The sequence below is a fragment of the Ascidiella aspersa genome, chromosome 3 (assembly GCF_963924565.1).
Source record: "Ascidiella aspersa chromosome 3, kaAscAspe10.2, whole genome shotgun sequence".
In the NCBI taxonomy this organism is placed as follows: domain Eukaryota; kingdom Metazoa; phylum Chordata; class Ascidiacea; order Phlebobranchia; family Ascidiidae; genus Ascidiella; species Ascidiella aspersa.
In genome coordinates, this window is record NC_139449.1 from 11,873,946 (window position 1) to 11,996,900 (window position 122,955).

Sequence of the window (122,955 nt, forward strand, 5' to 3'; positions counted from 1 at the left end):
ACTCACACATCACTCAAATTTCATTCACGTTTCACTCACGTTTTACTCACATTTCACTGATTTTACTTTTCACGCATTTCTCTGACACTTCACTCACATTTCACTTCCATTTCATTCACATTCCACTAACATTTCACTCAACATTTTACTAAATTTTCGCTAACATTTCACTCACGTTTCACTCACATTTCACTCACACTTCACTCACATTTCACTGGTATTTCACTAACATTTCACTAACATTTCACTCACACTTCACTCACATTTCTCTGATTTCAAATTTTTCGTATTTCACTCATATTTCACTCAAAATCAGCTAACATTTTACTCACATTTCAATCATATTTCACTCACGTTTCACTCACATTTCACTGATTTCATATTTTACGCATTTCACTCACACTTCACTCATATTTAACTACCATTTCACTCACATTTCACACACGTTTTACTCACATTTCACTCATATTTCACTGATTTTAAATTTCAAGTTTTCAATCATATTCAACTAATATTTCACTCACATTTCACTCAAGGTTCACTCACATTTCACTGATTTTAAATTTCACTCACACTTCGCTCACATTTCACGCGCATTTCACTCATATTCAACTAATATTTCACTCACATTTCACTGATTTTAAATTTCACTCACACTTCGCTCAAATTCCACGCACATTTCACTCAACATTTCACTCACATTTCACTCACATTTCACTTACATTTCACTTACACTTCACTTATCATTTCACTCACATTTCTCTCACGTTTCACTCACATTTCACTGAATTTAATTTTCACTTACATTTCACTCATATTCAACTAATATTTCACTCACATTTCACTCAAGGTTCACTCACATTTCACTGATTTTAAATTTCACTCACACTTCGCTCACATTTCACGCGCATTTCACTCATATTCAACTAATATTTCACTCACATTTCACTGATTTTAAATTTCACTCACACTTCGCTCAAATTCCACGCACATTTCACTCAACATTTCACTCACATTTCACTCACATTTCACTTACATTTCACTTACACTTCACTTATCATTTCACTCTACATTTCACTCACGTTTCACTCACATTTCACCAATACGACATTTCACTCACACTTCACTCACATTACACTGGCATATCACTAATATTTCACTCACATTCCACTAACATTTCACTCACACTTCACTCATATTTCAGTAACATTACACTCGCTATTCACTCACATTTCAGCGATTTCAAACTTTACACTCACTTCACTCATATTCAACTAACATTTCACTCACATTTCAATCACATTTCACTCATATTTCATTTATTTCAAATTTTACGCATTTCACTCACACTTCACTCATATGCAAATGCCATTTCACTCACATTTCACTCACAATTCACTCACATTTCACTGATTTCCAATTTCACGCATCTCACTCATATTCAACTAGCATTTCATTCACATTTCACTCACGTTTCACTCGCATTTCACTGATTTTAAATTTAACTCAAACTTCTCTCACATTTTACTTACATTTCACTCACATTCCACTAACATTTCAACCACATTCAATCACACTTCATTTATCATTTCACTCAACATTTCACTCACTATTCACTCACATTTCACCGATTTCACATTTCACCGATTTCACACACATTTCACTGATTTCAAATTTAACGCATTTCACTCATATTCAACTAATACTTCCCTCACATTTCGCTCAAGGTTCACTCACATTTCACTTACATTTTACTTACACTTCACTTATCATTTCACTTACATTTCACTTACACCCCACTTGTTATTTCACTCAACATTTCACTCACGTTTCACTCACATTTCACCGATATAACATTTCACTCACACTTCACTCACATTCAACTACCATTTCACTCACATTTTACTCATGTTTCACTCACATTTCAAATTTCACTCACACTTCGCTCACATTTCACTCACATTTCACTAAACAATTCACTCACATTTCACTTACTTTTCACTTACATTTCACTTACACTTCACTTGTTATTTCACTCAACATTTCACTCACGTTTCACTCACATTTCACCGATATCACATTTCACTCACACTTCACTCATATTCAACTACCATTTCACTCACATTTCACTCATGTTTCACTCACATTTCACTGATTTCAAATTTTACGCATTTCACTCACACTTCACTCATATTCTACTACCATTTCACTCACATTTCACTCACGTTTCACTCACATTTCACTGATTTTAAATTTCACTCACACTTCACTCACATTTCACTTACATTTTGCTCATATTCAACTACCATTCCACTCACATTTTACTCACATTTCACTCACGTTTCACTCACATTTCACTGAAAATCAGCTAACATTTCAATCACATTTCAATCACATTTCACTGATTTTAATTTTACGCATTTCACTCACACTTCACTCATATTAAACTGCCATTTCACTCACATTCCACTAACACTTCACTCACATTCCACTAACACTTCACTCACATTTCACTAATTTCAAATTTCACGCCTTTCACTCACACTTCACTCACATTTCACTGTCATTTCACTAACATTTCACTCACATTCCACTAACATTTCACTCACAGTTCACTCATATTCAACTACCATTTCACTCACATTTCACTCGCATTTTACTCACATTTCACTTACATTTCACTTACACTTCACTTATCATTTCACTCAACATTTCACTCACGTTTCACTCACATTTCACCGATGTCACATTTCACTCACACTTCACTCATATTCAACTACCATTTCACTCACACTTCACTCACATTACACTGGCATATCACTATTATTTCACTCACATTCCACTAACATTTCACTCACACTTCACTCATATTTCACTAACATTACACTCGCTATTCACTCACATTTCACCGGTTTCAAATTTCACTCACACTTCACTCATATTCAACTAACTTTTCACTCACATTCCAATCACATTTCACTCACATTTCATTTATTTCAAATTTTACTCATTTCACTCACACTTCACTCATATACAAATGCCATTTCACTCACAATTCGCTCACATTTCACTGATTTCCAATTTCACGTATCTCACTCATATTCAACTAGCATTTCATTCACATTTCACTCACATTTCACTCGCATTTCACTGATTTTAAATTTAACTCAAACTTCTCTCACATTTTACTTACATTTCACTCACATACCACTAACATTTCAATCACATTCAATCACACTTCATTTATCATTTCACTCAACATTTCACTCACTATTCACTCACATTTCACCGATTTCACATTTCACGCATTTCACACACATTTCACTGATTTCAAATTTAACGCATTTCACTCATATTCAACTAATACTTCACTCACATTTCGCTCAAGGTTCACTCACATTTCACTCACATTTCACTTACATTTCACTTACACTTCACTTATCATTTCACTCAATATTTCACTCACGTTTCACTCACATTTCACCGATTTCACTCACACTTCACTCATGTTCAATTACCATTTCACTCACGTTTCACTCATGTTTCACTCACATTCCACTGATTTTAAATTTCACGCATTTCACTCACATTTCACTCATGTTTCACTCACATTTCACTGATTTCAAATTTTACGCATTTCACTTACACTTTACTCATATTCAACTACCATTTCACTCACGTTTCACTCACATTTCACTCACATTTCACTGATTTCAAATTTCACGCATTTCACTCATATTCAACTAATATTTCACTCACATTTCACTCAAGGTTCACTCGCATTTCACTGATTTCAAATTTCACTCAAACTTCGCTCACATTTCACTCACATTTCACTGAACATTTCACTCACATTTCACTCACATTTCACTTACATTTCACTTACACTTCACTTGTTATTTCACTCAACATTTCACTCACGTTTCACTCACATTTCACTGATATCACATTTCACTCACACTTCACTCATATTCAACTACCATTTCACTCACATTTCTCTCATGTTTCACTCACATTTCACTGATTTCAAATTTTACGCATTTCACTCACACTTCACTCATATTCTACTACCATTTCACTCACATTTCACTCACGTTTCACTCACATTTCACTGATTTTAAATTTCACTCACACTTCACTCACATTTCACTTACATTTTGCTCATATTCAACTACCATTCCACTCACATTTTCTCACATTTCACTCACGTTTCACTCACATTTCACTGAAAATCAGCTAACATTTCAATCACATTTCAATCACATTTCAATTACATTTCACTGATTTTAATTTTACGCATTTCACTCACACTTCACTCATATTCAACTGCCATTTCACTCACATTCCACTAACACTTCACTCACATTTCACTAATTTCAAATTTCACGCCTTTCACTCACACTTCACTCACATTTCACTGTCATTTCACTAACATTTCACTCACATTCCACTAACATTTCACTCACACTTCACTCATATTCAACTACCATTTCACTCACATTTCACTCGCATTTTACTCACATTTCACCTACATTTCACTTACACTTCACTTATCATTTCACTCAACATTTCACTCACGTTTCACTCACATTTCACCGATGTCACATTTCACTCACACTTCACTCATATTTCACTAACATTACACTCGCTATTCACTCACATTTCATCTATTTCAAATTTCACTCACACTTCACTCATATTCAACAAATATTTCACTCACATTTCACTCAAGGTTCACTCACATTTCATTTATTTCAAATTTTACGCATTTCACTCACACTTCACTCATATGCAAATGCCATTTCACTCACATTTCACTCACAATTCACTCACATTTCACTGATTTCCAATTTCACGCATCTCACTCATATTCAACTAGCATTTCAGTCACATTTCACTCACGTTTCACTCGCATTTCACTGATTTTAAATTTAACTCAAACTTCTCTCACATTTTACTTACATTTCACTCACATTCCACTAACATTTCAATCATATTCAATCACACTTCATTTATCCTTTCACTCAACATTTCACTCACTATTGACTCACATTTCACCGATTTCACATTTCACGCATTTCACACACATTTCACTGATTTCAAATTTAACGCATTTCACTCATATTCAACTAATACTTCACTCACATTTCGCTCAAGGTTCACTCACATTTCACTCACATTTCACTTACATTTCACTTACACTTCACTTATCATTTCACTCAATATTTCACTCACGTTTCACTCACATTTCACCGATTTCACTCACACTTCACTCATGTTCAACTACCATTTCACTCACATTCCATTGATTTTAAATTTCACGCATTTCAATCACATTTCACTCATGTTTCACTCACATTTCACTGATTTCAAATTTTACGCATTTCACTTACACTTTACTCACATTTCACTGTCATTTCACTAACATTTCTCTCACATTCCACAACCCTTTCACTCACATTTCACTCACGTTTCACTCACATTCCACTCACATTTCACTGATTTCAAATTTCACGCATTTCACTCATATTCAACTAATATTTCACTCAAGGTTCACTCACATTTCACTGATTTCAAATTTCACTCACACTTCGCTCACATTTCACTCACATTTCACTCAACATTTCACTCACATTTCACTCACATTTCACTTAGATTTCACTTACACTTCACTTGTTATTTCACTCAACATTTCACTCACGTTTCACTCACATTTCATTCATATTCAACTACCATTTCACTCACATTTCACTCATGTTTCACTCACATTTCACTGATTTCAAATTTTACGCATTTCACTCACACTTCACTCATATTCTACTACCATTTCACTCACTTTTCACTCACGTTTCACTCACATTTCACTGATTTTAAATTTCACTCACACTTCACTCACATTTCATTTACATTTTGCTCATATTCAACTACTATTTCACTCACATTTTACTCACATTTCACTCACGTTTCACTCACATTTCACTGAAAATCAGCTAACATTTCAATCACATTTCAATCACATTTCACTGATTTTAATTTTACGCATTTCACTCACACTTCACTCATATTTAACTGCCATTTCACTCACATTCCACTAACACTTCACTCACATTTCACTAATTTCAAATTTCTCGCCTTTCACTCACACTTCACTCACATTTCACTGTCATTTCACTAACATTTCACTCACATTCCACCAACATTTCACTCACACTTCACTCATATTCAACTACCATTTCACTCACATTTCACTCGCATTTTACTCACATTTCACTTACATTTCACTTGAACTTCACTTATCATTTCACTCAACATTTCACTCACGTTTCACTCACATTTCACCGATGTCACATTTCACTCACACTTCACTCATATTCAACTACCATTTCACTCACACTTCACTCACATTACACTGGCATATCACTAATATTTCACTCACATTCCACTAACATTTCACTCACACTTCACTCATATTTCACTAACATTACACTCGCTATTCACTCACATTTCATCGATTTCAAATTTCACTGACACTTCACTCATATTCAACAAATATTTCACTCACATTTCACTCAAGGTTCACTCACATTTCACTGATTTTAAATTTCACTCACACTTCGCTCACATTTCACTCACATTTCACTCAACATTTCACTCACATTACACTCACATTTCACTTACATTTCACTTACACTTCACTTGTTATTTCACTCAACATTTCACTCACGTTTCAATCACATTTCACCGATATCACATTTCACTCACACTTCACTCATATTCAACTACCATTTCACTCACACTTCACTCACATTACACTGGCATATCACTAATATTTCACTCACATTCCACTAACATTTCACTCACACTTCACTCATATTTCACTAACATTACACTCGCTATTCACTCGCATTTCACCGATTTCAAATTTCACTCACACTTCACTCATATTCAACTAACATTTCACTCACACTTCACTCATATTTCACTAACATTACACTCGCTATTCACTCGCATTTCATCGATTTCAAATTTCACTGACACTTCACTCAAATTCAACAAATATTTCACTCACATTTCACTCAAGGTTCACTCGCATTTCACCGATTTCAAATTTCACTCACACTTCACTCACATTCCACTAACATTTCACTCACACTTCACTCATATTTCACTAACATTACACTCCCTATTCACTCGCATTTCATCGATTTCAAATTTCACTGACACTTCACTCATATTCAACAAATATTTCACTCACATTTCACTCAAGGTTCACTCAGATTTCACCGATTTCAAATTTCACTCACACTTCACTCACATTTCACTCACATTTCACTCAACATTTCACTCACATTTCACTCATATTTCACTTACATTTCACTTACACTTCACTTATCATTTCACTCAACATTTCACTCACGTTTCACTCACATTTCACCGATGTCACATTTCACTCACACTTCACTCATATTCAACTACCATTTCACTCACACTTCACTCACATTACACTGGCATATCACTAATATTTCACTCACATTCCACTAACATTTCACTCACACTTCACTCATATTTCACTAACATTACACTCGCTATTCACTCGCATTTCACCGATTTCAAATTTCACTCACACTTCACTCATATTCAACTAACATTTCACTCACATTTCAATCACATTTCATTTCACATTTCATTTATTTCAAATTTTACGCATTTCACTCACACTTCACTCATATACAAATGCCATTTCACTCACATTTTACTCACAATTCACTCACATTTCACTGATGTCAAATTTCACGCATCTCACTCATATTCAACTAGCATTTCACTCACATTTCACTCACGTTTCACTCGCATTTCACTGATTTTAAATTTCACTCACACTTCGCTCACATTTCACTCACATTTCACTCAACATTTCACTCACATTTCACTCACATTTCACTTACATTTCACTCACACTTCACTCATAATCAACTAACATTTCACTCACACTTCACTCATATTTCACTAACATTACACTCGCTATTCACTCGCATTTCATCGATTTCAAATTTCACTGGCACTTCACTCAAATTCAACAAATATTTCACTCACATTTCACTCAAGGTTCACTCGCATTTCACCGATTTCAAATTTCACTCACACTTCACTCACATTCCACTAACATTTCACTCACACTTCACTCATATTTCACTAACATTACACTCCCTATTCACTCGCATTTCATCGATTTCAAATTTCACTGACACTTCACTCATATTCAACAAATATTTCACTCACATTTCACTCAAGGTTCACTCAGATTTCACCGATTTCAAATTTCACTCACACTTCACTCACATTTCACTCACATTTCACTCAACATTTCACTCACATTTCACTCACATTTCACTTACATTTCACTTACACTTCACTTATCATTTCACTCAACATTTCACTCACGTTTCACTCACGTTTCACTCACATTTCACCGATGTCACATTTCACTCACACTTCACTCATATTCAACTACCATTTCACTCACACTTCACTCACATTACACTGGCATATCACTAATATTTCACTCACATTCCACTAACATTTCACTCACACTTCACTCATATTTCACTAACATTACACTCGCTATTCACTCGCATTTCACCGATTTCAAATTTCACTCACACTTCACTCATATTCAACTAACATTTCACTCACATTTCAATCACATTTCATTCACATTTCATTTATTTCAAATTTTACGCATTTCACTCACACTTCACTCATATACAAATGCCATTTCACTCACATTTTACTCACAATTCACTCACATTTCACTGATTTCAAATTTCACGCATCTCACTCATATTCAACTAGCATTTCACTCACATTTCACTCACGTTTCACTCGCATTTCACTGATTTTAAATTTCACTCACACTTCGCTCACATTTCACTCACATTTCACTCAACATTTCACTCACATTTCACTCACATTTCACTTACATTTCACTTACACTTCACTTATCATTTCACTCAACATTTCACTCACGTTTCACTCACATTTCACCGATGTCACATTTCACTCACACTTCACTCATATTCAACTACCATTTCACTCACACTTCACTCACATTACACTGGCATATCACTAATATTTCACTCACATTCCACTAACATTTCACTCACACTTCACTCATATTTCACTAACATTACACTCGCTATTCACTCACATTTCACTCACATTTCAATCACATTTCATTTATTTCAAATTTTACGCATTTCACTCACACTTCACTCATATACAAATGCCATTTCACTCACATTTCACTCACAATTCACTCACATTTCACTGATTTCAAATTTCACGCATCTCACTCATATTCAACTAGCATTTCACTCACATTTCACTCACGTTTCACTCGCATTTCACTGATTTTAAATTTAACTCAAACTTCTCTCACATTTTACTTACATTCACTCACATTCCACAAACATTTCAATCACATTTCAATCACACTTCACTTATCATTTCTCTCAACATTTCACTCACTATTTACTCACATTTCACGGATTTCACATTTCACGCATTTCACACACATTTCACTGCTTTCAAATTTTACGCATTTCACTCACACTTCACTCATATTCAACTAACATTTCACTCACATTTTACTCACGTGTCACTCACATATCACTGATTTTAAATTTCACTCAAAGTTCACTCACATTTTACTTACATTTAACTCACATTCCAATAACATTTCAATCACACTTCACCTATCATTTCACTCAACATTTCACTCACGTTTCACTCACATTTCACTGATTTCAAATTTTACGCATTTCACTCACATTTCAGTCATATTTAACTACAATTTCACTCACATTTCAGTCACAATTCACTCATATTTCATTCCCTTTTCACCCACATTTCACTGATTTTAAGTTTTAAGTATTTCACTCACACTTCACTCACATTTCACTCACATTTTACTGACATTTCACTCACACTTCACTCGACATTTCACTCGCATTTCACTGATTTCATATTTCATGCATTTCACTCTCACTTTACTCACATTTCATTCACATTTCTCTCACGTTTCTATCACATTTCACTAATTTTAATTTTCACCCATTTCACTCACACTTCACTCACATTTCACTTACATTTCACTCATATTCACTAATATTTCACTACATTTCACTCAAGGTTCACTCACATTTCACTGATATTAAATTTCACTCACACTTCGCTCACATTTCACGCGCATTTCACTCATATTCAACTAATATTTCACTCAAGGTTTACTCACATTTCACTGATTTTAATTTTCACTCACACTTCGCTCAAATTCCACGCATATTTCACTCAACATTTCACTCACATTTCACTTACACTTCACTTATCATTTCACTCTACATTTCACTCACGTTTCACTCACATTTCACCGTTACGACATTTCACTCACACTTCACTCGTATTCAACTACCATTTCACTCACATTTCTCTCACGTTTCACTCACATACCACTGATTTCAAATTTTACGCATTTCACTCAAAATCAGCTAATATTTCACTCACATTTCAATTTCATTGCACTCACGTTTCACTCACATTTCACTGATTTCAAATTTTACGCATTTCACTCACACTTCACTCATATTCAACTACCATTTCACTCACATTTCACTCACGTTTCACTCACATTTCACTGATTTTAAATTTCACTCTCACTTCACTCACATTTCACTCAACATTTTACTCATATTCAACTACCATTTCACGCACATTTTACTCACATTTCACTCACGTTTCACTCACATTTCAATGAAAATCAGCTAACATTTCACTCACATTTCACTGATTTCAATTTTACGCATTTCACTCACACTTCACTCATATTCAACTGCCATTTCACTCACATTCCGCTAACACTTCACTCACATTTCATTAATTTCAAATTTCACGCCTTTCACTCACACTTCACTCACATTTCAAAGTCATTTCATTAATATTTCTCTCACATTCCACTAGCATTTCACTCACACTTCACTCATATTCAATTACCATTTCACTCACATTTCACTCGCATTTTACTCACATTTCACTTACATTTCACTTACACTTCACTTATCATTTCACTCAACATTTCACTCACGTTTCACTCACATTTCACCGATGTCACATTTCACTCACACTTCACTCATATTCAACTACCATTTCACTCACACTTCACTCACATTACACTGGCATATCACTAATATTTCACTCACATTCCACTAACATTTCACTCCCACTTCACTCATATTTCACTAACATTACACTCGCTATTCACTCACATTTCACCGATTTAAAATTTCACTCACACTTCACTCATATTCAACTAACATTTCACTTACATTTCAATCACATTTCACTCACATTTCATTTATTTCAAATTTTACGCATTTCACTCACACTTCAGTCATATTCAACTGCCATTTCACTCACATTCCACTAACACTTCGCTCACTTTTCTCTCACATTTCACTGATTTCAAATTTTACGCATTTCACTCACACTTCACTCACACTTTACTCACATTTCACCCACATTTTACTGACATTTCACTCACACTTCACTCAACATTTCATTCACATTTCACTGATTTCAAATTTCATGCATTTCACTCACACTTCACACACATTTCAGTCACATTTCACTCACGTTTCAGTCACACTTCGCTGATTTTAATTTTCACGCATTTCGCTCTCACTTCACTCACATTTCACTCACATTTTATTCTCGTTTTACTCACATCTCACTCACATTTCACTCACGTTTCACTCACATTTCACTAACATTTCACTCACATTCCACTAACATTTCACTCACACTTCACTTAACATTTCACTCAACATTTCACTCACATTTCACTAACATTTAACTCACGTTTCACTCACATTTCACTCACACTTCACTCACATTTCACTGGTATTTCACTAACATTTCACTCACATACCACTAACATTTAACTCACGATTCACTCACATTTCACATTTCACGCATTTCACTCACACTTCGCTCATATTCAACTACCATTTTTGTCATGGAGTGTTCATGCGGTTCTATAGCGAGAGTTTGCCCGCGGCCCATGAGCCGCGTGCTCTAGTCACGTGTTTTGTAATCATTGCTTGTATTGTACGTTAATTGTATCACAATGTAAATTATTCGACTACTCGTCTATAAAGGCTGCTGACCTTCTTATGTTATCCCCCATTTGAATTAAACCAGTTACTTACTTGGACTCTGTTTACTATTCTTGCAAGGCAAACAAAGGTTAGAAACACAACAGAGTTTTGGCGACGAGGATATTGGATTCAAGGTCTTCTGAACGAGATATCTACGCAGTTGACTATTCAAACTACTTTTGTTTGCGCAATGGAAGAAATACTGAAACTCATGCAAGCACAACTACAACAGCAAGCAGAACGCCAGGATGAACAATCCAGACGTCACGAAGAACAAATGCATGTAATCATGGCTCTGGTTGAAATGGCTGGGTTACCGCAAGCAGCTACGTCATCCGCAGCAGTACCGAGTTTCAATCCATTTGACTTCTTCAGCACGTTTATCAATGCACACGCGGTCCCAAGCGAACGAAAGGCTCAGGTTTTCTTAACAAACCAAACTCCTACAACTTACAAGCTGTTATCTAACTTGGCACTTCAGGCCAGCCCGTCCAAAAGTGTTAATGATCTATCTATTGGCGACATTGAGTTTTATGATAACCCAGTTTGACCCAAAGCGATTCGTCATTCGGGAAAGGTTCAAGTTTTGGAGCAATATGCAACGGAAGCCTGGTGAGACTGTTCAAGAATTGGCTGCACGCATTCGTCTTGAGGCAGCCACTTGCGACTTTTCGGCAATCAGAGACCCGTTGGACAAGGCACTTCGCACGCGCTTGATTTGCTCGATCTGCAACGAGGCTGTTCTCAAGGCACTTTTCAAAATTAAGGCTGATGAGCTCAGTTTTGCGCGAGCCATCGAAGTTTCCATTCAAACGGAGGATGCTGCTAAAGTTGCGAAGGAAACTGTATATGGAAACCGAGGCTCTGTTCAAAACGTACGCGAACAGCGAAGCCAAGTCCGTCTCCGTATACTAAAGTTTCAAAGGCGCCGCAAGTTATGCTTCGAGGGACAGCAAAGCCACGACGAACATGTGTTGCCATCGCTGTGGCAAGTCTGGACATTTTGCTTCCACATGTCGTCACCGAAGTTCAACTTGCAAGTTTTGCAGACGTATCGGTCATTTGGAAGTAGCTTGTCGAAAGAAACTGGCATCAACAAAACCTTTAAGCGTGGTTCATACGGTGAAGCCTATTTCAAGCATTGGGAGGTCCACTCTGAAGCTGGACGTAAATATTTACGTTTTAGACAAGATTTGTTGCTTAGAGCTTGATACTGCTACTACCGGGAACTTCTTATCTGTTGATACATGGAAGCGAATTGGCAGTCGGACGCTGGAGACGCCTACTTATCGTTTCAATTCGGCGACAGAACATTCAATGCCACTAATCGGTATTTTTCAAGCAGAAGCAGCATATGACGAAACCAAGTGTACGCTTGAGTTCCACGTATCTAAGATACCGAACCTTGATTTACTTGGGAGAAATGCTATTCAGTCGCTAAAAATATCAGTGGACAAATTGATATTTACCGATGTTGTTCCCGTACGTGCTTTATCTGTTGATACTCAACCTGATATTCAGTTACAAACAGATTGCCGGAAACTTTGCAGTCAATCTCCGGACCTGTTTAAAGAAGAGTTAGGTTGTCTAAAGGACTTTGAATTAGAGGTGCAATTCAAATCCGCGACGAAGCCTATGTTTTGTAAAGCTTGCTCAGTTCCGTTTGCTCTTCAGCAAGATGTGGGACAAGCATAGGATGTTGGCATCACTAAAGGAATCTGGACTCCAACGAAGTTCAACGACTGGGGTACGCCTGTGGTACCCATACGCAAAACTCCGCTTCCAGGGAAATCCAAATGTCGATTGCGCGTGTGTGGTGACTATTTGGTGACGGTAAACCCGCAACTGGCCACGCACCGCCACCCTTTGCCGCTTCCAGAAGATTTGCTACGCAAGTTACAAGGTGGATATGGATTCACGAAAATCGACTTGGCTGATACGTACAATCAGATACGTCTCGGACCAGAAAGCCGAAAAAGGTTGGCTCTTAGCACGCATCGTGGAGTTGTTCTGCAAAATGTTTTACCTTTCGGTATACACTCCGCTCCAGGGTATTTTCAGGAAATAATGGATGACCTTACAAAAGACCTTCCAGGAGTTGCTGTCTACTTGGATGATCTTTTAATCAGTGGTTCGTGTGCAGAGGAACATCTTCGAAATCTTCGTCAAGTTTTCCAACGGTTGCATGACAAAGGACTTCGCTGCCGATTGGAGAAATGTGTGTTTGCGCAACCCAAAGTGGAATACTTGGGGCATACACTGTTTGAAAGTGGAATTGCAAAAGGTTCCAAGCTTTATGCTGTATTGAATATGTCACCTCCGAAGGATGCAACAACCTTACGTTCATTCTTGGGGTCCGTAAAATTTTATCGAAAGTTTCTGCCGACCAATTTTGCCGAAGTGGCAGAACCTTTATATCAACTTACCCGGTCTAACATTTCGTGGAAATGGGGAGCGGTTCAACAAAAATCTTTCGATCAGTTAAAAGCATGGCTTTCGGAAGATAATGTTTTAACTCACTTCAATTCATCGCTTCCGATCGGAATTGCATGTGATGCTTCAAGTGTTGGAATTGGCGCCGTTTTATTTCACCGTTATCCTGGCTGAACTGAAATGCCTATTTCTAATGCTTCAAAGACGCTTTCAACCAGTCAGCGCAACTATAGTCAAATACAAAAGGAAGCACTTTCTATTATTTTCACGCTGAAGAAGTTTTACCAGTACTTGTTCGGGAGGAAATTTATCCTTGTCACCGACCACAAACCGTTACTGGCACTATTCGGGCCAAGCAAGCCTACTCCGGCACTTGCAGAAAATCGACTCGCATGATGGGCACTTTTTCTCACTCAATTTAAATATGACATTGAGTATGGAAAGACGTCAGAACACGGCAATGCTGACGCACTTAGTCGTTTACCTGGAGGGAAAGATGAGGAGTTCGACGGAGAGGAGAGTGTAGATGACGTGGACACAGTCGGCTCCATCACTACATTAAGCTTACAAGTGAAGCCCGACGATAGCGCCACCCTCCAGAAGGAAACCAAAGTGGATTCTGTCTTATCGCGTGTTGTGCGATTTACAAGGGAAGGCTGGCCACCTAAATGCAATCGAAGTGCTGATGATGAAGCGGAGTAGTTTGGGAAAATATCCGATTCTTTAAGTTCTTGCCATGGATGTTTGCTCTATGGATCGGGAATTGTAATTCCGCTCAGCTTTCGACCCCAAGTCTTGCAGCTATTGCACCAGGAACACTTCGGTGTTCAGCGCATGAAGCAATTGGCACGAACCGCCGTATACTGGCCAAATATTGATGCAGACATATTGTCATTGTGCCAGCGTTGTACTACTTGTGCACAGCATCAGAACGCACCAACCAAAGCAGTCATTCATCCGTGGATGATGCCAGAGAAACCGTGGAGCAGAATTCACATTGATTATGCAGTGAATTTTATGGGCTACAATTGCCTGGTGGTAATCGACGCATACTCTAAGCATCCGTGCATTCACCGAACGCAATCCATTTCATCCAAAACTACTATGGAATTTCTAGAACAGGATTTTGCGCATTTCGGGTACCCGCACACTATTGTCTCGGATAATGCTCAAGCATTTCTTTCGGCAGAATTTCAAGAGTTCTGCAAACAAAGGGGAATTACACATTTAACAGGTGCTCCTTATCACCCTGCTACAAACGGTGCTGCCGAGAGGCTTGTGCAGATTTTCAAGAAGGCTCTCCGTAAGTCATCGAAGTCTCCCAACGAAGCGCTATTGGAGTTCTTAATCCAGAACCGGCGTACACCTGACAGCAACGGTTTCTCTCCGAGTGAGTTGTTAAACGGACGTCAAATTCTTGATCGGATCGACACCTTGTTTCCCACGCCAGCTCACGTAAAGCAACGCGAGCAGATGAAATGTGCATCGAAAGACTTTCCTCGAAGGGAAATCATTCACAAACTACGACACTCGTTTAAAGTTGGCGATCCCTGTTAAGCGTTATACTTTGGTCCAAAGCGCGACAAAGATGGACGTTGGGTCCCAGCTATTATAACAAAACGACATGGCAGTCGAAGTGTAAATGTCAAGGTGATTCCCCGTGGTCCGATATGGAGGCGCCATATCGACCAACTTCAATTTCGCTACACCAGCGACGAGGACGCTGATCCAGGAGAAAATAACTTTCCGGCTTCTCGACCCTCGACGAATTCTACGCGGCCAACCTTGGTTCTGCCAAATCCCAATTTGGCCACAGCCAATCAAGATGAGTACGGACCTCACAATCCACGACGCTCGAAACGCCAACGTAAGCCTCGACAGCTATATGCTGTTAAAGAGGCGTTTCGTTCAAAGGGGCGATGTCATGTAGTGTTCATGCGGTTCTATAGCGAGAGGTTGCCCGCGGCCCATGAGCCGCGTGCTCTAGTCACGTGTTTTGTAATCATTGCTTGTGTTGTACGTTAATTGTATCGCAATGTAAATAACGCGACTACTCGCCTATAAATGCTCGTGCCCTTCTTGTGTTATCCCCATTCGAATTAAACCAGTTACTTACTTGGACTCTGTTTACTATTCTTGCAAGGCAAATAAAGGTTAGAAACACAACAACACTCACATTTCACTCACAATTCACTCACATTTCACTGAATTCACATTTCACGCATTTCACTCATATTCAACTAACATTTCACTCACATTTCATTCACGTTTCACTCACATTTCACTGATTTCAAATTTCACTCATATTCAACTAACATTTCACTCACGTTTCACCCACATTACACTGATTTTAAATTTCACTCACACTTCACTCACATTTCACTTGAATTTCACTCACATTTCACTCACATTTTACTCACGTTTTACTCATATATCACTCACATTCCACTAACATTTCACTCACAGTTCACTCATATTCAACTAACATTTCACTCACATTTCAATCACATTTCACTCACATTTCACTGATTTCAAATTTTACGCCTTTCACTCACACCTCACTCACACTTCACTCACATTTCACTCATATTTCATTGACGTTTCACTCACATTTCACTGATTTTAGTTTTTACGCATTTCACTCACAATTCACTTACATTTCGCTCATATTCAACTAATATTTCACTCACATTTCACTGATTTTAAATTTCACCCACACTTCACTCACATTTCACTCAACATTTCACTCACATTGCACTGACATTTCACTCACATTTTACTCACGTTTCACTCATATATCACTCACATTCCACTAACATTTCACTCACATTTCAATCACATTTCACTCAAGTTTCACATTTGACGCATTTCACTCACAATTCACTCATATTAAACTAACATTTCGCTCACATTTCACATTTGACGCATTTCACTCACACTTCACTCATATTCAACTACCATTTCGCTCACATTTCACATTTGACGCATTTCACTCACACTTCACTCATATTCAACTACCATTTCACTCACATTCCACTAACATTTCAGTCACATTTCAATCACGTTTCACATTTGACGCATTTCACTCATACTTCACTCATATTAAACTAACATTTCACTCACATTTCACATTGGACGCATTTCACTCACACTTCACTCATATTCAACTACCATTTCACTCACATTTCACTAACAATTCACTCACATTTCACTGATTTCAAATTTCACGCATTTCACTCATATTCAACAAACATTTCACTGATTTTAAATTTCAATTACACTTCACTCACATTTCACTTACATTTCGCTCACATTCCACTAACATTTCACTCACACTTCACTCATATTCAACTAACATTTCACTAAGATTTCATTCACATTTCACTGATTTCAAATTTTACGCATTTCACTCAAACTTCACTCATATATTTCATGCATTTCACTCATATTCAACTAATATTTCACTCATAGTTCACTCACATTTCACTGATTTTAAATTTCACTCACACTTCGCTCACATTTCACTCACATTTAACTCAACATTTCACTCACGTTTCACTCAACTCACATTTCACTCATATTCAACTAATATTTCATTCACATTTCACTCACATTTCACTTACATTTCACTCACACTTCAATTATCATTTCACTCAACATTTCACTCACATTTCACTCACACTTCACTCATATTCAACTATCATTTCACTCACATTTCACTCACATTCCACTGATTTCAAATTTCACTGATTTCAAATTTCACGCATTTCACTCATATTCAACTACCCTTTTACTCACATTTCACTCACATTTCACTCACATTTCACTCACGTTTCGCTCACATTACACTGATTTCGAATTTCACGCATTTCATCATATTCAACTAATATTTCACTCAAGTTTCACTCACATTCAACTGATTTCAAATTTTACGCATTTCACTCACACTTTACTCATATTCAACTACCATTTCAATCGCATTTCACTCACATTTCACTAACATTTCACTAACCTTTCGCTCACATTTCACGCATTTCACTCACACTTCACTCATATTCAACTACCATTTCACTCACATTTCACTCACGTTTCACTCACATTCCACTGATTTTAAATTTCACTCACACTTCACTCATATTTCACTCACATTTCACTCAATATTTCACTCACATTCCACTAACATTTCACTCACACTTCACTTAACATTTCACTCAACATTTCACTCACATTTCACTAACATTTCACTCACGTTTCACTGATTTCAAACTTCACGCATTTCACTCACATTTAACTCAAATTCAACTAATATTTCACTCACGTTTCACTCACAAGTCACTGATTTCAATTTTTACGCATTTCACTCACACTTCACTCATATTCAAGTAATATTTCACTCACATTTCACTGATTTTAAATTTCACCCACACTTCACTTCACTCACATTTCACTTACATTACACTCGCATTCCACTGACATTTCACTCACACTTTACTCATATTTCACTGATTTCAAATTTTACGCATTTCACTCACACTTCACTCATATTCAACTGCCATTTCATTCACATTCCACTAACACTTCACTCACTTTTCACTCACATTTCACTGATTTCAAATTTTACGCATTTCACTCATACTTCACTCAACATTTCATTCACATTTCACTGATTTCAAATTTCATGCATTTCACTCACACTTCACACACATTTCACTTACATTTCACTCACGTTTCACTCACAATTCACTGATTTAATTTTCACGCATTTTGCTCTCACTTCACTCACATTTCACTTACATTTCACTCACATTTCACTCACATCTCACTCATATTTCACTCACGTTTCACTCACATTTCACTAACATTTCACTCACATCTCACTCATATTTCACTAACATTTCACTCACATCTCACTCACGTTTCATTCACATTTCACTAACATTTCACTCACACTTCACTTAACATTTCACTCAACATTTCACTCACATTTCACTAACATTTCACTAACATTTAACTCACGTTTCACTCACATTTCACTCACATTTTACTCTCGTTTCACTCACATCTCACTCACATTTCACTCACGTTTCACTCACATTTCACTAACATTTCACTCACATTCGACTAACATTTCACTCACACTTCACTTAACATTTCACTCAACATTTCACTCACATTTCACTAACATTTCAGTAGCATTTAACTCACGTTTCACTCACATTTCACTCACACTTCACTCACATTTCACTGGTATTTCACTCACATACCACTAACATTTCACTCACGATTCACTCACATTTCACATTTCACGCATTTCACTCATATTCAACTACCATTTCTGTCATGGAGTGTTCTTGCGGATCTATAGCGAGAGGTTGCCCGCGGCCCATGAGCCGCGTGCTCTATAGTCACGTGTTTTGTAATCATTGCTTGTGTTGTGCGTTAATTGTATCGCAATGTAAATTATTCGACTACTTGTCTATAAATGCTCGTGTCCTTCTTGTGTTATCCCCATTCGAATTAAACCAGTTACTTACTTGGACTCTGTTTACTATTCTTGCAAGGCAAACAAAAGTTAGAAACACAACAGAGTTTTGGCGACGAGGATATTGGATTCTAGAACGAGGTATCTACGCAGTTGACTATTCAAACTACTTTTGTTTGCGCAATGGAAGAAATACTGAAACTCATGCAAGCACAACTACAACAGCAAGCAGAACGCCAGGATGAACAATCCAGACGTCACGAAGAACAAATGCATGTAATCATGGCTCTGGTTGAAAAGGCTGGGTTACCGCAAGCAGCTACGTCATCCGCAGCAGTACCGAGTTTCAATCCATTTGACTTCTTCAGCACGTTTATCAATGCACACGCGGTCCCAAGCGAACGAAAGGCTCAGGTTTTCTTAACAAACCAAACTCCTACAACTTACAAGCTGTTATCTAACTTGGCACTTCAGGCCAGCCCGTCCAAAAGTGTTAATGATCTATCTATTGGCGACATTGAGTTTTATGATAACCCAGTTTGACCCAAAGCGATTCGTCATTCGGGAAAGGTTCAAGTTTTGGAGCAATATGCAACGGAAGCCTGGTGAGACTGTTCAAGAATTGGCTGCACGCATTCGTCTTGAGGCAGCCACTTGCGACTTTTCGGCAATCAGAGACCCGTTGGACAAGGCACTTCGCACGCGCTGATTTGTTCGATCGGCAACGAGGCTGTTCTCAAGGCACTTTTCAAAATTAAGGCTGATGAGCTCAGTTTTGCGCGAGCCATCGAAGTTTCCATTCAAACGGAGGATGCTGCTAAAGTTGCGAAGGAAACTGTATATGGAAACCGAGGCTCTGTTCAAAACGTACGCGAACAGCGAAGCCAAGTCCGTCTCCGTATACTAAAGTTTCAAAGGCGCCGCAAGTTATGCTTCGAGGGACAGTAAAGCCACGACGAACATGTGTTGCCATCGCTGTGGCAAGTCTGGACATTTTGCTTCCACATGTCGTCACCGAAGTTCAACTTGCAAGTTTTGCAGACGTATCGGTCATTTGGAAGTAGCTTGTCGAAAGAAACTGGCATCAACAAAACCTTTAAGCGTGGTTCATACGGTGAAGCCTATTTCAAGCATTGGGAGGTCCACTCTGAAGCTGGACGTAAATATTTACGTTTTAGACAAGATTTGTTGCTTAGAGCTTGATACTGCTACTACCGGGAACTTCTTATCTGTTGATACATGGAAGCGAATTGGCAGTCGGACGCTGGAGACGCCTACTTATCGTTTCAATTCGGCGACAGAACATTCAGTGCCACTAATCGGTATTTTTCAAGCAGAAGCAGCATATGACGAAACCAAGTGTACGCTAGAGTTCCACGTATCTAAGATACCGAACCTTGATTTACTTGGGAGAAATGCTATTCAGTCGCTAAAAATATCAGTGGACAAATTGATATTTACCGATGTTGTTCCCGTACGTGCTTTATCTGTTGATACTCAACCTGATATTCAGTTACAAACAGATTGCCGGAAACTTTGCAGTCAATCTCCGGACCTGTTTAAAGAAGAGTTAGGTTGTCTAAAGGACTTTGAATTAGAGGTGCAATTCAAATCCGCGACGAAGCCTATGTTTTGTAAAGCTTGCTCAGTTCCGTTTGCTCTTCAGCAAGATGTGGGACAAGCATAGGATGTTGGCATCACTAAAGGAATCTGGACTCCAACGAAGTTCAACGACTGGGGTACGCCTGTGGTACCCATACGCAAAACTCCGCTTCCAGGGAAATCCAAATGTCGATTGCGCGTGTGTGGTGACTATTCGGTGACGGTAAACCCGCAACTGGCCACGCACCGCCACCCTTTGCCGCTTCCAGAAGATTTGCTACGCAAGTTACAAGGTGGATATGGATTCACGAAAATCGACTTGGCTGATACGTACAATCAGATACGTCTCGGACCAGAAAGCCGAAAAAGGTTGGCTCTTAGCACGCATCGTGGAGTTGTTCTGCAAAATGTTTTACCTTTCGGTATACACTCCGCTCCAGGGTATTTTCAGGAAATAATGGATGACCTTACAAAAGACCTTCCAGGAGTTGCTGTCTACTTGGATGATCTTTTAATCAGTGGTTCGTGTGCAGAGGAACATCTTCGAAATCTTCGTCAAGTTTTCCAACGGTTGCATGACAAAGGACTTCGCTGCCGATTGGAGAAATGTGTGTTTGCGCAACCCAAAGTGGAATACTTGGGGCATACACTGTTTGAAAGTGGAATTGCAAAAGGTTCCAAGCTTTATGCTGTATTGAATATGTCACCTCCGAAGGATGCAACAACCTTACGTTCATTCTTGGGGTCCGTAAAATTTTATCGAAAGTTTCTGCCGACCAATTTTGCCGAAGTGGCAGAACCTTTATATCAACTTACCCGGTCTAACATTTCGTAGAAATGGGGAGCGGTTCAACAAAAATCTTTCGATCAGTTAAAAGCATGGCTTTCGGAAGATAATGTTTTAACTCACTTCAATTCATCGCTTCCGATCGGAATTGCATGTGATGCTTCAAGTGTTGGAATTGGCGCCGTTTTATTTCACCGTTATCCTGACGGAACTGAAAGGCCTATTTCTAATACTTCAAAGACGCTTTCAACTAGTCAGCGCAACTATAGTCAAATAGAAAAGGAAGCATTTTCCATTAAATTCGCGCAGAAGAAATTTTACCAGTACTTTTTCGGGAGGAAATTTTTTCTTGTCAACGACCACAAACTGTTACTGGCACTATTCGGGCCCAGCAAGCCAACTCCGCCACTTGCGGCAAATCGACTCGCAAGATGGGCACTTTTTCTCAGTCAATTTAACTATGACATTGAGTATGGAAAATTTTTACGCCTTTCACTCACACCTCACTCACACTTCACTCACATTTCACTCATATTTCACTCACATTTCACTCACGTTTCGCTCACATTACACTGATTTCGAATTTCACGCATTTCATCATATTCAACTAATATTTCACTCAAGTTTCACTCACATTCAACTGATTTCAAATTTTACAAATTTCACTCACACTTTACTCATATTCAACTACCATTTCAATCGCATTTCACTCACATTTCACTAACATTTCACTAACCTTTCGCTCACATTTCACGCATTTCACTCACACTTCACTCATATTCAACTACCATTTCACTCACATTTCACTCACGTTTCACTCACATTCCACTGATTTTAAATTTCACTCACACTTCACTCATATTTCACTCACATTTCACTCAATATTTCACTCACATTCCACTAACATTTCACTCACACTTCACTTAACATTTCACTCAACATTTTACTCACATTTCACTAACATTTCACTCACGTTTCACTGATTTCAAACTTCACGCATTTCACTCACATTTAACTCAAATTCAACTAATATTTCACTCACGTTTCACTCACAAGTCACTGATTTCAATTTTTACGCATTTCACTCACACTTCACTCATATTCAAGTAATATTTCACTCACATTTCACTGATTTTAAATTTCACCCACACTTCACTTCACTCACATTTCACTTACATTACACTCGCATTCCACTGACATTTCACTCACACTTTACTCATATTTCACTGATTTCAAATTTTACGCATTTCACTCACACTTCACTCATATTCAACTGCCATTTCATTCACATTCCACTAACACTTCACTCACTTTTCACTCACATTTCACTGATTTCAAATTTTACGCATTTCACTCATACTTCACTCAACATTTCATTCACATTTCACTGATTTCAAATTTCATGCATTTCACTCACACTTCACACACATTTCACTTACATTTCACTCACGTTTCACTCACAATTCACTGATTTAATTTTCACGCATTTTGCTCTCACTTCACTCACATTTCACTTACATTTCACTCACATTTCACTCACATCTCACTCATATTTCACTCACGTTTCACTCACATTTCACTAACATTTCACTCACATCTCACTCATATTTCACTAACATTTCACTCACATCTCACTCACGTTTCATTCACATTTCACTAACATTTCACTCACACTTCACTTAACATTTCACTCAACATTTCACTCACATTTCACTAACATTTCACTAACATTTAACTCACGTTTCACTCACATTTCACTCACATTTTACTCTCGTTTCACTCACATCTCACTCACATTTCACTCACGTTTCACTCACATTTCACTAACATTTCACTCACATTCGACTAACATTTCACTCACACTTCACTTAACATTTCACTCAACATTTCACTCACATTTCACTAACATTTCAGTAGCATTTAACTCACGTTTCACTCACATTTCACTCACACTTCACTCACATTTCACTGGTATTTCACTCACATACCACTAACATTTCACTCACGATTCACTCACATTTCACATTTCACGCATTTCACTCATATTCAACTACCATTTCTGTCATGGAGTGTTCTTGCGGATCTATAGCGAGAGGTTGCCCGCGGCCCATGAGCCGCGTGCTCTATAGTCACGTGTTTTGTAATCATTGCTTGTGTTGTGCGTTAATTGTATCGCAATGTAAATTATTCGACTACTTGTCTATAAATGCTCGTGTCCTTCTTGTGTTATCCCCATTCGAATTAAACCAGTTACTTACTTGGACTCTGTTTACTATTCTTGCAAGGCAAACAAAAGTTAGAAACACAACAGAGTTTTGGCGACGAGGATATTGGATTCTAGAACGAGGTATCTACGCAGTTGACTATTCAAACTACTTTTGTTTGCGCAATGGAAGAAATACTGAAACTCATGCAAGCACAACTACAACAGCAAGCAGAACGCCAGGATGAACAATCCAGACGTCACGAAGAACAAATGCATGTAATCATGGCTCTGGTTGAAAAGGCTGGGTTACCGCAAGCAGCTACGTCATCCGCAGCAGTACCGAGTTTCAATCCATTTGACTTCTTCAGCACGTTTATCAATGCACACGCGGTCCCAAGCGAACGAAAGGCTCAGGTTTTCTTAACAAACCAAACTCCTACAACTTACAAGCTGTTATCTAACTTGGCACTTCAGGCCAGCCCGTCCAAAAGTGTTAATGATCTATCTATTGGCGACATTGAGTTTTATGATAACCCAGTTTGACCCAAAGCGATTCGTCATTCGGGAAAGGTTCAAGTTTTGGAGCAATATGCAACGGAAGCCTGGTGAGACTGTTCAAGAATTGGCTGCACGCATTCGTCTTGAGGCAGCCACTTGCGACTTTTCGGCAATCAGAGACCCGTTGGACAAGGCACTTCGCACGCGCTGATTTGTTCGATCGGCAACGAGGCTGTTCTCAAGGCACTTTTCAAAATTAAGGCTGATGAGCTCAGTTTTGCGCGAGCCATCGAAGTTTCCATTCAAACGGAGGATGCTGCTAAAGTTGCGAAGGAAACTGTATATGGAAACCGAGGCTCTGTTCAAAACGTACGCGAACAGCGAAGCCAAGTCCGTCTCCGTATACTAAAGTTTCAAAGGCGCCGCAAGTTATGCTTCGAGGGACAGTAAAGCCACGACGAACATGTGTTGCCATCGCTGTGGCAAGTCTGGACATTTTGCTTCCACATGTCGTCACCGAAGTTCAACTTGCAAGTTTTGCAGACGTATCGGTCATTTGGAAGTAGCTTGTCGAAAGAAACTGGCATCAACAAAACCTTTAAGCGTGGTTCATACGGTGAAGCCTATTTCAAGCATTGGGAGGTCCACTCTGAAGCTGGACGTAAATATTTACGTTTTAGACAAGATTTGTTGCTTAGAGCTTGATACTGCTACTACCGGGAACTTCTTATCTGTTGATACATGGAAGCGAATTGGCAGTCGGACGCTGGAGACGCCTACTTATCGTTTCAATTCGGCGACAGAACATTCAGTGCCACTAATCGGTATTTTTCAAGCAGAAGCAGCATATGACGAAACCAAGTGTACGCTAGAGTTCCACGTATCTAAGATACCGAACCTTGATTTACTTGGGAGAAATGCTATTCAGTCGCTAAAAATATCAGTGGACAAATTGATATTTACCGATGTTGTTCCCGTACGTGCTTTATCTGTTGATACTCAACCTGATATTCAGTTACAAACAGATTGCCGGAAACTTTGCAGTCAATCTCCGGACCTGTTTAAAGAAGAGTTAGGTTGTCTAAAGGACTTTGAATTAGAGGTGCAATTCAAATCCGCGACGAAGCCTATGTTTTGTAAAGCTTGCTCAGTTCCGTTTGCTCTTCAGCAAGATGTGGGACAAGCATAGGATGTTGGCATCACTAAAGGAATCTGGACTCCAACGAAGTTCAACGACTGGGGTACGCCTGTGGTACCCATACGCAAAACTCCGCTTCCAGGGAAATCCAAATGTCGATTGCGCGTGTGTGGTGACTATTCGGTGACGGTAAACCCGCAACTGGCCACGCACCGCCACCCTTTGCCTCTTCCAGAAGATTTGCTACGCAAGTTACAAGGTGGATATGGATTCACGAAAATCGACTTGGCTGATACGTACAATCAGATACGTCTCGGACCAGAAAGCCGAAAAAGGTTGGCTCTTAGCACGCATCGTGGAGTTGTTCTGCAAAATGTTTTACCTTTCGGTATACACTCCGCTCCAGGGTATTTTCAGGAAATAATGGATGACCTTACAAAAGACCTTCCAGGAGTTGCTGTCTACTTGGATGATCTTTTAATCAGTGGTTCGTGTGCAGAGGAACATCTTCGAAATCTTCGTCAAGTTTTCCAACGGTTGCATGACAAAGGACTTCGCTGCCGATTGGAGAAATGTGTGTTTGCGCAACCCAAAGTGGAATACTTGGGGCATACACTGTTTGAAAGTGGAATTGCAAAAGGTTCCAAGCTTTATGCTGTATTGAATATGTCACCTCCGAAGGATGCAACAACCTTACGTTCATTCTTGGGGTCCGTAAAATTTTATCGAAAGTTTCTGCCGACCAATTTTGCCGAAGTGGCAGAACCTTTATATCAACTTACCCGGTCTAACATTTCGTAGAAATGGGGAGCGGTTCAACAAAAATCTTTCGATCAGTTAAAAGCATGGCTTTCGGAAGATAATGTTTTAACTCACTTCAATTCATCGCTTCCGATCGGAATTGCATGTGATGCTTCAAGTGTTGGAATTGGCGCCGTTTTATTTCACCGTTATCCTGACGGAACTGAAAGGCCTATTTCTAATACTTCAAAGACGCTTTCAACTAGTCAGCGCAACTATAGTCAAATAGAAAAGGAAGCATTTTCCATTAAATTCGCGCAGAAGAAATTTTACCAGTACTTTTTCGGGAGGAAATTTTTTCTTGTCAACGACCACAAACTGTTACTGGCACTATTCGGGCCCAGCAAGCCAACTCCGCCACTTGCGGCAAATCGACTCGCAAGATGGGCACTTTTTCTCAGTCAATTTAACTATGACATTGAGTATGGAAAATTTTTACGCCTTTCACTCACACCTCACTCACACTTCACTCACATTTCACTCATATTTCACTCATATTTCATTGACGTTTCACTCACATTTCACTGATTTTAGTTTTTACGCATTTCACTTACATTTCACTCACATTTCGCTCATATTCAACAAATATTTCACTCAAGTTCCACTCACATTTCACTGATTTTAAATTTCACTCACACTTCACTCACATTTCACTCAACTCACATTTCACTCACATTCCACTTACATTTTACTCACGTTTCACTCATATATCACTCACATTCCACTAACATTTCACTCACATTTCAATCACATTTCACTCACGTTTCACTCACATTTCACTGATTTCACACTTCACTCACACTTCACTCACTTTTTACTCAACATTTCTCTCACGTTTCACTCAACTCACATTTTAGTCATATTCCACTAACATTTCACTTAACATTTCACTAACATTTCACTCACACTTAACTAACGTTTCACTCACGTTTCACTCGCATTTCACTCACATTTCATTCACATTTCACTGATTTAAAATTTTACTCATTTCACTCACACTCCACTCATATTCAACTACCATTTCACTCACATTTCAATCACATTTTACTGATTTCAAATTTTACGCATTTCACTCACACTTCACTCATATTCAACTAATATTTCACTCACATTGCACCCACATTTCACTCACATTTCAATGACATTTCACTCACATTTCACTGATTTAAAATTTTACTCTTTTCACTCACACTTCACTCGTATTCAACTACCATTTCACTCACATTTCAATCACATTTCACTGATTTCAAATTTTACGCATTTCACTCACACTTCACTCATGTTCAACTAACATTTCACTCACATTTCACTCACATTTCACTCACGTTTCACTCACATTTTACTCACTTTTTACTCAACATTTCTCTCACGTTTCACTCAACTCACATTTTAATCATATTCCACTAACATTTCACTCAACATTTCACTAACATTTCACTCACACTTAACTAACATTTCACTCACATTTCACCGATTTCACATTTCACGCATTTCACTCACACTTCACTCATATTCAACTAACATTTCACTCACATTTCACTTACATTTCTCTCACATTTCAATCACATTTCACTCACATTTCACTGAATTAAAATTTTACTCATTTCACTCACACTTCACTCATATTCAACTAACATTTCACTCACATTTCACGCATTTCACTGACACTTCACTCATATTAAACTAACATTTCACTCACATTTCAATCACATTTCGTTGATTCAAATTTTACGCATTTCACTCACACTTCACTCATGTTCAACTACCATTTCACTCACGTTTCACTCACATTTCACTGATTTTAAATTTCACTCACACTTCACTCACATTTCACTCACTTTTTGCTCAACATTTCACTCACGTTTCACTCAACTCACATTTTAGTCATATTCCACTAACATTTCACTCAACATTTCAATCACGTTTCACTCGCATTTCACCGATTTCACATTTCACGCATTTCACTCACACTTCACTAATATTCAACTAACATTTCACTCATATTTCACTCACATTTCACTCCCATTTCAATCACATTTCACTCACATTTCACTGATTTCAAATTTTACGCATTTCACTTACACTTCACTCATATTCAACTACCATTTCACTCACATTTCACTGATTTCAAATTTCACGCATTTCACTCGTATTCAACTAATAGTTCACTCACATTTCACTCAAGTTTAACTCACATTTCACTCATTTTAAATTTCACTCACACTTCACTCACATTTCACTCAACATTTCACTGACGTTTCAATCAACTCACATTTTAGTCACATTTCACTCAACATTTCAGTCACATTCCACTAACATTTCACTCACACTTCAGTCACATTTCCCTCACATTTCAGTCACATTTTACTCACGTTTCACCGCATTTCACTCACATTTCCTTCACGTTTCACTCACATTTCACTAACGTTTCACTCTCATTCCACTAACATTTCACTCACCCTTCACTCAACATTTCACTCAACATTTCACTCACGTTTCACTCACATTTCATTCACGTTTCACTAACATTTCACTCATATTCAACTAACATTTCACTCTCATTTCACCGATTTCACATTTCACGCATTTCACTCACACTTCACTCATATTCAACTAACATTTCACTCACATTTCACTTACATTTCTCTCACATTTCAATCACATTTCACTCACATTTCACTGAATTAAAATTTTACTCATTTCACTCACACTTCACTCATATTCAACTAACATTTCACTCACATTTCACGCATTTCACTGACACTTCACTCATATTAAACTAACATTTCACTCACATTTCAATCACATTTCGTTGATTCAAATTTTACGCATTTCACTCACACTTCACTCATGTTCAACTACCATTTCACTCACGTTTCACTCACATTTCACTGATTTTAAATTTCACTCACACTTCACTCACATTTCACTCACTTTTTGCTCAACATTTCACTCACGTTTCACTCAACTCACATTTTAGTCATATTCCACTAACATTTCACTCAACATTTCAATCACGTTTCACTCGCATTTCACCGATTTCACATTTCACGCATTTCACTCACACTTCACTAATATTCAACTAACATTTCACTCATATTTCACTCACATTTCACTCCCATTTCAATCACATTTCACTCACATTTCACTGATTTCAAATTTTACGCATTTCACTTACACTTCACTCATATTCAACTACCATTTCACTCACATTTCACTGATTTCAAATTTCACGCATTTCACTCGTATTCAACTAATAGTTCACTCACATTTCACTCAAGTTTAACTCACATTTCACTCATTTTAAATTTCACTCACACTTCACTCACATTTCACTCAACATTTCACTGACGTTTCAATCAACTCACATTTTAGTCACATTTCACTCAACATTTCAGTCACATTCCACTAACATTTCACTCACACTTCAGTCACATTTCCCTCACATTTCAGTCACATTTTACTCACGTTTCACCGCATTTCACTCACATTTCCTTCACGTTTCACTCACATTTCACTAACGTTTCACTCTCATTCCACTAACATTTCACTCACCCTTCACTCAACATTTCACTCAACATTTCACTCACGTTTCACTCACATTTCATTCACGTTTCACTAACATTTCACTCATATTCAACTAACATTTCACTCTCATTTCACTCACATTTCACTCACGTTTTACTCGTATTTCACCGATTTCACATTTTACGCATTTCACTCACACTTCACTCATGTTCAACTGCCATTTCACTCACATTTCACTCACATTTCACTCACGTTTCACTCGCATTTCACCGATTTCACATTTCACGCATTTCACTCACACTTCACTCATATTCAACTAACATTTCACTCATATTTCACTCACATTTCACTCACATTTCACTGAATTAAAATTTTACTCATTTCACTCACACTTCACTCATATTCAACTAACATTTCACTCACATTTCACGCATTTCACTCACACTTCACTCATGTTCAACTACCATTTCACTCACGTTTCACTCACATTTCACTGATTTTAAATTTCACTCACACTTCACTCACATTTCACTCACTTTTTACTCAACATTTCACTCACGTTTCACTCAACTCACATTTTAGTCATATTCCACTAACATTTCACTCAACATTTCACTCACGTTTCACTCGCATTTCACCGATTTCACATTTCACGCATTTCACTCACACTTCACTAATATTCAACTAACATTTCACTCATATTTCACTCACATTTCACTCCCATTTCAATCACATTTCACTCACATTTCACTGATTTCAAATTTTACGCATTTCACTTACACTTCACTCATATTCAACTACCATTTCACTCACATTTCACTGATTTCAAATTTCACGCATTTCACTCGTATTCAACTAATAGTTCACTCACATTTCACTCAAGTTTAACTCACATTTCACTCATTTTAAATTTCACTCACACTTCACTCACATTTCACTCAACATTTCACTGACGTTTCAATCAACTCACATTTTAGTCACATTTCACTCAACATTTCAGTCACATTCCACTAACATTTCACTCACACTTCAGTCACATTTCCCTCACATTTCAGTCACATTTTACTCACGTTTCACCGCATTTCACTCACATTTCCTTCACGTTTCACTCACATTTCACTAACGTTTCACTCTCATTCCACTAACATTTCACTCACCCTTCACTCAACATTTCACTCAACATTTCACTCACGTTTCACTAACATTTCACTCACGTTTCACTAACATTTCACTCATATTCAACTAACATTTCACTCACATTTCACTCACATTTCACTCACGTTTTACTCGCATTTCACCGATTTCACATTTTACGCATTTCACTCACACTTCACTCATGTTCAACTGCCATTTCACTCACATTTCACTCACATTTCACTCACGTTTCACTCGCATTTCACCGATTTCACATTTCACGCATTTCACTCACTCTTCACTCATATTCAACTAACATTTCACTCATATTTCACTCACATTTCAATCACATTTCACTGATTTAAAATTTTACTCATTTCACTCACACTTCACTCATATTCAACTACCATTTCAATCACATTTCATGATTTCAAATTTTACGCATTTCACTCATACTTCACTCATATTCAACTAACATTTCAATCACATTTCACTCACGTTTCACTCACATTTCACTGATTTCAAATTTTGCGCATTTCACTCACACTTCACTCATATTCAACTACCATTTCACTCACATTTCACTGATGTCAAATTTCACGCATTTCACTCACATTTCACTCATATTCAACTAATAGTTCACTCACATTTCACTCAAGTTTCACTCACATTTCACTGATTTTAAATTTCACTCACACTTCACTCACATTTCACTCAACATTTCACTCACGTTTCAATCAACTCACATTTTAGTCACATTCCACTAACATTTCACTCAAGATTTCACTCACATTCCACTAACATTTCACTCACACTTCACTCACATTTCCCTCACATTTCAGTCACATTTTACTCACGTTTCACTCACATTTCACTCACATTTCACTAACGTTTCACTTTCATTCCACTAATATTTCACTCACCCTTCACTCAACATTTCACTCACGTTTCACTAACATTTCACTAATATTTCACTCACGTTTCACTCACATTTCACTTGCTCTTCACTCATATTCAACTAACATTTCACTCACATTTCAATCACACTTCACTTAACATTTCCCTAACGTCAACGAGGAAAACGTGCTTGAAGCGAAGAAAATGAAGATGTAAACGATCGTTTGCAATGCAAACCAGAACGCCCTTTTAAAGACTATCGACAGCAAGCGAAACGTTTTAGACACCTGTCAGATATCACAAATCCTTTCTTTTGCTCACCAAACAACTGCAGTGCCAATTGGAAGAAGAATCAATTTCAGTAAAATATCTGATGTTGGTCCATCCTTCCCGAACCTGTCATGCTCTTCCTTGGTTTCCAGTGTTCTGCGAGGTCAATATGGTCGGCGTTGTCTAAAAAACTTGTGCACGTAAGCTGCTGCATAAAATGCTGTAATATTTTAATATTTTCATTTTTATATTTTAGGTATGCTTGTTCCAAAGGTTTGATTTTAAGAGAAGTTTTCATTTAACTTTTCGGTATTGGTTTGTCTTAATATGTGCGCACATATTGAATCGAACCCCGGTGTCCCGCGTGACAGGCGGGGATACTGACCACTATAATAACGAAAGATGTAAAAGGCGAGAATACCTATATTTTCTACAGTTATTGCGCGTTATTAATGATAGAAGAAAGAAAGTTAAATTCTTACATCTTAAACGTCACATTTTGAAGTTGATTTATCATATTAACTCTATGTATATTTTTGTTAAAAATTATTAATGAATATTTGTATTTCCTAATCAACCCCAGTTTACTCAATAGGGGATTTCGCGTTGTTTTGCACAATGTGCGCAAAAATGTGTACAAGAAAATGTGCGCAAAAATAAAATGTACATTTTAAAATACTTTTAAAACTGTGCGCATATTTTGGAATACTTTTAAAAATGTGCGTACATTTTTACGTAGGAGTTGTTGGGAGTTGGAGTTGTGCCATTACCATTTTTAAATGTGCGCACATTGTGAAAAAAGTGCGATCATTTTTGAAGGCATTTTAAATTTGCGCACATTTTCGCATAAGCCTACACATTTTTGCGCACATAGTGCAAAAAAACTTCGCATCTCTGTCTCTGTTTACTGCATGTCAGATGATAGAATTATCCAACATAAAACGTAAAACTATACTGACAAAAAAATTAAATCACATTTAAAAATCAGTGATTTGTCTGTCTTTCAAAAAAACACGTAACACATGTTTATTTATTAAATTAGTTTTTCGCCGATTCTTCCCGTCGCTTTTTTTGTGTTGTCTAGTTGAAATCCATTTTTATTTCATTCTTATTGGTGTTTTTATTTGCTTGTTATGCTTTTGCTGCATTTATATTGCAAAACTGCTTATACGGTTATCTCCAAGTCCCAGTCAAGTCATTCGTTAAATAACTTAATCCCAAGTCAAGTCTTTTTGAATAAATAACGAGTCATGTTCTAGTTCAAATCATGAGTTGACCAAGTCAAATCTCAGTCAAGTTATACTTAGAACAAGTCAATTTCAAATCAATAAAACGGAAAACTAATAAAACCGGTCAACTCTTCCGATAATGAGCATTAACTCAAGTAAAAAAAACACAACATATAACAAGCAATTTGTTTTCAAAAATTAATATAAATAAAGTTTATAAAAAAAAGTGCTTAGGCTAATGAAAAACTTAATTTCAACCGTCATTTCCAAATATTTCAAAAGACTTTAGTCAAGTCAAGTCATTTTGCCCAAAAGACCTAAGTAAAGTCATTTGAAAACAGTGACTTCAGTGCACTTTAGCCAATCATTGACTTAAGTCATTACAGCACTGGTTATCTCTTATAAACGGATGTATGAATCGGTTTAAGAACTTTTGTTTTAGTAAATGGCAACGTAAACTGATATCGTACATCACATTTAATTTCAAACCACCTAGAACGCAGTCTGCTAAACTAAGGTTCTTCAGATTAAAAACTTTTAAACCTATAAGTCACGGCGATAATATTTGTTTTAGTTAGATTACGTCACTACAGTCCCAGTCAAGTACTAGTGACGCAAGTACATCAAACTTCATCTCACAGGATTGCCATCACATTTAATATTTAACTTCTGAAAATAGTGAACACGTTTCTTTCGAACCAAAATTTGCAAAGCAAACGCAAAACAAATTCACAATTTATATTACATTTAATAATCGTCTTAAATAACCCAATTTTATTAAGGTCTGGAATTGAACCATCTAAAAAAGTCTAAACATAAGTTAAAAAAGATAAATGACTTGAGTCTAAGTCAAGTCATTTATCTAACTAATTGATTTCAGACAAGCCAAGTCATTGACTAAAGGACTGCAACACTCGTAGGCCTACTATTTTCGAACGCGGCTGTAATTCCTTGTCGTTCTATTTAGTAGGCCACTAGAACGTTTTAACGTTATTCTATAATAAAGAGCCTTAGGCTAACCAACAGTGAACCCAAAAAATTCCAACAAAATTTTCCAGTGAGTTTGCTTGGTTGAGCAAAGACATTTGGTATCGGATGGCGACACCTTTCGTCCATGATATCGGGTATGAGAATACAATATCGTGTATCAGACATTCTTAAATAGTTCAAACTTAAATTATAAAAAATTGAATTACTAAACCTGGTAAATACCCATGTAATACTAAAAAATAAATCCTATACAACTTCAACAAATATTAAATAACAGGCCTATTAATAAAAAAAGTATACTTTGGAGCATAATGGTTGGAGTAAGACGTACGTTATACTTGTTAATATACGCCTAATTTCTTTAGATTGATATATCGTAAAATACCTTTCCAATCAACTTCAACAACTCTTGAACAACAGGCCTTTTTAAAAAAAAAGATTAAACTATTAATAAGGCCTACGCCGAATTGTTTAGATTAATATATCCTCAACCATATCTCCATACAATCTTCAACAAATGTTCAATATTAGGTCTAGCCTACTGTTAAAAAACTAATAAATACAGTCTATGCATAATTTATTTAGATTAATATATCGTAAACAATACCTCCTGCCAAAGTATTGCTATAAATGTATACCATCAGGGGCTTTAAACCATAGGCATGGTTTGGTACTACCCGATGGCATGTCGTGGTTATAAACGCAATGTCTTGATTTAGAAAACGTCTCATGTAGTACAACCTACTCCTTGGGTGTGTGAGGAATATGTTAATACATCATGACGATATAGAATAGATGTACTATCACTCAAAATAGCTTTTGTTTGAAGTTCTACGTATGTTTCGCAATGGTAACAAAATAGACCACGCTTGTATATTCCAATTCCATCACACATATTTCTTGGCATTAGTCTCACGAGTGAATCAATAGATAGCGCGAAAGCACACAACATAAAGACGATTTGATAACAGAACTCACGCAATACAACGATAACAATATAACGACAAAATGGTTGCATCAGATTTCGCACAGTACGTTAAGCTAAATTCCGCTTACAGACACTTGAACAAAAATAATAGTCGTACAACATGAAAACTGCTCGTTCGTCGCAACTTGAACATGGAAAATTCAAATTAAAAAAAAACGTCCTGATTTTTATAAAATGAAAGTACATGGCGTGTTCGTGATGAACTTTGGCAGTGGCACTTGGTAAGCTTATCAAAATACAGAACCGTCGCCGTACGGCGTTAAACTTTGTCGGTCGTCGTTTGGATTGATAGGTCTGTAACCTTGACTACGGCTGTTCTTTGGTTTTCGCGACCTGCGAAAATAATTATCACTTAAACAGCTGACGGTTTGCAAGACGAAACTTTTTTGCCGGTTGCACACTTCTTACCATTTGCAAAGACGACAAACTTCCCCCCTCCCTTTTCCATGTCGGCCTGACTAAAATATTTCGTGTTCAACAAGCCAAATGACACATCACTAATGACACATTACCAATGTATTCAATGTATGGCAAAATATTACCACCATAAACCAGTATTTAGCATGGACTACCGTCTAAATCTAAATTATGGGGGTTGAAAACGAATTTTTAGTACATATACAACTGCAAAATTCTACTAAGGTCTTGGAACCTAACCGTTTGGGGTATTTTTTTTTTGAATTGGCATTGATGATGCCGATTTGATCTTTAGTGTAATATATTTCTGTTTTACTGTGTATCGCTCCATTTAAAGAATAGGTTAAATCTACCAATTAGGGTAATTATAGGACACGGTTAATCTACCAATAAAATACATTTGACTTTGAAACAATAAAAAATAAAGTTTGTTTATAAGTTCAGTTACATTATGATGTATCGGTTCAACGTTTCGAAAAGTAGATTAGTTAACAACTTACCGACACACGTAAATGATGATGGCAAGCCAGGTTATTATAAGGATGCTCATTACAACAACCAATATGACACCTAGGTAGTGGTTTCGCATGTAATCTACAAACAAAAGCGAAGTTAGATATATTTTTACCCGGAATTTTTTGGAACTCGGGCATGTTACCACGTATTAAACCTACCGGGATTTTAACATAAAACCAATAAAAATACAAAATATCATAACCACCAGGATTTTAACATAAAACCAATAAAAATCGAAAATAAAAAAATATCATAATCACAGTCTGAATCGCAACGCAGTTCACAAAAAAACTGCTATTTATGAATATTTACCGTAAACTCCAGAGCCTACGTCGCCCGTTTTGTGCGATTCATTGAAATCCTTTGGTGCCAGGTTTGATGTCAACTTTATTAACTCGGTAAAAGGACAGGTCAAAGCGCACCCGATAAGGCTGATTGGAATCGGCTTCGCTGTGGAATTTCTAAATAGTATACAGTGTAAACAAGTAACTAAGGAATCCGTTTTTAGACGAGTGTATACATGAGCAAAGAACTTTCACCACAAGTAATCAACTTTTTCCGTTATGACAACATCGGATTTCAGGGCAATTTTAAGGGACCCTACTTGTAGAATGCTTTCACATAATAGGAATCCAAATTTTCTGCAGGGCCGTCGTCTTTGTACAGCTCCATTATGACGCATGCTGCAAAGGGCGGACTGAGCCAATTAAAAGCTTTAAGGGTGACGAGCAAAGAGCTGACTGTAGTGTCATGCTGCAGGCAAAAGTAAAAGTGGCTTGCAAACGTTTTTTAAATTTACTCAAAAAATTTTGCAAACTTACTGCTGAGTAGCCGATAAAGTCAAACGTTGTTCTGTTTGCTATTTTGTCTTTCATGTTTTTAATTATCTTTAAGACTAGCGGACCTGCAAAATAGTTAAAGGCATAATTTTTCAAGGATTCACACAATAAACGCAAATTAGTACAAGATTGACCTGCAGTATAAGGAGCCAATTCGACCCGGTTTTGAAAATCAATGCCGCCATATCTGATGCCCATATCTAGACCAGCGAATTGTTGCAATTTGAACAAAACGTCTGCATTAGCCCAGTTTGGAAGCTTCAAACCTTTGGCTTTCTGCAAAACAAACGGGAAGCATAATACAACTGCATTTTTAGAGTATGGTGTAGGCAGCACACTAAAATACCTAAAATGTTGTGTGGCTTACTATAAAGTACAAGTCAATGGATAACAGACACATGAGCAAAATCAAAGACAGCCTACAGCAGAACGAACGTTTTTATAATTCAACGAAAAAATTGCGAATTACAATTCCTTCTCATTGACGTTTTACGGCCCTCCCAAAATATTTAAGCCGGAAAAGTGCACTTTTTAACTATAGCTGATCAGAGAACATTGCGAGGGTTTAATAGCATTATAGGAAAATGAAAACAGTTCAAGGGTTTTAAGAGTGTGGATAGTCTCCCTTTACGCTTTGGCAGTTATGTTGAAGCTACTATTGTTTGTTTTGAGCGCGCAAATCGCCTGGAAGTATAGAAATTGTTAAAAAAATATTTCAAAATATGTCTATAAGGGATTAAACGTAACGTAGATTTAATAAAATAAAATGTTAAGCATAGTTCATAAAGTTACAACTAGATTACTAACTAATTGCATAAGATCAAAATGCCTAACGCATATCATCAAAAGGCCTAACAAAATGTGTAGGTAATTTTAGCAACTCCTACTAAAGTGCACCACGAAAAAACCCACCGGGTCTTTGTCAAAACCTCCGGCGACTCTGCGGCACACCTGACATGAACACACCGGTTGCGAAGCACTGGAGTGGATAAGCAACATTTACGCAAGTATGCCCTAAGCCAGGGTTGGGCAAACTGAGGCTCGCGAGCCACATGCGACTCTCCGGCATGTTTTTTGTGGCTCTTCTAGTTGAATCGTAAAATTTCAAAAAAAATGTAAAGGTTACCAAGAGTACCGTTTATAAACGTTTTCTTGTTTTTCTTTTCTTTATTTAGGCCAGCATTTCGTTTATGGTGTAACACTAGACATACAATCCGAAGATTTAGTTAACAAAAGACTGAGATTAATAAATATTGTGCGTGTTATTTTGCTATTGTCGTTATTTTTGTGTTGATTATTACCGTTTTGTTATATTACAATTCTGTTATTATTGCGGCTGGCCTTGCATTATTTACCGTGTTTGTATTGAAACAATTTTGTGGCTCTATGGTGCTTGTATTTTCTGCAAATGGCTCTTCCATTGAATATATTTTCCCACCCCTGCCCTAAGTACTATTTTATTTCTGTTTTCTTTATATCTTGACTTGTTGTTAATCAAGTGTCAAGATCAACTTGAGAGTTTTCGTCTGAAAGGTTTTGTTTTATAACTTTTTACCTAATCCATATTGCTTTTACTTGTTTTGACTTTCATTAATTTTATTATTTCATTTAGAACTTTGCTGTTTAATTTATTGTACTTACAGAAACTGATGATGTCAGGCAATATATATATTATGGGATTATTTACAAAAGTCTAATCCCGTATTTCACTCGGGTATTTGAACGTTTTATTTTTTACATAATGGTTAGCGGAGCAGTGATCGACAAGCAAAAACCTGCTGCAAATGGTTACGCATTACATAACGATACACCCTATATACATATATACTGTATACTTTTTAAGTAATGAATTTTGTCAAAGGGATAACTAATCAGTAATAAAATATATAAGTTAATTCACTGACCTCACATGCCAATGGATCTTGTACGTTCCAGCTAGTGTAAATAGTCATGTTTTCTTTTGATCCTGTCCAGGTTTTAAGTTTACTGAGAAAATCCTGGTTTAAAAATTAACACATTTTTTTGGAAGAATTTGTAACACCAAAATGATTTTGGTTTAACCACAGACAGTTATTTGTCTTTTTATTAACTATAAAACTAATTAGTAAATATTTTTTACAATTTGTAGAACATTATAAGTTAAATTTAAGCACGCATATTTCAAAATTAAATAGTAATTTTTTAATAATATATAAAAATAACAGTTTACTTGATTGTCTTTATCTAGTTGGGCATAAGCTTTAGAGGTTAAAATCTTATCCACAATCCTTTTGTATTCATTGCTTCTGGTGCCAGACAATGCAAGAAGCTGTAGATTGACAAAACTGAATCAATTGGAACATGCAAAATATCCTAAATGCTGTTACTAAGTATTGTACTTTTTAAAGTAATTTGGTTGTTTTAATATATTGAACTGCTATGATTGGACTTGGCATAGCCTTGACACAAAAGTTTATGTTTATGCTTAACAACGACTTGATTACTATTTAAAAATCTGCAACCCCTTCATTTTTGCCGGTTAAATTACTTTAGATGCATTTGAAACTTTGTAGCAAATCATTTACCTCATCATATTTTTCTGGCACTGTATGAACAGGCAGAGGCTGCCAATTCGTTGCTGATCCGTTCCACATTTTATAACCATTAGGGGGAAACAGGCCCGCCATGTTGCATTCAGCACTCATTAATGTTCGGTCCACATCGGTGCTACGAACATACACCTAAAAGTAGTTGTTACTATATGTTAGATCCTGTGTTGTCTTTGTCTAAACTGGTCACATTATTTAAGCTGACATGGTTAAGTATAAAGTAATTACAGTTTGCCTTTTTTTATTATGTTTAATCTCTTATAAAAAATAGCCAATATAGCGTGTCGAATGTATTGACAAATCTTAATTTTATATTTGTAATTATCAAGAGAGCCGGTAGTTTTATAAAGAAAAAATATTATTTTATGATCAAGCTGCTAAGAGATACAGCATGTCAAGATGTTGAAGTACGAGAAAAAAATGTAATGATTAACAAAATTGTAAGCCCTTCAAAACATTTTTTTCAGACTGTTGACTTCCAAAGGTCAACCAAGAAACAGCTGTATCAATTTTTAACAAAGTACCAGCATTACACAATTAGCATGAACATCCTTAGCTAAAAAGGATGCTGTCTTCTTTACTTTTTATTAATGCCCTACATCCTGTATTAGGAAATGAATATTTTAAAGGCTATATAGACATCTGGAATGGGAAATGGGATCAACTAAGCAATTTTTCTTCAATAGTAGTTTTTACAATAAATAAGTGAAGTGCAGTTAAACAATATAAAACTGTAAACTTTTTGACAATAGTCACCAAGCATTCAATACAAAGTCAGAACTTTGTTCTCTTATACGTTTTTATATATATATATAGACTGAACCTGTTTTCGAGAATACATGGTATCAAGCAGAATTTCTCCATAATTCCTTCTGAAATACTGCCCCAAGTTGTAATGTTGCCTCATCCCAACCTTTATGAAAATACATTGGGTAAAACGCTAACATTACAAGCTTTTGCAACACGGACCTACCAAACATAAACTATGTATGAAAACACGCAGAAATATAAATGAAAGTTCTCTTGGTTGAAAACAACAGAGAGGCATGCTGACATTTTTAGTGTCATTTTATTAAGTAAGTGCTGATTGGTAGACATTCACCTGACAGACAAATGCAAATTTTAATTCAATATTAACCCTGTAATATGTCATTAGTTATGTTGTGATAACATTATTAACAATGCTGATTCACAGAAATTGATAAATATATGCTATGTCTCACAAATTACCAAAAAGCAAAAGTACCTGTGTTAACTGGCCTGGCCCATCCGGCCAAATGTTTTGGTTGTTGTATGGATCTGATGGAAAGCTATGTAGTGATGATCGTGCACCATGTCTCCAAAGCTAAAATAAAATGAATCAGTAATCTATTAGTACTATTATACATTGTACAAGGCAATTCTAAATGTGGAGGTGATAATATTCAATATGAAAGTCTAAACAACATTTAACCAATTGTAGTTATAAGAATAGATCTGACATGGCTCTTCTTAATTGACAAATACATTGTCATAATATTAACTTTTATTTTACTAAAGAAAGATTAAACCGACTGGGCAACATCTGACATAAAATCTAGCCAGGAACACTGGAATCTTGGATCACACGAAACAACTTCAAAATACAACTAACTTATTAAACTAAGGGAATTTTAACTTCATACAAGTTATTTTATTATTAGCATATGCTAATTTTGTAATGTTCACTTGAATTACGAAAATTACATCAGAATGGTATGCTGTACTATTATCCTATATTATCTGTTATCGGTTTGGAATAAAATTTTATGGTAGGGACATGCATATTATATACTTACCGCATTCACAAACACTAGTTGCATACAACTACATTCCGTCAGTATAGTGACAAACACAATAAGAAAAACATAAAAACTCATTATCCTAAAAATATATATTGTACAAAATCTGAAAACAAAATAAATACAGTTTTAAAAAAGAAATTGTAGCAATGAGTTTTCCAAATTTAAGGGGGGGCAGTGAAAGGTATTTAAAATGTAAGAGTGCAAAAACAAACACACAAAAAACTATTTATAATTCAGTTCGTGTCCAATCAAAACTTTGAAAACCTTTCTCAAATTCAAGTGCCAACTTCATCTGTTCATTAAACCGAAGTTCATGCGGTTTTCTCCATAAACCAGGTTCTGCATCAAGCATGCCACCCAAAATTTCACGACCAAAGTAAGAAGGAAATCTATCTTCATCTTCAATAACGTGAGCAAAACCCCCATCAAGTCCAAAATCCACTGCAAAGTAGGGTAGTCCAGTTGGCAATTTGCTTCGAACACTTGAGCCGCGCGTATCTACAAGCTTCTTGTTCTGAGACCATTCACTCTCGCATTCCTGGATTGCCTTTTTGAAATAAATAGGTGCCATGTCACCCAGTTCCTTTGGAAGAGGTACACATTCAACACTAAAGTGAAAAGACTTCCGCAGGTAAATACATGTTTGCAGGAACACGCAATCGTCGCCGCGTTTTATGAACATGTTGCGCAGCGCTTGCATAAACTTTCTTATTTCCGCCCAAATATCCTCATCCAAAGCAGTTCCAGTTGAACAGTGGTGCATTGGTACAATCATGCAATGACCAGGCTGCAAAGGTCTATGTGAAGGTAGCCTTAAGTAAGCCACTCTACCAATTGAAATAATAAGATGCTTTGGATTCTCAGAATTGCCAAAGCATAGTCTACATTTCTCCAGGCGTCTCTGGAGCTTTTGGTGGTTGCTGATGGCCTTTTTCTCCTGTCTTGATTCTTCTTGTGTGACTGAATTGCCACGACCAGCCTGTGATTCAAACATATCGTCCAGCGTGAAATTCTCACCATCAGCTCCACGAAACATCTTTGAACTGAGACGGCTGAGGGAAGCAGATTGATCCTCGGCTGCTCCACTTTTCTCACGCTCCACCAAATCCCGCAGAGAATATCTGTCATCATCAGCAAAGTACCTTTCACGCTCACCATCTGCATTGTGAACCTTGACAAGCTTTTTCTTTAGTTTCTTAGTGGAATCAAGGGGATTTTTAGTCTTTTTTATTGGCCAGGACTGGCCAGTATTTGTGGTTCTGGTCAGGACAACAGTTTCATCTTCGGAGGCAGATGTAGAGGAGTTTCTTTCAGAGTTGGCTTTATTCGCTAAACTTTCTTCAGCAATTTTATGTTGCTCCTGTTCCATCTTTCTGGAAGTTTCTAATTTCCGTTTAAGCTTATCAGCCAGTTCTGTTCTGCCCATTAATTCAGCTTTAATAATTTTGGCACTGATTGTGTTTTTTTCTTGTTCTGTTAAGACAGCCATTTTTGATGGCTCAACTAAAGTGGTTTGGTCAGTAACAAGTTCTTTCTCCACTTTATTTGTGGGCAAATTTGATGAGGTTGTTTTACTTTGCTCTAATTCCACTGTTTTAACAGCCTCCTTATTTTTTATTATTTTGTGAGAGTCATTTGTATTTGTTGGTGCGTGTTTTTTTCTCCAGCCAGACTCCTCCTTGTTCCTTTTATGCTGATAAGCATTTCTTGATCTTACATTATCTTCATCGTCTTCATTAGGTTTTTTAAATCTTCTTGATATGGTTTTGTCATTCCGATTGCATTTACTTTCAGGAAATCTGCTTTTATTTTTGGATGTTTTACCTTCAGCCTTGTCCAGCATATCCTCAAACTTTTGCCAGGAACCATATCTTTCCGCAGCAATAACTTCAATATTTTTGCCTGTTTCTTTGCTTTGTTCCTCCATTCGTTTCAGGGATCTTCTAAGCCAAGAAGCGTCCATTGACATAGAAGGGCTCTGCGATTCAGTAGGTAGGCCAGTTCCCCCGGATTTCCAAAATGGGTTAAGTTCTTTTTCACTTTGACCCAACTGTTCAATTGTGGATGGTCTTTTAGCTGAATTCATCTTTTCCTTTTGTTTATTTCGCCCCTCTTTAATTTCGGTAGCTGATACAGTTTTAATGCCGCTAAGAAAATCCTCCTGCATCCAGACATGTGAATCTGGCAGAGCATCTTTTTTTACATAAGAGGACTTTGGCTTCGCCTCCACCCAATTACACTCATCATCAGAGTTTTCACTGCTACTGCTACTCGATGAATATTCCTTCTTTTTGCGCTTTTGTTTTTTTGTTTTCTTGTTTTTATGTTTGGAACTGCGTTTGCTTGACTCACTGTCAAGTCTTTTGTTTAGTGATGGAAGCATCCATTTATCTTGTCCAGTGTCCTTTTTGTACTGTTTGAACTTTTCCTTTTCTTCATACCTTGCTCTTTCCACTTGCAGAACCTCATCCTGTTGTCTTTTTTTAAAAGCCCTTGACTTGTTAAGTTCAGTTGTACTTACAAAGCTAGCCATATTTCACCTAAAACAAATTCTTTATCAATTACATAGCACAGCAACAGCAAAAGCACACATTTAACGCAAGACATTTGATGAATTAAATCCAACATTAATTAACATATATCTCTAAACAATTGCTTAAGCAACATTAGGGATGTGCCACAATTTCAAAATTTGGTTAATATGTGGTCACTAAGCCAATGTATCACATAGATACATAAAAAAACTAATTACCTCAAACAGTCAATAATAATTATGCACTGCAGCAACACAGTCAAAATGTCAGCATAGATGAACAATATTGAAGTTATGTTTTTCATTTAAAGTATGAAAGGGACAATGGCTTTTCTCGACCTTGGATATTTTCCAAATTCTCTTTTGTAATTTCGGTGTTTTGCCAAAGCCCAAATAGCCATTTGTCCAAAACCAACTGTGGCAAATAAAAACCCAACCAGTGTTTGGGTCATAATTGAAAAGGCAATCCAAGAACCAACTTCATAGGTGTAATTAGGACACGAGACAAAGTTAAAAAGTAAGGTAAATGGGTTAGTATTGGGAATGGGTACTTTTCTTTCTGTGGTGCCACTTGCTCTAAGAGAGCGAAATGCCAAATGAATAGAAAGGTTGCCTAATTCACAAAAAATAAACATAAACAGACCGGCATAAATTTGAGCATCACCATAAGTTGCTGGAGTATACAATGGGTGATTCACATAATAAGCTGCCCAGGCAGCAAATGTCCAGTAGTAGGAACAATTTCTAAACAAATTTTTCAAGGGCATAGTACCATGAGAAAACCTATGCACAAATTTTGTTTCTAGGTCACGCTTGATGTAATGAAAGCTGTGACAAATAGCAGCAATGTATACTACATTATGGGGACTTGTAGTAAAAGCATATTTTGATCCATATATGAAAGGCAAACGAAAATAAAAGAGCAAGTAGACAAATAGAGGGCCTGTGTATTCACAATAAAATACAGTTGACCAGCCAACTTGAGGACCAAGATCCTTGAAGTAGAGAACACCTTCTGAACCAAGATTGAGTTCTCCTAGGGTTGTTGTATTGGAAATCAACTTTCCCCTCGGTTCAATGCGAAATGCCTGCCTGTCCTTGTAGTACTGAGAAAATTTTTGTTGAAACATTTCTTTTAGGCCGGCAATGGTTGTACTTGGAGAAATGCGCTCCATTGTACACAGTTTTTTCTTTCTGCCATCGAGAATTTGAAGCTCCATGTTTAATTTACTGTATTTAACTGAGAACAGTTCTATTGAGCTGAGGACAAATCATCAAAAATATAATATTGAAAGAGGTTACGGTAGTATAATTGGACAAAACCTGCAATGGGCGCTGGTCTAGAAACCTACCACATTTTTGTTTGGTCCTTTATATTGACAATGGCAACATTTTGGTTGGGGTGCGAGTTAGTTTTTGCGTTCGGTTGGGTCAAGTATTATTATTGCAGTTATTCTCCCCTATTAATTTCGGGCAATTTCCTTTTTGATAACTCGTTTCGTTACTTCAAAAAAAGTACCAAAACTCTAGACCAGCGCCTGTACTTTAGAAGTACGGCAAAAACAGTGGTATTCTCGACATGAGCTTATTTAGCGCTAGTCCTACCACAACCCAAACACTAACTATCACCATGACACAAATATTGTGCGTTAATTTCATACCTGTGGTAGGATTCTAGATCAGCGACGTTTATTTACTTTTTTAGCCTTTAGGTAGTACATACATGCGTTCATAATATGAACTTCATATCAATCTTATTTTACAAATAAATAAAATGCTGTAAAAACCATAGTTGCCATTTTTTTCTCACAGCAATCATCTAGATTTACCAAAAAAATAATTTAAAAACATCTAGATTTTTATGGAGAAATCTAAAAAAATAATCTAAAGAGATTTTTGAAAATATTTAATACTTTTGGACAAAAAATCAACATTAAAAGCTTAATCAACGCCTGAGGCGTTGGCTTAATGCCGTATAAAGTTGCATAAAGGGACTTGCTTGATGCTTTAGATTTAAGATTTCTGCTTTATGAAACATTTTACTGAACATGACGAGTTACTGAAATTTCGATTTTATATCTCATTATTTTTTTTTCAATTTGCAAAAAACAACTTTTGAAATTACTGAAATATTTATCGTCAATAGCGAATCTGTCACTAATTTAGATTATACAATATTTATTTAAAATAATCTAAATCAACATCTAACATCTAGATCGGTCATGTTCAAATGGCGGATCGCGATCCGGTTCCGGATCTTTTTAGCGTTTTATGCGGATCTTCTAATGTAGTCTTAAAGAACAACTTTCTACAGTGTTTTTAAGGGAATACCAATTGTCAGTATTAATGAATTTTGTAAAAAATCAAGCATAGAACGAGGCTCCCAAATGCTAATCTTTGTAAGCGTTTAAGGATATCAGTCAGCGACAGAAAGCCCCAATTTGATGCTTTTGTAAGACCAAAACTCTAAAACAGGGGTTGGCAACCTACGACCCGCGGGCCGGAGAGGAGGGGTCGTGACTTTTTATTGACACCCTGTCAGTGTCACCAAATCAATGACACCTGGCACCGATTTGATGACACCCTCTCACCAATTCCGTGACACCTGTCACCGATTCCGTGACACCTGTCACCGACTCCGTGACACCCTGTCACCAAATCACTGACACCCTGTCACCGATTCCGTGACACCCTGTCACGTATTTGGTGACACCCTGTCACCGATTAGGTGACACCCTGTCACGAATTTGGTGACACCCTGTCACCGATTCGTGACACCCTGTCATGGATTTGGTGACACCCTGTCACCGATGCGTGATACCCTGTCATGGATGTGCCTGTCACTCATTTTTTTTAATCTGGAAAAGGTTTGCTATGGTCAAAGCGCACTTTTATTAGGTTAAAAACATTTTTAATTGTGGATTTCCATAACTGATAAATTATACTGTTCAAATTAATACTTTTTGATTGTACAAGATTTTCAGCCCGATAATAGGTACCTAGCCTTCTTCTAAACCAGCGGCTGGAAACTTAACAACATAACTCATAAATTGTATAATTTTTTTTCCATTAACTGCATTAAAATCCTATTAAATGTATACCCGGTAGTGATAAGCGTTACAGACTAATTTTTGTTTGATTTATAAAAAAAGTAATTATTAAAAGCACTCTGTATGTTATTTGAATTGCCTGTTATGATATGGTTAAGTTTATTAGTAATTTGGAACACTTTAATTTTAAGCAGTTGTTATTTGTACCAAAATGATTGCTGCTTGTCACACATTACTGCCCCTAAATACACAGGACATTAGACATGCCTTAAAAGTTTTATCAAACAGTGTTTATAACTGTTTTGCAAAATGACAATAATTCACTCGCAGAACACACCAAAAAAAACTATTCTTCCTGGATTCTTTCAGTTGACATTCAACACATCGTTTTATTATATTTTATTACAAAGCAAGGGATGCCAAAAAAGGTTGACAGTCGCACAACGAAATAAATACGGACTAGTTTTGGCCACACATTGAGTTTTTTACTGCTACACACACGTAATTTTCACATCATACAACAAAAACCAAACAAACATACTACCATAGGAAATTAAGCAGCATACATACACTGGGTAAAATTGCTAAAAAAATACTTGTTAACATGTTGTGTGATTTTTAAAGTGCATGAAACAGGAATCCTCAATTATTTTAACACTGTTAATTAAAATATAAGTGAGTAAGGCTGAATCCCCCACCGGTTAGACAAAAACGCTTTGAAGCAGACTGATCGAGACTAATGAGATGGAACGCTATTTCTTTTTTTATCGCGTTACCACCGACCAGATTTGCAGCAGACAGACACGACTAAACGCATTTTTAGCGAGATAGTGCGTGCACTACTTTTTGCCGTGACTAAAGATACTCTTTGATAGAAACCACCATTTTTTTACGGGTTTTGGTAGGTTTTATGTTCGGAATGTTATTTTAAAAGGTTTAGCAAGTATTTTTGTGAAAATATATTCCTGGAACGCCTGAAAAGCCTTTTAATTCGAATCTTTCTTTTCTATGTCTGATTTTACCAGCTTGACTAGTTTAAAAAAACAATTTTTATGACATCCTTGTGTAATTTTGAAACTTATCTTCATGTTTCAATAAAGTACAAAAAGTGTATGAAAATAACCCTATTTATACCTTTTTTCACAAATAGGGTGTACCCGCACTTGTGTTGCCGTATGAACGGCTTGTTAAGTTTCCAAATACATATTTCTGCCGAAACTTCCATTTAATTTGCCTCCGCCATGATCATGACTGAATTATATCGCCTAGCTTTGTCGAGTTTAAGTTTCGCGCGCTTTGTCGGTGGGGATTAGACAGAGTCACTTTCATACACGACGCGACAAGTCAACAGTCAGACATGTTTCGTCGCGTCGTGTCTGAATATTGAATATGTCTTCATACTGATGCAAATATTTCACAAACAATATTATACTAAATGAAGGACTTGTTCAACTTTTACTGTAACCAAATATGTTTTAGGGCGTGTACTGTGTAAAACAGACAAAGTTTACCAATTAGCCATACTGCTGCTTTTGTCAATATGATTTAATTGCTTATTCACCTTTTGTATGTTGGCATACCTTATAAAAATAAACTAGAAAACTATTAGGTTGGTTGTGTTAATTAACTGAGGGGCAAAATGGGCCAACACTGCGCTGCATATAGATAATAAACTTAAAACAGTATTTAATTTTACAGATTGCCAACGATATCAGCTTTTAATTGACGAGGGTTTCATCGACTTCTTCCTTGGCAAGATTCTTTAAAGCCTTCAAGTTTTATAGATTCCTCCATTTCACATAATGCATCAGTTTTAAGCCATTTTTTTCATGTTGTTACACACTGCTAGAATACAAAACTTCAAATTTATAAAATAAATAGAGCCTTTCCTTTTTTGAGTAATTCTGCTATGCCAGGCTTCCAGTAACTGCAATTAACATTTAATACCTGTATTTAGTTTTTTTGGAATGTTGTTTAAAATGTGTATTACAAACAGAAAAAAATAAAACAAAAAACGTCTGTTTGTTTGGCCGCTTGGTTTTATAATTGTGCTTTCTTTATTTGCTGAAAATACAGGGGTATTGTTAGGTTTTAGTTTGTGCTCGACAACAAATTTCAAAGAGTAGTGTACTACAGGAAATTATACATACAGTTGGAAAGTTATAAGCCTTTACACTTCAGGAAAACTATCAGAAAACAAACATATTTTTACCCATAGGTCATAGCAGTATAAATTTGGCAAATTTTTCAGATTTGGGGAAGTCGGTGACAGGGTGTCACGAATCGGTGACAGGGTGTCACGGAATCAGTGACAGGGTGTCACGGAATCAATGACAGGGTGTCACAGAATCGGTGACAAGGTGTCACGGAATCGGTGACAGGGTGTCACCAAATCGATGACACCTGTCACTAAATCGGTGACAGGGTGTCACGAAATTGGTGACAGGTGTCATGGATTTGGTGACACAGACAGGGTGTCAAAAAAAAGTCACGACCCCTGTTGGGGCCGGATGCGCCCCGCCAATGTAATTCATTGACAAACTAGATACGAGTCTTTTTCAAATACTTTTTGACTATTTTAACTACGTAAGTGCGAAAACTTTTCCCACTTCGCGCGAATCATCTTTCTAGGTCCGACTTGTTTACGTTTTGATGCGGTCTTTTGAACTAGATCAGCGCTTCGTTATCGTTAATGGAAAACTTATTCAAAAACATTGGAAATATATTTTTTAACATTTTGTATTTTCGGCAATGTAGTAAAAACTTGCAAGAAATTTAAAAGAAATGCCGGTGCGCCCTCACTTAGAAAGGTTAACAAACACTAAATATTAAAGTTATCGCGTTTACATAAATAAAGCACCATAAAAATTAAAGCGTGTCCAATATGTTTACTATTCGTATTTGGTGGATCATCATGTTGTCAGGTTTGGCTGTGATGGATCATGGCAGAAATCATTTGAACACCCCTGATCTAGATTGTATAATCCTACATCTAGATTCAAACCAAAACATCTAAATCTAGATTGTATAATCCTACATCTAGATTCAAACCAAAACATCTAAATCTAGATTAAAATAATCTAGAATGGCAACTATCACCCGTCCATCCACGGGACTGCTTGAAGGCCGAAGAAGTGAAATTATAAGACGGCTTGAAGCGACCTAAACGAGTCGGATCGGGTGCAACTATGGTATAAACGTTTTGCTAACCACTCAACCGTGACTGACTTTGCCTGAACAAAGAGTTTTTATTCCATGAGTTGAAACTGTGACGTCATTTCGCATATATCCTGTTTTATTTTACTTCGGCCTGGTCACGGTTGAATGCACGACAATAAAACACAAGGTCATCTTGGTGGCTATAGTGACCCAATCAATTTTTTTCACGTGATCTTGTTTCCACTCAACTGTGACGTTACTTTCATATCAAATTTAATAAACTCCCAGTTGGGGAATCGGTATATTCGCTATTCCAGTCACGCAATATTTTCCCTAAAAATTTTTATCGACGCTATGTCTACATAAACGCGCCACAAGCTGGTATTTTAAAACAACATAGCATCGAGAAAGCTTACATTTATGTAATAATTTTAGTATACTTAAAATAAATACAACTTTTTCAGTAGACTAATCCCCACTAAACCTCTGTACGTTAACGATTTTTATCAAAACAGTGTGGTTGACAAATCCTACTTTTTTTATTCAGATACACGCACGTTAAAGCTAGTCCAAGAGGATAGGTTCTACTCCGGACTTGAACATGCCATTTTGAGGTCCTAAGCATTTTAAACTTTGGTGCGTTAAACACATAAACCTCATGTTATCTTAAATTGAATAAGTAAGCTTTACTACTCATACCTTTACAACTAATTGAGAGACAAGTATGATTAATTTCCATGATTTTTTGTTTTGAAAATAGTTTCATACCTACAAATATTAATGAAGGTTAACATTAATTCTTATCAAAGAAAATATTTTTAAACCACTATCGAGGTCTGAAAATTCGGCGATGACAATTTATGTAGTGACCCCTTTCCCTGGTGCACAAAGCAATACTTTTTGGTGAACCAAGCCTCGGGTCTACTCTACCTTAACTTAAAGAAGATCAGCAGCCAATCAATAGCTTGGTAATTTATTAACACAAAGATTCTAAATTTACAAACGATTGTATAAACAACACGAATGCAACAGTAACATGTTTTTTTCAAAAAAACATTAGTACATTACTGCGGGTGTTATGGAAGTGTAAATCAGCCACCTCAAAAACAAACCAAATTAGTACACAAAAGTGGTTTTAAAATGTCAACAGGTAACTTAAAAAAACGTAAACAGCAAATTAAAACCAAACAAACTAATGTAAATCCAACAGATATGTACACCTTTTCAAAAATTAATCCAGCTGCAACAGCATATCGCGTCATTAGCTTTTCACAATATGCATTGAAAGATAAAAGTATTTTTTATTGTTTTATTGGCATAAACGTCAGATATAAATTTGCACAGCAACCATGAAAGTTAACTTTTTGTTGATATTTGCAAAGTATCATCATGCAGTTTATGCTCCACATTACAGTGTCATTGCTGATCATACCACTTTAAAGTTGTTCAAAATTGAACAGCATTCAAAAAATATTTAGAAGCAGGTTCCCCCAAGCTCTGTTTAAACACCATGGCACTAATCATGCAACAAATTACGATTTAAAACCAAAATAACATGCATAATTAACTCAAATAACATGCATAACTAAAACCCTATGTAGACAAGAGCAAACTAACATAATGCAAATCAATAAACAAATCATGCAAAGTATTTCAATGCTCCTCAAAACTTCATATACCCAGGTAAATAAAGATATTTATTTAATTTGCATATCTTAAACTTAAAAATTGAAAATATATTTGAATTTGTTAAGATAGAGGTAGATTAAAACTATTTAATTGCCCAAAAAACGTTTTTTTTTAAAAGTGCTCTTGAAAATAAACAAAAAACATTTTTTTTTATTAAACAGAAGTAAAAGTTTTGGCCCTTAAGAGCCGGTTTGTAGTTTTGGCTCTAAAAAGAGCCGTTTTGTAGTTTTGGCTCTAAAAAGAGCCGTTTCGTAGTTTTGGCTCTAAAAAGAGCCGTTTATAAAGCCCATTGTGAAAATTTGCAAAGTCGATGTGTGACCCTTTTCAGTTGAAAGCTGATGACTGGTAGTGTATTTCTAATGAAAAAATACAAAAAGGTGCTACTTCAAAAAAATATCACTTTGAAAAAAGGAAATTAGCTAGTTTGTGAAAGACAAAAACTATATATCACACCATTGCCTAAAGCCACAGGCACTTAGAGACCTATAATAAAAAGTGTAAAAAAATAAAATCCTATCCCGTTATATCTTATATGCAAAGAGTATCAAGTTATCAACCTGTTACATGTGTATTTTATAAAATTAAAACAACTTACATGCATGACTAAATATATCCAAGTTCAAAACATATAGCTGAGTATACTATATTTCAAGTGCACAAAATGATCCATGTTGACAGCAATAGCACGATTTCATCAAAATGAATCACCTTTTTTCAACAACTCATTTCTAAGTAAAATAAATGCAATATGTAAGTACAGTTTTAAACACTGTATAATATACAATTAATTACTTACATGGTTATTAAACCTTCACTTCAAATATATAGCTGAGTAGACTATATTTATTTAAAGTGCACAGAGAATGACCTATTTTGACTGTGAGAGCATAACTTCAATCCAAATAAATTACTCTTTTTCAACGACTCATTCATACCTGAAATAAATTGCAGTGACTAACAAATTACCCTGATTTACATCACATATACAATAATAAAACTTACATGCAGATGCGTTTCACATCTTTCCATTGTAGAACATTTAGATATTAGTTCTGTGGAACTTCCAAAAATATATTTCATTTTGAAATTTCAATTCTACAACTTCCGATTGTGAAAATCCTAATTGTAGAACTTCCAATTGCAGAGTTCCAAATGTAGAAATTCCAGTTGTATAACTTCTGATTGCAAAACTTCTGATTATCAAAACTTTGGTCCAAAGAACTTTTGATTGTAGAAATTCTGATTCCCAAACTTCTGACTGTAGAACTTCTGGTTATATATACTTCGGATGATAGAACTTCCAACAGAGTTGTTGAATAAGAGGCATCAAAATTGAACACACTTTTTATGTAGATAGACATTTATTTTCGATACAACACAGTTGTAAAATTTAAAAAAGTAAGCAACCAGCAAATAAATAAATTAACTTTTGTAAACAAAATTACACCTCAATTTATAGATGAACATAATAAAACAAGACATATTGCAAACAAAAGTATAATAACAAAAATATACACAAAACAATTATTTATTATATTGTAGAATGTTGAACTTGTGAATATAGAGCTTTCAGCTGTACAACATCCGGTTGTTTACCATCTGACTGAATAGTTGTCGAGGGGTATTAAATTCCACACATATTTTGGTAGTTTGGATTTTATTTTCGATACGACACAGTTGTATATTTTCAAATAACAACAAGCAAATAAATATAAGATGCAATACATAGAAAGTGTACACACTACAACATTTCAAATCAACAAAAAGTATTACAATAAAAAAAAAACAAGTATTATTCCACAGAATACAGAGCTTCCAGTTGCAGATCTGATGTAGAACTTTAGATTGTAGAACTTGTACAACTTTGGATTGTAGAACTTTAGATTGTAGAACTTTTAAGCTTTGGATTGTAGAACTTTAGATTGTAGAACTTTGGATTGTACAACTTTAGATTGTAGAACTTTGGATTTAAGAACAAAAATAAGGAGCATTCGTTTGTAGTGAAGATGGTCTGTATTTTAAGAAAAGGGTTGATTTGATGGAGCAAGGCTGATTTGCTGAAAGAGCAATTGATTTGTAAAAAAATGATTGAAAAGAGGTTGATTGGTGTAGCAAGGCTGATTTGCTGACGAAGAGCTGAAAGAGCAATTGATTTGTAAAAAAATGATTGAAAAGAGGTTGATTGGTGTAGCAAGGCTGATTTGCTGACGAAGAGCTGAAAGAGCAATTGATTTGTCAAAAAATGATTGAAAAGAGGTCGATTGGTGTAGCAAGGCTGATTTGCTGACGAAGAGCTGAAAGAGCAATTGATTTGTCAAAAAGTGATTGAAAAGAGGTTGATTGGTGTAGCAAGGCTGATTTGCTGACGAAGAGCTGAAAGAACAATTGATTTGCAAAAGAATGATTGAAAAGAGGTTGATTGGTGTAGCAAGGCTGATTTGCTGACGAAGAGCTGAAAGAGCAATTGATTTGTAAAAAAGTGATTGAAAAGAGGTTGATTGGTGTAGCAAGGCTGATTTGCTGACGAAGAGCTGAAAGAACAATTGATTTGCAAAAGAATGATTGAAAAGAGGTTGATTGGTGTAGCAAGGCTGATTTGCTGACGAAGAGCTGAAAGAGCAATTGATTTGTAAAAAAATGATTGAAAAGAGGTTGATTGGTGTAGCAAGGCTGATTTGCTGACGAAGAGCTGAAAGAGCAATTGATTTGTAAAAAAGTGATTGAAAAGAGGTTGATTGGTGTAGCAAGGCTGATTTGCTGACGGAGAGCTGAAAGAACAATTGATTTGCAAAAGAATGATTGAAAAGAGGTTGATTGGTGTAGCAAGGCTGATTTGCTGACGAAGAGCTGAAAGAGCAATTGATTTGTAAAAAAATGATTGAAAAGAGGTTGATTGGTGTAGCAAGGCTGATTTGCTGACGAAGAGCTGAAAGAACAATAGATTTGTAAAAAAATGATTGAAAAGAGGTTGATTGGTGTAGCAAGGCTGATTTGCTGACGAAGAGCTGAAAGAACAACTGATTTGCAAAAGAATGATTGGAGATTGATTAATAGATTGATTAGTGGAACAAGGCTGATTTGCGGACAAAGAGCTGAAAGAACAACTGATTTGTAAAAAAATGAATAAAAAGACATGCTGATTTGCAGACGAAGAGCTGAAAAAACAATTGTTTTGTAAAAAGATGATTGAAGATTGATTGGTGAAGCAAGGCTAATTTGCTAACGAAGAGCAGAAAGAACAAATAGATTTGTAAAAAAATTTGTGAAAAGAGAAGCTGATTTGCAGACAAAGAGTAAAGGTTGTGAAATCAAAAGATATTTAAAAACTGGGCTTAACAGGTGACATTGATTGAAATTATTTCACCTGTTATCCCACCACTTGTGCTACATTAGGACATACAAAGAAGTTTTCACTTGCTGCTTGTTCCAATGTCATCCCAGTACAGTCAGTATGGAACCATTGAGGACATCGTGTACACTTGACCCAATCCACTTTTTCAGTGTTGCTGCACAGTTTGCAGTTGTTAGGCTTCAGTTTGCCTTTTAGACATGCTCCAGCAACTACATTGTATACTTGCTGACGAAATGCATGTACCGTACCAGACTGCACTAGACTCTTATTGGTGGAAAGCCAGCTTGCATACATGCATACATAAACTCCACAGCTCTCAGTGTCTGGCTGCAGGGTACGAGGGCTGCTTTCCACAGAAGTAAGACAAAAGCCAAACTTCTGAGTCATAAGGTCATTGACAAATGCCATGGCATTTTTCACAAATATGCTTGTCTGGATGCAAGTCATCTGTGCTGGGTCAAGGTACAATAAACTTCGCTTTTCAATATTAACAACAAGTAATAACCAATGGCGACCACTGGGATTCCATGGAATAAATATCCACTTTTTGTCAGAAAGTGATATTTCTGACCATAATCTTTGGATTGACCCCTTCTGCTGTAAAACTAGAGCGACCATCGAAGACACATATAAGGTGTTGCTGTGCTGTTGACTCAGTTTCCACATAAATCCATTAACAATTTCATCATACAGCCAACCAGTCCGAAAACTTTTATCATGAGATTGAAGAACAAGCTTTTCCCCTTTGCTTAAATGTGGCTCAATGGATTTAAGCTGTAACAAAGATAGAGAGTGTGGACCATTCATTAAAACAGTTTGATCAATGCGACAATAGTGTTTCATAATCTCAAAATGTGGTGTAATTCTTTTCCCAAGATTTTTTTTTTTTCGGATGAACCACCTCATTCGGGGAAAGTTTTGAATATAAATTTTCAGAAGGTGTTTTTTTCGTGACACAAGAAGCGTTTTCCTGAACTGACACTGAAGGGAATAATGTTGTGACAGAACATAGATTTTTCATTAAATTTGCATGAGCCCCAGATCTGGATACATATGGATTCAGTTTAGAATGTTTTCTGGGTAGCTCATCGTTATGAGGAACTGTTAAGGGGTTCCTTCTTTTCACCTTTAGGGATTTTCTTTTAGGAACAGAGATTTCAGATTTTCGCGAATCAACTGTGGGACCTTTTTGTGGAAGTTTTTGTTTTAATAATCTGTCTTCTGTTTTGGTCACTCTTAGTCCAGCTTCATATTTGCAAGCCTTTGTTAGTTCTTCTATTGCTGCATCGAGATATGTTTCCACTTGAGCTAAAGTTTTTTGTGAACTAACATCATATGCTAAAGATTTGATTTGAAAGGCTTTATCTGCAATTCTTTTGACATTTTCAACATTTGGCAAATCATTTTTAGGTAAAGTGGAATCTTTTACAGAAGTTTCTTCATGCTTGCTTGTCTTGTCATCTATTATGTCTTTGCCGTTTAAGGGGTTATCAATTTTCACTTGATAGGATGTGAAAGTTTGTTTTTCAATATCATCAAAACTATTTAAAGGAGCATCAATAGTGTTAACGATTTCCTCGTCTAACGTTAGGTATACGGACTCCGAATACCACTTTGGCAAAGTATACCAGGAAACATCATCAAAATAATTAAAAATTGCAAACATGTGTTTACATGGTAAAAAATGTTTCCGAAAATCACAGCATGTACACTTTGGGAATTCATTTTGGGAACCAAACTTTACAGAATATACTTCATCAGTAGATGTACTACCCACAGAAAATAAATTATCGATTTTTGCAATTTTACTGAGTGGCACACTGGTTGATTCAGCAAGCCGTTTCATGCAACATTTTACTATTTGTTTAGGCCGATTTTGCAAAAAGGTTGGAACATTGTCGTTGTACTTTCTGTAAGCACTTGAAGATCGTAGATTAGTTTCCACATATCTAGAACAGTAAAAAAGACTTACCATATATATTCGCTATTTTAACTTACATAAAACTTGAATCATTTACCTTTGTTTGGCTTGTGGTAAAAAATCTTTGTGCAAAACAGTTACTAAGCCTGACAGTGATTTGTCGGTACGGAATCGAATGTGGCATTCTTTTAAAATTCTGTTTTGCCTTTCCACACCATTATTAGTTCGTATGAGAACTTTCAAATTGTCAGCTCGATAAAGCCATACCCATCGCTAACAAAAAAACATTGCAATATATTGTTACAACTTGCTTTGTATATTTTATTTTTACTACTAACCTCTTTCTGCCTCAGCCATTCATTGTCAAAATACTTCTGAAGCTTTGTATTTTTCTTCCATACATTGTTCGCTCTAAAATTTTCAATAGACCTAACATAGGCAGCCTCGCTTTCGGAATTGGCTACATCTCTAGCAAGGCCTAGCACTATGTCTCTGTTATCTCCAACATTGTTATCAGCTCTTTTAACCCATCGCTCCCACGCCTGCTCTCGATGAAAGTCACAAATCAAAACCCGGCAGTCTGGATAAGCAAAAATTTTTAAATACTTTACCTTAAATTAGATGCACATTTTTATTAAGACTAGATGACTAATTGTAAAAATATTATTAGCCTGGACCAATCAACTGTAACAAACTGTTAAAACTACCTGTAAAAACATTTTCAATGGCATTAATTTCAGCATCACACTTGTCTGTCATAAAGAAGGATGGTTTCCATTGTGGACACCATTTTTTGATAACGCCTAGTGCTTCTTCTATGTCAGACTGTCTCTCATTTTGTAGGATAAAGCTGCCAACCACCTGGTATCCAACATTAGTTTTTACACAGAGAAAAAACAATGGCAAAGCATATCTAGATGTTTTGTATGTTGCATCTAAAAGACATATATTTTGTCCATAACGCAGAAGAAGTCTTCTTTGCCAAGCCATTTGATGCACAAATAACAACATTTGTTGACCAGAAATTACCGGAACAGTTTCGTCATTAACTAATTCTGGTTTTGTAGAAGTGCTGGCAATGTAAGGGCGAAATAAAAAATTATCTTGTGGATCAGCTTCTTGCTTCCATTCGTTCACTAACATTTCTACATTAGACTGGTCTATTTTTGAAAGTTTTCTCTTTTTAAAAGCACTGTAATAGCTACTGCGTATATCTTGTATTGTTGGAAAAAATCTCCTGTTTGATTTAGGTGGAGTTTCTTTGCCTTTGAAAATATTGTTTTGTACAAATAAAATTAGACCTCTCCGTATTTCTTGAATATTGCATATTCCCTCATCTACCATCTGGCTTATTTTCAAAATGATTCTTTTATCAACTGTTTGAAGGAATCCAGCTGCCTGAATATGTTCAATATAAAAAAACTTTTTTAACTTGAAATACACTGGACTCGTCAGAAATTAGTGCAGTTCTAAGCAAATAGGTCCACGGCAATTAGTGCATGAAAAGCATCAAAAACCTCAAGGTCTAAAAGTCAAGACTTTTCAGCCATTGGATGCCCTAATTGTCACACACCTTTTTGTTTAGAACTGCACTAAAGTCGGACTGGTCGGGTGTTACATAACTCTAAATAACCCACATTTACTTGTGAACTTTATTTTAGCGTCCAGGATGTAAAACATTTTAACATATAGGAACAAGAGTAAACATGTTGTTGTTACTTCTATATTTTAATTAGAGTAAAGGTAAAGAAAAATGACCAAGCATAAAAGGCCAAGAAGCTCACCAAAGGCTAAGAAGCTCTTGTGGTCTACATTATTTTCATAGCCAACAAATGATATTCTGTAACATATTTATACCTCTCCTAAAACATGTCCAGAATGGTCTTGACTTGTGGGAAACCATATACCCCATTCTGATAACTTGACAGACGAATTGGAAAGCTTCAGTTGAGTTACATTTTTGTCTTGCTGTGGAGGAATCATGATAATGAAAAATAGTACTTACACTACAGGGTTTATAGCAAGTGTAATTTAGTCTAGAGGCGAGTACATAATGAGTTAAAAATTTAGTTTAATCCCTGTAGTACAGGGGTCGGCCACCCCTGACATGCACGCCACTTGTGTTATGCGAGATATTTTTTTTTCAGGGCACGCCGATTGATTTAACATGCATGTTATATCAACTTAAGAGACTTCAGTTCCGTAATTTGCAGCATTGTGACATAACTTAGAGTTTATGGACAACTTTGGACAAACTAAACATAGAAAAATGTTTGGCTAGCGAGTTGTGGATAATTTGACACTATTTATAAACTGGCACACTGAGTACGAAAGGTTGCCGACCCCTGCTGTAGTAAATAAAAGTGACCAACCTTATATTCTGGAAGCAGTTTTATCTCCTTTATAATGATTTTGGCTTTGCAATTCATTTTTTTGGAACCTTGAATAAGTAGCTGCTTCTTTGTTGGTTGTGGGTGATCTAACAGCTGTGGTTTTTATTATTTTTTAATTTTTTTTTTAAAACTGTGTGAAATATCACCATCACTTACATGCTGGGGAATCTTATTTCGGCGTCTCTCATTTTTTGCCTTATTATAATCTTTTCCATGCTGGCATATTAAAGTTTTTTGCTTCACAACAATGTATGGAGTGACTTTATCCTCTTTCCACTCCACACAACTTTTGGCAATATCTGATTGCCCAGTAAATAAAATAAATCAAAACAAATTAATTTGGTGCTGGTCTAGAATCCTACCACATTTTCGTCTGGGAGTTTATGTTGCTAACAATATTTGGGTTAGGGTGTGGCTTCGGGTGGGTCAAGTATTATTAATAAACTAATCCCAACATATTTACCTATTTCTTGCAATTTAAACTTATACAACTTGTTTTTATACTGTTAAAATACATATGGTAGGATTCTAGACGAGCGCCAACCAATTATAAAACTTTCATGGTCCTTCAAATAAGAAATAATACTTACCAAAGGAACGGCTGTTATAAAAAATAAATTTTGACAAAGTTGATATTTCAAAATCTTCAACAGCCTGCTCAGCTGAATCATAGGAAGCAAACCACTTAAGATAAACATAGTAGTTAAAGTTACCTGAAACTTTATACAGTGGGTGGGTGCTCTAGTTACCTGACAAGGATTTATTTTCTGGCAATCCACATTTGTTCTTTTGACTTTAATAAAAATCTGCAAAGTAAAAGTTAGATTTTGGGGTTCATGGAAACTACTCTTTGTAATATAAGAACCACCTGTAAAATTATTAATAATTATATCAACAAGAAATATACTTTAGAGCAGCGGTTATTAACCTTTAACGTATGTTTAACCTTTTTAATTTACCCCAAAATATAAAATGTTTCTCATTAATAAAAACGAAATTAACAAATTACACCAGTTAAACTTAATGCGATGGCTGCCCTTGTTTTTCGGCAACGACAAATGAAGTAACTAAGAGACAAGGATGTTGCCAATAAACTAATAAAAAGTATAAACAATGGCGAAGCATCACATTACCGACACTAGACGGTAAAGAATAAATAGGTTCTCTAGCTTAGAATTAGCAGTTAATCTTGACTAGGAAAGTCTACAGGCTATCAATACCTACAGCTGGCACAATTTTTCTGTCCCTTTAACTAATGTGGATAATTTAATTAATAGATTATTTACCCCCTAAAACGAGGATTTACTTCAGGTTGAGAAAGGCTGCTTTAGAGGTAAAGTGATTTTTAAAACCAAGTACCTGTGTCTCTGGGTTTGAGGACAACCTTTCTTGCATCAGCATTTGTCGCGGAGTGGGTACACACATTCGACATTTGCGATATTCTCTGGGCTCAAAGAAATTCATCAAACATGAAAACATTTTAATATTCTTAAAATTCGTATTTGAAAGAGTATGTGCTTTCGTCGTTTTCGGGTCAAAAAAGTGGTAAACGCGGTAAAAGTAACGTAACGCATGAGTGGATACAAGATCACGTGAAAAAAATTGATTGGGTCACTATTGCTACCGGTCATCTTGGTCGTCAGTTTACAAGGTTGGGAGTGACAACGAATTTCGTGCAATTTTGAAAGAAAAGGGGGCAAATTTACAACAATTAATAAAAAATCTTTAAAGAAGATACATTTATTGGCGAAAAGTACTGTTTATTTATTGTTTGATACTAGAAAAACGTGTATTGAGTTATAGCCTAGGTTACTTTATGTGTCAAAACTTCTTTCTTTTATTTAACTAAAAACATGTTTTTTTTCACTGAAGGGTAGTAAAAACAGATATTTCCAATTATAAACACGGCAAGAATGTGCTGTCTTCCGAATTGCGACAATAGATCGCCAGATGTAAGTCTGTTCCATATGTTCCACCTAAAAGGGTATGATAGCCTAAATCAATTTTACACATAACAACGTATTGGGTAATTTTTGGCTTTTCCTAAAGAATAATTTGATTGTTTAAAGGTATGCAAAAGTAATTTACTTAAATGGGCGGACGATTTGGAAAAGATCATATTGGGATGCAGGCAAGATAAGCAAATTGTTAAATTATATTTGCGAGATGTTGTAAAAATATGTGACAGACATTTCCATGCAACGGATATTGTATTTCGTAAGTTTGACATTATATTAGGACTTTAATTTGTTTTTCATTTTGATTTATTGCGTTCTTAATTTAAAGTATTTATTTCATTAGGAGGAAGTAGAAAATAATTACGTGTTGGAGCATTGCCCACATTATTTATGCCAAAAACAGTAGTCAAAAGCATGCGACCACCCCCAAAAGAGCGCAGTTTGTTATGTGTAAAAGATGTGCACAAAAGCTTCACCTCTTTAAGGAAAGTAAATGCCCCGAAAGGTTGGACAAAATTTGTCAAAGAAAAATACATTTCGTTTTTTTGTTATAATGATTATGATCAAGCCAAATTTCGAGTTGATATTGCTGAAGACTTTAAATTAAATGCTTCATATTACGGTTGGGGAGCACCAAGTGAATGTTACATTTGCTCATTTGATGTAAAGAAGTGCACCGTTTTCAAAACACCGCGTTAAAGAGGGCGTGCGTCTTTCACTCGCCGGGTTATATATTGAGCTACTAGCCTTGGCGGTCTGAAGCCACGCATCGGGAAGTATCGGGTGACGTAACACATTTGGAATAATGTACAAGCTTTATTAATTTATTGTGTTGTTGAAACTTGGTGTTTCTCATAAAACGTTAATGGGCCAACGCCATTTTTTACTAATTTAGTGGGCCATGAGCAAAAAAAGGTTGAAAACCCCTGATTTAGGTGATGTTGTGGCCTACACTGGTTGGTAATGATAAATCGAAAAGTAATCAAAATCTAAGGGAAACATACAGGCTCGATTCGCTTGTTTACAAACTCTCTTTAATATAGCACAATCGGCCCACTAAAAGAGAGCGTAACTTAGTTGTTTGGGACCAATCTACTCTTTAGGACTGGTTTCCCGTTTTAATTGCAAAACAAAAGCAATCTCACAAGTTGGCCTTCGCGTGCTCACCTAAAAGATTAAAGTGGTTCAGACCGGGGCAAGTTGCGCAGTTTCCGCTAACATTAAAACACACACTAAATTGCAAATGTCATGTCAAATATTGACATTTAATGACATGTAAAAAACCTTGCGAGCGAACACGAAGTAACTCTTATTAGTACTTTAATAAAGGTCAATATAGAATCTTACAAAGCGACGATTTCAGTCTTAAATGCTTAGAAATTTTTGACCAACATCGTTTAGTTTCCGACGTTTAGACGATTTATCATGACCACAGTTATAGGATGTTGCGAGTAAAAGTATAAACACAGCTTGTTTATGTTTATAATTACTCGTGCTGTCAAAATGCACTGCCCAATACAGCATCATCAGTTTTAAACAAACTGGGTTGTTAGCAAAACATTTTGTTGATGGTAAGCTGAAAAAAGAAACAGAAGATGTGCAGTACGCAAATGGCATTTTAAAATCCGATGGTAAATTTTATTTTATTTTTAGCTAAAAGGATTTTGCCTGGTTCTATTTAAGTGCATTTAATAAAATGCAATTCAGATTGCGTGAAATTTGTTTTTGACAACTTAAGTTGTTGTTTTCTGTTTATTTTTTGATAACATAGGGTTGTCAGATTAATGCATTATAGTGATGATCGAACGTGTATCGAATTGGATCCGATACCTTATACCAGGTTCTTGTGTGTCGAACTTAGACCAACTAATGCCGTCACTATAATGTTATTGTCAGCGGTCAAATGCAGAGATTTCTACTTGAAAGCAAATCTTACTTCGAAAATAAGATGAACTTCAGTTTTAAATATAAATGAAAAGCATAAGTCAACGCTTTACTTATTTGAGCTTATAATGACATCATTTATATCTCGTCCAAAGACTAATGCCCAAAACTTATCGGTAGCTAGTATTGGTATCAAAATGAAATCAGCATTATCGTACATTCCTAATTTGCAAATCGTGTGTAGACGGCTAGACGCATCCAAATTACAATCCAATCGATCTTTTTGCAGAGTGATAATATGGAAAGGTGGTAGATAAAAAATCCGTATGACTTTTTTAATTTTACGCAACAAGACGTGTTCGAACTAGATCAAAATTGTCCTGATTTTTTGCAAACGATGTGTATCACCAAGGAACAAACCATCTAAATTTGTAGCTGTATTGATTGTCATACACGACGTACCCACAAAAAGAAGAGTAAAATTCTAATAACATCCTACCTTGAATCTAAAATTAATGCGACATTTCGTAAATCGCCTTCCTTAAATGGCTTTGTTAAGCCCAAAAAAATTGTCTGTTGTGAAGAATGTACAGCATATGCAGTGATTTAAGACAACTTTTAAAACAACTATTTTTACCAGGTGTTTAAGATTGGTTATTAGGAGCAACTTTACAACAAAACACGATGTCAATGCAAGCAATTGACGTTAGCCCCGAGGTTTACGCGGTATTCGAAGAAATTAAAAATTTAAAGACGTCTGTCTACATGACAGTTAAACTGGACGGAAATGCAGCAGTGGTTGACCAGAAAATAAAACTTGCTGAAGCAAATGAAGATCCATGGGGTCATTTGGTGGCTTCGCTAAGCAATCAACAACCAAGGTAATTAAAATTGGAAGTGCTGGCTATTGACCTGATCGCTCGTTTGCGCTTGTACCAATTTACGGGATTATTTATTGAATTTGGTTTGGGTGGTGGTACTATTAGATTTAATTTTCCAAATTTTGCATAATTTAAATGTTGTTTTTCGGAAATCGATTTAAATTAGTTTGTTAGCCGGTTAAATAGCCTCGGGGGTGCCTATAGGCATGCGGTGGGCAATTATTTAAGACATCGCGCCAAGCACGAAAAAATTGCGTCTTTATTTGTTTTAAAATGCAAATTTTAATTTAGATTTAAAGGGGGCCGTGACGCATTGAATACTTTCTACCGAAGCGTAAAAATATTTAAATATTAGGCTAAGTTTGTTTAACTTTCATTGGAAAGAGTTGAATAGCGCAGAGGCGCTATTTGTCTGTAAAGAAAAACATTGCGTGTACATACGTGAAAGACATAAGAGATAAAAACAATTTTAGTTTTAGTATTGTACAGGCTAAAACATGTGGTGGGTCATGACTAGATCCGTCTTCGAAAAGGGTGTTTCAAATTAAACCAAACATATAGAAACTGCCCCTTGTTTTCCCTTAGCTTTTGTATTTTAAGTAAAATAAGGCGCGTTCCGGATTAAATTGCTTGGCGGGCCGGATGTTGCCCAGGTCTGCGATAGGCTATTTAATCGTATCGTGGTTGCTAAACAAGTTATTGTTACTAAACCCAACCAACAAACATTTAAGCCTTCAAAATTTGGTAACTATAACACTTGTATATGAATACTAGCCTAGTTTGAGCATAACACACTTAGAAGTGATTCCGTTAAGTAAAGCAGACCTATACGCCCCACCTACTTTACTTTTCCGACTTTCGCGCGAGTAGACTGGATTTCAGCTGAATATTTGCTCGAGAACATTATAGGACCTATGCACGTTATACAAGATCAAATCAACTCAGTATGTGGTCTGCAATTTTTTTGACTCGTTGACCGAACATTTTATACAGTTATAAATTCAAACTAAATTCTAAAACTTTAAGGTAAAACAAGTCATTAAGTATTCGTTTGAATACAATTTGTTTGAAACTTGCGTAGGCTACTTAGTACTTACACAATGTGTAGTACACATTAAGTTGCTAATATGCAATCGAGGCGAACCGAACCTGATTAGTGATTATGCATGTGGCTTAAATTAGTGCAGAGTTTGAAAAGAGGGGGGAACCAGCTTATTTAATTTCAAATTTGTGATCTTCGTTATAACAATACAGAGACCTCCCTTGTGATATTCCGTGATGTATTTTATGAACAGAGTAAGCGAAAAAAAAGTAAACGTGTATCGTATATTGGCCAAAACTGTTGGAAAAGTGTAAAACTATATTACGATTTGACGATTGCTATTAATCAACAAAATCTCATATTATCCAACGTTTTGATTTTTCAAGGTTTATCGTCTTCGACGTTTTCGGAACAGAAGTTAATGGTCAACCATCAAATTGTTTGGTCTTTATTTTCTGGTGTCCATCTTCAGCAAGCAGTATGGTAAAAATGATCTACGCTGCTGCCAAGGACCAAGTGGTGAAATCCTTAAAAGGCATAGCCTACCAAATGCAAATGGAGGAAGTTCCAACGGGGCCTTGTGTCTTAGATCCAATTTCTATAAGTCATTTTGGTGCATTTTACGGCAAACCCGTTCAGAAAACCGCTACTGGTTATGAATATATCTAGTGCGGTTAGAAGCATTTGTATAGCATATATCCGACTATTAGTACAACTCGTTATTTAAAATCCTTCACTATACGCAACTGTAAATAAACTAAAAAAATTTGACCTATTATTTTATTAAAAATTTAACCTATATTCTGACCTCGCTTTTTACTGAATCGTTGTAATAAATTTTAAAAAGGTTTAAGATGATTGTTATTTGAAAACAGAACTATACAAGTTGTAATGTGTACGTTTTAACGGCATAGCTCTTCCATATCTTTTTATATGTGTCTATAAGAGTTAACAACTGCTGAAAAATTATTATCCATCGACTAAACTTTTTAATTTGGGAAATATCACAATCGTAAAAATAAATCAATAAAAACTAGACAGGGTGTGCGGTTTTTGTATATTTTGCTAGGGGGTTATAGCGCGGTTCTACTATATTATACCAGGGGGGGTATAGCGCAGTTCCACTATACTTTACCAGGGTGTTATTCCTTGGTTATTCTATATTCTTTCAACGGGTCTTTTTGTCAGTGTCCATATACACCCAATGTTGTGCTTCCAGTTTCGGTGCTTTAGCAGGCAAAAGCGGATGTGGCCCGAAGTTGCGTGTTATAGGTTGGACATGGTGTACTTTTACAAGATTGATTGCCAGTGGTCTTAATATAAATTTGGCTGCGAAGCAAACCTATAACTCGTCTTTATAATTGAAAAATATTTGACAATTTTTTCTTGCACCCCTATACGCCTCTAATTGGGGACAAAAATCAATAGTGTGATGTGTTCGATTTAGTTCTTTACAGCTATCTACTCTAATCTAGCGGCAGAAAACCTTCAATACAAAATTTGTTCATATCGCTTGCTTTATTCTGGCCGCGAAGCGGCTGGCTCCCTGCTGTGCTTTTTTTGTCCAGCGCGTGCAACATCTATTGTGCAAAGTGTCTCGTCTTAGTGAATTAACTTATTGCTCTTACAAACAACATATTTTACCGCCGCAAGTTTAAATAAAAAATCTGCCAGGCAGTGTACACCACTTTGTTTGCAATTTTTTTTCCATCAAAAAATCACTTTAATTTCTATATTTTTGGTTAATTATTTTCCCCCATGGGTTAATTATTTTGAGTTGAAGGTCAAAATTTTGCTGTGAAGCAACCTATAATTTGTCTTTATAATTGAAAACTATTTAACAATGTTTTCTTTAGTTTTTAAGATACCTCTAAACACAAAAATGGCCGAATTTTAATTTTGCCCCCCTAAAATACTCCCCTATTTTCAAGAGGTAAAATGTTTATTTTAACATCAGCTTTAAATGGTTCTCTAACATTTGTGAAATTTTCAGATTTTTATGTCATTTCCTTCTAGTGTAAATATATCATTGAAATTTCCTAAAGTGTTGTGCATTTTGACCCCCCGGATAAACAGTTCAAGGCTAATGTTTAAAATTTTGTTACTTAGCATTGTATATGTCATGTATCCATCATCCATAAATATATCAGATTTTTTTTACATTTTTTCATCTCTGAAAAGTGCCGAAAACCAAAATTAACAAAAAATGACAGTTTTACCCCCCTAAAAACCACCCCTTAGAACCTAGGCAATTTTTTTTTATATTAGAAACAACTTTGGGAGGGTATTTAACAGTTGTGAAAATTTCATGTTCCAACTATGTTTTTTTCCTTGTCAAAAGTGAGCCATAAAAATTGACTGAAAAAAAAAAAAAAAAAAAAAAAAAAAAAAAAAAAAAAAAAAAAATAATTCGGATAAAAACAACATGTGTCCAAAAAAAAATTTTTTTTTTCGGGCCACATAATTAAAATAAAATTGGCGGATGTGAGGCTAGTGATAGGTTCGTAGTGTTGTTTATTATAATTGCGTTGTAGTGACGGATCCTCTCTGACTGTCTTTCACTCTCAAAGCCAACCACAATAGACAATGACTGTTGTTGGCCTAGTTGCAGTTGTTGACGAAGAAAAAATCAAATTAAACCTATATCATCAACCTCTATATAAACCGTATGAGGATAAGGACAATAAAGGCCTTTAAACAACTTTTAAAATTAAGCTTCTTCTTATTTAGGATGTAGGGTCACTAGACACGCTAAGTTTACTTGGGTCATTAGAGTTATACAAGCTCACCTTACAAACTCGCAAACCATTTACTTCATGGGTGTGTTTTCTTGAGACTGACCTGGTCGCTAAGTGAGCTCAGAAAAACACATACCGCTTACGTTATTTTAAGCCTAAGATCTAAACCAGGGGTCGGCAACCTACGGCTCGCGGGCCGGATTTGGTCCGCCAATGTAATTCATCCGGCCCGCCGCCTCTTTGACAAACTAGACCAGAGTCCATTTTAAATACTTGTAGACAATTTTAACTACGTAAGTACGCTTTTTACCGTTGCACTGTGGATAAGAACAAAAGAAAAACGTATCTTTTTTTAGTATTTTCTTTATTTTTTTGTTTTCGGCAATGTAATATAAGAAATGTCGGTACACCAAAAACGTTCGCGCTCGCTTTAATTGTGCCTTGACTTAAAAAGATTAACAAACACTGAACTATAGATTAACTATTAAAGGTATCGCGTTTCCTCGAAGTAGTTTTATTATAGTAATATGGATGACGACGTGTTGACTCGAATTTTAAACCAAGCAAATGCTTTTTTTATGAAAACTATCTAAGTGGAATATTTTTACCACGGAACTCTCTAAACTGAAAGTTTCTCCAGCTTAATCTATACAATCTCGTTTCTGATGTATTCCGTCGTTTATGATAAACAATAACCAAAAGGGTATCAGAAATGTTTTCATACTTTATTTTTTTATGCGCAATGCGCCACGTCTTCTTGCAAATAAAAGGTTTTCCATTTGGAACCAAACAAACGCAATTTGATCACAGATTTTTACGACAAAATTGTAAGTGAAAAGTTATTACGGCCCGCCGAGAACTTTGCAAAGTTTGTTTGGGCACGCGACTATTAAAAGGTTGACCATCTGTGATGAAAATAAACTATTCAAGCTAACAGTACACTCAGTATTCGGCAATATACATTATGATATGTCCCACAAAACAACAGGACTCAAAACCAAAACGTGCACATTGTACACTTAATGCGATATGTACGCGAATCAAAATGTGCACATTGTGATATGTGGCGATAAAGTGCACATTGTGCACTATCGCTCAATATGCAACTTACAATGTACCAGTGCACGTTATACAGTAAAAGAATTAACTTCATATTTTACGATGATGTTTATTGTATTGAGAAGATCAAGTAATGCATGTTATCTTTCGTGCAATTCTTTTTATTATTATATATTTTTTTAATTGAGTCCCAATTCTATAGATTTCCGATTATATGGGATAAATTTACAAAAAAATAAGTTAACAACTGGAGGTAACTAAACCTGTAAATTTAGCCGTAAAACCTGTAAAAATATTTTTTAACTTTCATAATTTTTATCTACTCTGCTTATGTGGTCATGGTTATGACACAATTTTTGTTTTTTAAATGACCAATGACTCCTAAAAACAACTTTCGTGATTGGTGGCTCGATAGACCTCTCTGATTCACTGCATTTAAAAAAAAATACGAGAATTTTTCTTTATTATGAAATGCATTTAAAACGAGTGATTGTACAATGTTAAGTCAGGCCATAATCCCGTAAATTTAAAAAAACTTGAACACAAAAGTTTATTTTACAAAACCAGAAAATTGGCGTCACGGCACGCATATAGCACAAAAACAATTAAGGGAACAAATAATACTCACTACAGGGCGAAAACCAATCGGAAGATAAAAAGTTAAAAATGGTCGAATTGAAAATTTTTAAACGGAAAGCGCAACCTAAACTGCAGTAGCAATATTTGCGAAATTCTTTAAGCAAGATTATAAACGAAATACTACCAACAGAAAGTTAGGCTAATATGAAAATGCGACAGAAAAAAAATAACTATAACCTTAAATGACAAAGAAAAGTGGAATATTATAGTAGCCTAAAAATAAATTAAAGATGAACAAAAAATGAAAGGCTATTGAAATAAAAACATTAAAGATCAATTACACTGAAGGGAAATTGAAGACGAACGTAAAAAAATACTACAAAAACATAAAAAAATATGTAATGTTAGATTACAGAGAAAAAAATAATTAGCCTACTGAGAATAAATGGAAAGGCATACATTTATGCATCATCTAAAATATAAAGAATCAAACACACACTAGACAACGTTTCCAGCTTTCATTTGCAATTTTTTCCACATTAATTAATTGCAAATTGCAAACCTATTTTTTTGGCACGTTAGCATAAAACCTTTACTGCAAAACTGCACACTTTTTAGCTCTGCAACTGCGTGCATTCATTTTCCTTTTCGCCAAAGACTTCGAGCAATCAATGCTCGTTTAACAGCCGTGCAGGAGACATTATCTGACGTGACATGCCATAGCATTGCGATTATACATTCAAATATTGCCTTTCGTGTTTGTAAATAAATATAGCAAAATTTCTCATACAATTTTAAGTACCGTAACAAAACGTCTGGCGAGAATTGCGCGGTCCTTTTCCGCGGAGACCGTCTTTCTTTCAATTGTATATCTTCTGGTAAGAATTTAGCAAGTACAAATCCGACATCTGCATGTCCGTCTGTTTTTTACTTTTTTTTTTTCTTTTTTTTTATTAATAAAATATATAGAGAAAAAAACGAACAAGAAAAACAAATCAAAAAGTGAAGCTCTCAAGCAGCTAACGACCATTTACTTTTGTGTTTTGTCATACTTCCTCTTTTTAAAGCCGAATATCGCTCGGAAGTTCGCACAGAAGATAGCAACAGTAAAAAGTGTAGCATAGTCGGGACAGTGTCGGTATATTTACATTGGTAAATAACATATCGCGCGCATAAAAGGACACGATTCACAAATGTTTTGCACGGTTCATTTTTGTTCACTCCAAAGAGTAATTGCTCGCGGGAAAAAACACACGATATTCGTAGTTTAGTACTTATAACCACGCACTCCCGTTTTCCCAGTATAGACACGTAACAGGACACAAATAAAACAAGTGGTACAGGGTTTCCGTGGCCTTTTTGCAAAAAGTACATTGGTTAGATTCGGTTTTACCAAACGAATAAAGAGAGTCATTTGTAACAATTGCGCCCAAGTTAAGCTTTATCTGAAAGCTTCTTAGTTTGTTTTCGATTATTGAATTGTAGAGGTTGCGGTAAATTTTCTCCCATGGCAGACGTGCACTCCCGCTATTGAAGGTCCAGTGCCATTTTAATTGAGCTTTTGGAGGAAAGAGAATTGTTGTTTGTATTTTTTCGTAAACCGATTTGGTGATATGGCCATGGCCCCCCCAAACTAAAAAATATGTACATTTTTTTACTTAATAGGCAGCTTATTTTCGCGGTTCCCTAGGTAGTATGGCCTATTTTCGCCAAAATAAGACATATTTTTAAGCTTTGTAGTGGTGTACGACCTTTTGGCGCCATATAATGAATATTTCAAAAAAATGGTAAAATTCGTTTCGCGCACTCGCGCAAAGCGGCGGTTTTCAGATTTGCAGAGACGGCTTAAGTGACCGTACGCTGACCTCGACTACATAATAACTAACTTATATCCAAGTACAATTAAAAGCTTTTTTGTTGTTAATGCAAATCTGTATCAGAACCAGCGTGCCAATATACTTCATCCGGCCCGCCGCCTCTTGGACAAATTAGACACGAGTCCATTTTAAATACTTTTTGACTATTTTAAGTGTGTAAATGCAAAAAATTTTCGCGCTTCGCGCTAATGATCTTTATACATCCAGTGTGTTTTGATGCTCTTTTTGAACTAGATCAGCGCTTCTTTATTGTTGCGCCGTGGAAAGCTGCCAGGTGCGTCGCGGACAAACGAAAAACGTATTCAAACATAATCGACAAATATTTTGTAACCATTTTTTTAAATGTAACAAAAACAAGAAATTTAAAAGAAATACCGGTATACCAAAAAAATCGCGCTCGCTTCGCTCGCCAGGTCTGCCCCAAATGGTTAACAAACACTAAAATAGATTAACTATAAAATTTATCGCGTTTTCTCAAAGTAGTTTTATTACACTTTTTTAATAGTAGTAGGGGGATGGCGACGTGTGGACTCGAATTTTAAACCAAGTAGGCTATACGCTTTTTTAGTGAATTTGCGACAAAACTTTACTGCCTCCTTAAAAGTAATTACAAAAACGTTTTTAAAGTGCAAAAAAATCCGAGTCCCACCTGATTCACAATTGTTATAAAGTAATAACACAAAATCTCATTTAACATATGTTGTGCGGCCCGCAGAGACCTTTCTAAGTTTAGTTTTAGCCCGCGACTACTACACAAAGGTTGCCGACCCTTGTGTAAGGATTTGAATAATCTATCCAATGTTAGGATTAACTCTACATAGAGTTTTGCTCATTTCAGCAACCTTATTTGGCAAAAACCAACAGTAACATAAAAATTGAGAGAAGTGTCATGAAAGAACCACAGCTGACCGCAGCAGACAACGCTTTGGTTTTATTGCGACGTGACCTCGGCGCTTTTTCGGAAGCATGTGTGGTTGCTCCCGCCTTTTCGGGAAAAAGCAAGATGTGTGGACAATAGACATGGTAGCGTCTTTCAGCGATATTCTTCATACCGGGTCAAACTAGGAAACCGGCCCACTGTAGAGGCTAACCTTATTACTTTTTCGTGCTTTCAAAAGGTCTGTTTTTCGCGTTATTTTGCAGGAGTTAGTTTATTCGGCCAGCCGATGTTATTTTTACCTGAATTATGACGTCACGCAATGGTATACTTTTGTGACGTCATATCTGAAAAAATTGTGACGTCATATCTGAAAAAATTTGATGGCCCTCCCCAAACTGAAATCCTAGATCCGCGCCTGCTCTTGTCACCCTCTCCCATTTGGACCCCCATAAGAATGTAAAGAGGATTCGTTTAACTTTTGAGATAAAGCATTTGGGTATATTAACCGGGACAACACTCATTTTAAAGGATAAGATTGGAATCATGAGGGTCTTGATAACTGTTATTTTTCCGAGAAGGGAGAGACCCCTCGCGGACCAAATATTTGATACTATTTTAATTTTTTTCAGAAGTGGTGTGAAGTTTTTTTCCATTAGATCGGCTTCGTTACTCGAGCTAGTGGGAATTTCAACGCCTAAGTATTTAATAGTGCCGGATGGCCATAGAAGACCACTTTGTTCCATGGGTGTGTGACAGTTTTCACGATTAGTTCCGATAAAAAAGGCGTTTGATTTGGACATGTTGACCTTGCAGCCTGACATTTCGCCGAAGTCGTCAATAATCCGAAAGACTTCTGCAAAATCCTGATCACTACCCGATAGAAATATTGTAGTGTCGTCAGCAAATAGGGACACTTTAAATTTTTTGCCATTTATTGTGATGCCGTTTTGGCGGCCCTGTTTTAACGCAGCGGCAAGGCATTCAATGCACAGGACAAATAAAGTTGGAGAGAGAGGGTCTCCCTGGCGTACGCCACGTTCAACGTTAAACGATTTTGATAAAAAGTTGTTGTTAACAATTACGCACGAAGGATTTTGGTAAAAACATTCGATCAATTTAATAATCTTGTCCCCGAACCCGAAAGCAGCTAAGGCTGTATATATGAAGTCCCAGTTTACCGTGTCAAAGGCCTTGAACATGTCTAAAGACAGTATCGCGCCGCAGTCAATGATATCGAACAAAAGACAAATATTAGTGCCTATGTATCGTTTTGGAATAAAACCATTTTGCGCAGGCGAGATAATGTCGTTTAGTACCCCTCGGATCCTGGTGTTAACTACTTTTGAAGCAATTTTTGAAGTAGTCTACATTCAAAAGCGTTATCGGTCTTAAATTTCCCGGTTGCAGATGATCTTTATAAGCTTTTGGAAGTAGAGTTACCACTGCTTCGAACTGAGAAGCTGATAGCCTACCTGTATTTACTGTATGTCGCTAAGCTGCCATATAGACGCATTTGATGTTGTCCCAAAAGGTGATATAAAACTCTGCTGGAAAACCGTCTAGCCCAGGGGATTTATTTTTACCCATGTTGCAGAGAGCAGTAAATAATTCCGCTTCTGTTGTTTCCGCTTCAAATAGTTTTGATTGTTCTGCCTTAATTTTTGGGAGATTTAGTGTTTCTAGTTTTGAGGCGATTAAGGTTTTGTTCAATATATCTCCGTTTTGTTTGTAGAGTTGCATGTAAAAGTCAACTAGGCCGTCCAAAATGTTGTTTTGGTCAGTTCTTATTTTATCATCTACAAAAAGTCTGATAATACCCTTTTTTCGCAATGTCTTTTTTCCAAATTTAAAAAGTATTTTGTATTTTTCCTCTGCCCAGCGAGCCCTACTTCGCGTTATGGCGCTTTTAGTTTGGCGCAGTATTAGTTGGTCGAGTTCCGATTTAAGTTTGAACAATTTTTCGTGCAAGGGGCCTAATTCTGTTTCAGAGTTCTTTAAAATAGCGTCTTGCGTCTCGCCAATCAGTTTTTCCAAATCGATTTGCCTAATATTTAGCCTTCGTTTTAGTTCGGTCGCATATCTAATAGTTTCTCCCCGAACAACTGCTTTCAAGGCGTCCCATCTTACATGCGGGTCGGTTTCGCCTATATGGTTTTCTGCTTTATAATAAGTGATTACCTTTCTTATTTTATCCTTGTAACGCTGGTCATTTAATAGTGATATATTAAATTTCCAGTAGCCTCTACCGAGTGGTGCTGGGTTAATGTCAGCCCCTAGAGTTGCCATATTATGGTCGGACATTATACCGGGGACTATGTCTACATTTTTAACGTTTTCGACGAGAGATCCGTCAATTAAAAAGAAATCTAAACGCGATGATGCCGCTGGTAGTTTCTGAAGCCTTGAGAACTTTTTAACGGTTGGAAATTTGTGGCGAAAAATATCTGTTAGATTGTAATGTGTCATATATTGCAAAATACTCTCTCTTGCTTTTCGGTTACGATGTTTTTTACTTCCATTTTGATCTAGGACATTGTCCAGAACTACAGATTAAAGTCCCCTTCCATGATTATTGGGGCATCGGAAAAGCTGTCAAGTACGGCGAATAAATTGATGAAAAATTCTGGATCGTCCTTATTCGGCGCGTAAACATTAACAATTACTATTGGAGTTGCATTTATTGTAATTTCAACCATTAAGTATCGACCTTCTTGGTCTACCCGTGTGCCTGAGACTGAATAGGATAAGTTTTTGTCGATTAGTATTGCCACCCCTCTACTGCTTGAGGTGCCGTACGTGAGCCCAAAACGCTTCCCCTTCCCATTCCATACCCCATAACTTTTCGTGCTTAGAACTACCATGGGTTTCCTGCAAAAGGACAACGTGACACTTTTTCGATGTTTAAACCTTGAACGTTGTATGAAATAATATTTAAAGACATAAAAATAGTATTTAAACGTGTTCGACACCAATATCTATGTCACATTCGTACTCCATGCCACATTCACATCTAAACGCTTTATTGGGACCCATAAGACAGGAATGCTTTTTCCTGCAACTACAGTTGACTATCTTATACTTGTGGTGGGTATTACTACACGCTTTACACATGGTAACCTTAGGTAGCGAGTTAACAGTAAAACAATTCTAGACAACAGAGTACCTTTCGCACTGTATGCACTCAAGCACTTCGTCTTGTATTCTGGCTGGAGCTCATCGCAGCACGGCATACGTCTCAATGTCCCTTCGCATAAAGGACATTGACATGTTTCTTTACCCTCTTCGACAAGAAATAACTCGTCCGTGCAGCACTTCATTGCTACGGAATACTTGTTGGAACAACTCCAGCAAACGAAAGTTTTCGACTGAGCCGAAAGTCTGTCTGTTTTTAAGTTCGATAATAATCGGCTGCCGGACAAATAGCGCCTTACCATCACAAGCGGCGGTAAAAGTGATCACAGAAAACAAAGTGTGCACATTGTTAGCCACTTTCGGCGCACATGCACATTAAGAGCACATCAAATTCACGTGAGGTGCACATTAGATGCAGATTTAGTGCACATTTGGTGCACATATGACAAGTACACATTGTGCGCACAATGCGCACATTTTGTTTTTGAGCCCGTCTCCAACAAAAGCTTACTTGAAATAGCTTACTAATTAAATGGGATATTTTTTGAAGCCCTCGTTTAAATGTCCAAACTACAAGTAAAAAATTGCACGTGAGTGGTTAAATGCATAGATAAAAATAAAGTCCAAGTTTTTGATTTTTAGGTCATAAAAACTCGTCTTACTAACAAGTTATTAACAACATGATATCCAATTTAAGACTTTATAATTATGAGTCAGCAGTTTTTATAGCGCAATCAGAATCTAAATAAAATCGAGTTGCCTTGTTGTGTCCAAATAGATTATATTTTGCTGTATCTATACTTAAGGACGGTAATTTCAACATATTGAATTGCGATTATAGGCATTAAATTATGGAAAATTTAGAAAATGTTCGGAATGTTATACTTGTGTTATCCGGGAAAGGCGGTGTTGGTAAAAGTACACTTTCCGTACAAGTTGCTTTGGGGCTAAAATCTTCAGGTTTCTCAGTTGGTCTTCTTGATGTTGATCTGTGTGGTCCAAGTATACCTCGAATGTTGGACTTGGAAAATAGTTCGATTCATCAATGTGACGGTGGTTGGGTACCCGTTTATGCAACGGAAGGTAAAAAACTTGCAGTCATGTCCATCGGATTTCTGCTGGAAAGCAAAAGTGACCCTGTTATTTGGAGAGGCCCAAAGAAAAATGCCATGATTAAGCAATTTCTTTCTGATGTTGTATGGGGAGACCTTGACTTCCTTGTCATTGACACACCACCGGGCACTAGCGATGAACATTTAGCCGTCATCGAAAATTTAAAGGAAAAAACAACTGGTGCTCTTCTTGTAACTACGCCACAAGTATGCTGTGTTATGTTTTTACATATTTTCTAGATACAAATAGTCTTATAAATATTTATATATTTAAAGTAGCTAATTTTTAAGGAGCTGGTTTTCTTGCCTAGAAGTTTTGGTGTTGCTTTATAATCCTACCAATTTTTTGTCTCTGAGGGATTTCTATTGCTAACATTATTTGGGTTAGGGTGCGAGTTACCATTTAAGTTTTGTGGTCAAGTATTGTTATTATATTTATTGTTCAATGTTTTATGTCTTTCATGCAAAATCAATTTTGACAACTCCATTGTTTACTGTAAAGAGGGTGGCCAGCGCCAAATATTTTTGTATACTTAAATAGAATATTGTTCAGTCTGCATTAAAAGGATAATTATCAACTTGTATTCTCCGGCAGGTACACCTAATTTAGTAAACTGCACACCCACATCTTTGTGTCCTGTCTGTGTGCATAAAACCTAATATGTGTGTAAAACTTTTATTACACACCTGAAATTTGATGCTACACACAACATCCCAGTTAAAGTACCATGAAATGCAGTTGGCCATAATAAGACCACTTAGTATTAAACAAATTAATTTACTTCAAAAACACTTGCCATTTCACCAATTATTGTACATTATTAACAGTAAGTTACAAATGGGTTTAAATCAAATAAAGTTTTAAATGTTAAAAAACACTGCTTGTTGGCTTTTGTTTTAACTTTGTTAATAAATGTAAAGGGCAAGGCGCTCAAAAACATTATTTTAATTTGTAAAAATGGGTAAAGTAATCATCTATATTCTCTGGGGTTAACGATTCTCAATGGTACCTTGACACAGTGATACACAACATGTTGATAAATCTATTTTATGTGATGTTTATACAATTAAAACAGTTTGTGTATAAATTAAATTGATAATTACTTTTCTGTTAAAAGGCTGTTGCTGTAGCTGATGTGCTACGGGAATTAACATTCTGCCGTAAGACTGGCATACCAGTGTTCGGAATTGTTGAGAACATGTCTGGCTATGTTTGTCCACACTGCTCAGAATGCATGTTGCTGTTTTCACAAGGAGGTGGAGAAGACCTTTCAAAACAGGAAGATATTCCATTCTTAGGGTCGGTTCCAATTGACCCATTGTTGGCCGAATGTTGTGACAATGGAAAAAATTTCCTCCAAGCTTATTCCGAATCCAAGGCCCATGATTCAATAGTGAACATTGTCAAAATGCTACAATCAAGTAGTTTAATTAGGCAAGCAAACACTTGAAGTTGGTTGTATTAACTTGATTTAAGATTCTTTCAATTAGAGCCTTAGCAGTGGTATACCAATGGACAATTTGGTAATGAATATAGATATCTGCATTGTAAAGATTTCTAATGCAACAAGAGCTCTGATCGTGGAAATAATCATATAATTATCAACATTTGTGTCAATTATTGTTTCAACTTCAACTTTTTATGTGTTGTTATTCTTTGCTACACATTCCTTTTCTGCTCATAAATAGTTTTATATTTATTTCTGATGAAGGCAAAAAACATGTTAAATTGAATTGATTCCAATGATGGTCTGGGGAAAATTGAGTGTTTTTCGTTTTAAAATTTGCAAAATCGCCAATTCGGTTAGGCAATAAATCTTTCAAACAATGAAATGTTAATGTGATTCAACAGAATACTACGGATAGTATTATGTTTTTAGAGCAGCACCTTCGTTTTTAAATTATAAATATTCTTGTACAACGTTCTTCATGTCTGGTTTGTAAAAAAATTGTTTAGTTTAGTGATTCTAGAAATTTATAAAAATATGCATTACAAGCGAAAAAAGTTTTAACAAATTTTACAAAAACAACACAGAATCTTACATCTTTAAATCCGTTGTTTGTGTTTTAGAAAAATATTTGGACTGCTATTAATGAACTTTACTGTAGCATGTATGCAACAGTCTTATCTAACTAAACCAGTGGTTCTCAACCTTTTATGCTATGTTGCCCCCTTTGACAGGCTCTCAACCCCCGTGCCACCCTGCTTATAAAACATAGCATTGTATTTAATGAGTTTTTACTACTCCACGTTAATAACACATACAGCCATTAAACGAAGTATAACTGTCTAATAATTTAACAAATCAGTCATTTTAAAGTTCGTCATTGCAAAGCTTTTTTTGTACTTCGCCAAGGTATTTTTTTATTCGGCTCTGTTTTTTATTGAACCAAGCGAATATCATTACTCATTACCAGGGTGGTCCAACTTCTTTTCATCGCGGGCCAAAAACAAGGTTTATTTTATCTTGCGGGCCAATGTTTTTAAATTGTGATTCTTAGGCCTATTGCTGGCAAATTATACATAGTCTATGGCATATATACTAACTTTATGGAATGTATACTTTTGTTAAATTACGGTAGTTATGAAATAATTTCAACACCAAAAAGTTATAAAAACAAAAATTGAAGTGATATTGCCAGATTGAACCAAAGTTGACTATCAGTTCGCGGGCCAAAAAAGCTGAACTCGCGGGCCTGCAGTTGGACCACTCTGCTCATTACATACGCCAAGACGATTTCTTGATTTCGTTTTATTGCACGCCAGATCAGAAATTCCAGCTTTGCAAAGATAGATGTAGTGGCGAATTAAACCACCCGATCAGCTAGAAATTAGAGCATTGCTGAGCAATAAGGTCTACGACAACAAGGACATCCAAGGGCAGAAAAATCTAACTTTTAGACCTTGAGATCGTGGCAATGCACAAAATGAAAATATTCGCTCAAAAATCACAAAAAAAAAAGTGTGAGATAGAATTAATAACACTTGACCCACCCTAACCCAAACGCTAACCCGAACACTAACCAAAATAATGTGCGTTAATGTAATAATTATTTAAACGCTGGGGAAAAGCCCAAACTCGGGTGGGCATAAGATAGCGGTTTATGTAATTATTAAATCAACGCACATTTGGGTTAGGGTGGATCAAGTATTATTAAACTTGCTTTTCTTATTCAGATTTGATAGGTGAAATTAGTGCATTGTCCAAGACCTCAAAGTCTAAAAGTCAGACTTTTTGATCTTTCAGATGCACTACTTGTCGTAGACCTTTTTGCTTAGAACTGCACTGATTTATGGCGGATCGGGTGATTAAACGCACATTACGACGGCCTTCTTGCTGAGTAGTGGGTACAAATCTCGGATAGACACCAAAAACTGGAGCCATTACTTTTGTTATCATATACCAGCTCTCATTGCAGTGGTAAGGAGGAAGACTTGGCAGCAATTGCTTTTTTAAACTTAACGCGCCTCTGTGATTCGCCTGTATTTTATAACGTCTGATGTTTTAACGCCGATCCTTGATTCTATTCTGTGCAATGGGCATGCAGTTGATAATAACGAAGGTGTGTAGGCCTACTGCCACAACGCTGAATATTGGCCTAAAGTTAACCTTGAGTAACCCCATTTGCACGTTTTACGATAGAATGTTTCTATTGCAACTTACAGCGCTGCCCTTTAAAAAATGCGAAATCTCTGCACCGGACATTAAACGTTTATTGCTTGCCCTAACAGCATTTGATGGATTCTTAGTAATTAGGCGAAGATTGTCTGAAAGTAATACATCGCCCGAAAAAGCACTAACGGCACACTATTAGGCTAAGCTACACCAAGCGGCACAGTAATTGTTTTGCCACAGCGATAGGCAGCGTTAATCTTGCCAATCGCGTATGTACGACTAGGATTAACTTTCCGTAATAAAATGAACAAATTTGATCGGTTCCAATTACCCGATGTAAACAGCAGAATTGGATTTCATTACTGTTTGGATTCGAGTTATTGATAATAATCACCAAACGACGTGTCAGATAAATGCGTTACAGGTGCAAGAAATGATTACAGTCATAATAAAAAACACAGCCTTAAGTTAACTGGCAAATTTTGAAAATAATGACACTTAGGCAGTTGGGTTTGCAATCATACGACCCAGCTAGAGAGTTATGCCATTGGACCTCCAATAATCACTCCGTGGCCCCCCAGGGGGGTCCACGGTTGAGAAATCCTGAACTAAACAAATAAAATTGGTAAATAAATGTTTTATTTCGCCCCTTGATTTCGGTGATGAATTTAAACAGAACAGTATTCAGTGCTTCTTAACCGGTGTGCCATGTAACGATGACAGCTGTGCTAAAGGAAAATAGTTGATGTTTGTTAAATTAAAATCCAGAGTGTTTTCAATCAATGGCTGTGCTATAATGTGTTTATAAATGCCAATTAAAAGGCTTTACTTTTTATATATTGATTTCAGTTTGACCTAACTCAGTGAACATACAGTACATTAACGATAAAGCAATTATGGGTCGTATCTGTAATACAAACTTATACAGAAAACATATCACACTCACATTTTCATATTGTGGCACCACATTTTTAAGAGGTCTACACGTGTGCCCAAGGTAAAAGGTTGGAATAAAACACATTTTGTTGAGTTTATTTTATTAGTTTACGCTATAAAAGCATAAAATAAAAAAATCGTAATTGTTTTATTTTTGAATACATAAATGTTGAATTGCATGTTCTTCGCTTTACCTTAAACACTAAAAGCTCCTATTTTGCTGAAAAGTTTTGCTATCTGTGTAAATATAAACAGAAAACCTAGCCAAATATTTTAGGAACTTAACAGTTGTATTTTAGCCAGGTTATCAAACGGGTTAACTTTTTAAGTACATTTCAGGTTTTACACTTTTTTTTAGCATCCGGTTTGGGCAGGGTAAAAAACCAAGCTATTATTGTCAATGTTCAGCAAAATTTTGAAATTATAATCTACAGTTCCTTTTCTGGAGTGATAAAAGCTAAAACTTTTTTTTTTTTTTAATTTAGACATCTTTATTTGTTTTATTCTGTAAGCTAATAGTCTTTCACAAGTTTTCGCCTTTTGTGAGGTACTGTTAAGACTGTTGATATTTCTAAAGTTAACCTTGAGTAACCCCATTTGCACGTTTTACGATAGAATGTTTCTATTGCAACTTACAGCGCTGCCCTTTAAAAAATGCGAAATCTCTGCACCGGACATTAAACGTTTATTGCTTGCCCTAACAGCATTTGATGGATTCTTAGTAATTAGGCGAAGATTGTCTGAAAGTAATACATCGCCCGAAAAAGCACTAACGGCACACTATTAGGCTAAGCTACACCAAGCGGCACAGTAATTGTTTTGCCACAGCGATAGGCAGCGATAGGCAGCGTTAATCTTGCCAATCGCGTATGTACGACTAGGAATAACTTTCCGTAATAAAATGAACAAATTTGATCGGTTCCAATTACCCGATGTAAACAGCAGAATTGGATTTCATTACTGTTTGGATTCGAGTTATTGATAATAATCACCAAACGACGTGTCAGATAAATGCGTTACAGGTGCAAGAAATGATTACAGTCATAATAAAAAACACAGCCTTAAGAGGTACTGTTAAGACTGTTGATATTTCTGTTATTCTGTAAGTTAGTTGTCTTTCAAGTTGTCGCTTAAGCCCAGCATGATCAAATTTATGTTCAGCAATAATACACTTTGTGATTCCTGCATTACCAAACAAAATTTACCTATCAAGTAAAACGACTCTACTAAAGATTAGGTTTGTTCTAAATATTTAAATTAAGACTCGATATACACTTGCCTGTAAAAGTTAATAGTTTTTGCATATTACTAAGTCTGATCTAGGCTGTTAGTCCAACAACAAAACTTGATAATATTGCGCAGGTTTATTTAAAAGTAAACAGTTGAACAGCTAAATATTTTAGCGGCAAATCTTAAGTTAAGAAACAAGGGTCGCCACCGAATTTCACATGGAATTGCAGTATGCAGTAAAATATCCATGTGTGAGATCAATACAACAGTGCAGTTTTTCCTGGCGTAAATGAATTATGAACTTTTAATAGCTCTATTTTAAAATAAAACATTTATTCACCAAATTCAAACACCATTTCTTGCGAGTCATCATCATCAGACTGTGGAACTGTTTCCGGTACAGCCTGATCTTCATAAGAAGGCGCTGAATATAATGAGGTGGGTAGGGAATGGCCCCAGCTGTAGCGTGTAAACTGTGGCAGGTAATCTGTGTCGACTTGCCGCATGTCACCACCAGCACCGAGTGAAAAGCCAGCACGAGGAGCATCCCAACAATTTCCTGGAGGAAAAATACTACCTTTAACTATATTGTTAAAACATTATCAGTTGCAAAACAGAAAGATTTACAGGTTACGCAAACATATTTTAATACAAGCAGAACCAAAAACTATTTATCTACTTTTAGCGGTGACAAAATATGTCGGATTGCTGACACCAAATTATGTTAACCATTAATATGTTTAACACGTTCACTGCGATGCGACCCACCAGTGGGTTATGCGTAAATTTGGGCTAACTGCGGTGGGTCGTACCAAAAAAAATTACTTTCAAACTTTACATCTTGGGCTTTCTTTAAAATTTATGTTTATTATGTTAAATGGGTTTATTGGTTTACAATTATAAGCGGATCCTATTTTTTCGCTATATAATATTTTGATGTTTAAGTTATTTGAAGCTCTCTACACCTACCTAGCGACAGTAATATCTAGCAATATATCTCCTGTCTGTAATGTTCGTCAATATGCTATTGATGTAAACTAAATCGCTAGTGAACCATAAAAATTACTACTTGTTTGTTTTTCAGGGGCGAAACCCAACAATCGGGTGGTTTCAAATTAATACAAAAAGTTGATAAAGAAACTGTTGGTTGTACTTAAAAATGATGAAGAAGGTTGTAGATTTTTGTGGTTTAGGTCCAATGGTTGGGGGTGAATTTTTTTGAAGGGGGTTTACAAAAAAATAAATTTCTAACAATGTTTGTGTTTAAAGCGATTTGACCCACCGGTGTACAAATGACTAAACTGTTTGAAAGAACTCCTTAAAGCGAAGAAAACATGTCGACGAAATTTGGCGGGAAAGCTCTGGCGGCAGCTAGCGGTACAGAAAGTAAAAGGCAATCGCACCACAAGAAAACAACGACAATTAGGTATCGCAGCGAACGTGTTCAACAAACAAAATTAAAAGAAATTTAAACATTCAAAAGGTATATATTTTTAAGTTTTAAGACCACCATTTGCTTTAATGTTGAGTAGTTTAGTTACCACCAGCTGTTAACGTCATATGTTTTAACAAATTAACTGCTTGATGCAAAATCGCTATTTTGGATTGCAAATCATCGCCGAAATTCGGCACTGCTCCCACTCCAGTGGAAGTCTAGTGCTAGTACCTAGAGTACCACTAACCAGAGGGTTTTGGCTGCCATCCGGTAATAATGTCGGACATCCCTAGCTAAGACCCTAGTCTTGTAAGAGTAAAAATAAAACAAAGAATGCTGGGTGTTGACTGAAGAAAGGCAAGGTGATAATGTAATAGGGATTTTACACACCCACCTTGACGTTTTAACCAAGGGTGATCTAGAATAGATAAAGCAGTAAGCCTTTGCGAGGGTTGGCGACGTAGCAAGTTACGAAGCAAATCACGAGCTTCAGAAGATAGCGACTCTGGTAGTGTATACTGACCACGACTTATCTTCATAAACATTGATTTGGGATCTGGTTCGTGGAAGGGATATCGACCTACCAACCTGCAACAATACACATTGCACAATGTTATTGGATTTCCATATTCTAAAACAGTCATTGGTAAACTGTTTTAACAACTCAAAGGAAAATTCCCAGAGACCAAGTAAACAAACACAAAAAAGCTAGTTTTAATACACAGAACATCCGTTAATATTCCTAATGGTCCAATGAAAACTTTGTGCCATAGAGGCTTTTTGACCAACTATAATGGCTTAAGAATCATCGTACTTGACAACGCAAAACATTGCAGACTAAATTTGTCGATCAATGATGCAAGCAAAGCTAAATCAACTAGCCTTCAGTGAGTATCGAACTCATAACCTAAGGCAATACCCTGAATATCGCTCCATCAAATGAGCCCAGGCTCAGAGGGGAGCAAGTCGAGAAACAACCATGACACCCAACCAACTTTAAATTAAAGGGCATATAGAGTACCATATATTGCTATTTTTATATATAATTTTTACCAATGTCAATAATTAAAAAGGGGTTAGAAGAAAGTTCAAAATATCCAAACCTCGCTAAAACTTATAGGTTATTAAAGTAAATTGTGTCAATGACATACAGGGTGTAAAGCATTACTCCAAGACTCCAAACGTCAGTTGCTTTCCCACTGTAGCCTTGTTCTTCGTGGGAGATATGCTTTGCTGAGCAGGAGAGAATTTCTGGACTGGCATAAGCTGGACAACCGTGCCTAACACAAAAATTAACAGTTGTATTACAATGTAAATAGAATACAGTTTGTAAGGGTTGTAACTTACTCGGCAGCAGAAATTACATAGTATAACAGAATAAAAATGAACTCAATATATCCTAGTTCTAAAAGGAATGTTAGGGGAGACAACTACAAAATTTTCACTGCAAACAACATTTTTTTAGTGTTCACAGTCTCATTTTCCCCAAAACTAGGGACAATGGTACAGTTACCCATTTTTTGTGACTAATAACCCCTTCAAGCCAACCCAAACACCATCAAACTTTAATAGGACACTTCTATCTATTCAAATCAAAGTGTAAATATAAAAAAGGTCAATTAACAGTGGCCACAAAGGCACTTACGTCCGGGCTTAAATACAATAACAACACACAGATAGTGGTTTAACCAGCCAGTCTGTGACATATTTGTTTTCGAGTCCCACAACATATGAATAACTATTATTTATCTACCTATTCAAAAAAAACAAGGTTCTTTTTGCACAAGCATAGTTCTGCATCATGCAGGACCCTGAACCTATTGTTGGGCATGTCATGCTTTTATTATTAGTGATACTTTGCTATATTCATATGTCCACATTATATGTAAAAGTACTACCTACATAATTCATTTCTTTACAAGGATGTATGCAATAAATTAGCACAAAAAATACCTTACCGATCAAACATGGAATCATCGCTGTTGGAGAGAATCGTAACATCATCTAGGGTTTCCAACATCAGCTTTGTTCTGGAATTAGTTGAAGATTAGATTTATAAAAGAGTTTTAATACATAATTTTACAAGCAAATTCAAGAAGAGAATTGTCTTATGTTACAGAAAGGTTTTTGAACATGAAATCAACATACCTATCTTCATCCTGGAAGATAAATTTGCTCAGTTTTAAATCCCTTAAAACAATGTTGTGTTGATGGCAATGTGAAACAGCAGCAACAACTTGTGCAAAGAGTGGCGCAGCAACACTTTCTGGAAGGCGTTTTTTAGATCGAACAAAGCTGTGCAAATTTTCCGCATGAAAACCTGAAACAAATATTACCTGTGTTAATAAAAACATAAATAATTTTACCTAGGTTGTAATAAATAGCAAGCTCATTTGATGTGATTTTCCAAGGTGGGTTATCATTACCCCAAATATGGTCCTTGCAAGTATTGTTACTCATGTTATACTATAATTGCATCCTTACGATCCAGTAAACTAATAAAAGAATTTAATTCATGGTAAAGATTTGTACCTAGAAATATCAATTTATTAAATAGATACATTTGCAGATCTTGAATTTTTCATTTAGCTATTTAGTACATTGTAAGATTAGCATGGTATTTGGATCAGTCATTGCTTGGGGTACTTCACACACTCTACTGCAGGGGTGTCCAACTCAAACATGCCGACGTTCCAATTGTTATCTTATAACTTCTTCCTGTGCCACCAAAGTTTAGCAAATATTTTTTTTATAATATTAGAAGCGCTAATAAACCAGTATAATGTTATAATATCAGAAGTAATTGTTTGTAGTCGTAATTGCAGGGATTGTTTTGTATTGTAAATAAACAATGACAATCAGCTGTGTAACAAATTTAGCTTTTTTGACAATTGGCTGTGTTTTAGGGGCTTGCGTGCCATTTTTATTAGGTTGCGTGCCACATTTGGCATGCATGCCTCATGTTGGACACCCCTACTGTACTGTACATATAAAATCCTCTATATATTTTTGAGAATAATTTGGGACCCTATTTCTGTATAAATTACGACAAATTTAGTCTACCATCTACACTATTCCCCATGACTAACGGAACATTTTAATTAACATTTTCAACATATTTAGTATAGCGGCCCAGAACTGCAAGACAGAAAACATTTTTTTCACCCAACAATGCTCATAGCTTATGAAAGTTTTTATGATCTTTCACTTTAGACTTAGTTTTCTAGCAAAATGTATAAATATATGGCAAGTCATGATAAATTTTGGCCAGCACCAAGTTAAGATTTAATCAAGCCTAAAACTTGAACTAATTACAGCAAACTAAGACATATTTTGTATATATATATATATGCTACAAATAAAAATGACTTTGTACCTGCTCGGCAGGTTCTAGCAGAAGCGCTTTGGGAATCTTGCATTGCAATGCCAGGATTTAAAAAACAGTACACATTCATTGATCCAATTACAAGATCAACAATATGGTTAATGTTTGGATGACTTGCTACTCTGGAATATCCATCAATGAACTTTCTGTATTCCTCTTTTTTATAGACCTGAAAATGTAATAGGAATATATAAAAAAAAAACAATGATCCACTACCAAAGCATCAGGTTTAACTAAAAAATCAAGTTCAAAGTATTTCCTAAATTCGCCACATCACTTAGTACAGTGGTTCTCAGAACTAACTTATTTTATAATTGCAACCTTGGCTGATAAAGTAGAAGCTTCTACATTAAAGTAACAGTGAAAGCATATTTAAAAAGGGTGCATGACATTAGATCAGTGCTCCACAAGGAAAGACATTTACCATCCAAAAATACAATTTAAATATTATGAGCCATGTCTTCATGTTGTCGTACAGTTTTTAGCAACTTTGGACAAATATATTATTTAAAAAAAACAATCTTAATATATCTATCCATGTGAACCACTGCAGTTGGCAACTAAATTGAACGGGAACCCAATTTAAGGCGGGGCCTATAGGTTGAGAAACACTGCATTAGATCTTAGATTTAGGTTAATAAAAAGTTACCAATTTTAAATACGAAACTTGTAAACATAACTTACTTTACAAATCAACTCATCTTCGTTATTGATGTTGACTGCTCTGTATACATTCCCACTGTTGTGTCCTTCAACGTGTTCGACCAGCAAATAGTTGCCAATTCTTGAAGCTTGATGCGAACCATCAGGAACAAAAGTCGGAGGGGTTGGCGAGGCTAGACCAGGAGATATACTACTGGAACGAGTCCTAGAAAAATTCAACGACTTTGCGCGTGCGTAAGCGTCCGTTGAGTTTGATTGGCTGCTGCCATCAACCCCTTCCAACGATGAGCTGGTTAAGGTATCATGGCGAATAGCGATCGGGGCAGAGTGCTGTATGTTCATAGGAGCTTCGTGGTTATACCAAGTATTGCCACTGCTATACTGAACGACTAACTTGTTTGATCCGTAATAATGAGCCACAGCAAAAGATCAAAAGGATGTGACGAATTATATTCAACTTATTTCGTTATTCGGTGAAATAACGAACACAGATTGCGCAACAAACAAATAGTCCGCTTCAGAACAGCCAGCAAAATCCTTGGCTAGACTGTTAAAACAGCCTCCGAAGGAAGGTATGGCCAAGTTCGGCCAGACCTTCTAAACTAAAATGCCAAATGTCACCATTTTCTGAAACAAAACAATAAACATGACGAACAGTTCTGTATATTTTGTACTGTGCGGCTAATATAAAATACTGGTAGTTTCGTTATATACAGAACCACACTGTTTCGTAACAAACGCTCGAGCTAAAATGGTAGCCGCATACTAAACGACCCATGTCTGTACTAAAGAAACAAGGCCGAATATTCCTTTACAAAAACGCCTGAGAAACGTGATCAAACGTTGAAAGACGAACCAACTACACAAAACCAAGCTTTTTACTCAACCATCCTAATGTTTTACGCAACACTACTATTTGTGTACGAATTTATATTCATCCGCTTTTACAAATATTATCAAGTAATTAAAGATAGACACTGGTTTAGGTAGTTTAATATTTTTTTAAAACATAAAATGTTTTAATATTATAGAAATTGGTTGACAATTTTGATTACAAATAAGAGAAGGTGAATTTTATGTTATGCGGAGGAATATTTTATTCGTTGAATGGCGCAATAGTGTCGAACGTCAGGTTGCGTCATACAAGCCTTCAGCGATTGGCTGGCGCTCTGCAATCTCGCCCCAGTCAACTAGGTCCTCTCTTACGCAATTCGGCGACAGCGCATTGCCGATTTCGCAATCTTTGTGAATGGAAAGTTTTGCTTCGTCGCTCGTCTATTAGGCATCCAACGATAAAACTCATGTCCCAAATTTATTGAGGCTCTGGTGAAATTTACAATGTGGTCTAATGTATTTTCTACACAATAGTGTGCAGTTGCTTTAAAACTGTGATCTTTTAAAATACGATTCGAAATTAAATGTGAGATCGCATACCAAATTAGATCATAACGACAAAAAGCCTTTACAAAATAAATTACTTTGGTATTAAACATATAGCGTTTCTTGTCTGTTGAGTGCGATATGTAGGTGCTATCTGACATTTCAGAGCAATGTTTGGAAGAAACTCGGTTTTTGCGGTTACCAGAAACTCAAAACTAGTGCTTTGTCTGTTAAAAATAAATTTTGTTGCGTTATTTATATTTAACATCAGGTCTTTAATGTTGCGAAAGTATTTGAATTAAAGAAAAATGTTCTCAAGTAGGCATATCATCGCAAAGTGTGTACGAGGTTAAAACCTTGGTCATTGCCGTATTGCAGTGATTTCCTCTGCAAACCACGTTGGGTGCAACGTAAAAATGCTTTGCGCAACTGTATCAGCTTGTTGAGCAAGAACTGTTTGATTTAAGGTTTGACGATTGAAAATCAAACGGCTGATTCAGCGTTTAGGATTACATTCTGCCCTGCAATATTCCCTTTGAATTGAAATTGCTAACCATCAACCATATAGCCATTAAATTAGAATTCAAACAAAAATCAAAGTCACGACGTGTTGGTCATTGGTGTACACATGCTTAATAAAATAAGTTGTTAAAATAGTATAACCGAAAAGTTAAATAGATCTGGGAGTAACTTTGGCATTTGGCTCCTTCCAAAAAAACTAAATCATTAAAAACTATTTTACCTTGAATGAGCTAGAAATTAATAATGGAAGATTAAAAATAAAACCCGAGAAGCTTTGATAAATATTCTGGCGCATCATTGGCGTTCCACTATAGCCAAAAATTGTTTTTCGACGATTTAAATCAGGGGTGTCCAACCGTGCCAGAATGGCACGCGACCTAATCAAAAATGGCCGCCTACAAAAACTAATTAATTTGTTATCCAGCCAATAGTAAAAAAATACTAAAATTGTAATGCAACTAATTGCTATTTTTTATTCATATAAAAACTTTGTGATATTATAACATTCTACTGCAGGGCTAGCATGAACACTGGGGCTGGCATAGCTTGGTGTAAAGAAACAAGAAGCAAGTCAGCTCACCGACGGATACTTACAGTATAAGCTGAAAAAGTGGAAGTATCTTCGTTCGCTAGTGGATCAATTTTTATGCCCCTGGGTTCTATGATCCGTAAACCACCCAAAGGTGGATATAACGTTCTAACCTTCAGGGCGAATAATGCCGTTTACATCCTATGTTAATCCACCCGAAAAAGGGGAGGAATTGTACGAATCCACCATAGATGCAGTAATGCGCACTTTTACTGCATTTTAAGGCCAATCTTTCGAGTTTGGCGGAAAACAAGCGTTTGCTTTGCATAGTAGCAGTTTCGGACAGTTAGGCCTTCGAATGGTTTGCTTGATTAAGTAAACAAAGTTTTTTCACGTGTAAATAAACGTTTTTATTATTTGTAAAAAAAAAAAACTTTTAGTATTACAAAGAATGAGTTACTAAACTTTGGCACGGGAAGAAGTTATAAGATAGAAAATGGCACGTCGGCCTGATTTAGTTGGACACTTCATTCTGATTTAGATCATGTGTAGATTTTTTATAGCATGAGCTCTACCAAAGCAACTGTGTGTGCGACGTCGTTTAACAGGGGTGGAAGTAGAATACTTTTTCTATTGGAACGATAAAAATTCAAATATTGCATCACAAAGTTACGTTGTTTTTAATAAAGGCCGATATAGGCGAGCTCAGACATAACTCAATAAAAGGTCGTAATACAAAAGAGACCATAGCGTGCAAAATCGGGCGTAAACGAGAACGATCTAAACTAGTTGTAATCATTTAGCCTTACCCAACCTGACTGTCGACTCCTTCGGCAAAAATGAAGCAAAGGCGAAAAAAGTGTGAGGGCGAAAGATAAATATGTGTCAATTAACAGCAAACGTGATCAGGGCTTTACTACGTAACCTTGTGACGCTGATTTTTTTAGGATTTACTACGGCAGGCGTGCCCCAACTTCCGTTTGTTCTCGTTTCCCATTGTTAATATCCTGCTAGACGGGAATTTTTGAAGTTTCAAGGAGGGTATTTGAAATCTTATTTTTTGTTTGTATTATTTGCGTGAAAACTAGTTTTTTCAGGTGCTGTGTTATGTAACACTATATGAAACAGCAAATCAGCGAGACTTGCTATACTTAGTTAAGTAGCCCAAATATATAGCATAAAAAACTACCAAAGGGCATATGTAATCCCCACTGCCTAAGCTTGTTGTCACACTGTACTTGTTTTAACCGCTTTGTAGTTGTTTTGGACATTTTACACATTGTGGGACATTTTTAACTCTTCGCACATTTTTGAGTGTTTTTTGGCACTTCCAGTTTACGTCTATTTATTTGCTGTTATTAAATTATAATGTAAACACGCTACGTGACAGGCATTCCTTATGTGAATTAGGTCATTGTCAAAACATTGGTAAAGTCTTCTATTTTTATACCTTTCCATGTATTGTAAAACCATTATTGGCTCGTCATTGATGATAAGGTTGTCATTTACAGCGAAAGCACATTTCCAGCTACCAATCAACTTTTAACTAAGATGTACAGTTTTACTTTAACAACACGAATTGCCAAAACATGGGGTTTCATGACTTAATTACATAAATGGTCTAAATCTAAGTGGACCGGGCTCACTGTTTTCAAATTACTACTGATTCAAGTATTTTGTACTAAAAAAGTTGACTTGACTCCGTGTTTAAGCTACTAAGTCAGGAAAATATGTGACTTGATTTTAACTAATCTGTTTTCATACAACAATTTTATTCTACATTTTGTTTTTATATTAAAAAAACCCAATCTATTCAATCGGAAACTGAATAGTCTGCGTAGACAATTTGAAGTGCGCATTGTCGGATTCTGGTAAATTGAACTTAAATTCGAAAACCATGCAGAGCTCCGCTTTATTAAATTCAGCTCACTACGCTACACGAACACGTCTCCAAACGAAAATAATGTTGAGTGTTTTTGCAGTTCTGACGAAATGATGAATAACAAAAGTTAATGCGTTAGGGATCAGCTGGCCATTTTTGTGACATCTTATCAATAAATGAATAGCCTGTATAAATACATGGACTAGACGTGCCTCATCGTTACATATGCTTTTTGTTTCGTTCTGTTCGGCAATGAAAAAATATCTCAGGATAAGACAAGCTTTAAAATTAAATTAGTTACACTTTATTACGACAATACCTTGACTTTGGACTAATTGTTTACAGGTTCAACAATTGGCTTTGCAAAACTTCTAAAGATACGCCTAAAATGTGCGTCTTTATGCTTATCAAGCCAAACAATTTCGAAAAGACGGGGTCTGCGATCGAAGTGAAACCAGAATTTTCATACAGCCTTATTGCCGCGGTCTGAAACTCCGAAGTTAGAAGAACAATGTTCCCGACCACGCAACCGTCGACTGTTGGGGTAGCTTTACATTCACCCAGCAGCGCGCCCAGCAACTTGAGTGCCAATCCTCTGCGTCGATACTCCGGGCTTACTGACATTCGCTTGAAAAATCAAATCAGACACTCTTTAATACCTTAGGAGTAGGACTTAGGCCTATGAAGCTGTAACAGCGAGTTTTAAGGGAAATAAATTACCGAATTGCTTCGGTGTACGTTTTAAGAACGAGTGACGTTCCCGTTAAAAAATTACGAGATGGTAAAGCTGTTAGCTGTGGCGAAACAGAGGACGTGCCGTTTTTCTGCACAATTTGCGCAAAAATGTTCACGCGGAAATATTAGCAGAGTAAAAGACAGAAGAGTTAGAGTTTAAAAAGTAAGAGTTTCAGTTTTGCAAAAATAGATGAATGAAGATTTGGAGGAATAGTTGAAGGATATTTTGAGGAATAATTGGAGGAAAGTTGGAGAAAGAGTGGAAGAAGAGTTAAAGAAAGAGTTAAATGTTTAACTAAAACATTGTATTTCTATCCATTTGTATAATTCCTTGTTTTATTTTGATAAAGTGGGCGTTTCGTGTTTTTTAAAAAGTAAGTCGGCCATACAAAACACTTTAAGAACAATGCACAAGTGTAGAGAGAATTTCAGCAAAACAAGTTAAAGAAGTTGCTTTTAGTTGAACTGTGTTTATTGTTTACCGTCAACTCCATTGTATTTGGTAATTCTTCAAAATGTGCACGAAGTTGTGCTTGTACAAGTCTCAATCCAACTGCACCGACAACGTTAGTTGACGCAGGCTTGGTTCGGTCAACGACAACTAAGAATAAAGCTGGTTCTGGTGAGTAGGTCGAGGCAAAGTTTTCCCAACAGTTCAGCTCATGTGTTGCTTCGCATACTTCTTTCTTCCACAGTTTCTGGGCTAAAAATAACAAAATCCACGTGTTGCAAGGTGTTAAATATTTCACTGCAAAAAGGTTGGCTAAATTCTAGAAAGGTTGTCTTACAAAACGCCACAGTTTTGTGGCGCGACTAAAATTTCGTGTCGGGACTTAACTATATACAGCTCTAAATGTCAGCTCTATTTGTATTTCAAAATTTAAAGGCTTAGCCCAAATGATTTGAATAGATTCTGTTTATAGTTATTTTTGCTAAGTTTTAAAACAGATTAAACAGGTTGTGTCTTTTAATAAGACAAACCCATTTCGTCGATCAAGCAAAGCCAGGGATCTCCACCAACTAACAGATTGTTGTAACTAAACATAGACCAAACGGTCATCCAAACAGCGAGAAACTACGTTTGAAAATTGGTAGCTCCAAAACTTGCAAACTGTAAAAATACACCTTATTTTTTAGTTACTAAACAACACATATGTAATTTTGACGTTAAGCATAAGGCAGTTTAAATGCAAAATTACCACCAAGGGTAGAATGCGACCTTTAAAACCCCCACACAAATGGTGTGGTATAGCTGACGGTGTGGTATAGCTGATTAGACGTTAGACTCTAGACTAGATCTAGAAGGTCCCTTGCAACTGTACTGTGACACGAGTGATATTATGTTTACCCAAAGGACCGACTATAAATGCTAGCTAGGCGCACTTATTGTACAGAACATAGTCTATGTAAGTTCAATTGATCGCTTTCCCTAATATTTGAATTGAGCCGTAAGATATTTTGATTTGAAACCACCGAATAACTTACCGAAAAACGCAGATGCTGCCTGGTATGCTACATAAACCAGTACACCTCCACAAAACGAAGAATCCATATAAAGGTTTGTGGCAAAGACAAAAAGAGAAATAAGTACCTATACGTAAAATGTTATTGTTAGTATTTATAAATTAATTATGCAGTTGGGTTATAGTTAAACTGAGCTGCAGTCTGTAAGAGTAACATATGTATTTTAGATTGCATTAAGTATTCGTACATAAGCATGTAGGCATGCTTACCTGCAATTTAAGAGAGAGGAAGACACCGCGCAAAAACGCTGGGAACCACAAATTGTTCAAACCTTTTCTAACAAGATATCGGATTTGCGTCAGGTCTTGTTTTCCCGCTCGTCTTATACATAGGTCGCGTTTGGACATTTTTAGTTTTTCCACTCTTATACTAATGATCGAAAAACGTCAAACAGAACATTTGTTACTAAAACACTTCTATAATATTTGCTTCTAAAAATCATCAAGTTAATTAAAAGTACAAGAACGAAACTGACTAAAAAGATTCTTTATTTGTAAATTCTACCGACATTTTCCTCACTTTTACCTACTTTTTTTAGTCGCCTGGGTGCCTTACGTTTGGCAAATATGGATCGTTCCACGTCAATTTAAATAAAAAAAAATTAAAATATGTAACACACCATTTAAACTTTTTTAGAAAAGGATAGAATGGTTGTTGACTAACTTAAACTAAAAAAAAAGTAATCAAGCGAAACGTAAATTTCAAGCGCTCTCTAAAACTTGAAGAATTAAAAATTATATCGGTTTGTTTTTATTTTTCGTCCGCAAGGTGTTCGGTTTATAGTTATAAAAATCATGCTATCGGTCTACGTATACTGTCTATGCAGGGGTCGGCAATCTTTTTCTAGTCGCAGGCTAAAACCCAACTCAGAAAGATCTCTGCGGGCCGCAAAAAATTTTAACTAAGAATTGTGGTATTTTCATGTTAGAACAACTGTGAATCAGCTGGACCTCGGATCGTTTTTGCATTTAAAAACGTGTTTAATTACGTTTAAGGAGGCAGTAAAGTGTTAGCAAAAGTGCGAAAAAAAGCGTTTGTTTGGTTAAAATTTCGAGCATCCATACTACTAATGAAAAGTGTAATAAAACTACTTTGTGGTAACGCGATTACATTTAAAGTTAGTCTATAGCTCAGTGTTTGTTAACCTTAAGTTAAGCCACACACGGCGAGCAAAACGAGCGCGATTTTTTTTGAGTACACCGGCATTTCTTTTAAATTTCTTGCAAATATTATTACATTGCCAAATATCTTCAATATTTTAAATACGTTTTCCGTGACGCACTTGGCTGCCTTCCACGGCGCAAGGGTAACGAAGCGCTGATCTAGGTTAAAACACAGCATTAAAACGTCAAACGGGATGTAGAAATTTTTTTGCACCTACCTAGTTAAAATAGTCAAAAAGTGTGTGAAATGGACTCGTGTCTAATTTTTCGAGAGGCGACGGGCCGGATGAATTACATCGGCGGGCCGATCACTGGTCTATAAATTATGCCTATAAGGAAATGTTATGCTAGATACATTTTATCGCTATTGCTCTTTGCGATTGAGTTTATGTTTAGTGCTTTCAATTGCTTTTACTCTGACTTTGAAGTACACATGTGCGAAAACTTCGCAATGTCGAACAGTGTTACCTGAATTTTAAAACTTTATAGTCTCTTGTTGCACTCCAGCATTACTTTCGAGATTGGTAACATCAATCTCAGTAAAAAATCAAACTCAAAATAGAGGTAAAATTAGACTAACATACAACGTTGTAATAAGTTTATATTCAAATAAGGCTCAAACCTTTAAAAATAATATAAGATTTAACCGTCAGATTGTAACTGCAACAGTGCGCATATTCTTACTCTGCCTTGATAGCTTGTCTTGTCAGCAGGATTGACAGACAACAGGCGACATGACATCCTACAATAACCAAGGAAGAACGTAACTTTGTATATCTACCATTGTTATTTTATCATGATGTTGTCTTTAAACACGACATATTTAGTTTGGCAATTAATATCAATGTGCGCAAGTTTATTGCCAATGTGTACATGGGCGCTAAGAACACCGACAAGCTTTTTGACGTTGATATGAACGTACTTAACGCTCATATAACTTGTCTATACCGACAAGAAAGACTTGGTTCACGGGTTGGCAATCTATATCCAGTGGTGGAATTCAACTTTTTGTCAGCCCGTTCTATCACAAAAGGCATATTTTTCAGCCGGTTTTATTACAAAAAGTCATATTTTTCGGCAAATAAACTGATAATTTTGTATATATACGGAAGAACTTCGTTTTACAAAGATGAATAGAAGGCAGTGCAATAGAAAGATAAACAATTACAGTGACAGAAAACACAGTAAGTTCATAAATTTGTCAAAGAATGTGACGGCAGGTACGCTGGTGGCTGAAAAAATGTACTTATGACGCAACAATTTAATTTTCAGACAAACAATCACAAAAAGAAAATTACTACAATTATAAAAATTAACACAATGTATATAAAATGATACGTGCGAACTTGACGCTTTAAATACCATTTTGTCATATTTAAAAAAAACACGTGAACTATACTTGGATCACACAAACCGGTGTATCAGATCAGATGCAAAAAATCCAATTTGACTAGTAATGCTCATAACCGGTTCGCTGATCTCATAAAGTTTCGTGAGACGGTTCCATAGAACCAGTGCGAACCGGTTGAACCCCACCACTGTCTATATCTATAGTCACGTCCAAAATCAAACCCAGAAAGATAACGGCATCAGAGTGTAATAAAACATGTGTTTGGTGTAAAGCTATAGATGGGCGTTTTTGAAGGTGAAAACGTCTGCTGGAAACCTGCAATTCAGATGTGGTGAATTTGTCAGCCGTATCGTCCCCGGCCTTACTTTCAAATAATCGTTTAAATTCTGTAATAAATAATTTTACTTCACTCACAAGTCCAAAGTTTGTGCTCCTGACAATTAAACTCGCTTTATATGTTATTCCGGGTGTACAGTATATATTGGTACGCCTTTGGACAATATAGGTATAGGCCTGACCACAGCAAAATTGAGGTTTCAATTATTCTACATAATGTCACTTTACTGCCAGCCGAATTTGTTTTTTATATTTCGGAAATCTCGTCGTACTTACAATGTGGATCAAATTTATTTTACACGCTTAAAAAAATTCAATAAACCCACATTTAATCACGCTTTGCTTGGTTTCAGTGGTAAAGTTTCGTTATACGTAAATACACTTTGTTGACAACATATAATAAATTGTATAAAAGTGCGAAATTGTTAATTCCTAAGTACATTTATAGGACGATATGATAATTAAAACCACGCCCAGCATCTAAGATAATTTATTTGGATGTTTATTATCTAAGCGTATAGTTCAGTGGTCGGCAAACGCCGGTCCGCGAAGAGTTCGTTACCGGTCCGTAGCATGATTGCCAGATTAAAAGTTTGATTGAAACCTAAGCTGTACGTAAAAAACAAAAAAACAATAAAATGTATTTTTATATTTGAAGCACATTAACTTTAGTTTAAATATACTCTATGGTTGATTGGTATGATAAAAACAAATAGTATCAATTAAACTCTCGCCAGGGTCGAAACAACGTGTGCTGTGGTCACATGAGTTACATAGCACGTTCGCTAGGGCTACCATATTTTCAGCATCCAAAACGAGGACATTTTTTTGGCCTGCATGTAAAACGAAAGCAGAATTGTTACGTTTGGGAAAAACGTGCCATATCCACAAGTAAAGCATTCAGCTTCGAAATTATTACGTCCTTTTCTGAAACAAGGATACTTCTTACGTAGCTCATCACTAAACAAAGTTTTCCTCTTCAGCATTATAATTTATAGCTTATTTTGCTTTATGGTTCTCTAAATTTAGAGAATAATAAAGAAAAAATGAAAGCATCTGCTGAGAACCACCTGTATGCTACAGAATAGAAGTGTTTCTTAACCTTTTTTCAGCCGCTTCCCCTTTTAGTAAATTTCCTATGCCTTGCACCCCCCGAAAATTTGCTAATGTTTTCGTAAACCCCATTAAAAGCAAGTCGGCATTTTTAATTAAATATCACTAAGACAACTTGAAAATATCACTAAGACAACTTGAAAAAAACAATTTGTTGGAAAACCTGTTTTAAACCAGCAATTCAGCATGTTTCATGGAATCATGGCTACAGTAATTTTCAAAAATAAATACAACGTATCGCCTAAAAGTCTTGTTAAAAGTATAAGGAACTAACTCGAAATGTAAAAAAGAAGACATTTGGACACTTTTGAGCGTCCTCAGAGGACATTCAGTTTTCTTGAGAAAAGATGACAAATCCTTCTAAAAGAGGACATATGGTAGGCCTAACGTTCGCAACATCCAAACATGCCGTTTTCCGGTATAATATACCGAAAAATGGGCTGAAATATCATAAATCCATGCAAACAATCTTTATAAACAATGTTCCATAATGGAAGGATTTAATATTTTAAATTTTAGGCAGAAAAGGTTTAAAACAAACGTATGAATTTTAATTAATTTTAGCAAGCCTCTATAAAAATGACCAAAAAATGTCTGACATCAACCTGGTTAAAAGAATACAGACTTTTTAAATTTGGTGTTAAAAAAGCCAATCTGGCAAGCCTTGTTGTACGAACGACTATTCTATACTTTACAGGTGTCGGTCTGTGGTTTGTTTTACGCCAAAGTTTCGGGACTCACTGCTTTACGGCCTGTCGTATGCCAAGCGCTACACGTCTCGTAAACCGTATTAATATAAGCCAACGTAAATAAAACAATAGGAGCGGCCAAAGATTAAAATAGGGCGTAAACGACGACGATTTTAATAGGTGGTTGTCCCTAGCCTTGCCCAAACCTCACTGCCTTCACTGGTTTCGGGTCTGCGAACCACCCCAACCGAAGAGAAAAAATGGTGCAAGTGTCAAATGTAACTAATTATTAGGTCAGCGGTTCTTAACCAGGGGGGCGCGCCCCCCTAGGTGGGCGCCGAGCAATTCTTAGGGGGCGCAAGCTCTACTTCATTATTTATTTTTTTGCAGAGATTTTTTTTATTGGTTTTGTTTTGGTTGGGCACCACTCCTACAGCTGTACAAACTCTGTTTTTTGCCAACTTTAACACTTGAACTGAAAAAAAAATTCGCGCTCCGCGTGCATCGGTTTTTATATGTTGTGAAAACTTTTTTTTAGCACAAAGTCTCTTTCAGTGCCATTGCTTGTTTTCATATCGTCGCAGGTATAACGGCCCTATTTAATTACAAATTGCTAACTTATAGATAAACAATAAAACTTATCCTCGAACTATTTTTTCATCCATATTTAATATATGATAACAGGCTAGCAACAGGGGGACTCGAACTTTTTTGCGCGAATATATAATGTTTTTTAAATATTGCCGTTGTATTGTGTGTCGTCACATCTTTTGAAACAAGATAACGCAATGTTTAATTTTGCTCATGATATTTTTATTTGCGCTCAAATTCACAGCCTTACAACTGTGGAGTAAATGCCCTCACAACACGTTTGTCACAATCAGCTCGATAAAAATCAATGTGTCGATCACGAGCAATCTGTTGTTTGCCCAATGCGAAATGCCTCCCGAATTACAGTTTAGCTAGACAATTTAACGAAATAAACCGAATTTTTTTGCGCTTCGCGCGTGACCCTTGTCTCAGTGATATTTATTAAAAAATACCGAATTGCTTTTCTTAGGGAGGCACCAGACGTAGGAAAATTACCAAAGGAGGCGCGGCTAAAAAAAGGTTAAGAACCACTGTATCAAGTGCTAACAGAAAACGTGATAAGATACGAAATAAAGCGTGAAGGTGAGGTGCAAAAGTGGAAAAGCGATAAAACGTGAGTGAGAAAAGTAACGCGAAAGCAACACACAACAAACGATAAAACATTTTGTGTAACAGTTTGTAGTTTTTCAAATTGCCATTATTCTTTTTTAGGTTTTTGTATTACGCTCATATAGAAAGTGTCGTGTGCGGTCGAAACGGGGGTCTGCAAAACATTAGTAATACAAAATGTGACTTCTAAAAATATGCTTTAAATATCCTTATTTTGACAAGCTGCTAAGAGTAGGAATATGTGATAATGCTATACAAAAGTAATTTATTCAATAAAATATTCTAAATCCAAAAAACGTAAAGGCCTAAACGTTTAATGGAAAAAAGCTGCGGGCTCGGTTAAATCGCTTGGCGGGCCGGATGCCGTCGGCGGGTTTCATTAAGTTCAATGATTCCTAGATGGAAGGATTTTGTTTCGGGAAAACAAGCTTAAAGTTCACATTGAAAAAAGTTTTATAAATTTATGAACATTTGTTGCTTTTTAAGGCCGGTTAAACCGGTCCGGATTGCAAAAAAGGTTGCCGACCCCTGTTATATGCTATACTAGGGTTTCTAACCACAGGGTTAGGTGTACCTCTTGGTGGTACGAAGCGTAGGGTACGACATGTAGTGTGAAATTATGCGCTCATTAGGCATATTTGTGAAGAATGCGTAATTTGCGAAAAGCAACAATCAAAAACCCATTAGTAAATTGACTGATTATTGTAAATTGACTGATTGACGAGGACTAAAAAGGTTACGATACATTGGCCACGAGATTATCACCAGATTTAGTGTTGATATTATAGTATACCATTATTTACTTGTTGTTTTATGACATTGACCTACTTTTTTAAATACAATCCTTGATATAGCTTTACGTAGGTCGCGTAGTAATGTTTCCGAGGACGTTCTCGTCGAACCCCTGAAAAAAATTGTTCGATCGAACCCTGGTTAAGAACCACGGTTCTGGTGCTTTTAAATGCTATAGTAGACCTTATTATATTGCTCTGACGTACAGCGATATGCCCTAATGCAGTGGTCTCCAACATTTTTAATAAGCGACCCCAATTGAAATGAAATGCAGTTATAATTTACATTGCGACCCCATTTTGTTTTAAAATACGAATAAAAAAATCAAATAATGCTTTAACAAAGCAGTACGAGCGCAATTATACACAACAAAATTAATTTAAATTTAACACACGAACAAACATAAACATTTCATTTTGTTTTAACAATAAATTGCATTCAGTGCTATGATTGCGGCTGCATAGTATCTCCACTAGTTTTGGCAACCACTTTATATAAGCATAACCGCATGTTATGCTTTACTTCCAAGCAACATAGGCCAAAGATGTTTCGTGATTAATATGCTCATTGCTCTTTGTCCCGATTCACAAACCATGTCTTTAAAAACGGGATGTAAAGCGGACTCCTTATATCTGCAAACCACGTTGCCCAAGCTAAGTAACAAAAAGTTAACTTTTGAAACACCAGCCCTTTGTACGCACACGTTCGCTTTTAATAACCTCATTGCGCGAAAAAAATCCCGCTTAAGAAACCGTTTTTGAAAAAAACAGCTCTAATGCACATTGAAAGAGAGTCGTAGTGAAACAATTTTCTAGGGAAAGTGCTATATTCGCCGCGCTAAATCAAATCTACTTTTTGTTAAACGTCCCGTTAGCTGATTTGGCAGCTCTTTAGAGCTATAGTAGCAATTTTATGTAGAATATGCAATAAGTCACGTTTTAGTAGGACGTCATTGTAAAGAAAACGAAATACATAAATCGAACTAAAACGGAAGTATGATGAGTTTATGGCGACCCCGCAAAAATATCAGGCGACCCCACTTGGGGTCGCAACACACAGGTTGGGGACCACCGCCCTAATGTATAGGTTGTCGACAAGATTCGATCTTCGAAAACAAGACGCCTTTAAATGTGTTAAAAGCACTTTCATGCGATGTGTCACAAAATCATCTGAAGATTCTCCACAAGGATCTTATTGAGCACATGTTCTATGTTACACTATCACATAGTTTAGATGCTGTACTGCGCTGCAATTAAATTCATTTGCCTACCACTATTCAAATTAGTCAGTGTAATGACAGATGGCTTGCTGTGCATGATTGGCAACACAAATAATACTGTAGACTGTAGAGCTTCTATAACTTCTTAGACTTGAATTTTTAGCCAAAGATTTTTAAGGTACGTTGATGTTATCAGAGGGCGCAACATCCTATTAAAATGGCACATTCAATGTAAGCGTTAGTGCCACTTGGAGACAGACTTGGACAACTAGATGTATTTTAGCTTTTTTAAATTAGAATTAAAATTAGAGCATTTCAGTTTTTCCAAATTAGATTAGAATTAGAATCAGATCATTTTGAGTTTTTTAGCATTTTTAGTAGATAAGAACTAGAATTAGAGCAAACAGACAATTCACAAATTAGATTAGAATTAGACGCATTTTGCTCTAATTCTTTGAATTAGAAAACTAGAATTATCTGGTTGTCCAAGTCTGCTTGGAGGCAGGGGCGCCCGCAGAAAATTTTCCAGGGGGGGGCGCAATCAGGGGCGTAACCAGAAAATCAAAAAAGGGTCCTGAATTTTCAACTTAGGGAATTCCTCCTTTTCCGTCTGATGTTAATGAATAATGACGTCATTAAAACAGTGACAGTATGACGTCATAGAATGGTGATTGCAAGAAGAGATAGATAAAAAACAGAAACAGCCAAATACGTCCAGCAATAGCGACCACGTGCGTCGTCGACAATCCTGTCAGGCGCCAGCTGCGAAATCACAGTGTGCAATCGTTAACTTTAGGCAAAAAAACAAACCAAGACCTTAAAATATGTGTGATTAATTGTGGTAGAATCATACATAATTCGACTATCAGCAGCGAAGTTTTCAAGTTCCATGAACGGAACTAGCGTTCAATTCTAAATTATAAGCAAGCCTTTCACCACGTGCAATACTAAACGAAGATCGTTTTTACCGGGTGTTATTATGCCACGATTGGCGCAACATCTGCGCCGAGCTGTGTAACAAGTCAGCTAAATTACAAGCTGTGGTTGAGGGGAAATAAGTCGTGTCCATTGCACACTTAGCACGTGGTCTTAGTAGAGTATGCTTAAAGAGCATAATTTTGCGTTAACTATCATTACTTAAAATTTATACTTAAAAACGTGCACGACAGTCACCATTATACCTCCTTTTAAGAATCTGCTTCATTTAAACAAATGTCGATGCTACACCAATATCGGATATTAGCGCAGAGACCGAACAGCGAGAAACATACTGCGTATAACTTGACGTTTTTAGCGAGAAAAAAAGAAATAAGGTTTGACTTAGCGTTCTCAATTGTCGAATACACACTTGCTAATCAGTCAACCTAAACCAGCGCTTCTCAACCAGTGGGGGCCATAAGAACATTTGAGGTGGACCACAGACCAATTTAAAAAGCTAGATTTAGTTTCATTTGTGTCATTGTATTTAATTTTAAAGGAATAATGGTTTGGCAGAAATTAAAAAGGAATGTAAACTTATTGTTCAGCCGCAAGTATCTCACTAATGCACGGTTGATTAAATAATCTGTTTTGAAATATGTTCTGCTGTGTTTTGTTCTAAACCAGGGGTGGCACGCGACCTAATAAAAAATGGCACGCAAGCCCTCGTAAAATAAGCTACTTAATTTGTTATTCACCCAATTGTCAAAAAATACTTTATTTTGTACAGTAAATTGCTAATTTTTATACAGCGAAATTCAGCTCACCGACGGACAGTTTGCTGCAGTAATGCGCAGGGCTGGGGAGCCGGAGCCGGAGCCGGAGCTGGAGCCCGGAGCTCGGAGCTAAGCATTTTCTCTGGAGCCAGAGCCGGAGCCGGAGCCATTGTTATTATTTTTGTGGAGCTGGAGCCGGAGCCGGAGCCATTTTTATTATTTTTGTGGAGCTGGAGCCGGAGCCGGAGCCCTTTTTATTATTTTTGTGGAGCTGGAGCCATTTTTCAATTTGTGGTGCTAAAGCTAAGAAATTATATTTTGTTCCATCTCCAATGTTAGTTAGCCAAAAGCAATTTGTAAAACTTGCCATTGAATAAGTGACTGGTGGCACCGGAGCTGGAGCCGGAGTCATTGGGTGTGTGTTTGATGGCTCCGGAGCTGGAGCCGGAGCCAAAGGATATGAGTTTTACTACTCCGGAGCTGGAGCCGGAGCCAAAGGACTATGTTTTACGACTCCGGAGCTGGAGCCGGAGCTAATGCAATTTTGCGGTGGCTCCCCAGCCCTGGTAATGCGCACTGCTATACGTCTTTATTGTTTTTAAAAATGCGCTTTTATTATTAGAAAGAATTAGTTACTAAACTTTGGCACGGGAAGAAGTTATAGGATAAAAATTTGGCACGCCGCATGATTGAGTTGGACACCCTTGTTCTAAACCTATTTTAAAGGTTTTTCTTTTATAAAAATTCTATTGGGCCACAGAATTTTTTTGCAACGTACATGGGTCACGAAAGAAAAAAGGTTGAGAACCACTGACCTAGTTGTTATGCCCACGTGTTTCCACAGAACTTTACCAGCTTAGCTTTCAAACTAATCCTTATAAAACTGTTAATGCACAAAAAAAATTTTTGAAGTAAGGTAAAGTTGCCGCTTTTAACTTCAGCAAGTGATGCAAAGTAGGACCCAGACCGATCTTTGCAGCCAAATTAATGTCAAAGAATGACTACTATATCCGCATTATAACCAAACTCCTTACATATGAATTGTATAATTTTATTTAAATCGAACGTTTAAAAAACACAGTTTTAATCATTTAGTATAATAGGGGAATATTTGCATGATTAATTTAGAAAGGGCGTGTCATGCCTGTTACGATGTGGTTTTGAGGTAAGCTCTTCTATTGCTGAAATAAATACAAAAAGGAAAATACAATGATATAATGAACATTTTTTTCTTAAAACCATTTCTGAAAGCAGATTTCTCTCTTCGTTGTTTACCATATTCTCTCTTAGTTGTTTACCATATTTGCCTCTTTTTAAACCAAGTCGGCTGGAACTATGACTACTAATAGTGTTGTTCTTTGACAAGCTTTCGTTGTTTTATAGGGTCCAGCCAAGGGACAAATTAATGAAAATACGCGACTTAAAGGCCCGGATAACGCACGCAGATTAAAATCAGATAAAATGTGTTTAAGGCCTAAACTTTAGGCTAACATTTATACAGGCACACGGTTGTCAATTCGTAGACCGGTGCAAATATATGTTTAGCTGTGCAACGTTCAAAGAGGTATAGGCTGAGTCTAAATGTACAGCTACACTATATACACACGATTAGGTGCAGCGTTTAAGGTATCAAACTTGTTCACAATTTTCGTTTAAAGGTGGGACAATGCACTGTTTTATAACACAGGCTTTAATAAAAAGCTTTTGTTTTTTGGTGGCGAAATTGACGTCAGATAGCACTGCGAGGTTTAAAATTAAACATCAAGCATTTAAGAGTCTAGTAACCTTTTGATCCTTGTGTTGGGATGACCAGGCTTTAATTTAATGCATTAGATTCAGTGGTCTGTTGACACCCAATGCTTACCACATTAAACGGAGCTTCTCGCGATTGAAGCACTTTTGATATCATGTAATCAAATGTATGTTTTAAGAGTTCAAATTTAAGAGTTCAGAAAACCTTAGCTATAATATTTCTAATTATACATATCAGCTCTCAGCTTATAAAACTGATTTTGACAAACAGCGATTTTAGTGAAAAAATTGTTTTGGCATAAACTGTTTATTTATTATTTTAGATTCAATCAACAAGAAGGTTAATTTTCAAAATAATAACACAGCAACGTGGTGCAACGTCAACCGTTTTATTCAAGAGCAAATCCTTTAATTTGTATACACAATAACAATTTTAACTGGTCAATGTCCCGAACTGCAACACGCTCGAAGTTATTCTTGGTATATAGGTCAGCGGTAAGCGTCACTTGAGTATTCAGGCGAGGCGACGAAAGCGACATCTGCTTCTTTCATGTCGTTGACTGCCTTTTTCTCCTCACCGGCATAAAAGCGGAGCCCGTCTCCCCGAACGGCGTAACTATCGGAGGCACACGTTAGTGAAAACTTGCATCACAAGAAACGTTACAATTCATTCAGCATGGGTGACGACGAACAAGTAAGTGGGAGTTATCTTACGAAATGCCAAATCTTTACAAAAACTGAATTAAAGCCTTTCATCGAATTTTTAGGTTCGAGTAAGACGTTTATCACTGGAAAAAAATATAGGCCTACAGTAATTTAGAACTAACGGTTTGTTCCATATACGCTCCTGCAAGAAAACTTTGACATTGCCCGGGGGAGATTTTGCAGCTTAAAATTTCCCGGCCGTAACAAAATTTCTGCGGCAGGAATAACGTTATTTCTTAAATTTGCACGTCTTAAAATGAAGTACTATACCCAAAACCGTTAGTGCAAGGAATTTGAGCGTTTGAACGACATTTCGCAGATGGGAGCATTTTACGGCAATATTACACGAAATGTGCGACAAAGTTTAGTTATTACTAGTGATGTCCGATATTATCGGATCGAAGCCGATATGCCATCTCAAGTTGTGATATTAGGACTCACGATTCAATGGCGATCCATAACCGAACTACTAAAGGAATATCAAACATGATTTGCGATCCAACTCAGCAATGTTTACCGGTAAATTTATCAATAAAAAAGAGGTGTGCAAATGGAGACAACTGCAATTCTAACGGTTAAAGCAAATTGTAACTTACATAACTGCAAAAAATACCTATTTTTCGTTATAATTTTGTCGTATATTTTTTGTTTGATTTGGTATGAGATGGAATTGCGATATTTTTTGTCCAAAATATCGGGTATCGGTTGAACGAAATAAAATGTCCAGTATAGGCTATAGGTCATCTATGGTTGATATTGCTTAATATCCGACAAAAGTATAGTTGTACTCGATTTTAGTGTTTGGACTATATATTGCAATTTAATGTTTCATCCGTTGTTGTTAAAGTAAATTTTATTAGAATGTGGTGTATTAAAAGAAGGTTAATCTCACTATGTCGGAAAACAACTGTTTTAAACCCTCGAAATCGTGTTTTACAGAGGTTGTATTTTATCGTCAGACGATTGTCCTACATTTTAATCTACATAATCTTAAACACCTGAGACTTCGTAATACGTTAAACCCTTTTATTTGAGATTTCATTACCAGAGTATACGAAAACCACCATAAAAGTATAGAAGGGCGTATCTATATGGAATCCAAAACCATTGGCAGCAGGTTAAAAAATGTCTGATCCTGATTTTACTCTGGTTTTTTAACTTTGAGTTATATTGCCACCATAAAAGAGTTGTTTTAAGAGATTCAGAATATGACGCTTAATATCAAAAAGTGAAAACGTACAGTCGGGCGCCTAATTACGCTTTAGTTAAAATTGTCCTTTTTTGCAATTATATTAAGTTTGGTCACAATGTAGCTTTGACGATTCTGCAAGACTAATATATAAATATATAAACACTTTTAGGTGTTAACGCGATTCGTTACTTTTTTAAGAAATCACTTGATAACGTTATTTGGTGCCACCAGGTAGACAATTTCCACCGCCTTTTCAAACCTCTGAAAAGTTTCGATGTACCCCTTAACGAAACGTAATAGTACGGAATGCACTCACCAAGTATTTAGGGCAGTGTACAAACAAGTTATGATATCTTGTCTTGCATTTTACTAGCGATGCTTTGGCACTCGACAGGCATCAGCTTATTGCAGAAACGTAGATTTGCAAATGCCATTTAAAGTTTGACGTCACAAACTACTACTCGTGAAGTTACGTCACAGAGCGAGACATGTGGACGCCATTCCAAGAGCTACCAACCGCAATATACCATCGTTTAGTGTAGAGACGTCCACGAGTGAGGCCCTTCACATAGATCTGGCTTGGTTGCTGCATTTATTAAGTTGCGTGGTCTCGTAAGGGTCTCATGGGAGATACGGCTGACTAAATGCGAAATTGAAACACTTTCAAAGTGATTTCATTTCAACAGCCGCCTCGGACGCGGAATGCGGTTAATACGATTTGTCTGTGATGGACAGCGACACATTAATGGCACGGTCGGCTTGGGAGAAACCGTTTTGATATTTGAACCTCAGAATTTTGCTGCATTTAATCTGTTTGTAAAACGCCCTTATTATCATCTTTTGCTTGGTAGTTTTCGCATTTAGTAAATTTCCTGTCGTCCAAGGACTATATTGTTTTGCTGCAGTTTACTACTATGTCACTTTCGCGTAATTATTTTGAAAAAATAAAATTAGATTCACCGGCTCAACAAAATTTAGTTATTTTTAATATATAATGTTTCAAAATATTATACTGTTAGAAATAGAACTAGAAATTGCCTTTGACATAATTTTCTACGATGACAGTAACATTGCCTTTGACACAATAGTTATCCAAGACCAGGGCGGATTTATTTCAAGTTAAGTTGATTCGCCAGAACACCAAGATTTATCGCATGAATATTTTTTACTAAAGGGAGCCCGCAAGATGACTCATCAGCGCAAGATGATGCTTAAGTCGCTCATGCTCAACAAAGCACGCGAGGACTTAAAAAGAGAAACAGAGGAAAAGGCAGCTGAAAAGAAGTCGGTTTTAAACAACCGACTGGCTCCTCTTGGAAATCTGGAATCCATGTCGCAGCAAGAACTTATGGTACAGTATCTAGAATTTTAAGTTGAAATAAGCGATTCGTATAGTGATTTATTCGGATTAGAATAGCGTAATCGCTGGTAATTGCTTTTTGCCATTGAATAAAAACACACCTGGATAATTCGATAGTTAGAAAAGTTTATTTTGGATATATATATGAGATGTTATTTTTACGCGCTGAATAGAAAACAATCGTGTAGTGCTTGGGATTGTTGACATTTTTAACGTTGATTTGAATGCAAACTTTAAGTCCTTCTAGTATTTTTATTTGGACACCTAATTAGTTGGAAACCATTCAGCTCATCGGTAACCAACTCACACATGAATGTCAACTGATAGAATGTGTACGCGTGTTTGATAATGAGATTTTCTCCTACACGGTCGACCTTTCGCGGTCGACGAGTTTATTGCCTGCTTGTGCTCTCTGATCTAAATTATGCGGCTTTTACGCGCTTTGGCCGCAATGACGCGGTTTCTGTTTCAGCAGGGAATCAATCCCCGGGTCATTTAATTGCTTCGTGGCCTCGTCCCTTAACCTCGCTCACGTACGCCTGGTTGTTCTACAATAGGCTATTGAGACTTTCCGTTTGATTTTCCTGCAGGATCTTCTGCGAGAACTTCATGCTAAAATCGACAAGTGTGACGAAGAGCGGTATGATATCCAAGGAAAAGTTGATAAGAACGACACGGAGGTTAATGTTAATTTTTTTTTTACTTACGTTTTTACGTTTTGTATAGTGACTTGGATCATGAAGGATTTTGTAATTCATTTAGCGCGAGGCGATTTTTAAACAAGGTTTCCAATTTATGCCTTGGTAAATAAAACAACGTATAAATCAAACAACATATCTACTTTTAATCTGTTTAAAAGCCTGATAACTATTTAACAATAATTAGTCGTCACAAATGCACGATTAACAAATCGTTTTTGACTAAAAATACGCATATATTTGTCCATTTTACTTACATGTTGTTTTCTAGAATATGCCTTACTAAAAAATTAATTATGCTCTAAAAAATGTCGCAATGCTCTACATGAGGAAGGTCTCATGATATCTGATTGGATGTACAAAAATAGTATAGGTTACAACATAGGTAACTGGTTTTTAGAGCTAGAAAAATTTTTGCCGTTATATTATTAATCAAATACATTTTAGAGCTTTCGTTTTATATATGTTGCTTGTTTAAGTATAATTACAACGTCCTTTGGTTTCGGATCGAACCGCGGTTTTGTTCAAAATACCGACTATCGGTATCCGAAATGGCCACCACTGTCCCAAACTGCCCTTTTAGAACCAGAATACTGTTTATTAATATTACTACGTAGCCTAATCATAGTTTTATTATTTAACTTGTCCAGATCAACGATCTCAATCAGAAGATCTTTGACCTTCGTGGCAAGTTCAAGCGTCCACCTCTGCGAAGAGTCCGCATGTCGGCCGACCAGATGCTGAAGGCACTTCTCGGGTCCAAGCACAAGGTTTCCATGGATCTTCGCTCCAACCTCAAGGCTGTTAAGAAGTAAAACGACAAACAAAGGACTCCCGTTACCATTTTACGCGCCCCTTTGTATGTTTCTTCAAAAACAGACAGCCACATAATTTGAAATATTTGTTTTTTTATTATTCATGCGAATTCATCATCGTTTATTACACCTCCAGAACTGCAATTTGCAATTATGTTTGTAATCCTCGAAAGCTATAGTTGGTTAGTGGTGTGTTTTGGTTAATTTGCCAAAATATACATGGTGTGCAATTAAACCTTAAACTCATTTCAATTAGGTTAATTAGGTTATTATAACTGGACGAGTTAACGAATTGTACGAAATAATTCTACAATTTTTTTGTATGTTGGTAATTTTCTTTATTAATTGTTATTGAATCGAACAATGACATGTTTGAAATAGCCGTTGTCACCAAAATTGCGACAATCAACCCTATAATTTTGGAATCAACAAAAATCATTTCATATGCAAGTGATTCTGATTATGAAAAACCTACACTCTTTCAAAAAAATCGAATACGTCTCTTTTAACGAAAAACGATCATAATTAAGTATTGCAAAAGTTGCTTTCGGGTGTTAAACCAGCCTTATCAAATTATTATTGTTATATGGGTATTGCTTCCTATTTTATCGTTCCCTGGGGAGCGGTTGTTAAGAAAAAGTGATGGTTTGTGCATGGGAAAGGGCAGATATCGATTTGATATAGCTTAAATTACTGAACGTAATAGTAATAAAAAATGCTAAAAAAGTTGCAAACGCTACTTCCATGGCAAAGTTCTTTTTAGTGACTGTTGTGATTATTCGGATCGCCGCTCAAAATATATACTGTATATCAACTGAAAATTCGTATTATTGGCTTTGTTTTTTTTTGTATAATAGTTGAACAGTTTTCTTCAAAATAACTCTTGAGGTTAAATGTCAACCTTACGACAGAAACATTATTAAAAGCAAGCACAAATCTAAAATGTTGTAATAACTTCTTTAAAACTATTTTAGTAAGGGCAGAATGCCAACTGCAATGCATCGGATAAAATAGTGCTCCGCCTAAATTTATGCTTTATGTAACCCTTCGAATTTTTATTTATTTATTGGAAAGGGTGCCCTCTTGACTTACAGTCCTCTTATCTCCTTTTTTTAAATGAACACGGGTTAGCCTACGAGACGCTGGATACATTTATTTCGATATCGATTTAACAAAAGATTTAATCATCAAAATAAAACATTTTAAAAAGCATTTTCTAGTAAAATGACTGGGTTTAAAGTTTAAACCGGCAAAAAACCCTCAGAGCGGTTACATCTAGGCGAAATCCTAATGCCAGAATTCAACACAACTTAAAATATTTCAAAAAACGACTTAAAATACTTGCCAATTTACATCGATATCATAGTTGCAGCAGAACTAATAATACAATAAAATAGTGAGGCAATACTATCTTTGTCATTTCCGTCGACTCTCATTCGTTTTTGTTACGAATATAACTTAACCACTTAGCAATTAGTTATAAACACCTATAGAACCTCAAATAACTTGGGCCAACTCGAAGCTGAAGTGTATATACAAACCTCCTTGTCTTTTAAGATTTTTTCTGGTTTGGTGAGTTTTGGTGAGAGTTAATGGAGTTATTTTACCAAACTTTAAAACCAGCTGAGAAAGATCTACTCCGGAATTCCGAGCAATTATTATCACATAAGGTTTTAAGACATTTACAAATTTGGCTGGGCCCAAATTGTTGAAGGTTTTTTTAGCAATTCTAATTTTCATTGAGGATTTTCCGAATTTTCTTCCATTCAAAAATGTTGTGTATGAAGAAAATGTTTGACTTCAAGTTACGTCAAAACGTTACGTCATATAACTAAACCTTAAGAACTCTTGTGTTTTTATAAAAAAATTAAATTAAAGAGGAGAAACTTCAATTCAATCCAATAGCCGCATTTTTCGTTTCTATGTGACCACTGTGATATGTAGATTCAGGCCCAATAAAAATTTGCGAAATAACAAATTGCAAATCGCGCAATTTTAAGACGCCTGTACGCAATATTGCCATTCTACAGTAGGTTTAAACCTGCTAAAAAGGAAAGGTAAAATTACAAAAGGGAATATTAGAAATTTCGACAAAGAACACAAAAATGTGAAAATCTTGCCTAAAAAAAGAGGGTGGTGTATACGCTCTAACTAAATTAAAAGAAACAAATTTGTGATTTTTTTGGGTTGTTGTTTCACGTTGTACCGTTAACATTTATTCAGTAAACAAGTTATTATATTTTGTATTTTGTCGCATAGTTGCATTAACTTTATGGTATTTTTTCCTAATTGACAGTTAAGCAATTACTTAATTTGAATATTGTATAGGGATTGCCAAAACTGCAAATGTAAAGCTAAGTCTCATATTGGATAACCTAATCATTCATTTTCATTTTGCGTATAATATTCAAACGCTCTGTTCGGTTATTGTTTTATAAGCGAAACTCTTTCTTCCCACTTTTTAACTTTATTTTACTTCTGTTTTTTTATTTGCATTGCAAAATACCTGCGACAAACTATTTTATAAGATATTGTAAAAGTATAACAATGCTATAACATATGTCAAAAAAATTGTTTAACGTATCGCAGCAGTCAGGCAAAAAAAGCGCGGCGTGTAGTTTTCCTTTGTCTTTTTACTTCTTAACGGACTTGAGGTTAGAGCGAAGATCCATGGAAACCTTGTGCTTGGACCCGAGAAGTGCCTTCAGCATCTGGTCGGCCGACATGCGGACTCTTCGCAGAGGTGGACGCTTGAACTTGCCACGAAGGTCGAAGATCTTCTGATTGAGATCGTTGATCTGTGAAACAAATATCCTAATAAGTAAACCTTAGTAGCCCCAGTATTGCGATTTGTTCCTATAAACTAAGGCAAGATGGAAGGACACGTTGCATAGTTATAAAAGCGTGCGTTCAGATACAGCCTATGAGTGATCATCACATACATTATTGAATATCTATTCAACTGCGATTTATACTTGCTTAAAAAAAGTGGCTAAACAGATCAAGTTGTTGATATTCATGTTGTGAAAAGCAATGCTGGCCGGCTAAATATCCAAGCGGGACATTCGGTTGACCAGCCGAGACTCTGGGACAATTAAGGCGCTAAGAAAGTGGAATGTCTGTAAGTTTTAAAAAGCTTTGTTGCCAAGCGCACAAATTCCAGTTTTGTGAAAACGCATTTTATATATATTTAATTTTCCAAACAAACCGAAACACACCTCTTGGTCGTTCTTTTGAACTTTGCTGTGGACGTCGTATCTTTCTTCGTCACATTTGTCGATCTTGCCATGCAAATCGCGCAAAAGATCCTGCAGGGAAGATATATAAAAATCAAAAAGCACAAACTGTCATTGAAACACGAATTAGTATTAAAGTAAACTGGTAAGGTTTTAAATTCTTGTTTAATGGAAAGTTATTTTATAGCTATCTGCTAAAATTAAAAATTTTATATTTTCGCATCTTGTTGGAATTAATCTCTTTTGGATTGAAAACTTGAGCAATTGTTTATAATTTTGGCTTTTTTATTTAGTTTGTTCTTTATGCACCGTACTGAGTTCTTTCTAACATTTTTAAAGCTAAGACTTTGTTATCTTACCATGAGCTCTTGTTGCGACATGGATTCTAGATTCCCAAGAGGAGCAAGTCGGTTGCTCAGAATCGACTTCTTTTCAGCTGCCTTTTGTTCTGTTTCCCTCTTTAAGTCCTCGCGGGCTTTGTTGAGCATAAGCGACTTAAGCATCATCTTGCGTTGATGAGTCATCTTGCGTGCTCCCTTTAGTAAAAATATTCGTGTGATAAATCCTGATGTTCTGGACGATTCAACTTATTTTAAGTGGATTGCAACATGCTATAATTGCTTTGTCTCATGATAAGGAGGGCCTCATTATGGGATGAGTATACTAAAACTGATGACAGTTTTAAAACAGGTCAAGTTATAGGATTGTATATACCGTTTTTTATAGAAATGTTAAGGCACCACAGTCAAAATTTGAAATGGCCGGGGAAAAAAACAACAATAAAGTGGTTAATATTGCACAACTGTTTATTTTGGGTTATATTTCGTTCGAATCACACATCGCAAAATGGTCGATATTAACAAATCAGTTTAGGTCGATGTGTTATAGGCTTATTATAAACCAATAGAACCTTCAATCTGCATACTTTAACTCATATAAAAACTATAGGCTACCTGTGCGTCGTCACCCATCCTGAATGTTTTAAAGTGTGCTTCTTTCGTCAAACAAGTCTCGAGCAATTTCTGCTACCGTCAGTTGCTATCTGGATGGTGCGCGTTTGCCTTTATATTTCCAAGGGGAGAAAAAGGCATCCAAGATACGAGGCAAACAGATGACGCTTTTGTCACCTATATGCTCGGGGCTTATCGCCTCCCTTCCAAAAATATAACTGTCTGTAACCCGTTTCAACTATATGTGACATTTTCTCTTTTATTCAAATTAACTGAACACAATTTCATTTTGTGTTATTGGGGTATGTCATAAAATAACTAATTTAGTTACTCATAAAATAGTTTTACAATCCTGCCATGTCGTTACAAAACTTGGTCGAACGGTCGAACTTTTAATAAGTAATAAATATACATTTTTTTTTTACATGCTAATTAATTTTATTGATTGACTCTATACCGAAAATAAGTTGGTGTGAGAAATCAAACACGAAATAAATGCATGGCAAAGCGTTTAAATTTTGGTGTAAAAAGTTGTTTAATTAACACCCAATTTTTAAAGCGAAAAATTGATGTTACAGAAAAAGAATTGTCCAGCTTAGCCAGAAATTCATCTTCGAAAACCGAAACAATTTTAGGTTTGTCATCTTCGAAAACCGAAACAATTTTAGGTTACGGAAGCGCTAGAACTATAGTTAGCAGAAAATAGAATTGAAAATCAACGCAATACAAGAAGTCTATTAGAATTGAAGTAGCAGCTGTTTGATGTTGTTGTGTGGTTTCTATCCAACAGTACTGTAATGATGTTAGCGCCTCTTCCTTAGTCATAAAGCTCAGTACAATGTGCAAATGCCCCATTGCCCTTCCTGAAAGCAGCTGCAAACGACGTGACAAGTCTTGAGTGTCAACAGACTCTTGGGCTGATGACGCACAGAGACTGGATAGTCTCAACACCAGGTCGGAAAGGTCAAAGATAATTCGCTTTCTTGTTTAGCGCTTTGGTTTTTAATTTCTGCGTATGGGCCGAAAACCAACCCATACGCCTTACATTGCACGTAGCATGGGTCATTGGGTCATGGGTCATGGTATGAGCGCACCGATTTTTTGTTTATTTCGGACATGTGGAACAATCTTATGAAAATACAAAAGTTAAGGTTTGCAATCGCTCTGTATGAGTATATAAAGCCCATAAGCGACATGTAAAATGGAGTCTTATCCTCACGATAAAAAATCGACATTCATGTAGATTTGCAATATTTCCGGGCAGACATTTTCTACGTTGTAAACAAGTCACTTTGAAATGGCTTGTCCAGGTCAAGTCATAAATAGAGCAAGTTAATTTCAAGTTAAGCCATTGTCATAATAATTACACGTTACCGTCCGATTATGAGAAATATCTAAAAGAAACAAAACACCTAAAGGGACATATGCAGAAAGCCAATCAAGTCAAGTCATTTGTCCAAAAGACTTAAGTTAACACAACTCATTTGAAAACAGTTATTTCAGTGCACTTAAATCAAGTCATTGACTTAAGTCGTTACAACACTGGACATTTCTGTGAGTTAAGCTTAACACCGTTACACATCATCAAAGTTCCACTATCCGCTGAACAGCAATACTTACCCGGCTGTGGTCTGATGCGTTAAACGCCCAATCGATTTCAACCACTTGCATGTAAATGTTTTTAAATCACATTGGGCGGATGGCGAACGTGACAGGATCTGGTCACGACCTTTGAAGCGCGACTATTACGCGCATGGCAAATGTGCATGCCAAGCTCGCCCAGTCGTTTTGTTTTATTTTATTTTTTGGTTCAAACAATTGTAGATTTGCGCCCATCGCGCCGCGTTTAACGTCGGTTCTTTTCTGAAACGTTTTTTCAGCGACGTCGTCAAACTCCGTAAAAGTCACGAAGCGGCCAGCCAATACGTTGTTTTTAAATGCATTTGTTAGATGTTGCCACGTGCGTAGATCGCGACAAGCAATGACGTATGTGCGAAGCAGTAGGTTTGTGTCGAGGGCTTTATATTACACTAAAAAAATAAAAAAAATGCTACAAACAATTCTTCAGCTTATAATATAACTAAATGCTATTAGACCAAAAAAGCCTAACTTTGTGTACCAACTGATGTTACTGCTAATTTTTACAAGTGCGTTGTATTTAAAGGTTATTTTTTAAGGTAGAAATATGGATTTATGTACGCGTATGTTTTTGTCTGGTTTGTTGATTGAACTTTTCGCCACCATCTCGCTTGCGATTTCGCTTGCAACAAAATACTGGAAATCAAATTTGAACTCTCTATTCGCATTCAATTATGGATTATTTCAGAAATGCGAAAAGCGTTTGAATGGCACTTCGTCGGTTGTTGAATACTGCTTTATGCCAGGTAAGTTTTTTAGTTATGTTAAAAAATATATAAAACTGTACGCGAATGGGTTATGTAACTCATGTGTTCTCTGGAACTGTACTTAAAATTTTTGTGTATTTTTGTTATCATTTGCGAATTGGTACAGCGTGATGTGTTATAGTAAAAAACACATTGCATATCACGAGAGACCTAATGTATATAGTAAAACAAAATATTGAGCTTATATTTCCTTTCGCTAAGAGTGAAAACTTGTCCCTATAACTTCGGGGAGACCTGGGATACTGCGTACGCTGGGATATATCCGACAAGGCGTTTTCCTAAAACAATAGGGCAACGCTACCTGATTTAGATTATAGAATAGATCAACCTTCGCTGTCCCCTAAGAAGTTTTGCATCTTTCTATTTAGGAATTTGGTTAGTCTAGAATATTTTTGTTGAAAATTTAAGTTCCACGATAAATAAAGTAACATTTTAAATATGCGTGTAATTGTAAGTATAATAATTCGTTCACCAATTGCCAAAACAAAACGTTTAGTGGTGGAGCTGGTAGATGCCGGTGAATAATTGGAGCAGCTTATTTTGTCTTTTGTGCAGTGGTTTATAAGAGGTATTTTTTTTTTGTGCAGTGGTATTTTGAAAGCACGTGGTCGGGCATACGCCGGGCACAGCGGTAGACTTATCCCTAACAAAAGTTGGATTTTAAAGTCGTGGCTAATTCAGAGTTTCAGGAAATATATAAAAATGGTTCAGACCAGGCGCGGATCTAGCTGTTTTGTTTGGGGTGGCTATGATTTTTAGGAAAAAATGCATCACAAAATTACGTCATAACGCAACGTTGCCAAGTTACGTTAAATCGTGACGTCATAAAGAAATAGCCTTAAGAATAACACACAGCTTGTTTATTTTGTTGAAAGTTTTAGCGAGGAAAATGCGTTACTTTGTAAGATGTCACAGCTTTGATTTTAGAGCGTGAGACAGATGAAACCTTTGAGCAAATATTACTCTTTTCTAGAAACATACTTTTCGAATAAACTAGAAACGTAATTGAGATTCGAAACAACCTATATGAATAAAAAAGACACATGTATCAGTACTACCGGCTATAAGATTTCCAGTTACCTTTTCTTGTTACAACATGTGCTAAATAAACATGTACAATAGTATTTGCTTAATAATAATGGCTTTTGTAAATTTTGTTTCTTGGTTGTTAATTTGTTGAGTAAACAGAGTATGTTTTACCTCACAAGCAAGTTGTCTGAGATATCCCGAGAATTTTCGAACATATACCATTATCGTGGAAGCGGCGGATATTAATGCCTTTATGTATAATTCATTTAAAAGCAGTAGTCTTAAACCTTTTTATTAAGCTACCCTAATTTGAATAAATTGGAATCAGAATTTACATTACGATCCCATTTTGTTTTCAGATAGGAATGAAAATATTTCAAATAATCCTTGAACGAAGTAACAAAAGCGAATATGCGTAAATTATACAAATTTCCAGAGAACCGTGGTTACATATGTGCACCAATGTAATTTATTTTAGGACGTTTTATTTAAATTTTGAATTTGAATTGGGAACACGAAAGAAAAAAAAATCAAACAGTGAATTGCATTTAGTATTATGGTCGCGCCTAAACAGTATCAACCATTTTTTTGAAAACGCCGTCCACTTTGCATAATGCTTTGTTTTTTAATAGCTCATTAGCTGAATGTTGCTACAAATGCCATGTGGTTAATAACGGTAAGTTTGGACAGAGTCGGGTAAATTAATTGCATCGAAGTTCCTAAGTAGCTAAAAACAACTATAAAATAGAAGAAACAAAAGCTTATCTTTGCTATGAACTCAGTCGTGTTTATGTGTGACGTCATTGCAAAGAAAAAATATATAAGTCGTACTAAAATAGCTACACAAGAAAAATATTAGGCAACTCCACTTGGAGTAGCGACCCACAGGTTGGAGACCACTGATCTAAAGGATACATAATCCTACCATTTTTCGACAGAGGATTCGACTATTTAGTTTAGCAAAATTGATACACATATGTGTTTTCACGAAAATGTTATAGAAAATGCCTGTGTTTTTTGGATTTACCAGAACATACATAGCTTGTCAAACTGCCAAACAATTGTTTTTACTGCAAGGTTTTTTTTTAATCCTGTTAAAGCTTAGGTATGATTGTTATCTGAAGATATTTTTGTTATAGTCACACGTCGCATCCCCATATGCTTAAAACGTTTTGCTAATAGAAACCTTACACGAATGAAATATGTCCAATAACATTTACCGGTAAAGCACATACCTGAGTTAATACTGTTAATGACGCTTACGTTCAGCAATTCATTATATTTTACTTGGAAAATAATATTCGTATTTTTAAGTTATTAAATTGTACCACCCAATAAAGTTTTTGTAAACCAACAAGTATTCGGTGAGTGTTGTTTAGTGTTTCTTTTTGTCGTCAGGGTTCTACATTTTGTAACCTTTTTTATTTCTTTTACAAAACGCATGTCACATGTTGCATGTGCACCTCTGTACTTGCGCCACTAATAATAATATCACCTTTATGAAAACACATATTGTAGGCTACGATACTACTTATATAGCTGAATATAGTTTTTACCAAAAGGACAGTAAATCTACTGTTATAATGTAACTGCTGAGATCCTAAATTACTGCAGTTATATTTTTAAACTTAACAAATCTTTTTATTTTATTTTACTAGGTTGGAACTTGGATGAGGTGACTTTTATTCCGCGATTGGTAATGCTTTTGGCAAGTGCTTTGCTACCTGTAGCTATAATATCTGGTTTGGTTGGTATTCGCACGAAAAGTACGTGTCCAATGGTGACCAACGGCATTTTAATATGCGGCGCAGGTATAGGTTTATGTAAAAAATATTACTTGAATATTGAATTGATTTTATTTGATCTCATAAGCAACGAGCTCTAATTAGTGAAGATAGTAATTTTGTAACTTCATATTTAGAAATGTTAAGAATAATGTAATTAGGCATAAAAAATAGGTTGATTCCCGTATAATAAATCTTAGGAAAGAATTGAAAAAATATATGAAATTTAAAAAAATAATGGAATTTGACTCATATCTAATAACATCGTGAAATATCATTTGATGTGAACAAAACTGCAGTGTGAACTTATACCTTTCAATAGCGTTCTTTTCCAAATATCGTTAGAAGATAGGAAAAAGGTAGAAAATGAAAAACAGGTAGAAACCCGTGACGTTTACGTAAAATATATTTACCAGGAAAATTAAATCTAATTTTCTAAACTCATTTCTATTTAACAGGTCTCGTAATTTGTCTGGGATGTGGCGTTTTTACCGGCCTGACTTACCTGGAAAGATCGACTTTCGGCTTCTCTTGGTATTTCGGGTGGATTTCCGGCGCCTTGTACATTCTTGCCGGTACCATTGTGATTAGGGCGCGGAAGTACCGAGATTGATTAAGCACTTAAGTGCAACGTTAACAAGGGTGGCGTTAGATGAATTAGTCGTTGATTATGTTTTGGGGCGAACATGTAGGCCTATTCGGGTTAGATCAAGAACAACAAAGTCGCCCAATAAAAAGAGTTCTATAAAGCATTTATCTCCTGGCCCTCTTTGTTAATGTGTATGTATTGAACTATCGGAAAGAAAGCTTGAATCGTATTTTATTATACATATTTAATAGCTGTGTCAATTGCCAAAACCAGTGTATTTGATAAATATTATTTATATTCCGGAAAATAATGTTTATTTTTACCGGCAATTTGTTTTTTTTTATAGTCAAATAAGTCAAACAAAAGAAGGTGTTTTTAAAGTTTTTCAGCCAAAATTTTCTTTAGGGTATAGGAAGATTAATTACTATAGATTGGCAGTTTTCTAATTCTAAAAAATCACCATTGAACGTATCATAACTAGATTACCAATCGTAGTTCAATTACCTGTATTCATTTTGCTTCAGCTCGGCACTGTTATCATTCTAGAATACGACTAGTACAAATGCAAAAACTTGGTATTGGGTATCGATTGTAGTCCGATAATATCGAACATACTCAGTTGTTACACTTCACATTGAAGTGCAAAATGTCCGTATTATACGAACTTTGCCACAAATTTGTTTGTAAAATTATGCTTAAATCGAAAAAAATATGACATTAGTGCTTTTGTTCGCTGTGTGTTCCAAGCTTAAATATTCTCCCCTCTTTCAGCGTGTGACAAAAATTTCTTTCTCTGTAAATCGTCGTCGTGTTTTATTAAGACCCAAGTGATGTTTCGCGGAATTTCATGAGTAATTGTACAAGTGTGCAGAATGATAGGTTAGTGGCTCATACGGTTTTACCGGCTGAATTTATTTCTTAAAATATTTAGGTTCTGTTGGGTTTTAAAACAACGAAAATTAAAAAATCACAGCACAGGAAATGCTGTGATCTACGGATCCATCAGGAGGATCACAATCTAGCATAAATTATATGTAAATGAATGTTAAAAGATGTTGAGAGATCTCCTTGAAACTTCTTCACAGACTTCAGGTATCTGTGGCCCCGTTGGGGAACCGCCGGTGTAAACCAAAATTTCTATAACTGGGGTGTCACCCCTTAAATGTTCTTCACAGACTTTAGGTGGCCCTCAGTTTGGGAACCGCCGGTGTAGCTCAAAATTTAGTGTAACCCGACCAAAATGTTAGAGCTTTGCCAGAAATATTTGCACTTTGTTGTGGAATTTTTTTTTACTTTCTTATCAATTTGTTTTACGTGGTAGGCAAATCTATTTTCTAGCGTATCAAGGTTGCCGAGTATTGCTTTGTTGTAAAGACAATTCTAACATAATGTGATTAAAAAAATAATAAATGTGTGAAAAAGCTTGTG

General features: G+C 36.2%; 8 protein-coding genes across 8 annotated transcripts; 2 read left to right on the forward strand and 6 right to left on the reverse strand.

Annotated features, from left to right (window-relative positions):
- Positions 1-35,974: 35,974 nt before the first annotated feature.
- On the reverse strand, positions 35,975-42,567 carry LOC146160198 (prostatic acid phosphatase-like). Its single transcript, XM_083383891.1, has 12 exons — positions 42,373-42,567; positions 41,802-41,900; positions 41,379-41,468; positions 40,532-40,687; positions 40,177-40,275; positions 39,872-39,964; positions 38,102-38,243; positions 37,950-38,032; positions 37,733-37,881; positions 37,441-37,589; positions 37,113-37,206; positions 35,975-36,528 (listed from the first exon to the last, which is right to left on the reverse strand). The coding sequence occupies exons 1-12, from the start codon at positions 42,451-42,453 to the stop codon at positions 36,426-36,428; spliced, it is 1,338 nt and encodes a 445-aa protein (XP_083240017.1). The 5' UTR covers positions 42,454-42,567; the 3' UTR covers positions 35,975-36,425.
- LOC146160199 (CWF19-like protein 2) lies at positions 42,481-44,919 on the reverse strand. Its single transcript, XM_083383890.1, has one exon. It carries the CDS (start codon positions 44,909-44,911, stop codon positions 42,605-42,607), a length of 2,307 nt encoding a protein of 768 aa, XP_083240016.1. The 5' UTR covers positions 44,912-44,919; the 3' UTR covers positions 42,481-42,604.
- On the reverse strand, positions 44,919-46,167 carry LOC146160200 (very-long-chain enoyl-CoA reductase-like). The gene has a single exon (XM_083383892.1). The coding sequence runs from the start codon at positions 46,129-46,131 to the stop codon at positions 45,217-45,219; it is 915 nt and encodes a 304-aa protein (XP_083240018.1). The 5' UTR covers positions 46,132-46,167; the 3' UTR covers positions 44,919-45,216.
- A 10,009-nt stretch (positions 46,168-56,176) lies between these two features.
- Positions 56,177-61,900, reverse strand: LOC146160201 (uncharacterized). Its single transcript, XM_083384897.1, is given in 9 exon segments — positions 56,177-56,935; positions 57,288-58,110; positions 58,180-58,355; positions 58,421-58,662; positions 58,790-59,480; positions 59,940-60,046; positions 60,412-60,774; positions 61,066-61,159; positions 61,835-61,900. Coding segments are annotated over 9 exon segments (3,321 nt in total).
- Positions 61,901-77,292: 15,392 nt separating this feature from the next.
- LOC146160202 (cytosolic Fe-S cluster assembly factor nubp2-like) lies at positions 77,293-79,529 on the forward strand. Its single transcript, XM_083384508.1, has 2 exons — positions 77,293-77,824; positions 78,736-79,529. The coding sequence occupies exons 1-2, from the start codon at positions 77,357-77,359 to the stop codon at positions 79,066-79,068; spliced, it is 801 nt and encodes a 266-aa protein (XP_083240634.1). The 5' UTR covers positions 77,293-77,356; the 3' UTR covers positions 79,069-79,529.
- Positions 79,530-83,519: 3,990 nt separating this feature from the next.
- On the reverse strand, positions 83,520-89,752 carry LOC146160203 (tribbles homolog 2-like). Its single transcript, XM_083384274.1, has 7 exons — positions 88,905-89,752; positions 88,212-88,389; positions 86,984-87,155; positions 86,794-86,865; positions 85,987-86,115; positions 85,230-85,423; positions 83,520-83,959 (listed from the first exon to the last, which is right to left on the reverse strand). The coding sequence occupies exons 1-7, from the start codon at positions 89,223-89,225 to the stop codon at positions 83,733-83,735; spliced, it is 1,293 nt and encodes a 430-aa protein (XP_083240400.1). The 5' UTR covers positions 89,226-89,752; the 3' UTR covers positions 83,520-83,732.
- Positions 89,753-107,358: 17,606 nt separating this feature from the next.
- On the forward strand, positions 107,359-112,355 carry LOC146160204 (troponin I, slow skeletal muscle-like). The gene is made up of 4 exons (XM_083383968.1): positions 107,359-107,458; positions 109,836-110,012; positions 110,612-110,701; positions 111,370-112,355. The coding sequence occupies exons 1-4, from the start codon at positions 107,441-107,443 to the stop codon at positions 111,532-111,534; spliced, it is 450 nt and encodes a 149-aa protein (XP_083240094.1). The 5' UTR covers positions 107,359-107,440; the 3' UTR covers positions 111,535-112,355.
- Positions 112,356-114,124: 1,769 nt separating this feature from the next.
- LOC146160205 (troponin I, slow skeletal muscle-like) lies at positions 114,125-115,790 on the reverse strand. The gene is made up of 4 exons (XM_083384354.1): positions 115,724-115,790; positions 115,130-115,306; positions 114,753-114,842; positions 114,125-114,332 (listed from the first exon to the last, which is right to left on the reverse strand). The coding sequence occupies exons 1-4, from the start codon at positions 115,739-115,741 to the stop codon at positions 114,168-114,170; spliced, it is 450 nt and encodes a 149-aa protein (XP_083240480.1). The 5' UTR covers positions 115,742-115,790; the 3' UTR covers positions 114,125-114,167.
- Positions 115,791-122,955: the final 7,165 nt, after the last annotated feature.

What these genes read in the sequence shown, in the direction of transcription:
- LOC146160198 (XM_083383891.1), bottom strand. Translation starts at nt 42,453, where the DNA reads ATGAGTTTTTATGTTTTTCTTATTGTGTTTGTCACTATACTGACGGAA. An exon ending in CCATGTATTCTCGAAAACAG is followed by an intron (nt 40,688 to 41,378) that starts GTTCAGTCTATA and finishes AACTACTTTTAG; the next exon opens with GTGTATGTTCGTAGCACCGA. An exon ending in TGCCAGAAAAATATGATGAG is followed by an intron (nt 40,276 to 40,531) that starts GTAAATGATTTG and finishes GTCAATCTACAG; the next exon opens with CTTCTTGCATTGTCTGGCAC.
- LOC146160199 (XM_083383890.1), bottom strand. Translation starts at nt 44,911, where the DNA reads ATGGCTAGCTTTGTAAGTACAACTGAACTTAACAAGTCAAGGGCTTTT.
- LOC146160200 (XM_083383892.1), bottom strand. Translation starts at nt 46,131, where the DNA reads ATGGAGCTTCAAATTCTCGATGGCAGAAAGAAAAAACTGTGTACAATG.
- LOC146160202 (XM_083384508.1), top strand. Translation starts at nt 77,357, where the DNA reads ATGGAAAATTTAGAAAATGTTCGGAATGTTATACTTGTGTTATCCGGG. An exon ending in TTCTTGTAACTACGCCACAA is followed by an intron (nt 77,825 to 78,735) that starts GTATGCTGTGTT and finishes TTCTGTTAAAAG; the next exon opens with GCTGTTGCTGTAGCTGATGT.
- LOC146160203 (XM_083384274.1), bottom strand. Translation starts at nt 89,225, where the DNA reads ATGAACATACAGCACTCTGCCCCGATCGCTATTCGCCATGATACCTTA. An exon ending in GATGATTCCATGTTTGATCG is followed by an intron (nt 86,116 to 86,793) that starts GTAAGGTATTTT and finishes TTTTTGTGTTAG; the next exon opens with GCACGGTTGTCCAGCTTATG. An exon ending in GGAGTAATGCTTTACACCCT is followed by an intron (nt 85,424 to 85,986) that starts GTATGTCATTGA and finishes GTATTGTTGCAG; the next exon opens with GTTGGTAGGTCGATATCCCT.
- LOC146160204 (XM_083383968.1), top strand. An exon ending in TGTCGCAGCAAGAACTTATG is followed by an intron (nt 110,013 to 110,611) that starts GTACAGTATCTA and finishes ATTTTCCTGCAG; the next exon opens with GATCTTCTGCGAGAACTTCA. An exon ending in TTGATAAGAACGACACGGAG is followed by an intron (nt 110,702 to 111,369) that starts GTTAATGTTAAT and finishes TAACTTGTCCAG; the next exon opens with ATCAACGATCTCAATCAGAA.
- LOC146160205 (XM_083384354.1), bottom strand. An exon ending in TGTCGCAACAAGAGCTCATG is followed by an intron (nt 114,843 to 115,129) that starts GTAAGATAACAA and finishes TCTTCCCTGCAG; the next exon opens with GATCTTTTGCGCGATTTGCA. An exon ending in TTCAAAAGAACGACCAAGAG is followed by an intron (nt 114,333 to 114,752) that starts GTGTGTTTCGGT and finishes TTTGTTTCACAG; the next exon opens with ATCAACGATCTCAATCAGAA.